This window comes from Ixodes scapularis, unplaced genomic scaffold (assembly GCF_016920785.2).
Source record: "Ixodes scapularis isolate PalLabHiFi unplaced genomic scaffold, ASM1692078v2 ptg000890l_1___fragment_4___debris__unscaffolded, whole genome shotgun sequence".
Lineage (NCBI taxonomy): Eukaryota > Metazoa > Arthropoda > Arachnida > Ixodida > Ixodidae > Ixodes > Ixodes scapularis.
Genome location: NW_024610066.1, coordinates 1 through 124,999, shown reverse-complemented (window position 1 = coordinate 124,999; position 124,999 = coordinate 1). Strand labels below are relative to the sequence as shown.

The window sequence follows — 124,999 nt, the reverse complement described above, 5'->3', positions numbered from 1 at the left end:
TCCAGAAGTTTACAGGGTATGCTAGTTAGGGAAATGGGACGGTAGTTATTGGCGGACGTAGCATCACCGGATTTAAAAATAGGGGTAACTTTTGCATGTTTCCAGTCCTTAGGTAAGTATCCTTGGTCCAGACTTTGTTGAAATAAAAGTTGCAGAAGAATACTCGAGACCGGCAGCGCGAGTTTGAGCAGTTTAGACGTAATTCCGTCACTACCCGGGCTAGTTTAATTAGAAAGGTTGAGGACAAGCTGCCTTATCCCATCAGAATCAACAAAGATGCGATCAAGGAAAGAATTATTATAAATGCTATCACAGGCAGGTAAAGGAAATGACTCATCAGTGAAAACCTCTCCAAAGAATTGATTAAAAGTAATCGCACTTTCTAAATCGGACAACGTATCCCCATGGATGTCAGAAAGACCGCTCGGGGCATTTTGACTTTTCGGAGGGCTAATGATTTTCCAAAATTTTTTAGGATTTGAACTTAGTAGTTGTTTAAGAGTGCCACCAAAGCAGGGCCGTAACCAGGGGGGGGGGGGGGTTAGGGGGTTCTGACCCCCCCCCCCCCCCCCCCCGAAATTTTTTTCTGGGTACGGCCCTGGTCGGTGCACTTGCAGCCAGCCGATTTTAATCTCCACCTCTGCGCACGCGCAGTGGCACCGGTCGGCTACCGGGTACCAAACCGGGACCGGTTCTTTGGTTTGCTGTAACTCTCCATTATATGCCACCGATGCACAGGATTCATAGGCGAAAATAAGACAAAATGGCCGCCGTTGTCCCCGAAACCCCCCCCCCCCCCCCCCCCCCGAACTTTTTTTCTGGGTACGGCCCTGCACCAAAGAATCGTTGTTTGGCATCTTCAATTGCCTGCTTACAGAGTTTAGAATGGTTTAAATATTTGTCCCAAGAGGTCGTACTATTATGCTTCTTTGCACTTAAAAAAAGTCGTTTTTTGGTGTTAAGGAGGCCTTTTAGATACCTCGAGAACCATGGCTGTTGTGTATTGGATGGTATTTTGATTTTAGGCACAAATAGATGCATAAGTTCTAAAAGCCTGTCCTTGATTAGAGTCCAGTTATCTTCAACTGATCTGAGACTAAAAGAACCCTGAAATTCGATAAGGAATGACTCGAGTGCCGAAGTAATCTCCGGTAGGTTTGTCCTAGCATAATCAAAGGTGACTTTATGTTCGCAACACTTTTTGTGAACAGCAATGTTAGCGTCGATCACCACCATTCGGTGATCACTGATAGCGTCAATAGCATTTACAGATAGAATTAACTCCGGAATAGACGTAAAGAATAAATCAAGAATCGCATTGTTTCGCGTAGGCACCAACACAGCCTGGTCAAGAGAACAAGATTTACAAATATCAATGAAGTCCCTACACTGCGAAGAACTTCTGCAACTACTCTCAGGCATAGGGCTTCACCCTATGCCTACCGAAGACAACATGGATTTAATAAAGTCATTGGGTTTTAGAGACAGCGAAGGGAGAGTGGATTTCAAGACTGTAGAGATTACGAAGCAAAGATTAAGTGAATGGTGGCAGAAAGCGAGGAAAAACTAGGTATTTTCTTCTTAACTGATGGCAAGGGGATTTTATAGCCCCACTTTCTTTGCAGTGCGGGGTGAATATAGATTTCACATTTAAATATTCTAAGCTTAAATGGTAAAACAAAATGGCTAGGTGGCATAAGCTACCGCCCGATCCAAAGGGCTCAGCCGCATTCATCCATCCATCCATCCAAACATGAGTTGGTGTATAGAAACGGATGTCCGGTGTACGTTCTACGGACGTCCGCTTCAGGCACAGGATATTCGCGCCTTCCACGGACGTCCGACGGATATCCCTGGTTTGTTGGGAGTAAATTGAAGTAGACGTTTGGCAAACAAAATAGGTGCAGGGCTCAACCTGACCAAATTTCAACTGTGGTTCATTGGTAGTAGACAGGATTATTGAAAGTGAGCTCAAAGATACAATCGTGGGTTGAGGGGACGTTTGCATAACGCAGGCACAATACACGGCATGTCGGGAACTAAGAAAAGTGCCCCGGTCTTCCTTCTATATCGCTCGATAATGCTTAGAGTATTGTACATTCGAGGGAAGTCGGACAATTGAAAACGCAAACAACGCATTCGGTCACGGCGTGATAGCAGCCATTTTTGACTGCTGGTTTACCGCTCTAAGTTCACTCAAGCTCGTTGCGCGGAAGAAGTGTTACGGCCATAGAATTATTATAATGTACGCTAGAGGTTCCGTGCGGATCTAATTCAAGCCCCGACCAGGGCGCCCCTAGCGGCAAACGGGTCCGTTGAATCGGGCATCTTCTGCAGTCGCTGCGTTGGTTGTGCGTTGTAGTGGGTTAGCGCTGTAATTTCTGAGATGGCTATTCCGCACCAAGAAAGCCGCAACAATTGCTGCGTGGTCGGCAAGATCGCGCACGGCACGAAATACTACATCGTCCCTTCGAAGCCGTACGAGGCGGAGTACTGCGCGACCTGGGTACGACTTCTTTTCCGCGTAGTCGTCGCCATCTTGCGTGTTGCAGCGACAGCCGCGCCGTCTGGCGTACGGTTGTGCGCCCATTTTGGTATGCGGAGAGCAGCGTTGTTCCTAGCTCCCGCGTTGTCCCCGTTGACCCCGTGCATCTTATCTTCATTGTTTTCCCTTTAGTGAGCTCTTAATTTGTTTGTTATTGGAAGTGTGAATTATTCTTGTGTTCTGGCGTGTTTATTCGCCTTCATGGCGCCCGTTGTTGCGCCAACAGCGCCGAGAGGTTCGTCGCCAGCGTCGCCGGTAATCGAAATCGGAGGCATGTTCACTTTTCCTGAGGACGTTTACCAGTGTTTACTCTTCACGTGTTGTTGTCTGTGAAGAATGACAGCCTTCTGAGAATGACTAACGGAGGATTTCTATGCGCGAGCGAGGGCGACCCTGGGCATAGAAGTATCTTCGTTTAATCGTAGAAATACTCACAATGGGAGTTGGCGACGCGGGCCGAACGGTTTATTGTTATGGTGCACCGTCGAGGTACGATCGCTAGTTACCGTGACATCTCTACTTTGTATGACGCTCAGAGGCGTCGGAACTATTCAGGAGATGGGGGTGAAAGGGGGGGGGGGGGGGGGGGCGACGACGATTTTGCGCCCCCTTTTCGTATTGTTTCCATTAACGTATTTTACGGGCGTCGCTACCGAGCAACACACAGAATTATAGTGCACATCCTCGTAGGAATTAACGGAATGAAAAGCAAAACTTGAGTAGCCAATAACAATCATTACACCCAGGGTCTTACATTTGCACCACAAGCTGCAAAATTCGTTCTACATTTGACTTGTAGAGGCCTATTACTGCACTTGTAGATGTCAATTTCTATTCTGCCTATTTGCTTTTTTTATGTGCTGATATTGCATCGCTTCCCCGCTGATATCAGCAGGGAAGCGATGCAAAGTGTATACGTTAGAGCCGCATTCGCTTTGCGACTTCGTGTTTTCGGTGCACAATTTGTCGCGCGCTATCTTCCGTTTTCGGAACTTGCTGCTGCAGCCAACGACTGCGCAGTGGCAGCCCGATGACCAAATATGCGCGGACATGATACATCGTCCGTATTAACCCACCTTATTACAACTCACTTCGCTGTCAAGGGCTTCAAAACCCATTTAACGCGTACCACTTCAGCATCTTGTCAGCCGGCTAGGCCTGCTCCCGCATACCGGAAGTGTTAGAACCGGAAGAACTATTCCCGCTGTGCGCCGAGTCGCCGAGTCGAGTCTACGCACGTTACGCGCTGGGTCGAGGTTAGACGGAAAAGGTGTATGGGTTAGTGGTGTTTCTCACCTTCCAGTTCGCGCTTTGTTTAAGCTGCTGACGAATAATACAATTTACTTTTTTTTTCTCTTCTAGCGACGATGGAACAGCATCGACACCGACGGCAAACTCTAAAGTATGCAGCAAATACTTCACCGGAATCGAGAAGTGGAATGCGGTCGCCCTCCTAAGCCTACCGGTGGATGTTTCCATCAGCCTACAGGAAGATAGTAAAGAGAATCGCGGAACGCGCGAAAAAAAATCGCCCAGTTGTTGTCGAGCTGATTCAGAAATAAACGTACATAATTACCGCAGTCCACTCAACGCCAACAAAATTTTTTTGCGGGCGCGCTTAATTTTGTTTGCAGAGTACGGTGCTCCGAGACATCCACTTGTCCGTCGAAACGGACCTCCTTCACGTCGCACACGGGGCCAGATTCATGAAACAGTTTTCTCTTCGTCATATTGGCACCACGGAATAAGCTTTCTGGATTCGTAACCGCCTTAAACTCCGTCGTAATCACCCCGGGAACACTGTCCGCTGTGCTGCTAATCGCCACTGCTTCCCCCCGATGATTCTGCACCGGCTACCGAAGAAGCTTTCCGGATTCTTAGTCGCCCACTGTCCTCTGTGCTGTTCGTTGCTATTACTTCGCGATGATTCTGAGCGGGCGGCACCGGCTTCCGAAGGAACTTTCCGAACTCGTAACTGCCTTAAATTCCGTCGTAATCACGACGGGGACACTGTCCGCCGTGCTGTTCGTCGCCATTGCTGCCCGATGCTCCTGCGGCGGCTACCGCCAGGTCGCGGCGAACAATAGGCGACCGCCGCGACACGGCCGGCTTGCTCGCTTACGCGCGTGAAATTTGTCTCTTCGCCGGAAAATAACATAAATAACTTTTTATTATTTCAGTTGTACCGGATAGTATGTACATTTATTGATATTGTAAAAGTGTGATTGCTTTAATTACAGCATTTTTCTTTACCACTGAACGATGTTAAGCTTCGCAATATTTCAGGCCCAAACCTATGTTCCATGGCAGGTATGTAAAAACGAGCGACGATTGTAAGCAAACTAACGATCGAAAAGAATGTGGAGTGTGTTCAAGGTTCGCTAGCATTGCGGTGGCGCTTATATATTGCTAATATATATTGCTAATAATTAAGGACAAAAAGGCAGCCAAGAAATTTTGGAAACATCTGAACTCCATGAGTAATAAGACAAGTTTAGAACAGAGGTTTATAGTTACAGCTCAAGGTACTCGACTGGAAGGGGATAAGGCAATGCAGCATATAGGGACAATGATGGCGGAAAAATTTAAAGACCGAAGGAATGAGGCACATGCTTTATCGCAGGAGAACAGACCGGTAAGTGCTATGGATTCGTTCGGACAAAGAGAATGGGAAAGGGCAGAGAAAAGAGTTCCTAGTAGCACCTCGACAGGCCCTGACGGTATTCCCATTATGTTAATCAAGAACTTGGGCCCAAAATCTAAGCAAGCATTAAGAGAGGCAGTGAATAAAATGGTAACGGATGGGAAAGCCCCGATGAATGGAGACTAAGCAGGATGAGCATGATATATAAACGAAAGGGGGACAAAGCGGACATAAACAACTATCGTCCTATAACGGTGACGTCAGTGATTTACAGGGTGGTGATGCAGATTATAAAGGATAGACTGCAGGCATGGGTGGAGAGCGAGGGGGTGCTGGGGGAGCTGCAGAATGGGTTCCGGAAGCAAAGGAGGTTAGAGGACAATCTGTTCTCTTTAACGCAGTGTATCGAAATAGCAGAAAAGGAACAAAGGCCCCTATGGTTAGCGTTTCTGGATATCAAAGGAGCCTACGACAGTGTAATCCAAGAGAATTTGTGGGGCATACTGGGTACATTAGGGGTAGAAGCTGGAGTAACTAATCTTTTAAAAGATATATATAATAGCAACAAGGTGCTTATAAAATGGGAAACAAATGTATCGGAGCCTATAGAGATAGAGCGGGGGCTTAGGCAAGGCTGCCCTTTGTCGCCTTTGTTGTTCATGTTATACTTACAGGGATTGGAGAACAAACTAGAGCGGAGCGGGTTTGGCTTCAACCTTTCTTTCATCAAGCAAGGTGAATGGATTAAACAACCACTACCGGGGCTGATGTATGCAGATGATATAGTGCTAATGGCCGACAACAAAGAAGATTTGCAGAAATTAATGGATATCTGTGGTACAGAGGGAGATAAACTAGGTCTTAAATTTAGTCAAGAAAAATCGGCAGCGATGATTTTTAATGATAAAGATGGTGGCGAGCATAGGATACAAGAGGTCATGTTGGAGGTAGTGGATAAGTACAGGTATCTTGGGGTATGGATAAATAATGGTGTTGAGTATCTAACGGAGCATGAAAAACATGTAGCGATGAAAGGTAGCAGGAATGCAGCCGTCATGAAACATAGGGCTCTGTGGAATTACAGTAGGTATGAAGTGGTGGGGATTTGGAAAGGGGTCATGGTTCCCGGCCTGACCTTCGGCAATGCGGTCCTGTGCATGAGACCAGATATTCAAGCAAAGTTAGAAATTAAACAGCGGGGCGTAGGTAGGCTTGCTTTGGGAGCTCATGGAAATACGCCGAATCAGGGGGTACAAGGCGACATGGGATGGACGTCATTCGAGGGCAGGGAAGCTAGCAGCAAGATAGAATTTGAGGAGCGTTTGAGGGAAATGGAGGAAGAGCAGTGGGCTAGGAAAGTTTTCAGTTATTTGTACATGAGGAATGTAGATACCAAATGGAGAAAGCGAACTAGAAAATTATCAAGCAAATATTTGGGCGGCAGTGGGGGCGCCAACCAGGAATTACGGGTTAAGAAAAGGATAAAAGAAACAGAGAAGGGTCTGTGGGAAACGGGTATGCAGACAAAACCAGCACTGGAGACGTACAGAATGTTCAAACAGGAAATTTGCAAAGAAAATATCTACGATAATTCTAGGGGAAGCTCTTTGTTGTTTGAGGCCAGGACAGGAGTACTGCGGACTAAGACGTACCGGGTTAAGTACCAGGAGATGGACACTTTATGTAGTGTGTGTGTGGAGCAGGAGGAAACGGCTGAACACTTAATACTTTTCTGTAAAGGGCTTCACCCAACAGTTAACAGTGACCGGGCGGATTTAATCAAAGCATTGGGTTTTAAAGACAGTGAAGGAAAAATAGACTTTACACGGGTAGAAATAACCAAGCGGAGGTTATCAGACTGGTGGCTAAAATCGAGGCAGGGGTGAGATTTAATCTTGGAATTCAAAACATATAATTAGATTTATAATGTTGGCTAGGTGGCGCAAGCCACCGCCCGATTCACAGGGTTTAGCCAGTCACTCTATGAAAATGACTCCGTCGTGCATCTTTGCGACGGTTAAAAAGCATTCGAATGTAAGAAATAAAGTACGTGGACTACGAAAGGTGTGCCTTTTTATTCTTGCCTATGTCGGGCAGTTTTTATCGGGCACCTGTTCTCCGACTTCTCCCTATTTGCAAAGATTTGGAGCGTACGGTTGATGATTTGAACCCAGAACATGCATCTTTGCACATATTCATGAGCAGAGAGAATAAAGCAGTACTTATTTATTGCAAATCGAACTATATTACGTGGCTTTCAATCTATTTTGATCGCCTGCATGCACAAGGAGTTATTTGTCCAGTGTTAATGCGTAGTTCTTGCCGTCTCTCTTGGTTTTCCACTGGTCCTTTGTTGGTTTGACACGTATATCCCCCATGGTGGAAAGCGCCGATGCCGTGTTCGCGCTAACAGTGTCCGACAGTGCACAAAAATACATGTACGAAGCGGTTTTAGCACCGTTTTTCATGCCACGAATTTCAAATAAAAACGCCGTAACTGACCCATTTTTTCGTCTGCGTGACCGAGAAATGTTTCATTAGGGAGTTTTAGCAGGTCGTTTCCACACGAACGGTTCGCCCTCGAACGCATCCGCGACGCCACTGCGCATGCGCGCGCGAGTCGTTCGGGGAGTCGGGAGGCTCTTCTCGTTCGTTTCTCCCATTCCGGCCGCTGGAGTCGTCACCGCAACGCAGCCAGCACCGTTCACGACTCGGGTAAAAAAAAGATGGCGATTGGTTCGGTGACCGCCTTCGCCGACCCAGCCGAGCGTTAGGCTTAGGACAGCGGGAGGCAATTTGTCGTCCTGCTAGTCTGCTTCATCTGAGAGGTTGAACCAAATCATTTCGAGGACTGCTCACAATGGTAAGCGATCGTGAATGCTGTAAACGGCGCATGCTAGTAAATTTTTGCGATCTGCGGGCAGACTAGCTGCCGTGGCGACCGCGAGCAGACGAAATAATTTGGTTCGACGGCACACTATGTGAACGATCGTTCAAGTTCAAGATGACGGAGACACACCACATACCTTTACGGTCGTTCAGACACTTTTTACTCTATCTAGCATCGCAGTTCTTGAAATTCCGACCGGCAAATGTTACGCCGGCCGTCTTGTTTACATCAGTCGTACGCCGGAAACACGAGCCGCCACGAATTTACACGTTGCAGAATGTTTCACATGTTTGCTAGAAGATGGCGCCACCGTTAAGCATGATCATCATCATCGTTTACACGGTCGAGCCACTTTCACGATTCGCTAAAGTATGTTGAATTTGACGTACGGTTTCACGGAACGGACCAGCTGTACCGTTCGTGATTTCGGAACCGTGTGCTTGAAAAACGACTCGCTAAAACTCCCTAATGTGTCAGTACGTACGAAATATTCGTGATATTTGCTCTTATAATCGAGCGCAGCGAGAAAATGCACTCGCTTTTTTCCATAGAAATGCATTACCGGAAATCAATTTCCGACTGGTTGCTGTCTGCTTCAATTTGCAGCAGCACACTAGCGCCACTTGAACGGATCGGTGGCCGAGTGGTCTAGCGCACACCAGCTCGGAGCACGTGGAGCGAAAGCTCGCGCTGCAGAACCCAGGGATCCTGGGTTCGAGCCCCACCCCTGCCCGTTTCGATCTGGATGAGCATCGTACCGGCGTGCGGTCGTGTATCACTACTGCGTGATGCACGTTAAAGACCCCAGGCTAGCGGCTCTACCGCACTGGCTAAATTTCTCATCTACAGCTGGGAGACTCGTCGCCCCTGTGAGGCAGACCAAGTTCTAGGCTGTATAAACACACACACAACCCAATTTTTTTTTCTAGCGTACATTATAATAACTCTATGGGCGCTAGTGTCTATGCGACTTCCGTGACGCAAATTGAAGCAGACAGCAACCAGTCTACTTTTGCGGTGCTCCTGTGCATTCCTATGGGAAAACGCGCGTGCATTTTGTCTCTTCGCCGGAAAATAACACGGAGCACTTTGGTTATTTGAGTCGTACCGAATAGTATGTACCTCGATTAACATTGTAAAAGTGTAATTGCTTTCGTTAGCGCATTTTTATTCATCAGTGAACAATGTTTCACTTCGCTACATTTCAGTCCCAAGGGTGTGTTCCGCAGCAGGTGTGTAAAAACAAGCGACGATTTCAAGCAAAATTACAAACGAAAGAAATATAGAGTGTGTTCAAGGCTCGCCAGCATTCCGGTGACGCTTATATATTGATAATATGCCAGTCCTGTCACTACATGAAAATGACCCCTTGATGCATGAGCGGATAAAAACTTTAAAAACGTCGAGAGAATAAAGTACATGGGCTATGAAACATGTCTCTTTCTATTGTTTTGTCTGCCGGGCAGCTTTTTTCGGGCACTTGTTCTCAAAGATTTCGAGCGTGCCGCGTGCGGGTCATATATTGAACGTAGAACAAACATCTACGCTCAGAGCAGAAAGAATAAAGCAGTGCGTACTACTTATTTAAAGGGCAACTCCGCTCAATTCCGAAAAATTTAGGCTTCCATGTGATTCACATTCACAAAGCACTACTAAACAACTCTACGTCTTCGGATTCGCGAAATGTGGAATATTATTTGTGTAATCCTAATTTAAACATCACCAGATACCGAAACCGAAACTTCGGTTGCGTCAGGCAACATCGGTCTCGGGTCGTCAGAGGCATGGCCACGCCCCGTCAAACCACGTGGTCTTGTGACGTTCGGGAGGGAGCGAGAAACAGGACACGCGACGCGGGCAGGATTTTTTTTTTTTTTTTTTTTTTTGACGCGGGCAGGTCGCTTTGCATGGCGTGGACGGTGATGGCCCGGGGGAGAGCGGAAGGGGAGAAGACGAAAGTGGAGAAGGGGAGCGGAGAAACAGACCGATAAGCGCGCAGGGCAGAGCAAACTAGCGCATCCGTGTTACGGTGATCACGTGAACGTCCGGTCAGCCAACACCGGGAAGAGAAACTCATGACGTCATCGTTCAATTTCGTTCTGAGAAGTAAAAACAAGCAAAACGCGAGAATGACGTAGTCACGCCTCTGACGTAGTGGTTCAACGTTGGCCGCTCCAACTCCGTGGCATTGACTGCGCTGATGATTGCGCCTCGCGCCACACGCTAGAGTTGGCAGATTTCGGCGACTTGGCTCGCTTGAAGGTTTGCTGGCCAGTTTATTAGGTATATCAACGGAATTAGATCGTAATATTTTACATGGGGCCTTCCTATATGATACTGAAGAGGGCTACATAGTTTTCTAAATATCAAAAATGAAGCGGAGTTGCCCTTTAAAGTCGAATATATTGCGTGGCCTTCAATTTATTTTGATTTTACATGCACGGGTAGTTACTGATCCAGTGTTACTGCGTAGTTCTTGTCGTCTTTCTTAATTTCCAGATGTTCTTCGTTCGTTTTGCACGTATAGACCTTTGTCCGGAAGTGCTCTTTTTAGCCTCGACCGCAAGGAGCAAAAGCGAACAATAATCTCGAACCCAGACGCTCACGGGGAGGGGGGGGGGGCTGCGTCGGCCTGCACCGCCGCTTCCCGTTGAAGGCTTCTTCGCTGGTGTGCCGACTGCCGTTTCGCCGGCATCGGTCCTGTTTACCGCGGTATGTGAGTATAGTGCCCGTAATGTGAGAGCCGTGTGTCCATACGCCACTTTTCCGTTGTTGGTTTTCATCTAGCCGAGCCAGAAAACATCTCGCGACGAGTTGACCGCGCCGCGAGTGACGAAGAAGAAGCAAACATGGCGACGGTTTGTGCGATTGCTTTGGTGGCTCCGGTGTTGAGTGTCTTCAACGTCCTCGTGAGAAGGTTCCCCTGCCCTTCGAAGTTATTGCAAGCACCACGGAAGATGTGGAATCATCGTCTCAACTACAAATAAGCAGGCTTTCACGAGCAACAACGGTGCCGAGCGGGCACTCGGCACATTTGTGTCAGGCTCACGCAGCCAGCGGCACAGTTGTGTTGGTTGTGTCGTCAGATGTTCAACAACGCCGAGGTATTTTCATTTATCATTTGAAATGGCTTCAAGAGTGGGAAATTAATCTATTTCGCGGATTGTTAACGCCGAGGCGAGTGCCCTCCGTTGCAGTGCCGTCGTCGCGCAAAGTGCAGAGAAAACCGGGTGGCGATGGCGGCGGTGCTCTTTGATCTTGCGCCGTCGGGTTCATGAAGTCCGGAGTAAACGTACGTACGTGCGTCTGCTGGATCGGTTTTTTGGACTTCCTCAAAACTGTTTCCCACGCGCATTTTCCTTGTGAAGCTTAGTAGCTCATTACACCTCGTCGTCGACTGCGCTCATTTGACTACGACGGACGAGCCTGCGTGATGTGAATTTCACTGCCTAAGATCCTTGGTGTGCTGTAACGAGGGCTAATAAAATATCACCGCGAACTTCTGAACAAACGAGTCGAAGTTTCGTCTGCTATCATAACTGATCGCCTGTCACAATATTAATCAGTAGCGTTCCTAGACTCCGCCCCCACAGCACCGTGCTTCGTTGCCCGATAGTGTCTCCTGGTACCTCGTAGAATTCCAGCTCCCACTTCAAGTAAGTACCATCCTTTAGAACTGGCAATTAATAGTTTCGAACCCAGACGCTCGCAGTGTGTGTTTGTGTGTGTGTGTGGGGGGGGGGGGGGGGGGGGGGGGGGGGACGGACGGACGCGTAAACGAGGGCGTGGAGCCCTCGTTTACGCCGCTTCGCAGCGGCAGACAAGACGCCACATTACAAAAGAAAGCTAATCCGAGCTGTCTATGTAACTAGACCCATTCGCTAGTCATTCGATGAAACGTCGTCGTCTCGTTTTCATTCGCTAAAACTGCGTTCGATCAAGTGAACGCCTCACACTTATTTCGGCTTGGCAGAGCCGCGCTGCCGCAGAAAGGCAAGCAGATCGCGAAAATCGGTCTCAAACGTGCCACGAATGTAATGTCGTATACAAGAAGCCAACAATCAAGCATTTGAAAGCTACAAGAAAGTGGTAGCGAAATATTTACTACGCAATGAACCCGGACTGAAACGCGGATGTCGAGGGTCAGCAGACACCGAGAACATCTAAGACAAGAAAGGTTTTCCCTTATTTTCCTTGATCGAGATGGGTTCTCGAATGTTCACGACATCTTGCCTGTTGAAGAACGGGCCGCAGAGGCTTCTGGTGAAGACATCTTTCACGATGTGTCGGTGCATTCGGACAGCCTGCCGCATCCAGCTACCCAAAGCAACGCCGCCAACGCAGCCCCCCCCTCCCTGCCTGCCAGTTCTTTCCGCGTGGTGGCGCGAGCGTAGATAAACATGGCTGGACAAAGACGAGGCCTTAGGCAGGGGTGCCCGTTATCGCCTTTGCTGTTTATGTTGTATCTGAGAGGATTGGAGGATAGACTAGAGAAGAGTGGGCTTGGGTTCAACCTTTCTTACAGTAAGCTAGGCCAAAAAATTCAGCAATCCTTACCGGGATTGATGTATGCGGATGATATTGTACTAATGGCTAACAACAGGACAGAGTTGCAGGAATTAATGAGCATCTGTGGTAGGGAAGCAGAGGAATTAGGTTTAGAATTCAGTAGCGAAAAATCGGCAGTCATGATTTTTAACGAGGATGAAGTTGAGAGGCTGAAGATACAGAATATTACAGTTGAGAGAGCTAGTAAATACAAGTATCTAGGAGTATGGATATGTGATGGTGCACAATATCTCAGAGACCATGAAAAGTATATAATAGGTAAGGGCAACAGAAATGCAGCTGTAATGAAAAATAGAGCACTTTGGAATTACAACAGGTATGAGGTGGTGAGAGAGATTTGGAAAGGGGTCATGGTGCCTGGCTTGACTTTTGGAAACGCAGTGCTATGCATGAAATCCGAAGTGCATGCGAAACTAGAAATAAAACAGCGCGGAGTAGGTAGACTGGCTTTGGGGGCGCATTGCAAAACGCCAAACCAGGGAGTACAAGGAGACATGGGATGGGCATCATTTGAGAGCAGGGAAGCGGTGAGCAAGGTAGAATTTGAGGATAGGTTGAGGCTAATGGATGGGGAGCAATGGGCACGAAAGGTTTTCAGCTATTTATACATGAGGAGTGTAGACACAAAGTGGAGACAGCGCACTAGGAAATTAAGAGGAAGGTTTTTGGGCTATAGCGAAGATACGGAAGAGCAAGTCTCAGTTAAGAAGAAAGTTAAGGCCACAGAAAGAGATCGGTGGCTAGAGGGAATGCAGACAAAGACTGCTCTGGAAAGCTATAGATTAAACAAAAGAGTTATTGCCAAAGAAAGCATTTATGACAATTCTAGGGGAAGCTCATTGCTGTTTGAGGCAAGAACGGGTGTTCTGCGAACCAGAACATACAGAGCGAAGTACCAGGAAATTGATACAGTGTGCACTGCTTGTGGAGAGGAGGACGAGACGGCTGAGCACTTGATACTCTACTGTATAGGGCTTCACCCTATGCCTACCGAAGACAACATAGATTTAATAAAGTCATTGGGTTTTAGAGACAGCGAAGGGAGAGTGGATTTCAAGACTGTAGAGATTACCAAGCAAAGATTAAGTGAATGGTGGCAGAAATCGAGAGAAAACTAGGTATTTTCTTAATCACTGATGGAAAGGGGGTTTCATAGCCTCACTTTCTTTGCACTGCGGAGTGAATATAGATTTCACATTTAAATATTCTAAGCTTAAATGGTAAAACAAAATGGCTAGGTGGCGTAAGCTACCGCCCGATCCAAAGGGCTCAGCCGTATTCATCCATCCATCCATCCATGGCGGCGCCCCGGAATTGGCGCGGACCACTGATCTCTATGACAATTGCTGGATCGCGCTTCCCCGCTTGTTCGCTGCAGCGCAAGTGAAGCCATCGGGCTTCACTCGCTTGGGATACGATTTGCCGTTTTTGCTAGCCTTTGCTGCGGTTTTCCAGCGTGCTGACGACACGTTTTCTACTCGTTCGTCGTCATTCGCCGAAGAAGTTTTTTGAAGACTCTGTGTATGTTGAGACTTGCCGTTGTGAACACGTGGAAAATTTTACGAAAGTGCAGTGTCGCAGGAAAAAGGCACAACGCGTCGAAAGGAAGGGCTGGCGGCGTGTTCAAAGATTCCTTGGCACGCCGAAGTGCCGTGTCTCTGTGCCTTCGCACGCTTGGATACCGACCAAGAACCGACGCCGTGTGTATGTGTTCAGCGAGTGCAATGTGCGTGAAGCTGTTCGTGCCTCTGGATCAGCGTCTTTTCCCCTCGCGGTTTAGGAACGAGCTTAATCCAGCGTCCACTAGCGACGGAAGATGGGGAGAAGGTACGTCTTTTTTTCGTCCTTAGACGATTTACACAATACCGTGCACAACAGCTCCTCATCACCGATCAGTGCTGGCTTATTATCAACCTACTTAATTGCATTTGACGTTTGAGCGCGGCTCGCCTAATTGTAATTGGTCAACAGATTGCACACGACCATATCGGCCGCGCTTCAAAGATTTTCATTCTCGCCGTCTTGTACTTTTGCTTTCGAAAACCCCCCTGGCTCCACGTACAACGTTGCCCTATTCGTGCTCCCACGGAATCTATTAGAGTAGATTTGGGACATAGCCATGGTTAATATAGTACATAAGAATACGTACAGATCTCCCCCTTTTATTGATAGCAACTCACCGGAACAGCTGGACGATCCAGAACTCCGTGGCCGATATATATAAATGATCTAAAGGCATCTACGCGCGACACACGTTCAGAACTTTGGCGCGGCGTCAATTCTTGACCGGTATCCAAGCGTGCGAAGGCACAAAGATGCATCACTCGGCGTGCCAAGGAAGCTTTGATCACGCCGCGACACCGGCGACACGTTTTCGACGAGTTGTACCTTTTGATACGGCTTCACGCACATTGCACTCGCTAAACACATTCACACGGCGTCGGTTCTTGGTCGATATCCAAGCGCGCGAAGGCACAGAGACACGGCACTTCGGCGTGCCAAGGATGCTTTGAACACGCCGCCAGCCCTTCCCTTCGACGCGTTGTGCCTTTTTCCTGCGACACTGCACTTTCGTAAAATTTTCCACGTGTTCACAACGGAAAGTCTCAACAATACACAGAGTCTTCAAAAAACTTCTTCGGCGAATGACGACGAACGAGTAGAAAACGTGTCGTCAGCACGCTGGAAAACCGCAGCAAAGGCTAGCAAAAACGGCAAATCGTATCCCAAGCGAGTGACGCCCGGTGGCTTCACTTGCGGGAGCGGCAAGCGCGATCCAGCAATTGTCATTGAGATCAGTGGCGCGGACACTGGTCTATAGACCGTTTTATCGTGGGTAGCGCCATTTTGAGAGCGAGAGAGTAAAGGAGAAAGGGCTACCGGCGCTTTCCCCCTTTCTGATTGTGTAGAAAAAGTGAAAGTCCCGGATGAGAGGCTTGGCCGGTGTTGGGCGTCTGCAGTGCCCCAACTTCGTTCGCGCTTTCTTCTACGTTTCAAACTCCCAAACTTAATTAGAGCCATGGTCTTCGATGGCGACAGTCCCCCGGTCATCGGGACACCATTGCTGGATGGTAAGGTGCACGAATAACGATAGAAAGCGTTGAATACTGTCCGAGGACCTATGTAGCTTGCATGGAATCCGGCAAGGCAAGTACGGCTGGAATGTTTTTAAGCTCCATTGCTTTCCGCATGACTGGAAATGATGAACCAATTATACATTCTTGCTTGCAATGGACCTATTTCAACGTATAGTTGTAATCAACAAGCGATACACGAAACGGGAACCTCAATTAACTTTGTAAACGCCCGGAGCTCCTACATATCGTCTTGCTGTGCTGTTTTTATCTTCGTGTCCCTGTTCTTATATCTCCTTGCGAATGAACGACAAAGACGCTCTAGATGTACTTTTATCGAACCGCAGAAAGCCTCGAAGCAGCTACGAATTATTTTACTATTCGATGCAATATTTTAAGTACACGTCTCCAATTTCTATCGCTGTCACGTTCGCTGCCGCTGCTCCCCCCGTCGCCACACTGGCGGATGCCATGACTTAAACAAAGAAACGTGCACACTGGGCTCGAAAACGCAGATCACAACACGAGACGTTCCTGCAGCGACTATCAAGCGCCTCAAAGCGCCTTTGTCAACGGAAACCCACCAGCGGCACTTCAAGGAGCACTTTTGTCGGCTCTCTGGTATCGCGCAGGAGATCGCGGTTAAAAAAACAAACAAACAAACAATAGAACTACGTTTTCAACAATTTCCAGCCTCACCCGGCGGCGGAAATGAGCCTTTAACTAAGTGTTGTAGATGATAAAATCGAGTCAGTCAGCACTGCAAATTATCACTATTAAGATAAATTCATTTACGAAATTTTACAAGCTGAAAAAGCAGTTATCATGAGAAAACTCGCCCGCACATTGCGAGCGTACCCCATGTTCATCGGCGGTACAACGTTCGGTGCGCGCTCCATTCACGAAATGTTCCGAGCGAAGTCGAGAGGATGGCGTTGAGCAAACGCCTTTTCGGTTTACGGACGCAATCCACTGCCGCCGGAGACAGGGGTCATGTGGAAAGCGATGGAGCTGAAAGACATTGCAGCCGCTCTCGCCTTGCCGGGTTCCTTGCAAGCTACATATGTCCTCGGACAGTATTCTATGCTTTCTGTTTTTATTCCTGCACCCTATGACGCAGCAATGGTGTCCCGATGACCGGGGGACTGTTGCCATCAAAGCCTCTGGCTCTAATTAAGTTTGCGAGTTTAAAACAGGAAAGAAATCGCGAACGAAGTTCGGGCACAGCAGACACACACCCAACACCGGCGAAGCCTCTCATCCGGGACTTTCACTCTTTCTACACAATCAGAAAGGGGGAAAGCGCCGGTAGCCCTTTCCCCTTTTCTCTCTCGCCCTCTTTCAGTAAAACGGTCTATATCCCCCACGCTGAAAAGCGCCGACGTCGTGTTCGTGCTAAAGGCGCATTCACACTGAGCGAAAAACGCGCGTTGCGGTCGACGTCGACGCCGGCGTCGTAAAATACGAAGCAGTCACACAGGGCCACCCGACGGCGGCGTCGTCTCGGGGAATCTCACGTTTGTCGAGAGAGCACGGAATTTTTTTATTCGTCTGCTTCGCACGATTGTTGTTGCCTTGCCTTCGCGATTGCATATGCGGTGGGAGACAACCGTCTTCACTGAATGGACAACGGTGATGATTATATATACGTTTATTGGCGAAAGGCAAGGACTCGAACGGGCAGCTTCAGGTGCTCTTTTGCCGCGTTTTTGTGCAAACAAAGCACGGTGCTATGCCGGCGCGTCCCAGAGCCTTCGCGTCCGTACATTTAACACTGCACGCAGCCTGCGCGAGAGTGTTTTCGATGGAGGACTGTTGTATTCCGTAGTGATGGGTGTACACAAAACTACACAACACATCGGGAGTGATCGCTCTCGCACAGTCGGAGGTCGGAACACACCGCGAACTTCGATGGCAGCTTTCGCGGCAGCCTCGCGCAAACGATAAAGAGTAGCTTCACGGCGTCGTACACGCACATAAAACACTGCTCACAGTCAGATGTTCCAATCGGCTTGCCTCTTTCCACGCTGAAATGCTTCCAGCCACGTTTGGCGAGTGCACGAATCCCCCGAGCTCTGTGTCTTTTCGCCTTCATGGTGAGTCGAAAATTAAAAAAACAGCGAAAACATGTCCTAACCGGAAAAGGGCGTACGTCACGTCCGGACGCTCGCTCATTGGCTCAAGCGCGCGCGTCGAGGGAGAAATTGGGTTCCGAGGCGTCGTCTCCCTGCGTCGTCCTCCTCGGCGCGCGACTTTTTTCAATACAAAAATAAGCAAAAAATTTCCCCCACGACGCGCGTCTTTCCGCTGTGTGAATGCGCCTTAACAGTGTCCGACAGTGCACATAAATACACCTGCGACGCCGTTTTAGCACTGTTTTTAATGCGATGAATTTGAAAGAAAAACACCGTAACTGACCAATTATTTCGTCAGTCTGACTGAGAAATGTTCCAAGCTACCTAGTACGTACGAATTATTTGGGATATTTGCTCTTATGATCGAGCGCAGGGGGAAAACGCACTCACTTTTTTTCCATAGAAGTGCATTACCGGAAGTGAAATTTCGACTGGTTGCTGTCTGCTTCAATTTGCGTCAGCACACTAGCGCCACTTGAACCTCTAGCGTACAGTATAATAACTCTATGATTACGGCTTTTCGCTATTTCCCGGGTACCCTTTTATATGTTTACAGCTCAATGTATCTAACAAAATATCAGAAAGCAAAAATCTTGAAAGAATGCACAATATCACCTTCCATTTCTCAACTTTTTAAAAACGAAACCTCTGGGGCGTCTTTGCGTCCTCATATGTCGAATCCATTGGCCAATCCAGTTAGAATGGCGGCTCCCACGTTTGTCTGCTCGTGATCTATTATTTCTGCCTAATTTAATAGTTTTAGCTGGGCAACGCAGTGCGCTTGATTGATTTTTCAGTATTCGCTGTTCCTTTAGGTAAGTTACAATTCGTAACTTTGGCAATATTCAAAATTCGAACAGTTTAATGTGCGTGACCTCAAGCTTGTTGAGTAACGTGCAAGTTTCATCCGGTGGTCTACCATCTGACGGAAACGAAAATTCATCTCCATTTGATTTTTCCGTTTTGTAGGTCAATCATGCGTAAACCCGCACTACGCCGAAGCGTCTGGGGACCGATCGTCATTGCCGCTGCGATCGCAGAAACGGCAGCCTTCGGCGTGAGCTACTTCTACTACCGACGGCTGAACCACTCGCAAGGTGCAACAAACTGGCCAGTTCTTTCTTTCTTTCTTTTTTTTTTTTTTGGGGGGGGGGGGGGGGGGGGGGGGGCGGGGGGCAGTTTTGTTTGTAATGAAACTTTGATTGGGTTTAGTTGGTTCATATTATTTTTTAGAGTGGCGCACCGAGTGCCTGAAGGGAGTTGTCTTGGCGTCGGCGTGCATCCCTTTCGAGAAAAATGTGACATACAGCTGTGATAATACCGCACGCAATGCGTGGAGCGGCGTTTCAGCTCATATTGGCTGCAATAGCACAGCCTCCGGTTTTTTTTTTTTTTTTTTTTACAATATGAGTAAAGCTATAGACCTTTTCTGTGTACTCTCGTCCCCAGCCATCTAACAGGCATATCCGGTATGGGCGACGAAAAAATACTAAAACGTTTCAACATGCAAATGGTAAAAAAATAAAGGGGAGGCAAGACGAGAAAGCGTGACGGTTACGCTTATATACTAATGCCTTCTATTGGCGTGGCAAAGGCAAAGCAATGTTTTCGCCCATACTGGAAGTGACGTCAATTCAAGATGGCGGCGCACTTGCAGAAAAGGTCTATACGCACTCCGGAGTGCACTTCGGACGGAATGTCTATACATGGCTTGCATTGACGTCACATCAGCCGCCATTGCTCCGTACCGTTCTCCTGTGCCCGTAAATTTTGCAGCCTACATTTGATACCATTGAATTTGTTTTTCTGGTCAAGGCTTGCCAAGAAGTGCAGATTCGATGGTGCCAAATGTATGCCGCAGAAGGCTCCGTACAGGAACCTGGTACGGAGCGATGGCAGCTGACACGGTGCCGTATGACGTCACGTGCAAGGCATGTATACGCACTCCGTGGAGAGCTCATGCCGCGTAGGCCACCCTTTTCGATCGGCGCGGGTATCACTGGGGAGCTCGTTAACAGAGCCCCCCGCCTGCGTCCATGCCGCTTCGCGGCGACCGTATGCGGCTGCTAATTACAAAACTTAACCAGTACACGCCGCTTCGCGGCGTCCACCCAAGCTCCGCCGGCCCCGATCGCACCTCCGGAAAGGGAGTCCCATACCATTTAGTTCTGCGAAATTTCGTCGACAACATCCGGGTTTTTTTAGTGTTCATGCAAAAAAGAAATGTGAATATCAAACACCTCGACAAAACAAAATGTTCGAGAAAAAAAGAAAAAAAAAGTAGGCTCACCGGAGATCGAACCTGCGTCCACTTGCGTATAAAGCGGACACCTTAACCGCTACGCTATGCCATCGCTCAGGAAACTCGTTGTGACCATTTGTTTTATATGAGTTTAGCGGAGTGCGTATAGCCATTCCGTCTGAAGGGCGCTTCGAAGTGCGTATAGCTTTACTCTTACAATATTACGCGAACGCTAGCCGGCCGGTAGATTAGCGCTTTATCGCGGCGTGACGGAGCAGGTCAGCGACATGACGACGTCGAACACCGGTATCCACCATGGTGGTGGTTGACTCGACGGCCCTTCGCAGCGAGAGCAATGGTAAACTGCGCCGCGCTTGGCTATAGCAATTACTATGTATCCCAACGATTGTTTCGACGCATGCCCCGCGAGACAGGGTAGCCGTCAAGTTAGAGAAAGTACAAGCGGCAGGAAAGGGATGCGGCCGCGGATCACCGAGTTTGCGGGACGCATTTCATAACGGCGAGCGACGGCCCTTTTCTACCGTTGTTTACGTTCAAGCACATCTTTGCACCGGCTGTTGCCCGTTCGTGGTGTAGATGGCCTTCGCCTTTCGTTACGTATCGCCGTTGTCACGCTTCGAGCGCACCTTCGGGGCTCCTGGCTGAGTATGGGCGATTGTCGCAAAGCGAGCCCGGCCCAACGGCGATCGGTCGGCGGCGGCCCCCCGTGTGCAAACTCGCCGAGACGCCGCCACCGGGGCATCGGTTTGTGCCGTCCGCGAGACCTTAACCTTTACAAAGAGCAAAAGTATGCAGGCGAGCCGGTTAGGAAACGTCCTATAATAAACTCTCCGTTATTTGATTTGTCCCTGTCTCAGGGTCTAGATTGTGATCATAACCTTGCGAATTGTTTACCAGTATTTCCCAATATCATAACAATTTTTCTACAAGGGACTCCTAGAACTGCCCATATTTTTAAAGCTCGCAATACAGATTTTTGTTTTGTGACACGACAGTTTTTTTTTTTAAACTTCGTCGGCGGCATATGGATACTTTCTGCTCGTAGCGCGATCGCACCAACGCCGACAATTTTTGCACGTACTGGCTAAATGTCATCATTGTAAGCTCCGCACGTTTGTTCCAAGTTCACATGTAACACAACTAGGTACCTTTGTTGAAATTATGGTGCATGTCAGTGCATGTCCAGGCAGTTAGCGGCATCCTACGCTTTAGTAAGCGCATCCGCGCGTTGTGAACTCAACTGCCAGCATGGTGCGGGGCCCCGTTCTTCCCTATCGTGACGTCACTTGCGAATCATCTGTAGTAAGTTACAGGTAAAGAGGGTAGCGGCAAATGCCCCTCAAAGTGATTCATATATCCCTCCGCCGCATCCGTTCCCGTGATGTCGCGGCCAATGCGGGAGGGGTGTCTTGCCTTCCTGTAAATATTTGCCTTATTTTTCGACTTTGACTTAGCGTTGTGGAAGCCACGAGAGGGAGATTAGAGTTTTCTCCCTCTAATGGAGACAAATACGACTTTCGGGGATTAGGTTCCACCTCCGAAGGATACAAAGGCTGCTCTCAGGGGCTCGGTTCTCTCTCCGATGAATAGAAAGGTCGCTTTTTAAAATGTGGGGGTCAGAGACAAGTTGGCATCACTCTGTAGCCAATATCTATCCATTGAAGCGGAACAATGCGCGTTTCCAGTGAACTATTCTTTCGACTGCGGAGAGATTTGAAACGGGTGCATCACGCTTGTGGGAGGAGCTTCTTCTACCTTCTTTACTTGTAACCAACTATAGCCTCGCTGACTTGGCTGTTTCACGCCGCGATAGGGCGCTGATCTACCGGCCGATTGGCGTTCGTGCGAGAGTTAAAAAATCTGAAGGCTGTACATACCTGAAATAGAGCACGCGAATGTCGTTTTGGAAGAAGTTTCATGTCGATTTATTTGTGAGCTCAACTCAGGTGGAGAAGTATAAAAAAGATGTTTGCACACTGGTTTGCAAGCTCACTCCCTGGCGGCTTGCTGAACACAAAAACTCTAAAGATGCCAATGTAGAGGCTGGCGACCAGCTGGATAATAGCGATAAGCAATACTTGTAATGAGTTGTTGAAAGTCATTTTTGTGCACAAGAGGCCGGTTGCATGACCAATGCTCTGTGGGTGGCAATAAGAGTCGATTGGGAGACCTCCTGCGTAACCTGAGCCGGTGGCTTGCCTCTGCGAGTCTCTGCCACAATGCTGGAAGCAAGTCATTGCAGTGAATGTTAATTTTACTGGTCATTAGGCAGTTCAGTTGCAAAGGTGACCTTGTGGGTGCATATGCTGTTTCTTATGTGATTAAACTCGTCACAATCTAACCCTCTGTTCGATCATTTACTATGATGCGATGTGTACCACGGATAATATTCTCTTATAGAAGGAGCCTTCGCCGCCGACCCTTCTTCAGATTTGCTAACTCTAACGCATTTGAAAAGTGCCAGAAACAAAAAGCAAATTAAAAAAAAAAATGAGCAGGCGTCGTGCCATTGGGGTGCTCAGCAGTGCATATCCTGTGGTTTGGAAACTTTTGTCCCCGACTGTACATCATATCACATCCTAGAAGTGCGACAATGATTCCCATTCGAATGATGCTATGCCCCTGAAAGATTGTTTTGAATGATTTCATGGCCTGTAAAGCTAACCACACCTTTGTCACACTTTCAGAGTACAGATACTGGATGTACCAGAATTTCAAGCCTGGATTGGAATGTGAGTTGAATTGCATTTGTGGCAGTGGCCACAACTACTTGTTCACTAACAGCTTTTCTTTTGTGCTAAGGTTGGCATGCCAGGAAAAGCTTCTTCCAATTTGGTTCCTAAACCTAAATTGTGCATGTTGCAGATTCAAAATAGTACTGACACAACTATAAGAAGCTTAAAGCAATCGACTGACGGGCTAAACTTTGAATAGCTTTAATGAGTGGCAGAAATGCTACAATGTAATTTGAAGATAGTTAACATAATTCTCCCCATCACCATGGACTGAAGCAGCTGTTGCATGCCACCCAAGACAATCAGCTAGTTGTTTCCAGTTCTAGTTAATTCTGCATGCCTTACCACATACCATCCTTCCTTGGTAGAACGACTACTTGGGATTCAAGCTTCAAACCATTTCAAGAACCCAGCTATTTTGATTTCAGTGCACAAGTTCCAAAAAGGTTACAAAGATTAACCCCCTGGAAATAAAAGGGCGGTGTAACTATTTTTAGAATTTGGCCAATTAACTCTGGGAATTAATCTGTGTCACCTTAAAAATAAAGAAATGAAAACAACTTTTTTTTTGTGTACGCTAGCAATTATTAAAAAACAAAACAAAAAACAAAGGTCGAAGTGCTTCTTAATGTTTACGCTGCCTTTCGAGTGACAGCATGGTGGCCACTCCCAGCCCTCGGCCACTCCCTCTGCGATGGTTGACTTCTCAGGGGTTACCATCGCTGAAGGTCGTGGTGAGCGATTAAGACGAAAGACGGTTCGCCACGGGGCTGATGGCGAGTGTAGCAGCAGAGGGGAAGAGGTTTTGTTGACTTCCACGTGTACTCCAGTCACGTGACATTGTATTTCTCGTAACTGCCACACGTGGCTGCAAATGGGCAAATAATTAATTTTTTAATTTTTTTCAGGGGGGGCGGGGGAATGTGGCACTTCTTTTCTCACTCGGGCCATTATAAACAATATAAAAGAAAATACAAACTTAAAGATATTTAAACATTAAAGGGGCACTTCAGCGAAATTCGAAATATACCCGTCGTGTTCAAAGATAGGGTCCTAGACGGGCGTTAGCGACATCTACGAGATGCTCTTTGCTAATCGTTTAATTGGTTTTAAAATTCCTTTTTGTGACTTTTTTAACAAGATATTGGTGTGTTCGATGAGATACTGCCCCCTTGAACACATGGACCAAAAAATAAGCGCCAAAATTTCCTTGTGGTAGCCCTTTAAAATAGTTGCACTGCCCCCTTCGTGTGTGAAATGAATTCGCAGATTTGTATCAGTTTGTGTGCTATTTCGTAAATGATTACATGAGAAAGCCTCTAGAGAAATTTCAAATCCATGTGACATTACATTTTATTCCATCTGGGTAGGTCCCAGCAGCACGGGGCTAGCGGCAAGTGATTGTTTTGCAAATGCATACATATTGTTTTATTTTATGTGCATACCTATCATTTTGCAGAACTGTATCGGTCTATATGCTTCCTCACAAAATGATCACTCGAGAAAGCCTCTTGAACAGGCCCCTTATCCACGCGATATTAAATTTTCCGACACCTGAATTGGTCTCAATGATACGGGTGTAGAAGCAAATCATTGTTTTGCACGTGCATGCATATTGTTTCAGTGTACTACAAGACTGGAGAGATACTGGGGGACAGCAAGGTCCGTACCTACGACTACAGTACCTGGGGAGTGAACGAGTAGTACCTGCCAGAGAACAGGGGCCTCAATCGGCTGTACAGAAACAACTGGGCATTTCCTGACGGGGAGTTCACGAAGGCTGACGTGATCTAGGAAACGTGGAGCATGCAGCTCTCATGTCGGGCACTGTGAATGTCATACCCGGACCCCCATGTGTGCTTGTAAAGTAGTATTAGCACAAATGTGACATTGGTGCTTTTTTGCAGAGTTTGTCTACCTGTGTATAAAACACTGGTCTAAATAAAGAGTGAGAAAAATAACTTTTTGAACTTCTCTGTTATGTGGAGCATGCCCACGTTTTGCTTTTTTGGGGGGCATATCCCATGGGGTAAAAAAAAATGCCCTTCCCAAAGTGTGCGAGCAAAAGCTTGTGGTACAGAACCCAAAGGTCTTGGCGTCGATCCCTGCCCCTACCCGTTTTGATCTGGATGAACATTGTACCGCCATGCATTTAAGCAATCACCGAAGTGTTATAATTAGTAATGATAATCTATTTCGTATTTCATATTTTGAAACGAGAGACAAGAACAAAAAGCAGTGACGAATGCACGACCCCAGGTTAGCGGTGTTGGTACCTCACTAGCTTAATGCCTTTACTACACTGAACCAATGTTGCCATATGCCAAATGTTTTGTCAGATTGACCCCTTGCTGTTAAGTCACTCAGCATCTCTTCCTTCCCTTTTCATTGAATAAACCCCCTTCCTTCTGTAACTTCTTTTAACCTCCTGAAATGAAGTGACCGCAGTCAGATTGAATGCATCCGAGGCGAAATCATTCTTTTTTGGTCGGGGAGCAATGAGCAGCTTATTCCCAGGGCTCGACCCATTTTGTACACAGCAGCAGATGAAAGGGGGGGCAGGGAAGACGACTGCAACCCCTCGGCCCATAAGGCTGGCATTTTTTATGGAAAAAAGAAAAGGTTATACAAATGCTTCATTCCTGCTGAAATGGTGATAAATTTTCTCGACGTTAAACCTGTGCCATGCTACATCTCTTTGAGATACACCCCCCCCTTCAAAAAAGAATGAACAACCCGACCCATAAATCTGCCCGTTCAAACATGAGTGGAATGAATGTGCTCGATTATACAGCGGAATTTCGTTAATTGGAACTCGAGGGGGATCCAAACTTTGCTCGAATAATGCAAAGTTCGAATTACCGGGAGTTTCCTTCCTAGAAACACATGGGACGGGTCCGGCATGTTAGTTTGAATTACCGAGATTCCACTGTATTTGGGGGGGTACTTGTGTTTTCCTTGCAGATTCTTTCATTTTTGGAGCTGTTGGTAAAATTGTGCGGTCTGTATACTTGGACAGCGGGAAGTGGGCCCCAAGTGCGTCTGGTGCTTCAGCTGCAAACGAGAAATTTAGCCAGTGCAGCACCACTGCTAGCCACGGGCCTTTAACGTGTGTCGCGCAGTAAACTCACAGACTATTTTCTGTGGCTATGCAGCCAAAACTACCGGTGCACGTGCACCTTGAGCGTCTGTCAAAGCTGTGCACGTGCAGTCTTCACTTCCGAAATGCCACAGCAAGTTGTCTGCACGACCACACGCCTGAACGCTGTTCATCTAGAGAGGAACAGGCAAGGGGGGGGGGGGGGGGGGGGGGAATTGAACCTAGGAACCCTGGGTTCTGCAGTGTGACACTGTCAGTGCGAACGTGGCATTGCCAATTTGTCCCATTTGACTTTGAAACGGTTTTGATGGGCAGCAAACATTGCCCTTTAGAAACGGTTTTGATGGGCAGCAAACATTGCCCTTTAGGTCAGTGCCCCAAATGAAGGGTGATCGGTTATTTAGTGCACACCAGCTAGTAGCACACGAAGGCTCTCGCTACAAAACCCAGGGATTCGGGGATCAATCCCCACCCATACCCGTTTCGATCTTGATGAGCATCGTACCGGCCTGCGGTAGTGTCACTACTGCGTGGTGCATGTTAAAGACCCCAGGCTACCAAACGTACTGCACTGGCTAAATTTCTCATCTAAATTTCGGAGACAAGCCGCTCGTCGAGGCAGACCAAGTTCTAGACTGTATAAACATACACATCCCAATTTTTTTTCTGCCCCAAATAAATATTTTTTGACACATATCGTAGTTTTATGGCAGCTTTCAATTCGAAGTGAAGAGCAGAGAAAACTGACAATTGTTTGTTCAAGCTGAGTATGTACTGTCTGTGTAAAGTACCGAACAATATGGAAGACCCATTTGACGAGGCAATTTCAGGCGGCTGCGCCAGATTCACGTCAATTGGAATGAGGAAATATATGAACCTTTGCTCTATTGTCCTAAAAATGAAGTGCCTCGAGCCAAAGAATGCTTACAGCCACCACATAGACTGCTTAGGTGAACGAGGCGTTCATACTGTGAAGTTTTTCTTTTTCAACCCAGCTCCGCAAGTCTGCAATATCATCCTGGTCCACAAAATAAAAGAGGCCTTAGGTTGCAACTCACTTTATTTTATGCACATTTCAAATGATGTAGCTGCAGCTACAGAAAAGAAGTTATACTCTCGCACATGCACACACACACTTGCACAGAGGTCGTTCACACTACAGTATAGGGAGTGCAAAAAGGAAAGCACCGCTCAGTTATATCCAAACATTAGATGCATCTTTGAGTCAAGTGCAAAAAGGAAAGCACCGCTCAGTTATATCCAAACATTAGATGCATCTTTGAGTCAAGTGCAAAAAGGAAAGCACCGCTCAGTTATATCCAAACATTAGATGCATCTTTGAGTCAAGTGCAAAAAGGAAAGCACCACTCAGTTATATCCAAACATTAGATGCATCTTTGAGTCAGGCTTGCGTCTTGCCTGAATCCTCGGCCTTAGAAGTTCCAACTTTTGCTTTTCAAGGACTCTGGGGCTTCTCAGAACTGGCGGCAATTCTGAAAGAGGCACACTCGTTTTCTGCCAATTAAAAAATATTTATGTCCTGGAAGCAAGAAGTGAACAGCATTTTTTGTTCACATGCACAATAAAGGGAGAGCGAAAATTACGGAAGAAACGCAGCTACACTTGGTAGCAACTTTCTGTGGCATTTCAGGACAATGTGCAGATGCACAGCTTTGGTCAGTCGGCACTCAAGGGTCACAAGCACAGAGGTGTGCATAGTTTGGACTTAAATGGCACAGAAAGTTGCCCTCTTGATGGGCCCTGACTGGGGCTCCTGCGACCAGCCGCATGTCTCGAATATAAAAAAAAAAAAAAAAAAAAATTAAAAAAAAAAACTTATCTGTTGTAGATTCTCTTTCTACAGGTCCGTTTATTCATTTACCGCAAAGGAACAAAGTAAATTGTACCTTAAATGTAAATAAAGACAAAGTCGACAAAACTTCAGCAGAAGCTCCTCCCACCTTAGCAGAGCGAACGCTGAAGAGGAGGTCACCTCTTCTCCAGTGTTTGCTTTGCCAAACTGACACCAAATATAGGCACAGCCATGCAGAAAGTTGACAGCTCCAATGTGAATGTGACATCTACCGGTTTCAAGGGCTCCATCACAACACTGGAAAGTCGCAGGATTTGAACCACCATTTTGAACGAGACGTACATGGACGAGGCTTTGGACAGACCTAGAGCGGCTGGTCGACCACACAGCTCAGAAAATGAGCAGCAAACTAGGGCAAGGCGTCGTTAGGCTGGTGAAGTCAAATCTTTGGACGACTGTAGCTGTCGAAACACCAACGTGCAGATTGGCACCAAATAAGAAATTGACATGCACGCGTGGGAAATACCAAGGGTAAACTAGATGCACTAAGGTAGCTATGTTTCAGAGCAACGCCATAATGGGCAGTAGCTTACACCACCTAGCCTAGAAAATCAAAACTATGATTCCTTCTTCTCTCCCTCCTAAGCCAATTTACTTTTCCTCTGCATTTTCGAATGGCAACTATAGTCAATTGTTCCCGCACTGCACTGGGTCAGGAAATGGCATTGTCCGCAGAGTAATCGGGGAAGAGAGCGTCAATACTCTAGCCATAGCTTAGTGCTTTAGGGTACATTTAATAGGCTCGCTCGATTTACCTGCACTTCCTGCACTGGTGCAGGAAGTGCAGGTAAATCAAACGAGTCTATTGTATGCAAGTCTTGTTCACTGTGAGCTAAGCTTGTAAATTTGTTACTTGGGTGCTTGGATCATCACTGGCGCAGTAAGAGATGGCCGACCTGGTTGCTGCACAAAACTGAAGTAATCGACATGTTTTAGCACATACAAATCGCGCACCTGTGCGGATCCAGTGACATCACGAGGCATTAAAGAGCAAAGAATTTGGTAGACTAGGCGTTTGGAAGTTGGTAGTGACATTTTGACAATGGTGCTGAAAGTGAACATATTCCAACCTAAACAATGTAATTGTACAAACATGAAACTTAAATTTTAACAATGTTGCTTTGGCATGTTTGATTTCCACACAAAAATTCACATTTCTCAGGAAAAAGAGGCGTCTACTTTGCCTGCCCTTTAGAAGACATTTGAGGTGGTTACACAAAATTCCCTGTACAAAGGAAAAAAAGTAAAAAGCAGTAAACTGAAAACATGCTGATCATAGACACAATGAATCAAAGCCGAAGGTATAAATAAGTAAATTTTGAATCTCTTGACACGCAATTGAACCTCTTCTGCAATAAGCTTCAATCAAAATGCGGACACTTCAGCCAGGACTCGAAACGAGACTAAAACTAATACTACAAGAACACCTTTGATGGGTTGCACTTTATCCACTAAAAATGAGCGAGATCGAGTGTTCTGCCTACCTCTAGTAAATTAGATGCTGCATTAACTTTGTAAAATGGTTCGCGTAACAACAAAAAAATCCAGTACTCCTCAATGAGCGCACCCGACGAGCTCATTCACTGCACCATTTGCGAGTCTCCTCCTGTTCAGCCGTCTCACAATGTGCTTCTAAGGAGCAGGTTATCTGCTCAATCTGGGATTAAAGTCTGTGCTCCAAAATGACCAGTGGCAGTTGTCATCAATCTGAGCACACGCAGCTCTATGTGGCCAAGCACCGAGAACCCCAAAATGGTGAACAAGAGGCACGAGCCAATGCCCACAATTTATTGCACAGTGAAAACCACGAGATGTGCGAGGGTACTCGCTCGATTAAAAAGTGTTCGAGGCAAAGTGACGACCCCAATGTTAAATGAATACAGCCAGGAGAGAGCAACTTTTCAAAAGAGCCGGCAAGTCGCCCTTTGACGAAAGGGTGTCAACGCAAAAAAGAAAAGGTGCACGAGTAGGAACTTAAAAATGGGCAGACGCACATAGAGAAACGAAACGCGTGTTCTGGTCTGGGACGGTTGACATCTTGAGCCGAGAAACTAGTCACGTGTAGTTGGAGAACTTTCTAGATGCACATACCGTGGCAAATCGCTCGGTTCACGAGATGTCGACTCTGGCATACACACACGCACGCACAAAAAGATCCGATTTGGATTTGCTGCTGCATGACTATGATTCCGATCCGACCGGCCAACTTTCAAAATCCACTATTTACAGGGAGACTATGTGTAGACAGAAGGTGGCACGCGGCTAACAATGGACTTGTACTAAAGGACTCGAAGGAAACGTCTGCGGCCAATTGCCCTCTCGCGTTTAGGAGCAAAGGCACCTGTTATGCTCCCTTCACCCCTAAAAACTGAGCGCGACAGAAGCTCCACGCTCGTTGCCTCAATTGGCTGTCTGCCTTTTGCCGTCCGGCCCCTCTTTGCGCGTGGGTACGGGCAGATGCGCGATCACGTGGCAAACGACCGACGGCAGACGACTGGTCCAACGGGCACGTGGCTTCCTCCGCTCAGATGGCTTAGCGGTGTACGGAGCACAGAAACAAACCACTGTTGCCGCACTTTCTCATCTCTTGCACAGCAAGCACACAACCGTGAACAGCACGCTTATGCTGGAGTTAAGCCAAAGTCGGTGCCGCAAACCACCCAAGGTGAAATGGACTTGTTCGGCCTACCGTCTGTTGCACGTTAAGAAGAGCCCGGAAAGCCCCTCCCACAAAGCTTTCTAGTTGCCACGACTGGTAGTTTACTTCTCTCCAGCGTTTCCCGCTGGAGAGAAGAAAAAAAAAAAACTGAAGCGTTAAAAAGTTATGTACAATAAAATATAATTGACTACAAGTAATTCCTTACTTGTAACTCGTTACGTACAGGTCTGTTCAGAGGTCCATGTGATTTTGCGTCTAAATAATAAAAGGAGCCGAAAAAAAAAAGACAGCGTTGTATTTTTAATGGGAAGCGTTTCACAACCGATTGAGAGCCCTTTAGTACAGCCCCACAGGGGGCGCCTGTGAAAGCAGGTGGTTGGTGAGTGGCGTCACCACGGACCCCGAGCCATGTGGGTTCGCCCGCCCACGTCTGGCTGTGCGTGGCTTTCCCGTGTCTGAGGAAAAGGGTATCCTGGTGGTTGAGCCGAGCACGGGGTAGGTTTGGACCCTTCGGGGCCCCCGGGCGAGGCAATACACCGCTTCGACCCCCGCTTCTCATAGACGGGAGTCCTAGTAAGGCCCGGCCATGATGATTCAGTCTTGTCGCCATATCTTCTACTATTCCCTCTTATCTTTCTCTTTTCTCTACTTTTCTTTCATTCATATTCACCATCTTTGGCGGCAAGGGCTAACGTTGGGTGACGATAGACCCCTTGTCTGGACCCACACTAGGTTATAGTGTCTTGGCAGCACTGATAGCGTAATGTCGTCAACAAAACCTTTTATCGCTATGGCGCATTACCTATCCCCATGTTGGGCTCCGTGGTGGGTGGTGCGCTACAGATGCCGAACGCCTTCCCATTTCTTATGGCTTCCAAACTGAGCAAAAAACCTGATTGGGCCTTAAAAGGGTCCGGACTGAAGTACACGTTATAGAAGCATTTGCACCTGTGGAGAAGTTTCCTACATTTCTCGTCATGCACTCTGAAACGGAAAAACATTTATTCAAGCTATCCCCTTTCCTGGTTTCTAAGATTCTTGAATTTGTAATCAAGAATTTTAAAGCAAAAAAAAAAGACATCTGGAGGTCTCGTTGAAGTTGTAACCTCTCAGCAAAGCTCAGACCCGTTGGCACTCAACTTGGTTTCTGACTTCAGGGTTACTGTATCACCCCACCGCACTTTGAACACCATTGAAGGCGTAATATCAGAAGATGACCTTCTAGAATCCCCCGAAGATGAAATTGTCGATGGCCTTCGTGACCAAAGAGTCATTGCTGCAAAACGAATTTGTTTTCGCCGGGACGGTCAAGAGATGAAGACCAAGCATGTCATTCTGACTTTTGAGCTGAGGGCGCTTCCGGAATCAGTCAAAGTAGGGTATCTGAATTGTAGAGTACGGCCGTATGTGCCAAACCCTGAACGTTGCTTTCATTTGGCCATAGCGCCCAGAGCTGCCGTGGAAAGACAACGTGTGCCAAGTATGGCAAAAATGATCACCCTGTAGAGAATTGCTCAAATCCACCTTGCTGCATCAACTGCAATGAACCTCACCCTGCTTATTCCCGATCTTGCAAACAATGGAAAGAAGATAAAGAAATTATAACACTCAAAGTGAAAGAGAACATTTCGTTCCCCGAAACCAGGAAGCGATTCTCCTTCCTGCAAAAGGGGCCTTATTCTTTGGTTGCACGTGCAGGGGGTGTGCCATAAAAGTCTTCGGTAGGAATCCAGGTTTGTCCTAATGACCTGGTAATTCCACCACCTCCCCCTGCCTCACAAGGATTCGATCCAAGACTCCGTTTTTCGTTGGAACAAAAGAAACCACAGGGGCCTCCGATGGTGCAGAGGCAAGGGATGCCTCTGTGCTAACTGAGGGTAGACAAGAGAAGAGGCAACACCAGCCTCAGGGAGAAGGCACTGGTGCCTCCTCCATTCCTAAGGACGGGTCATTGAACGATGTCCCTGTCTTGGTTACTCGGACCCCTCCCAGGAAGGTGTGTTTCGTTTTAAGGCTTTAGGAAAGGCCTCGACATCTAAGGAGGTGCCCGTACCAGCTGCTCCCTCAGCCGTTCAGCCTAACGATGAGCGGATGGAACTTGGTGAACCTCCTCTCCCCCGTTCGGTCCCATCTGATGACGCCAGGCTTAAAAAGTCATCCCAGAAAAAGCGCAATCCGCGAGTAACCCCACCCAACTACAGCCGGGTTAGCATGGGCTTGCGACTGCGGCGAGCCAGAACATGCTCATGCGAAATGCCTTTATAGAGCGCAGCTCTTAGGCGCCCGTTTCCGTTTTGAGCGGCGTCGGCGTAACCGCGCGGTACATTATGGGTAAATTTTCCCGAAGGAACCCGAGGTCCTCCCGGAGGACCTCGGGTTCCTTCGGGAGGACCTCGGGTTCCTTCGGGAGGACCCCGGGAGAACCTCGGGTTCCTTCGGGAGAAGCTCGGGTTCCTTCAAGAGGACCTCGGGTTCCTTCGGGAGGACCTCGGGTTCCTTCGGGAGGACCTCGGGGAGGGGGAGGTCACGTGACCCCCCCCTCTCCGAGGTCACGTGACCCCCCCCCCCCCCCCCCTCAGTACCCTTTCCTACTCCTCCTCAAGAGCTGCGCTCTAATTCGGCGTTACAGGGAGTTGTAAACGGCTTTCACTTTTTGCTTGTATGCTTGCCTGGTGTTTCTTTTAAAGTTCCTCTTATCCACGAATATCTTGATAATTTGTCGGCACTAGTCGCAAGCAGTCCCGAGAGGTTGCAACACAGCCGGTGATGCTCCAACGTAAATGTTTTTTATTTGAAGATTTATATAGATATTTCAATAAAAAGGCAAAAAAAAAATCTCTAATATAGAGTTTTTTTCATGTCTCTTTGTCTCTTCAGCAAAAGCGATCTGTAACAGTGCCATAGATGTGCACATATTTTGGGAAGTTGAATGTTGAACGAGCCATCGCGCAGCTGATGCAGCTTCTGGAGCTGTATAATCACAATCACTGACACCACAGTTTTTTTTTTTTGCATTCCTAAGTGGGGTACACGTATGGTTGACAAATAAGATAGAAAACTTACTATGAAACGAATAAAATAAAATTGGGGTGGCTTACCTAAAACGTGTGGCAGTGACATTTTTCATTCCAACGATTTGTATTGGGTTTTTAAAGCAAAGTATCTCATTTCTGCCCTTAATCTTTATGTCACAAATAAAAAGTGAAAGCCGTTTACAACTCCTTGTGACGCCGAATTAGAGCGCAGCTCTTGAGGAGGAGGATGGAAGGGTACTCAGGGGAGGGTATACCCCCTCCCTCCTCCTCACCTCCTTATCTTCCTCCTCCCCTCGTTCTTGAATGTCCTCCAGGGGGGGGGGGGTGATTACGTGACCTCGGGGGGAGGGGTCACGTGGCCTCGCGGGGGGGGGGGGGGGGGAGGGGGTTCGCGCGGTGCATTAAGGAACATTTCCCATAATGCACCGCGCGCTTACGCTGACGGCGACGCCGCTCAAGACGGAAACGGGCGCCTAAAGGTCTGTTCACACATACAGCGGAGCGCTAAGTTAGCACTACGTGAGCGCTCCAAGGAGCGCTTATGTGGCGCTTCCTAGCGCGTGACTTCGTTCTAAAAGCGAGTTTTAGTAGACCGTGTTTCCCGCTCCGCTAAGCCCCTCCGCTACCCGGAACTCTACAGCCAAGGCTATTGGCGCGCAGGCGCAGTGGCGGTATATAACGCAGCGACGCCACCTGTCTTCAAACAACACAGCGCCGCTTCGCACGGGAGACAAGAGATGGCGCAAGCGGTCGCGACGCCAACTGCCGCCAACGAACGAGCAGACGACGCCGAGAGCCGGCGTATTTAGCAGACGTTCCTTGTTGTTACCGCGCCTGTTTTTGTTTCTGCGACTGTCGCCGCCCGCGGAACGCGCTCCGCTTTTGAGTCGAAAAGATTGTCTGCTAAAGACGCTGGCTCTCGGCGCCGTATGCTCGTTCGTTGGCGGCGTTCGTTGCGCCATCTCTTGTGTCCCGTGCGGAACAGCGCCGTGTTGTTTGAAGACCGGTGACGTCGCTGCATTTCCATAGGAGCTAAGCCTTTTTCTTTCTTTACTTTTTCCTCAGGTAAGTTCGCTCTTTGCAAATTTTACAAAAAAAAAATGCACCATCTGTGGGCAACGCTGCACAAAGTCGTAGCGCGATAGGTTAAAAAACCGAATTTTCCGGTCGATTTAAAGAACCTGGCGTCTCCTTGTTTCACCTTGTAGTATCTAGGAGTATGGATATGTGACGGTGCAGAATATCTCAGTGAGCATGAAAAGCATATAATAGGTAAGGGCAACAGGAATGCAGCTGTAATGAAAAATAGAGCACTTTGGAATTACAACAGGTATGAGGTGGTGAGAGAGATTTGGAAAGGTGGTCATGGTCCCTGGCTTGACTTTTTGAACCGCAGTACTATGCATGAAATCCGAAGTGCATGCAAGACTAGAAATAAAACAGCGCGGAGTAGGTAGGCTGGCTTTGGGGGCACATTGCAAAACGCCAAACCAGGGAGTACAAGGAGACATGGGATGGGCGTCTTTTGAGAGCAGGGAAGCGGTGAGCAAGAAAGAATTTGAGGATCGGTTGAGGCGAATGAATGGGGACCAATGGGCACGAAAGGTTTTCAGCTATTTATACATGAGGAGCACAGACACAAAGTGGAGACAGCGCACTAGAAAATGAAGAGGAAAATTTTTTAGGCTATAGTGGAGATACGGAAGTTAGAAAGAGATTGGTGGCTAGACGGAATGCAGACAAAGACGGCTCTGGAAAGCTATAGATTAAACAAAACAGTTATTGCCAAAGAAAGCATTTATGACAATTCTAGGGGAAGCTCATTGTTGTCTGAGGCGAGGACGGGTGTTCTGCGAACCAGAACATGCAGAGCGAGGTACCAGGAAATGGATACAGTGTGTATTGCTTGTGGAAAGGAGGACGAGACGGCTGAGCACTTGATAATCTACTGTAATATATTTTTTTTTTTCATTTATTGTTCCCTCAAAGCGCCTGGAGGCATTACATGAGGGGGGGAGAGACAAAAGAAAAAGTTCGCTGCAAAAACGAGAAAACACTAACATTGAAAGCAGCACGCGACAGATCGCGCACACATACACAGCGTACTATATACACAACAGCTACACACCAGAGAGCGTATAAAATTAAACTGACTTAAATAATTCTTCACATACACTCCTAAACTGTGCACAGTCTGAGATATCAACCACACTTTCAGGGAGGTCATTCCATTCATGAATAGCCAAGATCAAGGGCGACTCTGAAAAATGCTTAGTGCGACATAAGGGTAGCCTAATTTTATGACGGTGATCATGCCGAGGAAAAATCCTATGGGGCGGAAGTAAAAGTTGACTTTTAAGGTCAGCGTTGTAATAATACACGCGATGAAGAAAAGCCAGTCGTGATACTTTCCATCTATTACATAAAGGAACAAGGTCAGCTCTTGTTTTTAGTGCTGCCACACTCGACGTAAAGGAATAATCTCTAAGAATAAAACGTAAGGCTCTGTTCTGAACAGACTCTATTTTTCTAATTAAATAATCTTGCCATGGGCTCCAAATAATGCTAGCATATTCTAGTTTTGAAAGAATAAAAGATTTGTAAGCTAACAATCGAACGTCACTTGGTGCTAAAAACAAGTTCCTCCTGAGATACCCTAGAGATCGATTCGCTTTGCTCACAATATGATCAATATGCATTTTCCCGTCGAGATTATCCGTTAGAAATACTCCCAGGTATTTGTAATGAGTTACATTTTCAAAAATTGCACCATTAACTTTATTATCAAAGGCAGACTTAGACTTAATTGTAGCAAAAGTAAGAAGCTTGGTCTTTGTAATATTGATATCCATTTGCCATTTAACGCACCATAACCATAGCGAATCAAGGTCACGCTGGAGGGCGAAGCTATCTTCGTTCGAGATAATGCGCCTGTATATTACGCAGTCGTCAGCGTATAGCCGAATTTTTGAACGAATTAAGTTAGGTAGATCATTAATGTAAATTAAAAAGAGAAGAGGGCCGAGGACGGAGCCTTGCGGGACACCGGATTTTACTGAGATACTTCGAGATGAGTCGTTATGAATCGAGACTGATTGAGTTCTTTCAGAAAGGAATTCTTTGATCCAGTCTACAAGAGACTGATGCATATTAAGTGACTTAAGTTTACTTATCAAACGCTGGTGCGGGACCCGATCCAACGCTTTCGAAAAATCGATAAAGATAGCGTCAGTTTGCGTTTGTGAATGAATGTTGTCATGGATATCAGTGATAAATTCAAATAACTGAGTTTCACACGACTTCTCTTTACGGAAGCCGTGTTGGTTAGGGAGAGAGAGAGAGAGAAAACGTTTATTGAAACAACAGGAACGGGGTAGGGGAGAAAAGAGTTAGGAGCTGTGGGCGGCCATCCTATTCCGGTAGGCCGCGTGCCGCGGCTGCCATCCTCGCCCGAGAGATCAGGGCCTCCTGGTCTTCGAGCTGGCAGCTCTGCAACACGCACTCCCACTGCTCAAGGGTAGGGGATCTGGGTGGTGGAGGGTTGGTGGGGCACGTCCAGACGAGATGAGCCGTGGTGCTGGGCTCATCGCATGGGGGGCAGTTCAGTGGGTAGTTAGCAGGAGAGATGTGGTGGAGATGGAGGTGATTGTAATACGTGTTGGTTTGAAGTCGGCGCCAGATGCGGGCGTCAGCGGTAGAAAGGGAAGGGTGGGGAGGGGGATAGGTGCGTCGGGTTGCTCTGTAGTGGTAGAGGATGTCAGCGTATGTTTGGGAGAGGGGCGTAAGGGAGTTGGCAATGCTGGCTGCGTTGTTGGCCTCTTCTGGGAATGCCCGGTGAAGGAGAGCTCGGGCGGTGGCGTGTGCCACCTCGTTCCCAGGGAGGGCAGTGAGGCTGGGTGTCCACACTATGCGGGCATGAGGGAGGGTGGGGCATTGAGTAAGGATGGCCAGGGTAAGAGCCGAGACTCGTCCGAGTGCAAAGCGACGGCAGGCAGCTTGTGAGTCAGACATTATTGTTATGCTGGGACTCGTGGCTTGGGTCATTGCGAGGGCAATGGCTGCTTCTTCGGCCGTGGTAGTAGACGCTGTGCAGACGGTTGCTGAGGTGAGGAAGGCATTGTCGATGCGGGCAACAGTAGCGACGTGAGCTGGTCGTTGAGGATAGGGAGAGGCGTCTGTATAGAGGGTGGTCGGGTCGCTGCCGTATTTTCTGATGAGGAGGCGAGTGCGATGCTGACGACGGCCGGCGTTGTATGTAGGGTGCATATGACGCGGAATGGGAAGGACATGGATGTTGCGTCGCATTGACGGACGTATGCGTTGTGGCGAGTCCGGAGTTTGTACCACCTTTCGGCCTAGCGTTTTGAGCAAATGACGACCGGCGGGTGTGAGTTGTAGGCGCTGCAGTTGGTTTTGGAGATGGGCTTCAATAATCTCCGAGAGGGTGTTGTGTAGACCCAGTTTCAATAAGCGGTCGGTAGAAGTGAAGGTAGGCAGGCCGAGGGCTGTCTTATAAGATTTGCGGATTAGGACATCAATCTTGGCATGTTCTTGTGGTTTTAAAGTAAGACAGGGTGCCCCGTAGGTGATGCGGCTGATCAGCATTGCTTGAAGGATGCGGCAGTTATCTGTTTCCTTGAGTCCGTGTCGGCGAGAGCATATTCGTTGAATTAGGTGTGTAAGTTGGGAGACTGTCTGTATAAGTTTGGGGAGATACGCGGCCCCGGAGCCGTCGTGGTGGTAGTGAACTCCTAGGATGCGGAGGGTCTTGACGGTGGGGATGGCTTGCCCGTTGAGAGAAAGGGAAGGGTCCGGGGTAGGGTTTGGTGGGCGGCCCCGGGTTCGTGCTCGGAGGACGAGTAAGGCGGATTTTGATGGGGCGCAGCAGAGACCACAGGTTTGGAGATATTGGAGCGTAGTGTCGATTGCCTGTTGAAGACTGTCTTGCTGTTGTCCGGGAGAGCCTGTGTTGGACCATATGGTGAGGTCGTCTGCGTATAAGGCGTGCTACACGTGGGGAATTTGTTCAAGCAAAGTCGGGAGTCCCATGAGCGCTATATTGAAAAGTAGTGGTGAGACTACTGAGCCTTGGGGAGTACCCTTTGCCGGTGTGTGAAAGGTCTCTGTCTGGTAAGGGCCAATGTGGAGAGTGGCAGTTCGTTCTGTCAAAAAGGCTCTCACGTAGTTATATGTGGCAGACCCGCAGCCCGTGGTTTGAAGCTGGCCGAGAATGGCTGTGTGAGTGACCTTATCGAACGCGCCTTGTATATCGAGAGCAAGGACGGAACTGGGATGTACTTTGCTGAGGCAGTCGAGAATCCGTTCTTTGAGTTGGAGGTGGACGTCTTGCGCTGATAGGTGAGTGCGGAACCCGAGCATGGTGTGAGGTAACTGATTGGTGTCTTCTAGGAAGTCCGTTAGACGGCGAGTCACCAGATGTTCAAAAAGTTTGCCCACACAGGATGTGAGGGAGATCGGTCGTAAGTTGTCAAGAGTGATAGGTTTGTGAGGCTTGGGAAGTAGAGTGATATCTGCGTGGCGCCATTGAGGCGGTATAGTGCCGTTAGTCCAGTGGTGGTTGTAACAGGCAAGTAGGGATTCTAAGTGGTCGTCGTTAAGGTTACGAAGTAGCTTGTATGTTATTAAATCGTGTCCCGGTGCTGTTGTGCGGGTTAGCCGGGTGAGTGCTTGCGTGAGCTCGTCCTTAGTAAAAGGGCCATTAAGTTGAGGATTGGGCGTACCGGTGTAGTCCGGGTGCGAGGTAGTTGTCAGAGATGATGCATGTCCGAATAACTTGTGGCGGATCTGAGAGAGGAGTTGATCAGGCGGTTGAGAGTGGTTGTGCATTAGTCGGGCTATGCTTTGCGAAATTGCAGGTTTGGTAGGGGTATTTCCCAGGAGGTGACGTAGGATGTGCCAGGCTTTCTTGGTTGTAAGAGTGCCATTCATTTGGTCACAGAAGCCGCGCCAGTTTTGGGCTTGCAGTTGTTTGGCGTATTTAAGAGCCTCTTCAGTAATCTGGGCAATGCGACGCTTAAGCTTGCGATTGTGTTTATTTCGGCGCCATCGGTTTAGTAGGCTACGCCGTGCCGTCCAGAGATGGTCGAGATGGTTGTCTACTGCCGGTAGTTCCTGCGTGAGCGTGATTGTCTTGGTGTGAGAGTTTTGTAGACCAATGAGTTGTTGCGTCCATTGTTCCAGGTTATCGGTCAGAAGTATGCTTGGAAGTGGAGCTTCGCGGAAGGCTTGCCAGTCAGTGAGCTGCGCCGTGCCCGTCTTGCGACGGATACTCATGAGTGGGACAGTGAGAGCAATGATGTAGTGGTCACTGCCTAAAGTATCTGGCCGCAGATCCCATACAAGGTCGGTGGCGTTGCGACTGGATGTCAAATCCGGTATGGTGTCTCGGGTCACGGTAGTGCCCAGACGTGTTGGCAGAGTCAAATCGTTCTGCAGGGTGAAGTGGTGGTGCTGTGTTGCTTGTAGCAGAGCCGTGCCTTTTTTGGAGGCGTGGGGATAACCCCATGTAACGTGAGGTGCATTAAAATCGCCCAAGAGTAAGCATGGGTTGTTGCGAGTGTGCCGCACCGCCGCGCTGAGGAGGGCTTCGATTGCGGATAGGGGTTGTGTGGGCGGGCTGTAGACGTTCAGGATGTAGAGGCTTGGTGCTTGGGGCTTATGGGGAAGGATTTCGACGAGGACGTGGTCGATGGGTGATGTAATCGGAATTACCTGGGCTGTCAGTGATCGGGCGATGACGATTGCCGTGCGCTGGTGAGGGGGATTGGTGTAAGTATCATAACCACGAAGGCTGGGGCATGGAGTGTCAGTCTCTTGCAATGCAATGACATCCGGCGGGTTTTGGGAAACGTATAGTTCGAGGGCTGCTTTTTTGCTTTTAAATGATCGGCAGTTCCATTGGTAGATGGTGAGGGGCACTTGCGTGGTGGGTCTATTGGCCATCCGGTTTAGACTTCTTGGCTTGAGGGGGGTGATCCGAGAGAAGGGCGCGTTCAAGCAAGGAAATGCGTTCTGAGAGCAGTTCGAAGATGCTTTTGGTGGAGTCGGTTATCATTTTGCTTAGGTATTCTGAAGACTGCTGTACCTGTTGCTGAACTTGTGGGATGCTGCGGGCCGTAAATTGTGCGTCTATGATTTCCTCTACGTCGGCTCGTGTGATTAGAGGGGTAACCACGGGTACGTGCGGGGGTGGTTGGAACTGGGGGGCTCGCTCTGCTTCAAGGGCTTGTACCCGGCGTAGGAGGTCGGCATTTTGTTGTTGTAGGTTTTTGAGCAGGCCGAGGAGTGCCGTGGGAATGGTGGCGGGGAGTGGCGCGAGTTGGGATAGCGGGGGATAGTTTTGTGCGTCGCGTTGGGGAGGGAGTTGAGCAGTGGGAGCGCGAGAGGCAGCAGCACACCAGCTTACCTTGTCGGCGGCTTGCGTGAACGTCTTGCTGGTCGGCGAGTTGGGGAAGAAGCGGCGTGGACAGTCTTTACCCGCCGTGGTATGGGGTAGGGAGCACAATCGGCATTGAGGAATACACACATGGTCTGCTGACGGAGTCGGCTGTCCGCAGTGGAGGCATTTTGGGCTGTCAGGGTTAGGGCACACGTCCATGCGGTGCCCCAATTCACCACAGACGTGGCACACTTGCACGGAGCGGCGAAAAGGTCGGCAGCGCAGAAGCATACTGCCCCCCTTCACGTAGAATGGCACCCGAGTCCCTTGGAAGGTGAGAAGCGCGGAGCGGGTGTTGCCCATGATGCGCGCGTGGAGGAGGGTGGGGTAGTTGCCTTGGAGGTAGGCGCCTAGGTTGTCCTTGTTTATCGAAGAGTCAAGGCCATGGATGACCCCGCGACAGGTTCCCGGTGGCGGCTTCATATACGTAGAAAACTCGTAGGTCGAAGTTGAAATTTGCAGTTGCTGTATCTCGCTCAGCCTTACGGCCAGCTCGGGATCTGCGGTGCTTGCGACGAGTACATTGGGAGTAGGTTTTACCAAAAGAGTGACGGCTCGATAGAAAGTCGGAAGCGGCAGCTCTCATTTGGTTGACAGAGCTTCAGTCAGTGCAGCAGTGGTCAGGGTAGCAACGTTGAGGCCGGCGCGTGGGCGGAAGATGACCGTATAGTTGGTAGGCGGTAGGCGTGGCGGAGGCTCCCGGGGCGAGGGCTTGGGAGCCGGCGCTTGGTGTACCTGGGGTTGGCCGGCGGCTTGGCTTGTCGTCGTGGCGGTAGCAGTGATCTTCTTAGCGCGTTTCTTTAGAACAGTAATCCATGGGTTGTCTGGCGTGACGGTTCGCCCGCTGTCAGGGTCAGTATCCATGTCGGTGCTCGGCGACACGTGTGGAGGGGGCGCGTCGTTCATCTCGGGCTCGAGGTGCCGGCGCTGGTTCGAAACGATGTGGCTAGGCCTACAATGTAGGCCTAGCGGAGTCGGCGAGGCCGCAAATCTCGGGTCGTGATAATTGGGCAGCAGGGGTCCAGTGCGGCTTACCCAGGTGTCGAGTGGTTCCTTTCGTCGTTATACAGACGCTGGTGACAGTGCTTAGACCGTATACCGTTGTCAACCCTACCGAAAAATCCGGTATAACTTTTCCCTATCCGGATTATGGAACCGGAAATTTGTTTCTGGAAACCCAAAATCCAGATTGTAGACAAAGGAATAATTTCTGAAAACCTAAACTCCAGATAGAATCCGGATAGAGTCCAGATAGCTTTCCGGTTCCATAATCCGGATAGCGAAAAGTTATACCGGATTTTTAGGTAGGGAATGCACGGTTTGGCAGAACAAATCGGGAGCCGAAGCGAGGCGCGGGCGACTGCGTCAGCCCCCTGGTGGCGGACCTGTTGGTTAGGAAAACAGAAATTAATTTCTGTAAGGTAATTCACAATATGGCTGTAGATCACATGTTCCAGAAGTTTACAGGGTATGCTAGTTAGGGAAATGGGACGGTAGTTATTGGCGGACGTAGCATCACCGGATTTAAAAATAGGGGTAACTTTTGCATGTTTCCAGTCCTTAGGTAAGTATCCTTGGTCCAGACTTTGTTGAAATAAAAGTTGCAGAAGAATACTCGAGACCGGCAGCGCGAGTTTGAGCAGTTTAGACGTAATTCCGTCACTACCCGGGCTAGTTTAATTAGAAAGGTTGAGGATAAGCTGCCTTATCCCATCAGAATCAACAAAGATGCGATCAAGGAAAGAATTATTATAAATACTATCACAGGCAGGTAAAGGAAATGACTCATCAGTGAAAACCCCTCCAAAGAATTGATTAAAAGTAATCGCACTTTCTAAATCGGACAACGTATCCCCATGGATGTCAGAAAGACCGCTCGGGGCATTTTGACTTTTCGGAGGGCTAATGATTTTCCAAAATTTTTTAGGATTTGAACTTAGTAGTTGTTTAAGAGTGCCACCAAAGCAGGGCCGTAACCAGGAGGGGGGGGGGGGGGGGGGGGGTTAGGGGGTTCTGACCCCCCCCCCCCCCCCCGAAATTTTTTTCTGGGTACGGCCATGGTCGGTGCGCTTAAAGCCAGCCGATTTTAATCTCCACCTCTGCGCACGCGCAGTGGCACCGGTCGGCTACCGGGTACCAAACCGGGACCGGTTCTCCGGTTTGCTGTAACTCTCCATTATATGCCACCGATGCACATGATTCATAGGCGAAAATAAGACAAAATGGCCGCCGTTGTCCCCGAAACCCCCCCCCCCCCCCCCCCCCCCCCCCGAACTTTTTTTCTGGGTACGGCCCTGCACCAAAGAATCGTTGTTTGGCATCTTCAATTGCCTGCTTACAGAGTTTAGAATGGTTTAAATATTTGTCCCAAGAGGTCGTACTATTATGCTTCTTTGCACTTAAAAAAGTAGTTTTTTGGTGTTAAGGAGGCCTTTTAGATACCTCGAGAACCATGGCTTTTGTGTATTGGATGGTATTTTGATTTTAGGCACAAATAGATGCATAAGTTCTAAAAGCCTGTCCTTGATTAGAGTCCAGTTATCTTCAACTGATCTGAGACTAAAAGAACCCTGAAATTCGATAAGGAATGACTCGAGTGCCGAAGTAATCTCCGGTAGGTTTGTCCTAGCATAATCAAAGATGACTTTATGTTCGCAACACTTTTTGTGAACAGCAATGTTAGCGTCGATCACCACCATTCGGTGATCACTGATAGCGTCAATAGCATTTACAGATAGAATTAACTCCGGAATAGTCGCAAAGAATAAATCAAGAATCGCATTGTTTCGCGTAGGCACCAACACAGCCTGGTCAAGAGAACAAGATTTACAAATATCAATGAAGTCCCTACACTGCGAAGAACTTCTGCAACTACTCTCAGGCATAGGGCTTCACCCTATGCCTACCGAAGACAACATGGATTTAATAAAGTCATTGGGTTTTAGAGACAGCGAAGGGAGAGTGGATTTCAAGACTGTAGAGATTACGAAGCAAAGATTAAGTGAATGGTGGCAGAAAGCGAGGAAAAACTAGGTATTTTCTTCTTAACTGATGGCAAGGGGATTTTATAGCCCCACTTTCTTTGCACTGCGGAGTGAATATAGATTTCACATTTAAATATTCTAAGCTTAAATGGTAAAACAAAATGGCTAGGTGGCGTAAGCTACCGCCCGATCCAAAGGGCTCAGCCGCATTCATCCATCCATCCATCCAAACATGAGTTGGTGTATAGAAACGGATGTCCGGTGTACGTTCTACGGACGTCCGCTTCAGGCACAGGATATTCGCGCCTTCCACGGACATCCGACGGATATCCCTGGTTTGTTGGGAGTAAATTGAAGTAGACGTTTGGCAAACAAAATAGGTGCAGGGCTCAACCTGACCAAATTTCAACTGTGGTTCATTGGTAGTAGACAGGATTATTGAAAGTGAGCTCAAAGATACAATCGTGGGTTGAGGGGACGTTTGCATAACGCAGGCACAATACACGGCATGTCGGGAACTAAGAAAAGTGCCCCGGTCTTCCTTCTATATCGCTCGATAATGCTTAGAGTATTGTACATTCGAGGGAAGTCGGACAATTGAAAACGCAAACAACGCATTCGGTCACGGCGTGATAGCAGCCATTTTTGACTGCTGGTTTACCGCTCTAAGTTCACTCAAGCTCGTTGCGCGGAAGAAGTGTTACGGCCATAGAATTATTATAATGTACGCTAGAGGTTCAACTGGCGCTAGCATAGAGTTATTATAATGTACGCTAGAGGTTCAACTGGCGCTGGTGTCTATGCGACTTCCGGGAGGCAAATTGAAGCAGACCGCAACCAGTCTACTTTTGCGGTGCTCCTGTGCATTCATATAGACCTTTTCCATAGGGGCGCCGCCATCTTGAATTGTCGTCACTTCCAGTATGGGCGACGACAAAATAGTAAAACGTTTCAACCTGTAACCAGTAAAAAAATAGAGGGGAGCCAAAACGAGAATATGTGACGGTTAGGCTTATATCCCAGATGTCTTCTATTGGTGTGGCGACGGCAAAACAATGTTTTCGCCCATACTGGAAGTGACGACAATTCAAGATGGCGGCGCCCTTGTGGAAAAGGTCTATATGGGGAGGAGGACAGACCGTGACGCCCCAAGCGGTTAACCTAACAACTACACGGATGGGGACAACAAATACAATGACGCAGCGTTCGGCCGACATAACCGAACGCGGCGTCAGCGTTCGGCTGGAGTTCGTGTTCTCCAGCGAAGGGGAGGAGGGGCCCTTTTGTTTCCACTACGACCTGCATGAACAATGCAGCAGGTACGATCCCAGCTCAGCACAAAAGCCGTAGTGGGTCAAGCTCGCATTCTCTGAGGATAGATCCGGCACTTAACGTCGCTTTGTCGATTGTTAGTATTTTTTACATTAAACTGCGCCCCGCGCTCTATTGTAGAAGATGACATGGCCATGCCCATAAAGCCTTTTGGCATGTGCACAGGCCTTGTGTTGAGTAAACACCAAGCGTGGGGAAAACAAACGGGTCAGAGCGCCCCCTATAGTTCGATCTCCTCCCGACCAGGGCGCCCCTAGCGGCAAACGGGTCCGTTGGATCGGGCATCTTCTGCAGTCGCTGCGTTGGTTGTGCGTTGTAGTGGGTTAGCGCTGTAATTTCTGAGATGGCTATTCCGCACCAAGAAAGCCGCAACAATTGCTGCGTGGTCGGCAAGATCGCGCACGGCACGAAGTACTACATCGTCCCTTCGAAGCCGTACGAGGCGGAGTACTGCGCGACCTGGGTACGACTTGTGCGTCCATATAGGTTAGTGGTGTTTCTTACCTTCCAGTTCGCGCTTTGTTTAAGCTGCTGACGAATAATACAATTTACTTTTTTTTTCTCTTCTAGCGACGATGGAACAGCATCGACACCGACGGCAAACTCTAAAGTATGCAGCAAATACTTCACCGGAATCGAGAAGCGGAATGCGGTCGCCCTCCTAAGCCTACCGTTGGATGTTTCCATCAGCCTACAGGAAGATAGTAAAGAGAATCGCGGAACGCGCGAAAAAAATTCGCCCAGTTGTTGTCGAGCTGATTCAGAAATAAACGTACATAATTACCGCAGTCCACTCAACGCCAACAAAATTTTTTTGCGGGCGCGCTTAATTTTGTTTGCAGAGTACGGTGCTCCGAGACATCCACTTGTCCGTCGAAACGGACCTCCTTCACGTCGCACACGCGGCCAGATTCATGAAACAGTTTTCTCTTCGTCATATTGGCACCACGGAATAAGCTTTCTGGATTCGTAACCGCCTTAAACTCCGTCGTAATCACCCCGGGAACACTGCCCAGACAACACCAAACGTCCCTCGGACGTCCTAAAAACGTGCGAACGTCCCACGTCCCATTGCTGACGTCCTGCGGACGTCCCACGGATGTCCGGGGCGGCATAATCCGGAACACGTCCCAGCGCGACTGTAATCAGGACACGCTTTTTTTTTTTTTTTTTTTTTTTGACGATTACAGCAGCGGCTTTACGCACTGTCACCGCACAAGATCGTGGCTCGTATTGCAATCGTCGCTTTTGGTTCAGCCGTTAGAAAAATCAGTTTCAAGTTATTTTGGGTTTTGATCATCCGCGCTTGCCGTACAGTCGGCGTACGCGCCCCTACAAATTGCACCGCCCTTTCTCCGCAATAAATGTGCCGGCGTGCAACCACGGCGAACGGAGGGAGCCAAAAACAGAAAAAGCGACCTATCGTATTTCTTGAGTCTTGTCGCCAACAGAATCACTCGCGTTGCTTCGCAGACACACCAAGAGCAAGAGCGATAGTAAAAAGCCTAAAGGCAGCTCTTTTAAATTCTCAGGCACACAAGAACAAAAATTATGTTAAAAAATGAACCGCTTTAAATACATTCGAAAGCGGAACTATGGCGAAACCGAAACGGTCCTAAAACTCGGTTAGTTTCTATTTTTAATTTCACAATCATTTTTATACCATATATTTATATATTTTTACAAATTATTTTTTTAATAAAACATAGATAATTACATTAGTGAAATTAAGTAATTCAGGCAGAGCTTTCAATCGCCACCGCTGTGCAATCATCATCATCATTAATAGCGTGCGCGCGGGAAAGCTGCAGCCCTGGCAGCCCTAGTAGAACGCCGTCTCTCGGCGACTAGTGGCGAACGCCCGGAGGTTCCAACTGCGGTCAGAAATGCATGGAGAACGTGAGAAAATCGTTGTTTCTTCAGTTTTGTGGGGATGTGCGGAATGGAAATCATTTTTGACATAATAATTAAACATTTTAGAATAATATGCGATAAGTTTTGTGCCATACAAGGACGTAACTTTTTTTAAAAAATTGCCTGAGCGGCATCATGCAGCAGACGACACGGCGACGTCACACCATTCACGTGACCCGCTCCGGCCAACCCGAAAAGCTCATCTCCGCTGCGAGCAAAAATCGTCTGCTTCAAACGCCATTGCCTTGGAAATTGCCTTCTCAAAATTTTCACACGCATCCGATATTATTAAAACTTTGGTAAAGTGTTTAGCGCTTTACTAACTTCACGACAGGCTAGTTTTGAAAAATGTGAACTCGCCGTTACTTTTTTAATCAGCCGTGTTATGTCGATCTCCATGTATTCTCCCATAGGGCGGGCCGCCTCCTGGAACCCTGAGTACCACGTGACTCGCGCCGAGCCGCTCTGTCGGCCATGTTGTCGGCAAAACACGGGGTTCAAAGGATTGCGCTACTCTGCTCCGTAGGAGCTATATAGTGCTCTAGGCAGCCCTACAGCCGACTACAGCCCGGAGTCCGGAGTGCTGCCGTGCTGCCGTGCTACCGTGCTACTGTGCTACTGCGCTAACCTGACAACTCACTAGCCACCATGGCTGGAGGAAGTAAGTATGATTTAACGTTTTGTTTGAAGCGGCAGTCGGGATTTTTACCAAACCGGTCCCCTGATCCGCCACAGCGGTATTGAGGCTCGCGCTCCCCCTTTGAAGCAGCGCGCGGCCAGAGGGCTACCGCGCTCGCAATAGCCAACAGTAACGCTTTGCTAATACTCCGTATTATGTGACATGACTTTAGGCCGAGTAATGAAAGTGTTACAACATTTCCATCGTTCGCAGAGCTTGGCTGTTGCAAGACAAGGCGAACCACTCGAAGATCGTAAATATGGACAATATGGCTGCTCTACCCAGAACAACAGCTTATCGGCGCGTTCGTCGTGCGGCGGAAAGCGATCTCAAACTTATACTGTCAGTTAGTAGAGAAAATGCAATGTGCTCAGCTGAAGCTTTGGATGAGGCTTCTGTAGAAAGGCCCGCTGGGTCGCCGGAACTAGTTGCAGGAGCGCCGCAAAAACACGCGGGATCGCCGGAACTAATTGCAGAACCATCACGTCTCTCGTATCAGCAAGATGTCCCGACAACGTGCTGTTTTTCTGAGACTGTGCCTGATACTCCGGAACCGGTCTTCGGTGCAAGCGCCATTCACTCGAGACGAGGCGTCCCTGTAGATTCGGAAGGCTTGCCTTACAGTCGTGAACACCATTTAGAAAGAGACAATCGAAGGAATGTCGAGTTGGATGAATTGTCTGAATCAGAGGAATCCGACGTTTCACGTTTCAAGGAAAAGCTGCGGCGGTGGAGCGTAGAGGGGGCTGTTCCTCATGATACCGTTACAAAGCTCCTGAAGATACTGCACTCGCATTCTTGTTTCTCAGACCTCCCAACATGTGCCAGGGCACTTTTGTCTACACCAAGAGTCACTGATAATGTGAGGCCCATGGATTCCGGCCATTACTGCCATTTAGGCTTGAGTGAGGGGCTCAGGGCAGCGCTGCAACCTGTGCGCAATATACCAGATCCAATAATCCTTCATGTGAATGTAGATGGACTACCATTGACGAAAAGCACGCGGGATCAGTTCTGGCCCATTCTCTGCCAAGCTGCTAACTGTGCAGGCAGTGACCCATTTCCAGTTGGTGTCTATCATGGCCAGTGTAAGGCTCTTCAGTCAAATGTCTTCCTTAGTCCGTTTGTGTCTGACCTGAAAGGTGTTCTCTCTGAAGGTGTTGCTATTGGCAACAGGGTCTTCCGAGTGCAAGTTGGAGCAATAATCTGCGACGCGCCTGCCAAGTCATACATTCTTGGCACCAAAGGGCACAGCGGCTACTTCAGTTGCTCAAAGTGCACGACTGAAGGAGAATATGTGCGGGGACGAATGTGCTTCCCTGATCTTGATGCTCCATTACAAACAAATGCTAGCTTTAGGCGTGCAGAGCAAGAGGACCACCACATCATGGAAACTATCTTAAAAGAACTTCCCATAGATATTGTTGACCAGGTGCCACTTGACTATATGCACCTCATCTGTCTGGGTGTTGTGCGCAAGCTTGTACTCCTTTGGCTGAAAGGTGATAAAACCTACCGCATTGGAAGTGCATCAAGAGATTCTGTGTCGGGAGCTAACATTGAAATGAGGCACTATGTGCCATCAGACATGTCTCGGAAGCCACGCAGCTTGTCCGACATTGATAGGTGGAAAGCGTCAGAATTTCGCTTGCTTGTTCTTTACACGGGGCCAGCGGTGCTGAGGTCAAGGATCCCCAAGCCTCTGATGGACAACTTCATGACACTTCACTGTGCAGTCACCATACTTTGCAGCCCATTACTCTGTAGAGAGCACTTAGGGTATGCAGAAAGGCTCTTAAGGCATTTTGTTGAGACCTACATAACGCTATATGGTAGACATGCAGTCTCTCACAATGTTCATGGCTTGATTCATGTGGCAAGCGACGTAAGAGTTCATGGACCTCTTCACAACTATAGTGCTTTCCCATTCGAAAATTACATGCGTAAACTCAAAAGCTATGTACGCAAACCAGAAAGGCCCCTGCAGCAAGTCTACAATCGAATCGTAGAAGAACGATTTTTGGTTGCATCTCCTGCTGTCAACACTGGAGAGTCGGCAGCATCGACTCCACCCGTCTCCTCTGTCTCCCTTGGAGGAGAAAGTTTCAAGCTGACAGCAAGGCATGAAGGTCGACCATTGCCGCTCGGATGCATTGGACCTCAGTACAAGACCGTGACGTTTCCTGCTGGCATCACCATCAAAACAAACAAAAAAGACTGCACTTGCATGTTAAAAGACAAGAGTATCATCAAAGTTGAAAACATTGCACGCACTGCAGTGAACTATCAACCAGTGTTGGTTGGAAGGAGGTACCAGAGTCTAGAAGACCTTTACAGCTATCCCTGCAGTTCATCATTGCTGAACATCTTCCTTGCATCTGAACTGTCTGACATTCACTTCTGGCCACTTTCAGAAATTGCAGTGAAATGTGTGAGACTCCCATTGGCAAACAAATTTGCCGTTATTCCAATGGTGCACCTACAGTGAAATTTTTTTATGGCTGCTTGTTTATTAATAATCTAGTTTATGATATTGTTTGTAGATGAACTGGACAAGCTAGTTCGGTTTTAGTATGCTGCATTAAAGAGGGAAAAATAACTCGGTGGACATGCAAATGCTTGCCTTTCCTGCTTCGCTCAGGTGACAAGTTTGCTATTGTAGCATTTCCTGAAGAAGATCACAGCTTGGCCATTATTCACAAAACATGGCTCGTTGAAAGCACTGAAACGACATTTTGGCCTAAGGAAAAAAATCCTAACAAGCGTCGTCGAATGACAATCGAAGGCGTCAAACCACAAGACAGTTGGATGCAGGTCAAATGCCTGATCAAGGACTGGGCTGGTAAGCGCTTTTTTGCTCTAAATTCTTTCCAGTTCTCAATGCGTAAATTTCTTTCAGACACATATGAGAAGGCGCTGGAGAAACTTCAGGCTCTGGAGTATACGTCAGACTTCACTAGTGAAGAAGAGCTAGGTCGTGGCAAGCGAAAACGCCGTCCGACCTTTCCTTTTGACTATGATGACAGCACCGACACTACAGGTTCCGACGATGAATATGAACCACCAAAACCACCCACGCCACCCCAGCCACGGAAGAAAACAGGTATGGCATCGTGCATTGTTGGCGATGCTCTAGGACGGTTGAAAAAAATAATTCTTTGAAAACATCTAGTGTAACTTCAAACGGCTTACTACCAACTATTCCTCCTTTTCCAGGTGCCAACTTCTCTAAGTCACCTCTGCATCACTCTGGTGTGTATACCTTATGTCTCTTCAGTGCATGTTCAGGTACATGGATTGAGTAAGTGTGACTATTTCCTCTGCAGCCCTGTACGAAACTGTCACGTCCCAAGCCACATCCCAAGCACGTGCCCAGTCTTCACGCATGCAGCCACAGTACATAGGTAACTGCTTGTGCACAAGGTGAGTGTTCTGTAGATAATTTAATTTTGATTCCAGGTCTCGACAATGTCCAGCTTGTACACGCATCCCACACGAACAGGATGATGTCCAGCCCGAGCATCCAGCCTACAGGTAGATCTTGCAGCTAAAGTTATGTTTTATGGATTCGACTCCTTTCTTTCTCACATGTTCTTGAATTTCCTGTTAACATTCAGCATTTTGTAGAGAATCTGTTTTCAATTTCAGGTGATGACTTGGGTCCACCAGTGCACACACCATATGCGAACATTTTGCCCCATTCAAGTATCCAGCCCACAGGTAGATCTTACAGCGGAAGTTGCATTTGATGGATTTGACACATTTTTTTCTCGCATGTTCTCGGATTTTCTTTAACATTCGGCATTTTGTAAAAAAACTCTTTTTGGTTTCAGGTGTCCACAGCGTCCCCCCAGTGCACACTCTATACAGGAGCAGGACACCTCACTCAAGCATCCGGCCTGCAGGTATATCTTGCAGCTTAAGTGGCATTCGATAGATTTGACTCATTTCTTTCTCACCTTTTTTAAATATTTTTATAGCATTCAGCATTTTGTGCAAAATTGCTTGTCAATTTCAGGTACCAATGATGTCCCTCTAGCGGCGGCAACACTGTGGCAGCAACACCCTGGTGAGTTTTATTTTGTGAATGCTAAAGTTTTCATATCCTTCGAAATAACATCAAAGCTGAGAACTGTTATGTACTGACTGACAGACTGGCGCTTATCAGCTCGTGGCCACTCGAGGAGCGTGGGCACTGAGCGCTCGAGGCTCGGGGTGCACGGGCTGACGAACGCCGGGCTCCGAATTGATTAAACCGATTTGACCAGTGGTCTCCTGTGAACCGACTCGATGTAACAAGAACAGCATTTTATAAAATTTCAGATGCACCTGTAACCCCTATGAACATGTCTCACCCTGGCACTGGACGGGTAAACACAGATGCACAGGTGCCTGGTATGTAATATCTATTTAGATCTTCAATCCGAAACAAATTTTGCGATAGTGGTTTCTGGGCTTCTACTTCTTATGCTACGTGCATGACAAAGACGATTCGGAAAAGGTATTGTGTCTAGAAACGTTTTTTTCTAATGAGTGTGAGTTGTCGTGAGGGGCATGGCTTTCCTAAAACATACAATATATGTCAGGAGCAGTATTTATCTTAGTGTTTTTATTTAAAGAGGCACTAAGGTGGTTTCCGAATAAGATTGTTCTTGATGTTATTTTATAGGTGCCAGTTAATAAATATATCCAGTGCCAAATTACGAAACTGCCTATGTATCTCGAGGCAACAGAAATACATGCATACTATACACACTAGAGCAATGAAAACACTTGAATGTGTGGAGATTTTGACTGTTTGTACTGTTATAGTTTGTTTTGAAAAGAAGTCCGATCCACACGTTCAGAAATCACGCCACTCGTTGGCTGCACGAAAAGCCATCGCTAGCAATTGGCTGACAAGCGCCCCTTGTTGGCTGCCTCTCAATAATATTCATCTCAGAGAAGGGGGCGTGTAACAATCTTTAATCGTGTTTTTAGTAGGAAAATGGGCCACGCCTGATTGTGTAATTTCGGGTTTTCAGAACGCTTGGAGCACTTAGATTGAGTTATTGTCACTAAAGAACTCTCAGAAACTGCTTTCATACTCCTTTAACTTTGCTATATCACGGAGAGTTACTATTTCATGTTATGTCAACAGTTCTGCAATGAGGATGCTACTGTGGCTGCAAGATGGAGCTCTGTTCTGTCCATTTCAGTGTTTATGGAAAGGATCCTGTTGGCACTGAATTCCATCAAGGTGACACAGCAGACCCACTCCGAGTACTTTAGCTTGCTGCTCAGAAACACCAAAGATGCCCCACTTGATCCAGAGGGCCTGCCGGACTTGCCTTTTTCTACAGTACAGGACTTCGTGCACTTTGACAAAGAGCTGGAGGTCGACAAGAGAGCAAGACTTCGTATGGTAAATGATGGTTATTCTAAACTAAGCTCTGTATTTTGCATCTATGCATGATTGAACTTTTTTTTTTCTTATGAGCAACTGTATTTTTGGAACTCCACCTTGTAAATATTCAGGTGATAAAGGTTTCCTTACCAGGTGCCAGAGTTCAGTTACAAGCATAGCTTATAATAGAACCTCATTAGATGCATGAACACAATTTCGTGTTAGTAATCACATTTCATGACTGAATTCCTGAACAGGTACTTCAGTGTTGTCAATAAAATCTTATTTTTTAAGTTTAGATATACCTAACTTTAATTTGCATCATGTGTATATGTCGGTCACTCTTACAGTACCGAGAAGGCGAGTCAAAATTGGGCGGAAATGATCTCATAGTGCCCATACTTCTAAGCATGTGGTTTTGTTTCTAAGATTTATGTGCATCCGTAGGGAAGATGTTCCTGCTATGCCATCAAAATCGATATCTCAACATAGCTATTAGAACTACGGCACATTTTGAAAATTTTTCAGTGTTTTAACAATGTGAATGCTTTATGTGCCAGTGGTGATAAAACGCTTGAGAACCACTATGCTTATGAAACCACACTAAGATTGTGATATGCTTAAAATTCTAAATGAGTTAGTAGTTTAATGTTAGCCCATATTTCTGATCTGATTGCTGTTTTGATTCTTTTTTACCAGAGACAACACATGTTAGTTCAAGGAGGTGATACACCTAAAGAACGGACCACCCGAATTTTGAGAAGTATACTATCTTCAAGTGTCGCAGCCGAGTACAGCTGGTGTGGCGCCAAGGGAAAACACAAGTTTTCTGATCTCAACATCTGCAAGCTCCTGTGCAGTAAGTTAGATATCTGAACCTGCACAAGTGCAATTCTTAGTATGTACTGAAGTCTAATATAAAAGAATAGTGCAAAACCTTTTTGGAAAATTTGGTATATAACTTGATATAAGAGTGTAACAAATGAAATAATTAGAGCATATTTTCCAGTGTGTAAGTCACTTTTTTTTCCCAGTGTTACATTGATGTTCTTATACAGCAGAGCAGTTTATAACAGGCACCTGCACTTGTCCCGCCACCAACCACCGAAGAAAAAAAGACATGTTCTTATTTCTTTAAAATGGTACACAGTAACGGTCCTAGATCCATGAGACGTAGCCTTCAGGTACCGTGGATCGGCTTTTCCACATAATGCCCGGGAATGTGATGGCTACCTGTAGAAGGGTTTTGTATCATTTCATAGATGCACGTTTCACTGACAACTTTTTATTGACACACATTTCATTGGCACTGCTTACACAAAGCACATGCCGCTGCATCATCTAGCTGTTCTGGCTACTTTGAGCACCAGTTTTTATTTAGAAGTAGTGCTTGCAACTAGTTTCTGTTCATGAGAGTAGTACCAGTTACTAGCATCTTGAGCTAGTCACTTACTATTTCGCTAGGTGGATTGCATTGGACTTTTGGCTTTATTTTGCTGATTCCGGCAAGCTAGGCTTTCTAACAGACCGCGTTGCGCACTGTCATCCCTTGCTTCACTCCGCTTGGGAGTTTAACATCCCCTCCGGCTCCCGCCTTTGGTAAGCCTGTTTGGAATCGCCAAAGGCTTAGCCGGCTAGGATAGTAATGGGGATGGCGGAAACAGAATGTCGGCAAAGAGGCTCCGCTTTATTACATGCCAACAACATCCAGGCCACCAAAGAAGTACATGCAAGGCTATGTCGCGAAGAAGAGGCTGTCGAAGGATCTGTCAATGAAATAGCATTCAATGAACTGATTGCTACTGCTGTAGAGTGACGCAGGCACATCAAAACAAATTTGCTTCAAGGGTTGTGTTTCTCATTTGGTTTGTTTGCAAGAATAATGAAATTGGTTCCTGCTTATGCATACTTTGCCTGAAGTTGTTGATATGGCAGTTAGCTTGACTGCATAATGCAGCTCACATTTTTTCTGCCAGTCTAAAATATCTTGCTGAACTTGACAACAACTTTTTTATATGCAGGCACCCTCACCTACCGTCAAAACTTGGAAGAAGCCAAGGCAACTAAGAAGGACATAGAAAAAGCAGGCATGTCGTGGCTCCGTCATGCTGCTGAGCGGGCAGCGGCAGAAAAAAAGTCCATGGGAAGGAAGGACGGCACACCATTTACACTAGACTAAGAAATCACTTCAACAGGGCAGCCCTTTGAAAGGAACTATGCAAGTCTGTTTCTTAACGTTTTGCACTACAATTTGCAACGGCGGTGCCCGCAGGGAGTGTGGTAATGTATCTGGAGAGTTACATTTTCAAAGAAACAACTTAATTGAGTAAAAGTTTAAAAGTCTGAATGCTTTTCTCTACATATGGTGTTTGCTTGCTTATGGCACACATCTGATTGTTGCAACAGCTGATAAACTGCAGCAGCAGTTCACAAATAAAATACTCGCATAGCATTTTTGGTTTGGAAAAGACCGTCTGCTTTGACCGAGGGGGCCGTATGTCGGCTGTTTCACCAGTCAGACTTGTGACGTTAGGCGAATGCTGCAGATAAGAAGACATTCCTATTTTTTACTTTCTTCTCAGGTAAAGCCATTCATTGAAATTTGGATGGAAAATTTCACCACCTACGGATACCAGTGTCGTAAATTGTAGCACAGTACATTAAGACAACAATTTATACAGTTCCTTTGAAGTGCCCTGTATGTAAGATGTGCACCAATATTTTTTTGGCAATTCACTATCGATTCAATATTCTAACAGCCATTCTGGCATTTCAGTTTTGTGATACTTTATACAAGATGTATTTGTCACACTTGTTTACACTACTCTTTTCTATGCAGTTCATGCATTTTTTCCTGTATTAAGCAAGTTCAGAGTCACTGATGTCACTTGCTTTTAGTATAAATTTAGCTATTCAGTGCTCGGCTGCTATTGTAGACTTTGTGCATTATTTAATGTAGATGTCTGGTCTTGCTGACCTTGGTCACATGGCAATATTTTTTCTAGATTTTGCCAAAGTAATTCTTTTGCACGACTTGCATACAATCATTATACACTGTTGGCCCCTAAGCTGAAAGGGGGTTAGTCATTTTTACTGGCATTACTGTCCTGCAACTTGCATTTTTAGTACTTGGCATGTACTGCTTCTATGCCTTGCCATAACTGTATTTCAGTTTTAGATAATGTGTTATTTTTTTTATAATTAACAACTCTAGTGCAATACTGTGATAACATATTCTATGTTTCTGCACTTCAAAGGAAATGTTTGAGTGATATGCAGAAGTAAGCATTCTAGTGAAATACTGTGATAATATGAGGGGGCATCAAAACGTTTCTGAACTGGCATCCCTGAACAAAAACAAAACAAGTACAGCAGTGTGACACTTCCTGACAAGCTTGCAGTCTGTGCCGAAATTTACTGTGCAGGGCGAGAGTGATCTCTAGCTGTGCTTGTTTGTTCAGAAGGGATTTTACAACTTTCTCACCGTGAAACACAAATGAAAAACTCAAACCACGTCCATACATCATTTTCTGTGAAAATTGAGAAGAACACATTAGAAACTCCGTCAGCAAGCATTCGGTGACTGATCTAGGTTACACAAATCTGTGAGTGGCATGGACATTTTAAGTGAGGCTGAGAATGGCTTGAAAACAATGAATCAAGAGGATGCCCTCCAACAAACCTAACATTTAAAAATGCAGAAAAAATCCTCGTTAATTCAGTAACACTTTCTGAGAACGATTTCGGACATTGCTGAACAACTCGACATTATTTATGGTTCAGCAATATCCGAAATGCGCTTCCGACGGTCTTCGTGAAATAACATAGATTTTTTTTCGGCATTCTGAAATGTTATGTTTCTCGGAGGGCATTCTCTTCATCGTCTCCAAGGAATTCTTGGCCTTGCCTAAAATGTCCATGCCACTCACTTATACATGTTTTTACTAAATCATGGTCACCAAATGCTTGGTGAGGAGTGTGTGGTATTTTGACATGTTCTTCCCAATTCTCACAGGAAATTTGATGTAAACGTGCTGTTTGAGCTTTTTATTTGCCTTATGCGGTCAGAAAGTTGTGAAATACCTTTTAAACAAACAAGCATAGCTCGGAATTTATTTTGTCACCACACAGTGACTGGCAAGCCTGCTAGGAAGGGTCAGGTGTGTCGCACTGTGGTGCTGCATTTTCTTTTTGTTCAGTGGTGGCTGTCCAGATACTTATTGATGCCACCTCATATGTTATTTCTCTGTCTTTGCTTTTTACATTGAAATAATAAAGCTTTATTTGTTTCGAGACTTGTGTGGTCTTATCCCACTGTAGTGTAAATTAGTACACCAGTATGAAAATATACAATGTCCTATATATGTCCTAATAAAGTCCAGGAAACATCCTTTCCTGGACATCCTGAGGACGTCCTTTGGTGTTTCACTTTGGATGTCTTCTGGACATTATTCGGACATCCGCAGGACGTCCCTAATGTCCCAGTCGGGACATCCTTTGGATGTCCAGCGGATGTCTGTGTGTTGTCTGGGTGTCTGCTGTGCTGCTAATCGCCACTGCTTCCCCCCGATGATTCTGCACCGGCTACCGAAGAAGCTTTCCGGATTCTTAGTCGCCCACTGTCCTCTGTGCTGTTCGTTGCTATTACTTCGCGATGATTCTGAGCCGGCGGCACCGGCTTCCGAAGGAACTTTCCGAACTCGTAACTGCCTTAAATTCCGTCGTAATCACGACGGGGACACTGTCCGCCGTGCTGTTCGTCGCCATTGCTGCCCGATGCTCCTGCGGCGGCTACCGCCAGGTCGCGGCGAACAATAGGCGACCGCCGCGACACGGCCGGCTTGCTCGCTTACGCGCGTGAAATTTGTCTCCGCCGGAAAATAACATAAATAACTTTTTATTATTTCGGTTGTACCGGATAGTATGTACATTTATTGATATTGTAAAAGTGTGATTGCTTTAATTACAGCATTTTTCTTTACCACTGAACGATGTTAAGCTTCGCAATATTTCAGGCCCAAACCTATGTTCCATGGCAGGTATGTAAAAACGAGCGACGATTGTAAGCAAACTAACGATCGAAAAGAATGTGGAGTGTGTTCAAGGTTCGCTAGCATTGCGGTGGCGCTTATATATTGCTAATATGCCCGTCCTGTCACTCTATGAAAATGACTCCGTCGTGCATCTTTGCGACGGTTAAAAAGCATTCGAATGTAAGAAATAAAGTACGTGGACTACGAAAGGTGTGCCTTTTTATTCTTTCCTATGTCGGGCAGTTTTTATCGGGCACCTGTTCTCCGACTTCTCCCTATTTGCAAAGATTTGGAGCGTACGGTTGATGATTTGAACCCAGAACATGCATCTTTGCACATATTCATGAGCAGAGAGAATAAAGCAGTACTTATTTATTGCAAATCGGACTATATTACGTGGCTTTCAATCTATTTTGATCGCCTGCATGCACAAGGAGTTACTTGTCCAGTGTTAATGCGTAGTTCTTGCCGTCTCTCTTGGTTTTCCACGGGTCCTTTGTTGGTTTGACACGTATATCCCCCATGGTGGAAAGCGCCGATGCCGTGTTCGCGCTAACAGTGTCCGACAGTGCACAAAAATACATGTACGAAGCGGTTTTAGCACCGTTTTTCATGCCACGAATTTCAAATAAAAACGCCGTAACTGACCCATTTTTTCGTCTGCGTGACCGAGAAATGTTTCAATGTGTCAGTACGTACGAAATATTCGTGATATTTGCTCTTATAATCGAGCGCAGCGAGAAAATGCACTCGCTTTTTTCCATAGAAATGCATTACCGGAAATCAATTTCCGACTGGTTGCTGTCTGCTTCAATTGGCTGCAGCACACTAGCGCCACTTGAACCTCTAGCGTACATTATAATAACTCTATGGGCGCTAGTGTCTATGCGACTTCCGTGACGCAAATTGAAGCAGACAGCAACCAGTCTACTTTTGCGGTGCTCCTGTGCATTCCGATGGGAAAACGCGCGTGCATTTTGTCTCTTCGCCGGAAAATAACACGGAACACTTTGGTTATTTGGGTCGTACCGAATAGTATGTACCTCGATTAACATTGTAAAAGTTCGTTAGCGCATTTTTATTCATCAGTGAACAATGTTTCACTTCGCTACATTTCAGTCCCAAGGGTGTGTTCCGCAGCAGGTGTGTAAAAACAAGCGGCGATTTCAAGCAAAATTACAATCGAAAGGAATATAGAGTGTGTTCAAGGCTCGCCAGCATTCCGGTGACGCTTATATATTGATAATATGCCAGTCCTGTCACTACATGAAAATGACCCCTTGATGCATGAGCGGATAAAAACTTTATAAACGTCGAGAGAATAAAGTACATGGGCTATGAAACATGTCTCTTTCTATTGTTTTGTCTGCCGGGCAGCTTTTTTCGGGCACTTGTTCTCAAAGATTTCGAGCGTGCCGCGTGCGGGTCATATATTGAACGTAGAACAAACATCTACGCTCAGAGCAGAAAGAATAAAGCAGTGCGTACTACTTATTTAAAGGGCAACTCCGCTCAATTCCGAAAAAATTAGGCTTCCATGTGATTCACATTCACAAAGCACTACTAAACAACTCTGCGTCTTTGGATTCGCGAAATGTGGAATATTATTTGTGTAATCCTAATTTAAACATCAGCAGATACCGAAACCGAAACTTCGGTTGCGTCAGGCAACATCGGTCTCGGGTCGTCAGAGTCATGGCCATGTCACGTCGAACCACGTGGTCTTGTGACGTTCGGGAGGGAGCGAGAAACAGGACACGCGAAGCGGGCAGGATTCTTTTTTTTTTTTTTGACGCGGGCAGGTCGCTTTGCATGGCGTGGACGGTGATGGCCCGGGGGAGAGGGGAAGGGGAGAAGACGAAAGTGGAGAAGGGGAGCGGAGAAACAGACCGATAAGCGCGCAGGGCAGAGCAAACTAGCGCATCCGTGTTACGGTGATCACGTGAACGTCCGGTCAGCCAACACCGGGAAGAGAAACTCATGACGTCATCGTTCAATTTCGTTCTGAGAAGTAAAAACAAGCAAAACGCGAGAATGACGTAGTCACGCCTCTGACGTAGTGGTTCAACGTTGGCCGCTCCAACTCCGTGGCATTGACTGCGCTGATGATTGCGCCTCGCGCCACACGCTAGAGTTGGCAGATTTCGGCGACTTGGCTCGCTTGAAGGTTTGCTGGCCAGTTTATTAGGTATATCAACGGAATTAGATCGTAATATTTTACATGGGGTCTTCCTATATGATACTGAAGAGGGCTACATAGTTTTCTAAATATCAAAAATGAAGCGGAGTTGCCCTTTAAAGTCGAATATATTGCGTGGCCTTCAATTTATTTTGATTTTACATGCACGGGTAGTTACTGATCCAGTGTTACTGCGTAGTTCTTGTCGTCTTTCTTAATTTCCAGATGTTCTTCGTTCGTTTGGCACGCTCAAGCCCACGCTGAAAAGCGGCGACGTCGTGTTCGTGCTAACAGTGTCCGACAGTGCACATAAATACACGTGCGACGCCGTTTTAGCACTGTTTTTAATGCGATGAATTTGAAAAAAAAAACCACCGTAACTGACCAATTATTTCGTCAGTCTGACTGAGAAATGTTCCAAGCTACCTAGTACGTACGAATTATTTGGGATATTTGCTCTTATGATCGAGCGCAGGGAGAAAACGCACTCACTTTTTTTTCCATAGAAATGCATTACCGCAAGTGAAATTTCGACTGGTTGCTGTCTGCTTCAATTTGCGTCAGCACACTAGCGCCACTTGAACCTCTAGCGTACAGTATAATAACTCTATGATTACGGCTTTTGGCTATTTCCCGGGTACCCTTTTATATGTTTACAGCTCAGTGTATCTAACAAAATATCAGAAAGCAAAAATCTTGAAAGAATGCACAATATCACCTTCCATTTCTCAACTTTTTAAAAACGAAACCTCTGGGGCGTCTTTGCGTCCTCATATGTCGAATCCAGTGGCCAATCCAGTTAGAATGGCGGCTCCCACGTTTGTCCGCTCGTGATCTATTATTTCTGCCTAATTTAATAGTTTTAGCTGGGCAACGCAGTGCACTTGATTGATTTTTCAGTATTCGCTGTTCCTTTAGGTAAGTTACAATTCGGAACTTTGGCAATATTCAAAATTCGAACAGTTTAATGTGCGTGACCTCAAGCTTGTTGAGTAACGTGCAAGTTTCATCCGGTGGTCTACCATCTGACGGAAACGAAAATTCATCTCCATTTGATTTTTCCGTTTTGTAGGTCAATCATGCGTAAACCCGCACTACGCCGAAGCGTCTGGGGACCGATCGTCATTGCCGCTGCGATCGCAGAAACGGCAGCCTTCGGCGTGAGCTACTTCTACTACCGACGGCTGAACCACTCGCAAGGTGCAACAAACTGGCCAGTTCTTTCTTTCTTTCTTTTTTTTTTTTTTTTTTTTTTGGGGGGGGGGGGGGCAGTTTTGTTTGTAATGAAACTTTGATTGGGTTTAGTTGGTTCATATTATTTTTTAGAGTGGCGCACCGAGTGCCTGAAGGGAGTTGTCTTGGCGTCGGCGTGCATCCCTTTCGAGAAAAATGTGACATACAGCTGTGATAATACCGCACGCAATGCGTGGAGCGGTGTTTCAGCTCATATTGGCTGCAATAGCACAGCCTCCGGGTTTTTTTTTTTTTTTTTTTTTTTTTTTTTTTTTTACAATATGAGTAAAGCTATACGCACTCCGGAGTGCACTTCGGACGGAATGTCTATACATGGCTTGCATTGACGTCACATCAGCCGCCATTGCTCCGTACCGTTCTCCTGTGCCCGTAAATTTTGCAGCCTACATTTGATACCATTGAATTTGTTTTTCTGGTCAAGGCTTGCCGAGAAGTGCAGATTCGATGGTGCCAAATGTATGCCGCAGAAGGCTCCGTACAGGAACCTGGTACGGAGCGATGGCAGCTGACACGGTGCCATATGACGTCACGTGCAAGGCATGTATACGCACTCCGTGGAGAGCTCATGCCGCGTAGGCCACCCTTTTCGATCGGCGCGGGTATCACTGGGAAGCTCGTTAACAGAGCCCCCCGCCTGCGTTCACGCCGCTTCGCGGCGACCGTATGCGGCTGCTAATTACAAAACTTAACCAGTACACGCCGCTTCGCGGCGTCCACCCAAGCTCCGCCGGCCCCGATCGCACCTCCGGAAAGGGAGTCCCATACCATTTAGTTCTGCGAAATTTCGTCGACAACATCCGGGTTTTTTTAGTGTTCATGCAAAAAAGAAATGTGAATATCAAACACCTCGACAAAACAAAATGTTCGAGAAAAAAAGAAAAAAAAAGTAGGCTCACCGGAGATCGAACCTGCGTCCACTTGCGTATAAAGCGGACACCTTAACCGCTACGCTATGCCATCGCTCAGGAAACTCGTTGTGACCATTTGTTTTATATGAGTTTAGCGGAGTGCGTATAGCCATTCCGTCTGAAGGGCACTCCGAAGTGCGTATAGCTTTACTCTTACAATATTACGCGAACGCTAGCCGGCCGGTAGATTAGCGCTTTATCGCAGCGTGACGGAGCAGGTCAGCGACATGACGACGTCGAACACCGGTATCCACCATGGTGGTGGTTGACTCGACGGCCCTTCGCAGCGGGAGCAATGGTAAACTGCGCCGCGCTCGGCTGTAGCAATTACTATGTATCCCGACCATCGTTTCGACGGCATGCCCCGCGAGACAGGGTAGCCGTCAAGTTAGAGAAAGTACAAGCGGCAGGAAAGGGATGCGGCCGCGGATTACCGAGTTTGCGGGACGCATTTCATAACGGCGAGCGACGGCCCTTTTCTACCGTTGTTTACATTCATGCACACCTTTGCACCGGCTGTTGCCCGTTCGTGGTGTAGACGGCCTTCGCCTTTCGTTACGTAACGCCGTTTCCACGCTTCGAGCGCACCTTCGGGGCTCCCGGTTGAGTATGGGCGATTGTCGCAAAGCGAGCCTGGCCCGACGGCGATCGGTCGGCGGCGGCCCCCGTGTGCAAACTCGCCGAGACGCCGCCACCGGGGCATCGGTTTGTGCCGTCCGCGAGACAGTAACCTTTACAAAGAGCGAAAGTATGCAGGCGAGCCAGTTAGGAAACTTCATATAATAAACCCTCCGTTATTTGATTTGTCCTTGTCTCAGGGTCCAGATTGTGATCATAACCTTGCGAATTGTTTACCAGTATTTCCCAAGATCATAACAATTTTTCTACAAGCGACTCCTAGAGCTGCCCATATTTTTGAAGCACGCAATTCAGATTTTCTTTTCTGTGACACGACAGTTTTTTTTTTTTTTAACTTCGTCGGCGGCATATGGAAACTTTCTGCTCGTAGTGCGATCGCACCTACGCCGACAAATTTTGCACGTACTGGCTAAACGTCGTCATCGTAAGCTCCGCACGTTTGTTCCAAGTTTACATGTAACACAACTAGGTACCTTTGTTGAAATTATGGTGCATGTCAGTGCATGTCCGGGCAGTTAGCGGCATCCTACGCCTTAGTAAGCGCATCTGCGCGTTGTGAAGTCAACCACCAGCATGGTGCGGGGCCCCGTTCTTCCCTATCGTGACGTCACTTGCGAGTCATGTGTAGTAAGTTACAGGTCAAGAGGGTAACGGCAAATGCCCCTCAAAGTGATTCATATATCCCTCCGCCACTTCCGCATCCGTTCCCGTGATGTCGCGGCCAATGCGGGAGGGGTGTCTTGCCTTCCTGTAAATATTTGCCTTATCTTTCGACTTTGACTTAGCGTTGTGGAAGCCACGAGAGGGAGATTAGAGTTTTCTCCCTTCAATGGAAACAAATACGACTTTCGGGGGTTAGGTTCCACCTCCGAAGGATACAAAGGCTGCTCTCAGGGGCTCGGTTCTCTCTCCGATGAATAGAAAGGTCGCTTTTTAAAAAGTGGGGGTCAGAGACAAGTTGGCATCACTCTGTAGCCAATATCTATCCATTGAAGCGGAACAATGCGCGTTTTCAGTGAACTATTCTTTCGACTGCGGAGAGATTTGAAACGGGTGCATCACGCTTGTGGGAGAAGCTTCTCCTACCTTCTTTACTTGTAACCGACTATAGCCTCGCTGACTTGGCTGTTTCACGCCGCGATAGGGCGCTGATCTACCGGCCGATTGGCGTTCGTGCGAGTGTTAAAAAATCTGAAGGCTGTGCATACCTGAAATAGAGCACGCGAATGTCGTTTTGCAAGAAGTTTCATGTCGATTTATTTGTGAGCTCAACTCAGGTGGAGAAGTATTAAAAAGATGTTTGCACACTGGTTTGCAAGCTCACTCCCTGGCGGCTTGCTGAACACAAAAACTCTGAAGATGCCAATGTAGAGGCTGGCGACCAGCTGGATAATAGCGATAAGCAATACTTGTAATGAGTTGTTGAAAGCCATTTTTGTGCACAAGAGGCCGGTTGCACGACCAATGCTCTGTGGGTGGCAATAAGAGTCGAGTGGGAGACCTCCTGCGTAACCTGAGCCGGTGGCTTGCCTCTGCAAGTCTCTGCCACAATGCTGGAAGCAAGTCATTGCAGTGAATGTTAATTTTACTGGTCATTAGGCAGTTCAGTTGCAAAGGTGACCTTGTGGGTGCATATGCTGTTTCTTATGTGATTAAACTCATCACAATCTAACTCTCTGTTCGATCATTTACTATGATGCGATGCGTACCACGGATAATATTCTCTTGTAGAAGGAGCCTCCGCCGCCGAACCTTCCTCAGATTTGCTAACTCTAACGCATTTGAAAAGTGCCAGAAACGAAAAGCAAATTAAAAAAAAAAAAATGAGCAGGCGCCGTGCCATCGGAGTGCTCAGCAGTGCATATCCTGTGGTTTGGAAACTTTTGTCCCCAACTGTACACTATATCACATCCTAGAAGTGCGACAATGATTCCCATTCGAATGATGCTATACCCCTGAAAGATTGTTTTGTATGATTTCATGGCCTGTAAAGCTAACCACACCTTTGTCACACTTTCAGAGTACAGATACTGGATGTACCAGAATTTCAAGCCTGGATTGGAATGTGAGTTGAATTGCATTTGTGGCAGTGGCCACAACTACTTGTTCACTAACAGCTTTTCTTTTGTGCTGAGGTTGGCATGCCAGGAAAAGCTTCTTCCAATTTGGTTCCTAAACCTAAATTGTGCATGTTGGAGATTCAAAATAGTGCTGACACAACTATAAGAAACTTAAAGCAATCGACTGACGGGCTAAACTTTGGTTAGCTTTAATGAGTGGCAGAAATGCTACAATGTAATTTGAAGATAGTTAACATAATTCTCCCCATCACCAGTTGTTTCCAGTTCTAGTTAATTCTGCATGCCTTACCACATACCATCCTTCCTTGGTAGAACAACTACTTGGGATTCAAGCTTCAAACCATTTCAAGAACCCAGCTGTTTTGATTTCAGCGCACAAGTTATGTGTCACCTTAAAAATAAAGAAATGAAAACAATTTTTTTTTGTGTACGCTAGCAATTATTTAAAAAATAAAACAAATCAAAGGTCGAAGTGCTTCTTAATGTTTACGCTGCCTTTCGAGTGACAGCATGGCGGCCCACGTGGTTTTCCGCTGAGCCCTCGGCCACTCCCTCTGCGATGGTCGACTTTTCAGGGGTTACCATCGCTGAAGGTCGTGGTGAGCGATTGAGACGAAAGACGGTTCGCCACGGGGCTGATGGCGAGTGTAGCAGCAGAGGGGAAGAGGTTTTGTTGACTTCCACGTGTACTCCAGTCACGTGACATTGTATTTCTCGTAACTGCCACACGTGGCTGCAAATGGGCAAATAATTAATTTTTTAATTTTTTTCAGGGGGGGCGGGGGAATGTGGCACTTCTTTTCTCACTCGGGCCATTATAAACAATATAAAAAAATACAAACTTAAAAATATTTAAACATTAAAGGGGCACTTCAGCGAAATTCGAAATATACCCGTCATGTTCAAAGATAGGGTCCTAGACAGGCGTTAGCGACATCTACGAGATGCTCTTTGCTAATCGTTTAATTGGTTTGAAAATTCCTTTTTGTGACTTTTTTAACAAGATATTGGTGTGTTCGATGTGATACTGCCCCCTTGAACACATGGACCAAAAAATAAGCGCCAAAATTTCATTGTGGTAGCCCTTTAAAATATTTGCACTGGCCCCTTCGTGTGTGAAATGAATTCGCAGATTTGTATCGGTTGGTGTGCTATTTCGTAAAATGATTACATGAGAAAGCCTCTAAAGAGGTTTCAAATCCATGTGACATTACATTTTATTCCATCTGGGTAGTTCCCAGCAGCACGGGGCTAGCGGCAAGTGATTGTTTTGCAAATGTATACATATTGTTTTATTTTATGTGCATACCTATCATTTTGCAGAACTGTATCGGTCTATATGCTTCCTCACAAAATGATCACTCGAGAAAGCCTCTTAAACAGGCCCCTTATCCACGCGATATTAAATTTTCCGACACCTGAATTGGTCTCAATGATACGGGTGTAGAAGCAAATCATTGTTTTGCACGTGCATGCATATTGTTTCAGTGTACTACAAGACTGGAGAGATACTGGGGGACAGCAAGGTCCGTACCTACGACTACAGTACCTGGGGAGTGAACGAGTAGTACCTGCCAGAGAACAGGGGCCTCAATCGGCTGTACAGAAACAACTGGGCATTTCCTGACGGGGAGTTCACGAAGGCTGACGTGATCTAGGAAACGTGGAGCATGCAGCTCTCATGTCGGGCACTGTGAATGTCATACCCGGACCCCCATGTGTGCTTGTAAAGTAGTATTAGCACAAATGTGACATTGGTGCTTTTTTGCAGAGTTTGTCTACCTGTGTATAAAACACTGGTCTAAATAAAGAGTGAGAAAAATAACTTTTTGAACTCCTCTGTTATGTGGAGCATGGCCATGTTTTGCTTTTTTGGGGGGCATATCCCATGGGGTAAAAAAAAATGCCCTTCCCAAAGTGTGCGAGCAAAAGCTTGTGGTACAGAACCCAAAGGTCTTGGCGTCGATCCCTGCCCCTACCCGTTTTGATCTGGATGAACATTGTACCGCCATGCATTTAAGCAATCACCGAAGTGTTATAATTAGTAATGATAATCTATTTCGTATTTCATATTTTGAAACGAGAGACAAGAACAAAAAGCAGTGACGAATGCACGACCCCCGGTTAGCGGTGTTGGTACCTCACTAGCTTAATGCCTTTACTACACTGAACCAATGTTGCCATATGCCAAATGTTTTGTCAGATTGACCCCTTGCTGTTAAGTCACTCAACATCTCTTCCTTCCCTTTTCATTGAATAAACCCCCTTCCTTCTGTAACTTCTTTTAACCTCCTGAAATGAAGTGACCGCAGTCAGATTGAATGCATCCGAGGCGAAATCATTCTTTTTTGGTCGGGGAGCAATGAGCAGCTTATTCCCAGGGCTCGACCCATTTTGTACACAGCAGCAGATGAAAGGGGGGGCAGGGAAGACGACTGCAACCCCTCGGCCCATAAGGGTGGCATTTTTTATGGAAAAAAGAAAAGGTTATACAAATGCTTGATTCCTGCTGAAATGGTGACCAATTTTCTCGACGTTAAACCTGTGCCATGCTACATCTCTTTGAGATACACCCCCCCCCCCCCCCCCCCCCCCCCTTCAAAAAAGAATGAACAACCCGACCCATAAATCTGCCCGTTCAAACACGAGTGGAATGAATGTGCTCGATTATACAGCGGAATTTCGTTAATTGGAACTCGAGGGGGATCCAAACTTTGCTCGAATAATGCGAAGTTCGAATTACCGGGAGTTTCCTTCCTAGAAACACATGGGACGGGTCCTGCATGTTAGTTTGAATTACCGAGATTCCACTGTATTTGGGGTACTTGTGTTTTCCTTGCAGATTCTTTCATTTTTGGAGCTGTTGGTAAAATTGTGCGGTCTGTATACTTGGACAGCGGGAAGTGGGCCCCAAGTGCGTCTGGTGCTTCAGCTGCAAACGAGAAATCTAGCCAGTGCAGCACCACTGCTAGCCACGGGCCTTTAACGTGCGTCACGCAGTAAACTCGCAGACTATTTTCTGTGGCTATGCAGCCAAAACTACGGGTGCACGTGCACCTTGAGCGTCTGTCAAAGCTGTGCACGTGCAGTCTTCACTTCCGAAATGCCACAGCAAGTTGTCTGCCTGAACGCTGTTCATCTAGAGAGGAACAGGCAAGGGGGGGGGGGGGGGGGGGGGGGGGAATTGAACCCAGGAACCCTGGGTTCTGCAGTGTGACACTGTCAGTGCGAACGTGGCATTGCCAATTTGTCCCATTTGACTTTGAAACGGTTTTGATGGGCAGCAAACATTGCCCTTTAGGTCAGTGCCCCAAATGAAGGGTGATCGGTTATTTAGTGCACACCAGCTAATAGCACACGAAGGCTCTCGCTACAAAACCCAGGGATTCGGGGATCAATCCCCACCCATACCCGTTTCGATCTTGATGAGCATCGTACCGGCCTGCGGTAGTGTCACTACTGCGTGGTGCATGTTAAAGACCCCAGGCTACCAAACGTACTGCACTGGCTAAATTTCTCATCTAAATTTCGGAGACAAGCCGCTCGTCGAGGCAGACCAAGTTCTAGACTGTATAAACATACACACCCCAATTTTTTTTCTGCCCCAAATAAATATTTTTTGACACATATCGTAGTTTTATGGCAGCTTTCAATTCGAAGTGAAGAGCAGAGAAAACTGACAATTGTTTGTTCAAGCTGAGTATGTACTGTCTGTGTAAAGTACCGAACAATATGGAAGACCCATTTGACGAGGCAATTTCAGGCGGCTGCGCCAGATTCACGTCAATTGGAATGAGGAAATATATGAACCTTTGCTCTATTGTCCTAAAAATGAAGTGCCTCGAGCCAAAGAATGCTTACAGCCACCACATAGACTGCTTAGGTGAACGAGGCGTTCATACTGTGAAGTTTTTCTTTTTCAACCCAGCTCCGCAAGTCTGCAATATCATCCTGGTCCACAAAATAAAAGAGGCCTTAGGTTGCAACTCACTTTATTTTATGCACATTTCAAATGATGTAGCTGCAGCTACAGAAAAGAAGTTATACTCTCGCACATGCACACACACACTTGCACAGAGGTCGTTCACACTACAGTATAGGGAGTGCAAAAAGGAAAGCCCCGCTCAGTTATATCCAAACATTAGATGCATCTTTGAGTCAAGTGCAAAAAGGAAAGCACCGCTCAGTTATATCCAAACATTAGATGCATCTTTGAGTCAGGCTTGCGTCTTGCCCGAATCCTCGGCCTTAGAAGTTCCAACTTTTGCTTTTCAAGGACTCTGGGGCTTCTCAGAACTGGCGGCAATTCTGAAAGAGGCACACTCGTTTTCTGCCAATTAAAAAATATTTATGTCCTGGAAGCAAGAAGTGAACAGTATTTTTTGTTCACATGCACAATAAAGGGAGAGCGAAAATTACGGAAGAAACGCAGCTACACTTGGTAGCAACTTTCTGTGGCATTTCAGGACAATGTGCAGATGCACAGCTTTGGTCAGTCGGCACTCAAGGGTCACAAGCACAGAGGTGTGCATAGTTTGGACTTAAATGGCACAGAAAGTTGCCTTCTTGATGGGCCCTGACTGGGGCTCCTGCGACCAGCCGCATGTCTCTTGAATATAAAAAAAAACTTATCTGTTGTAGGTTCTCTTTCTACAGGTCCATTTATTCATTTACCGCAAAGGAACAAAGTAAATTGTACCTTAAATGTAAATAAAGACAAAGTCGACAAAACTTCAGCAGAAGCTCCTCCCACCTTAGCAGAGCGAACGCTGAAGAGGAGGTCACCTCTTCTCCAGTGTTTGCTTTGCCAAACTGACACCAAATATAGGCACAGCCATGCAGAAAGTTGACAGCTCCAATGTGAATGTGACATCTACCGGTTTCAAGGGCTCCATCACAACACTGGAAAGTCGCAGGATTTGAACTACCATTTTGAACGAGACGTACATGGACGAGGCTTTGGACAGACCTAGAGCGGCTGGTCGACCACACAGCTCAGAAAATGAGCAGCAAACTAGGGCAAGGCGTCGTTAGGCTGGTGAAGTTAAATCTTTGGACGACTGTAGCTGTCGAAACACCAACGTGCAGATTGGCACCAAATAAGAAATTGACATGCACGCGTGGGAAATACCAAGGGTAAACTAGATGCACTAAGGTAGCTATGTTTCAGAGCAACGCCATAATGGGCAGTAGCTTACGCCACCTAGCCTAGAAAATCAAAACTATGATTCCTCCTTCTCTCCCTCCTAAGCCAATTTACTTTTCCTCTGCATTTTCGAATGGCAACTATAGTCAATTGTTCCCGCACTGCACTGGGTCAGGAAATGGCATTGTCCGCAGAGTAATCGGGGAAGAGAGCGTCAATACTCTAGCCATAGCTTAGTGCTTTAGGGTACATTTAATAGGCTCGCTCGATTTACCTGCACTTCCTGCACTGGTGCAGGAAGTGCAGGTAAATCAAACGAGTCTATTGTATGCAAGTCTTGTTCACTGTGAGCTAAGCTTGTAAATTTGTTACTTGGGTGCTTGTATCATCACTAGCGCAGTAAGAGATGGCCGACCTGGTTGCTGCACAAAACTGAAGTAATCAACATGTTTTAGCACATACAAATCGCGCACCTGTGCGGATCCAGTGACATCACGAGGCATTAAAGAGCAAAGAATTTGGTAGACTAGGCGTTTGGAAGTTGGTAGTGACATTTTGACAATGGAGCTGAAAGTGAACATATTCCAACCTAAACAATGTAATTGTACAAACATGAAACTTAAATTTTAACAATGTTGCTTTGGCATGTTTGATTTCCACACAAAAATTCACATTTCTCAGGAAAAAGAGGCGTCTACTTTGCCTGCCCTTTAGAAGACATTTGAGGTGGTTACACAAAATTCCCTGTACAAAGGAAAAAAAGTAAAAAGCAGTAAACTGAAAACATGCTGATCATAGACACAATGAATCAAAGCCGAAGGTATAAATAAGTAAATTTTGAATCTCTTGACACGCAATTGAACCTCTTCTGCAATAAGCTTCAATCAAAATGCGGACACTTCAGCCAGGACTCGAAACGAGACTAAAACTAATACTACAAGAACACCTTTGATGGGTTGCACTTTATCCACTAAAAATGAGCGAGATCGAGTGTTCTGCCTACCTTTAGTAAATTAGATGCTGCATTAACTTTGTAAAATGGTTCGCGTAACAACAAAAAAAATCCAGTACTCCTCAATGAGCGCACCCGACGAGCTCATTCACTGCACCATTTGCGAGTCTCCTCCTGTTCAGCCGTCTCACAATGTGCTTCTAAGGAGCAGGTTATCTGCTCAATCTGGGATTAAAGTCTGTGCTCCAAAATGACCAGTGGCAGTTGTCATCAATCTGAGCACACGCAGCTCTATGTGGCCAAGCACCGAGAACCCCAAAATGGTGAACAAGAGGCACGAGCCAATGCCCACAATTTATTGCACAGTGAAAACCACGAGATGTGCGAGGGTACTCGCTCGATTAAAAAGTGTTCGAGGCAAAGTGACGACCCCAATGTTAAATGAATACAGCCAGGAGAGAGCAACTTTTCAAAAGAGCCGGCAAGTCGCCCTTTGACGAAAGGGTGTCAACGCAAAAAAGAAAAGGTGCACGAGTAGGAACTTAAAAATGGGCAGACGCACATAGAGAAACGAAACGCGTGTTCTGGTCTGGGACGGTTGACATCTTGAGCCGAGAAACTAGTCACGTGTAGTTGGAGAACTTTCTAGATGCACATACCGTGGCAAATCGCTCGGTTCACGAGATGTCGACTCTGGCATACACACACACACGCACAAAAAGATCCGATTTGGATTTGCTGCTGCATGACTATGATTCCGATCCGACCGGCCAACTTTCAAAATCCACTATTTACAGGGAGACTATGTGTAGACAGAAGGTGGCACGCGGCTAACAATGGACTTGTACTAAAGGACTCGAAGGAAACGTCTGCGGCCAATTGCCCTCTCGCGTTTAGGAGCAAAGGCACCTGTTATGCTCCCTTCACCCCTAAAAACTGAGCGCGACAGAAGCTCCACGCTCGTTGCCTCAATTGGCTGTCTGCCTTTTGCCGTCCGGCCCCTCTTTGCGCGTGGGTACGGGCAGATGCGCGATCACGTGGCGAACAACCAACGGCAGACGACTGGTCCAACGGGCATGTGGCTTCCTCCGCTCAGACGGCTTAGCGGTGTACGGAGCACAGAAACAAACCACTGTTGCCGCACTTTCTCATCTCTTGCACAGCAAGCACACAACCGTGAACAGCACGCTTATGCTGGAGTTAAGCCAAAGTCGGTGCCGCAAACCACCCAAGGTGAAATGGACTTGTTCGGCCTACCGTCTGTTGCACGTTAAGAAGAGCCCGGAAAGCCCCTCCCACAAAGCTTTCTAGTTGCCACGACTGGTAGTTAACTTCTCTCCAGCGTTTCCCGCCTTTCTCAACCCGCAACAGACCGTAGGTGGCCCGCAGCTTAACACAGCACGACGACGTGCCAAACTCGAGATCGCACAGAGGCCCCCCAAATCGAAACTTTCCCCGACACAAACAAATACTCCTCGATCTCAAACCGTCTCTAGCTGCTCCGTACCCTTCAAACTTCCGAACGCTCCCCCACCATCCAGCCAGTCAGGGGGGGGGGGGCACAATTCATTTGCACGTTTATACTGCGACGACGGTTGCACTCGCGCAAGAGTCAAGACGGGCGTGGGAGCGAAGTCTTTTTTTAAACTCGGGAAGCGCATCCTGCGGATCACTTGGTGAGGTTGGTTTGCTGGAAGAAGGCGGCCATCTGCGAGCTGTAGCCCAGGCCCACCCCGCGGTGGGTGTGGGTGGACAGGCGTGCCGCCTCGTACTGCTGGTCCAGGTCGTGGAAGAGCTTCTCCTGCTTGCTCAGCAGCGGGTCCGAGCTGGGGTCTGCATCTGGGGGGGGCTCGCTGCGGATGCCCATCAGCTTGCGGAACTTGGCCGTCACCTTGCCCCCTTCGTCCTGGGCGAAGGTCATCTTCTCCCACACCTTGGCGCACGAGGACGCCGGCTTCTCCTGCGGAGACGATGCACGAAGGCCGACCATGCTCATGTTAGATTTCTTTTAATATGAAGTGTGTGCTGCAGAACCTCAGAAGTATGTCTTTCAGCAAACTCAAAGAAAAATGGGCAATTCGCAAAAACCACACCATACGACAACGCTCCGGGCATATGACTTTGGTCACAGCAAGAGCAAGACCAATTTGTCTCTTGAGAAGCCAGTTAAAGGGGTAGTGCAACAATTTTTAAAATTGAAAAAAGTGGCAGTTTGTATTATTTTATATTGTTTAAAAGCATTCCACCGCCGACAAACATGAAACAATAGCGATATCAAGAACACCTCAGCTTGCTATGAGTTCAGCCGGATGTACCTGTAGCATAGCGCTATTCTGTGCGCTTATTTAACATACTCTTTTTTAAATTTTCTTTAATACGCAGACAAGAATTATGTTTGATAGCGATTCACAAATTAACCCGAATGTATGGCGGTGAAATGCACAAGAAGCGCCCGACTACCGGGCAGGGCTGCCAACATGTAAAGTCAAAATTTCCCTAGCAAATGCCTCAAATTACCCTACTTCCGCCAAAATTTCCCTCGCTTGCCCAAATAACTAAATAATACTAAATATTCGTTGTTGTTTTTTTGTTTGCATTACTTTTATTTTTGCGATGATAGATGCATTATGCAGACTTTATGTCTCGCGTATGTTTCGCAAAAATGAGTTCATTGGGCCAACACCGTGGCCAAAGCAAGTCTGGGGAAGTGTTACCCGGAGGTTCAAACTGACGAAGGAGACCCTATCTTCACCTTAGATGTTATGCACGCCATCTCAGCTTTGTACTGCTTAATAAGTTCAATAGCGCTTACAAAAAGCGTAACACAAGGCACAGTTCTCGAACTCGAACACAGGGAACATGACACATACTAACTACTATTTCGTGCACGGCACTTCATGAAATATTATTAGTCATGGTAGGTCTGTATCTCCACACATCGCAGTATTTCTTCTTGCACTCAGGCTTTTTTTTTTCCGAGAAGCCATGCCGGTGCTCTCAGAAGTTTGCACTTAGCTGATCCCTTCCTCCATAGCTTTCACAGAGGCGATGAAAATAAGTGAAAATTGATTCTGCCAAAAAAAATTGTTAGAGTGCTCCCAGATGGTCCCACAACAAACTGCCAAACGCTGGAGAGAATAGCCTAAATGTAGCCAAAGCCGCTAAGATTCAATGTTATCTCTAAATAAAATCATATTTGACCTATGAAATTCCAGATATATACAAAGTTCCCTCAAACTAGCAAGATTTTCCTCGTTACCACATAGACCTGAATATTATCTTTATCTGGGGAACTTCCCTCGAGTTGGCAGCCCTCCTACTGGGGCTGGCGGCACTTCTTGCAAGAGCCACTCCGCATTCCGCTAGAACAGCCGACGGCTCACTCCCCGCGGCTTCCTTTAGCACAATTCACGGTCGTACGGCATTGTCAAGATCATGCTGGAGTGCTAACTATGTTTTCTGGTATTGACATGCGCGATCCAGGTAGTTTAGTAGGTTTTCGGTGCTCGTTTATGACCATTCTTCACCCAGAAGCAACCAACAACTGCGCTGTTGGACGCATGTTCAACCCGTCGGAGCGGGTGATGCTCCAATGGAGTCTGCAATGGCGTGGGATCTTAAACTGTGACGGCGAACGAAGAGGCTTCCACAGGCCAAAGTCTGGATAGGTGGGGATGCCTTCCAGAATTGGAGGTTAGGCTTGCAACGTACGCCCCAAAAGTGCACAATCGGTACCGTCCCGTGCCGCGCAACGCGATCACCCAGCAAGCGAGGAAGATGCAGTTGATGCTGTAATTTGCGAAATGCCAGGTTTCATTGGACGACGCCGACGATGTGCCTCGAGAACGTGGCAGTGATGACGACGGTACTGACATCACCAGTACGAATGAGTCGTAGTCTAGTTGCGACGGAGTGAGAACGACAGGGAGTAGCTTCAATTGTCCCGCCTCCAGCGCTTCCTAGTTTCGGTAACGCCTGGGCATCTCATGCACCTAGCACGTGCATGTGCAGCCAATTGCGTTGGCCAATTGCACCTAAGCTTTAGCGTCAAGTCCAACCAGCAGCCAAGAATGCCAAAGCTCCCAACTCTACCAAAATTGGATCCCTGGAGTGCAAATGGATCAAGGAAAAGGAGATGCGCGCAATGACCAAGTCCGCAGGGACATCTCTTTTAGGACCAGTGACCACGAAAGCAACGAATGGAAACTAGTGACGCAAAACTATCGATAAGGTCACAAAACTATGAATAGTCGACTATAGAGAGTTTTTCGATAGTCAACTATTTGATAGCATTATCGATAGTTTTTCGATAGTGAGATTTCTTGCGACTATCGATAGCTTTGCATTACTAGAGTGGACACAGTTGCTGCACCGCCGCTCGCCTCCCTTAGGCCTCATTCACACAGCCGCTTTTTCGCCCCGCCCGGCGAAAACGCCGGCCGTCCTTTTCGCCAGGGGAGAAGGTGTTGGGACCGGTTTCTGTCCGAAATCAGGCCGAACGAGGATGTTCAACGTCCCCAGCACCGGCAGGAGACCGGGAACGCCGGCGCCCCGCCCCATCGAGGGACGGCCAATCACAAAATCGGAAACTTTTGCTGAATCTGGCGGATTCTCAAAAGTTGGGAAACCATAAGCACGGCCGCGGCAGGGGAAATTGACCGTACTGTGCCCTAACCGTCCTAACGAGCCAACGAAGTCAACAAAGCTCGTTTCGGGAAGGAGGGAGGCCAGCGAGACAACGGGCGCATTGTGTGATGTTTACGGCTTTTGAACAACGGGCATACAGAGATTTGGATTTACCGCTGAGCTGCTGCTCGAAATGGTGAGACCACATCGGTTTATTTGCGATAGACGTAAATGCGATTTTAGGGAAGAACAGCCGAAAAAAGAAAATGCGGTCGTCGATCATCGGGGACGAAATGCGGCGCAAGGAGTGATTGATGTGAAACGTGCTCGCGATGGGTCTTGTCGCTTTTGTTTCGAAACGTGGAGACAAATAAAATCAATGTTTTGAAACATGCAAGATCGTTATCCGCGACCCAAACGCAAGCTCCAAGGAACAAAACAGTTGCGGCTGCGCCCATCGACGCCGATAGTCCGCTACATTTGGTGGTCGACGCCGCCACAAAGCAGCCACAAATACGGGATTAAAAGATTGGTAGTAGAGATCGAGTGAAGTGTAAAATTGCGCACGAAATAATAGGTTATACCTGCTATACTGTTTCACAGAATACAAACGTTCGACGCGAAAATTGACAGGTGCAGAAAGATTTCTAAGCTAGGTGGCTTAGAAGGGGGCGCAGCCGCCAGCATCCATCAATTGCTATAGCCACCGCCGGGAGCTCCGTCGCCGCTGGTTCGAACACTCCTCCGTTCCTGCACCGTCCCGGCGAAAGCGCCCACGGCGCTTTCGCCGGGACGGGGCGAAACGCCGGCTGTGTGAATGAGGCCTTACTTCTCTCTTCGCCCAAACTCCCGTCTTCGTCATCATTGAAAGCTGAACTAAAGTTGGGATGATAAGTACTTGGGCTAGTTGGTGTCCCATTCGAAAAAATAAAGCGAGAAAAAGAAGAGGGAGTGATGCAAACTACTAGTGTCGCAAAACTATTCATAGTAAGCCGTCGACAGTACTATTGGATAGGTTTACGATAGTCGACTATCGATAATATGATAGTCAACTATCGATAGTCAGATTTTTGGCGACTATCGATACTATCGATAGTTTTGCACCACTAATGGAAGCCTGTACAATACAACGTTTCACTCAGTGTCACTCGCACAATTCTCATAGACCACAGTACAATCTTTTTAATAAATTCTCGGTTTATACCGTATTTACTCGCATAATGAACACGCTTTTTTCCCCTGAAAAATTAACACATATTTGCGGGGTGCGTTCACTATGCGGGATGAAATTTTTGCATTCTCTGGCAGAGAGATGCCTCACCTCCGGGCTGCTACTGTTGGCGTCCCCTTCAGCAGACTTCTTCCAGAGCAGCCGGCGCTTCTGCATCTGCTCGGCGTACTTGAGGGGGTTCACGGCCGAGGGGTTGTAGTAGCTGGGCAGGGCGCTGCCGCTGCTCGCCTGGGTCAGGGCCAGCTGCAGCCCCGCGGGGCCGGGGGCACCCAGGGCCTCCACGGGCATCAGCCCCGACCGGACCGCCGCTGCACGCGCTGCCGCCAGGGCAGGCGACACGCCGGGCGGCATGGTGGTGGTCGCCAGGGCGGCGGAGGCGGTGGACGTCGGCGCCGCCGTGGTGGGCATCGCGGTCACCAAGAACTGCTGCGGGTTGGTGGCGGTGGAGGCCGGAATCGCTGCGGGACGAGGGCGTAAATGAGGCTATGGCTAGTGATCGCTACACACAAAAAAAGAAAATAGTTCCCGATTTTGTTTTGTGCTTTACCTTTCTTTATTGGTTATATAATATTATTGCCTTTCCATACAGTGCCTTTTATGGTTTTATTCCTCTTTTCACCACCTGGTTCCCCCCCCTTTTTTTTTTTATTCCTTTTCAGTTGAGAGTCTGTGCGTGTGTTGACGTCACGTGACCCGACGTCATATTTTAGCAACCACCCATTGACGCTGACACAGTAATGTCACGCGTCACCATGACTTTGTGCTAAGAGTCACTCACATAAGCTGGCATGGCCTGTCGCATGTAAGGTGCTCACATGACCCACAGCACACAAACCACGTGACCGTGGCACCTACAGTGGCACCCCTTTAAATTTCGCAAGATGTTAGCCTTCTAAAGTTGGCATAAGATGGCACACTACAGCTACACGAATCACTTCTTCGCATTTACTAAAACATTTTCTGGATTAAAATGGGGCGGAAAATCGGCTCACAGATGCTATCGTGGTTGGCTGAAAGTTTGCTGCCAAATGATAGTATATTCACTGGGGCCGCTGTTACTGCATGTGCTGCCACACTGCGCGTGCGAACGGTGAGCTACCACGACGTTTGCTTTACGCCATGAAAGCTTTCGGCAGACGATGGGCCACTTTTTCACATCCTCATGCTAACATCATCGCCATAATACGACCGACAAATGCAAACTTTCATCAATTAATAAAATAAGATATCCTTATTTACCTGGCAGCTGATCTGAGCAGCACTTAGCAATCCAGCTACACAAAATAAATACTCTCAGCATTTGCACCGACGCGCCAACCTACCTACACAAAAATAAATATTCCCGGTATTTACATTTCAAACAAACCAGGAAAGTGACCTCACTGAGGGCGAGAGACGAATTCGAGCCTCCGAGAACCTGCAACGTGCGGCAGACAGCTTGCCCCAACTCGGAACAGCAAAAGCGAGAATTCCAGAAGAGACTCACCCTCCGGCAACACCGTGCCGGTCTCCCGAATGCCCACTCCCGGAGCACGCAGGGCCGGCTTGGCTCCCGCCGGCCGCTCCTGGGGCGCCTTTGGGCTTTGGCTGCGGCTACGGCTCGAGCTCCGGCTGTGGCTCCTCCTCCTCCTGCGGCGGCCGCCATCGTCCAGGTCTCGGCTCCCGTGTCTGTGGCGACGGTGGCGGTGGCGGCTCCCGCCGGCTCGCTCCCGGCTCCTCGACCGGCTGTGGCGGGCCCTCCTCCCGTGGCGGTGGTGCCGGCGGTGGCGAGGGGGGCAGTCCTCCTCCTCCTCCGAGTAACGGTGGTGGGACCGGGAGCGCGAGCGCGACCGGTAGCCCCGCGGTCTCTCCGCATCCTGGGAAAGAGAGGCGTCTAATATGGGGGTAAAGGCAGGCGTGTGTCACTAGGGGCTCCCCGGTCAATGCAGTACGGCATTGTTCCAAGAAAAAAAAAGAAGAGAAAACGGGTTCTACGCCACTCCGGTTCGAAAACTGTCGAAAGAACGCGTCTCCACGTCCCCCGGCGGGAGGACGGACCTCTTTGGTGCACAAGCGTTCGGAAAGCCGGCTCTAACCCTTCGGTCTGGGGTCTACGCTCTCTGCGCCTCGTCGATTCTGGCTCAGGCACGAGCCGTTCTTTCTTTTGCAGTTTCCAACAGATCGAGAACGCCAGGGAGTTCTTCCGGTTGTCCCGCCCCTAGCGCGAGCTTCCAACCTTCGATAGCGCTTGGGAGTCGCACAAGCTTTGATGGAGCAAGCACGTGCTGGAGGTCCGGTATTCGGAAGAGATGCCCCGCCATTCTCGTCTTGTCGGAGACCGTCGAGCGCTATGCGTTGCGTAAGCAGTCGTGATCGCATGCACTTTCCCCGGTGCTCCGTGACACTTCTGAAATACTCTAAAGAAAGGACGTAGGAGTATATAAGGGAGGCTGAATCGGGACAAGTCCCGATTCAGCCTCCCTTATTTTTGAGGTTACGCGGAGCAGCGACGGAAGGTGGATTGAAGCGAGCAATCTGCTGTGCCCGTTTCATCGAAATGTTCATTCTTTCCCACACTCTCTTTGAAACCTGCCGTAGTTTGTCGTCTACCTCAATTACCCCTTTTGTGACGTCGTAAGGTCTCAAAGAATTCTATTCCCCGAGCTGCCCGGGATATGCAAGAACTTGCCATATTGTCACCTGCTCTGCCGGCAAATCCCGAACTTCCTACTTGGATGTGCACCAAACGTGTCACAAACAAATTAACGGGGTATGCGGACGGCCAAGGAAGGGAGACGCGCTTTGTGAAAAGCTGCATATTGTGTTTTTTTTTACTGTTTTGAAAAGCCCACAAACCAGTAAGAGTACTGAGGTATAATGGAATAACACTCATGTTGCGAGGCAAGCATCGGACTGGGTTGTGAGGCAAAGAGCCGGTTAGTTTTCGCGTGGAGACTGCATCGGGACATTTCGTTTAAAACTCTAGATGAGAAAAAAAAAAAAAGAAAAGAAAAATGTAATAGCCCGGTGAGGCCAGGCACTACCAGAGAGACCGGGAGACATGACAAAGGCCATCTAATGGGTTTGTTTCAATACCTACGAGGCATTGACTGCCCTCACAATTACAGTCAGAGCAAGAAAAGGAGTACTGAAGTGCCCTGACCTGTTACAAAGTTACTAAGCTGATCTTTCAGTTACTAGACATAATAAGCTAAAGTAGACATGGCACTACAGGAAGCAGGCATCATCGAAAAACATTTGGGAATAGGGTAAAAGCGGCGTTGCCGAGACATTCACGAAAAACAAAAAAAGGAGACAATGAGAGGAGGTGATACATTGCATTTACCGTGAGCAGCGCTACGTACCTTAGCCCCTCTATGATGCAGGTCATCCGCCTGTGGTCGACAGTATGACGGTGCCAATCTCAAGTTGTTTCTTGGGTAGCAATGGTCATACAAGACGAGTTAATACCGAGAGAACTCCCAAGAATGCATAACTATTCTTTTTTTTTTCTCAAACTGTTACAAGAAACAGTCATAGGCTGCACGATTACACAACACCTAATACAGAACACTCAAGTGCACTGACGAGACTTACATCCCTCAACCAAGATACATATCAGCATTGAGGTGCTTTGCCCTTACGATGTCATGGTACTGATAGCGAATACGATAAGGAATTCTTGACTGAGGAAGACAATCTAAACAACATGGGAAATACACTGGAAGCAGACTGCAACCACAAAGAGCTTAGCAAGCGCCCCGTCCTAGTAGCTAGCCCCAGCACACGGTAGGATGTTTTACTGCGTCCTTTTTGGCATTCCAACGACACTACCCGAAATTCTGCCACAGCCTCCGCACACTCTTCGTGTCGTCATCGAGTATTGTTATTGGGACGCAAAAACTACCTACTGTCGGGGAGGAGACCCAACCGCTGCGACCCGAGTGGCTAATATTAAAACTAATCCCACGAGGACAAGAACAACAATGACGCGGTGCTCGGCCGACGTAGCCGAACACTCCGTCAGCGTTCGACTGGGGCTCGAATTCTCCCCTTGCCCGAGAAGGAGCTCTTTTGTAGCTACTCCGGCCTACGTGAACAATGCAGCATGCATGTGTTCGGCACCTGCTCAGCACAAAGGATAAAGGGGATCAAGCCCCCATTCTTGGACGTCTCCTTCAAACAAAGATCCGGCTTCCGAAGTCCCGCCAACATCACTCTGTTTATGGCCGACTCACACGACAAACCACACCGCTACTTTCGTCTCTAGGAACTGACCGTGTACATAACCGTCACGTCATTGATTCCTGCGATCCACGCCTCATCAGCAGACATGCGCCTCTTCACTTGCGGACTTTAGGCGGACGATTGACTTGAAAAGCGTTTAGTCTGGTGACAGTACAAAGGTTTCTTTGTTGTCTCGTCTGGATAATTAAAACAAAGACGACACATCATTGTGTTTTGTGCATTCGCTGGTTCATTTTGTCCCGCAATTCTTGGTTCGACGCATGAAAGAAGCCACAGAATCTTTGCACAGCTGACGCGACACAGGTTCCTGTACTCCTCCGGGTCCACGTCAAGAAGCTTCTGTCAAAATTCGTCTAGCATGCGGCAATCTCTTTTGCACGTCCAATCAGCCTTTCACCCAGCAAGACTTTTCTTGTGGCTGTAGCGTACTGAAGTGTTGTGGGCGAGCGCAAAACGCGTGAAGGTATCTCTAGACGCTCCTCCGCGAGCCCAGGACCTCTTCACCTCTATGCCAAAGCCTTTTCAGCAAGACCATGTCTGTGTCAGTCATGCCTTGGGTTAGTAAAGCTTGTGGCACCTTGTGCTGAACCTATTACAGTGTTCTGTTTCACTTTGTCCGTAACAGCGGTGCACAATTCTCTATCGCAGTTGTGAAATTCGGTTTCCCTCTTAGACAACGATGCCACAGTGCGACATTGGAGTTTCGAGGCATTTTGGGACCGCAAACAGGTTCGAGCCATCCTTAATGTCGTCTGCTTGTCATCTCCTCCTTCGTCTGGATGCGCCTAGGTGACGGACCAACCGTAGAAGCGCCGCCACGTGACCAATCCGTCTGCGGATCAGTTTGTCATGTGAATCGGCCATTACTGCGGGCACTTTCTACGTCACACTCTACCCCGCACTCCATCCAGGGAGACAACGCAAAGAACCAAGTCTACAGGCCTCATGTCGGGTAAACACCGATCTCCAAGGAAAACAGGCTAGACGGACCATCCCCTATATATATAGTCAGACTTCCTCGCCAACGGTCTATTGCAGGTTTAGAACAGCAGGACAAGCCTATTCTATGCTGCCCTCTGATCACCACGATTGGAGGTTTTCTCCTCTCCAGCCAACAGCCCCTAGACAACTAGGCAGGAGGGCTGAATTTTCAACATACCCTAAAGATGCAAATGCAGGGCCAGGATTGGACACATCATAGGCGTTCGGCTAAGACTCGTGTCCTTCCTGATTGTCCAATCCGTGTCCTCCATTCACCTCTTTAGTCAAGGCTGGTTCATACTTGCGCGTCGACTATGTTGCGCTGCGCTGCGTTGCGTCGTGCAGCACAGCACCTTCCCATTGGTTCGTCATAACTGTTGCCATAGCAACAGCTCGATGCAAGCAGTCTTAACGAGGCCGAAGTGGTTGTAGTCGCACTCAAATGCAAGTGAGTGAACGAGCCTTTATATTGGAGGTGTTGCTCCAGTGGGATGAGCCTGTCCTGCTGTTCTACACCTGCGACAGACTAACACTCCGTTCAGCCTTTCGCAAGCAGACGGAATCCCACCTGCTGATGTCACAACGGGCTCGAGGTCAATCAAAACTGGGGAACACATAGAAGCGTCTGATCGGAAAACAAATCTAGGCCGTGACAAGCGTGCACAGGTTACCGCAGAGTCAATTTTCTTTCTTTGCCAATACCCAATCGATCAATCGAAAACAGATATAGCATAATCGCTTAAGAATCTTTTTTTAAGAGTGGCACGCACTGTCAACGATTACGGCCTTACATTTATGCGCAAGTATTAGAGCAAAGGAACATGCAGGCTGCTAAAACTACAGATTTGTCTTTTTTTAGCGTCTGCTGCGGACTGGATGGCAATCAACATAATAATAACAACAAATCGAGAACACGATTAAGAAATAAAATTGGGTTATGTTGCAGTGAAAAGGCCTACCATCCTTGAACCAGACCCGGACGATTTCTCAGTCTTGCCCGGGGAGTTTTTGGTCATTTCTGAAAAAAAAAAAAAGAAGAAAAAGTGACTATGAACTTTTAGGAAACGATGTTTTAGACAATGCACTAAAAAAAAAAAAGAGAGAGAGACATTGACCGATCATATATTCCGCTCCAAACGAATTAGGCTTAAGAGTGGCAGAGGCATATTCTGCCGCTACTACGTGAAGGAGGATTATCATGAGTACGCTGAAGTAGAAAAACGATCTTATGCACATTGCAGTCCGTCTTAATTGGCATTGACACGAAACTTGCCTCTTTAAATACAGTTTGCGTCGGCTCCCGAAGCAAATTATCGCTACTGGCAGCAAGCAGCACGAACAGCCATAAGCCAAACAACGAAAGTGGATAGGTGAATACCATGGTGAATACCAACGACCAACGTTGGTGAATGCACATGGCTGCTTACTGAAAATTGGACAATGACTGCCGTCATCTGTTGCCAGTAATTGTAAACTTTGAATGACATTGAGCAAAGTGACGTCAAACAAAAATTAAGTAATGTTGTTACTTCATAAAATAACTGTTTTAAAATATTCGCATTATTTTGTTGTACAAAATTATACATATTTTTTTTCTTACAAATCAGGCATATATTTTGATTTAATTTTAACTCTGCCCAAACTAAACGAATTAAAACACTTTTAAAAATACCACTACTTCAGAATATTGTCCAATTTGTTTTTATTCTCGTCATTTTATTAAGAAGCGCCTGCGTCAACTGCGCCTGCGCCTGTAACGGCAGTGACGGCAGCGCAAGATTCAAAATGGATGTTCACAAAAGATGCCATCGAGCTTTGGACAAGCGCTGGCGCACAATCGAGAAACTGCGTGAGCTAAATAACCTCCAACAAGCGGTGGTAAGATGGTTTGCTCGTTTTTAGAGTCCCTATTTTCTGCTTCACGTTTTATGTTTCGGTTTCGCGGCCACGGTAGCGTTCCGGGCGCGCACTCAAGGGCCTGCTTTGATATCTCTGCGTGAGATATGCCAGGAACACAGGCAGTAGCAGTGGCGTAGCCAGGAATTTTTTCGGGGGAAGATGGCTGGGATGTCTATGACTTGGGGTACGGAGAGGGAGAAGGGAAGGAGGGGGGCGGGGAGCTAAAGCTTCATTAGCCTCCTGGCCACTGGGCGGTAGCTCTATGCTAGAGCCTTTTAAAGCTTCGGGCACACTGCCCATACATCAGACAAGAGACAGTATGCAAACACTATCCGGGGTATGCTTTTCCTCGTGTGCTTTCAGATTGGTCACGCAAAGACTGTCTCCAGACAGTTTTTTTTTTATTATTATTTTTTGTACAATTGTATATATATTGTAAGAGTGCATGGGTCGGTGTTGTGGGCACACTAATTGCATGGGCCTTCCCTTAACACTAGCACGCCTGTACATTTCTACCTCCCAAGTACAATAGATAATATCAATATCAAAATGTATGAAGCAAACGTGTCCGCAGATGTCGTCGTGTCTGCCGCAAACACCGTGTCTTCTGTAGGACGTACGAGCAGTGGGACTACAGCTCAACACTTCTCTGTCACAGTGCAAGCTCCTGGTAGCGATACCGCTTCTATGCGTAGCGCAAATTTGTCTGCTTTTCGCACAGGGGTTGCGGTGATGTCAGAACGCCAAGCTCCGATGGCTCTGATTGGAAGGGCAGTGGGTAGGCCTTGGGGCGTTCAGCATTGAGGTCTACCCATTGGCCTTCCAACTGGAGCTCGACGTTCTGACTTCGCCGCAAGCCCCGCGCAAGAGGCAGACGAACCAGCACACGCCCGTTGCCTTCTGTCGTGCTTAAACAGTGTGTGCATGTTGAAACTCGCGAGACGCCCAAGTGCTATCGAAGGTGGGAGGCCAGCACTGGAGGCGGGACATCTGGAAGACCTCTGTGCCATTCTCATCCTTCCAGTAACTATATATAGGGCTGCGCGAAAACCCTCGATTCCCATTTTCCTTTGTCGGCTTCAGAGAACGAGTTCCCATACTTGCTTGCAAGCTTCCAACCCCTAAATCCGGGGGCCTCCTTTTTTGTAGAACAGGTACTGAAAACATGCTTTGCAGCTAAACAGAAAGGTCAGTCTGAAAATTAGGTCAGCCAGCTGCGCAGGGCCCGTGGGAAGGCCGAATGAACATTAATTGCGCCTGCAAACCGGGTGTAATCGGTGTGATCCATATGTCACACCCTCAAACTTTGTAGCAGTGACCAGAGTGAGGATCCCGAATTAACCCTCGGTGCAATGCTGGTCACCTTTGTGTTTATGTAAGCAAATGTACTGGCCTTGTAGATATAATCTCACGAAATCATATTCGCAACTCCAGCAACCTATAGGGGGCGCCACCTCGGAACAAACATGGCGGCTGGGAACAGGTCGCGTTGTGTCGGTTGGGCTGGCTGAACGGGAGGTGCATCGAATTTAGCAGATTTTCTTGGCTTCATGCCCTATTCCTAGATGTTTGAACTGCGACGGCTAAGTGTGCCCTGTACACCTGAACTGCAGGTTATAATTTTATTTTCCCTGTGCTGTGTATTCTTTTCATACCAAACTTTTGTTTCAGAGATTTAGGTCGAAACGGAAACTATGGGCTCTGGAGTGGCGGTATTTACATCTAATCAGTTTTGAACGGATAACGACGGCGGCGATGGCTACTGAATTGTGCCAACGAGCATAATTTTCGGCTAGCTCGCTTGCCTCGACTATGCAATTTATCTGTCCGCGAAATCAAACAAAAATCTTCAAGCGTCAGCTCGGACAAAAACACAGGCTGTACAAAAATTACGAAAATTAAGCAAGATTCCTTGAGCCAAGGAGCATGTTTACAAGCTAGAGCCCTATTAAGCGGATAATAATTATATTTCAATACAGGTTTTAGTCTACATCACGGACTCATTCTGACGAATAATCTGGTTATGTATGATCCTACGTATTTTGTCCCACTAAAGCGATATTAGCATATTTTTTTATTGAAATTTGAACTTAGTTGCCTAGCTATTAGGTGTACTGCAGAATAAAATGGATTTTACCAAAAGTGAGACAGTACTTCAACTCAACCAAATGATTCTAGCCGGCAACACGAAGATGAATGTGGACAAACTGAAGAGACAATCTTCATCGGAGATTCACGCAGACCCCACCTGGCATCGAACTTGACTTTGAACCCTGAACGGGGACATTGAGTAAATTGCGGACAAATAACATTTTATGGTCAGACAACCTAAAAAAATGTAGGTCATATTGCCGCTGGTTGCAATGGGGGCATCGTATAAATTTTAGAGGTGCAAGAAATTGTAATGTTGTGACAGATTTCTGACTTCGATAGATGCGTCCACCACCTTTTCAAAGCAGACACTTGCCCCCATTAATCGTATGCAGTGGTCAGGTTTTCCAAAGACAGGTAATCGCAAAATCGTCTCAACTTCTTCAGTGCGCTCGACGGACTTTTTCGGCGAGGAGCAGCCAAGAGGAATAGCCAACGCACTGACCGGTGTGGGTGACGGCTCCATTTGCTGGCTAAGCAATCAGAACCAAACTCTGGAAAGCAGCTATTGAACCTTTGCTTTCACTTGATTGCAACACTTGTATCCCCTCCAGCAAAACACGGACTCATTCACCCCCAGTCTGCTGTTCTGCATCACTATGAACAAATCACTTATCAGCTGGCAAGTAGTCGTCACTTTAAATGTGATTCGAGACAGAAAAGCACTCAAACCCTCTCTTCGTGATTCCACCCTATCCAAGAAATCGAAAGCATGCAACCATGCGTTGTGGAGTAAGCGGGCTTTGAAATACGTAATGGAGGAAACCAATCTACTGAGGCTTCACCTCACTAATGGACAGTCCGGCACAACTGAGGAATATTCAGGCTTTTGTCAATTTACATTGTTCCCCACCGCGCCAACAACATGTGTCCGCGAAAGCCGCCAGAGATGTGGAGCGGCGCAAAAGCGGCCTTTTCCAGCTGGTTCCCGGTTTTCCCGCTATGTGCCATCTATTTTGCTGCAGTCGCAAATACTTCGCAACCCTGTTCAAGGCCACTGTTTTTTTCCACAAATTCTGGCGTCCGCTTTGATCTGCTGGTGTTCTTGGTTTCGGCATCAGGGCTGCTGGAGCATCGCATTTGTGCGAGAGCACATGCAAATGAACCGTAAGATTGAGGCACATGCTTGTGCCGGCAGCTTTAAACGGATACTACAAGGAAATTTTGGTGCTTATTTCTTGGTTTCTACTTGTTCAAGGGAGCAGTATCACATCGGACACACCAATCTATTGTTGAAAAAGACACAAAAACAGATTTTAAAACGAAGTAAACGATTAGCAAAGGGCACTTGGTGGATGTCGCTAAAGCCTTGTTCGTAATGTCCGTCTAGGAACCTCGACAGATAATGACGATGCCTGTCTCGCCTAGAACTATACAGGGGAAGGAGGAGCTCTTCTTTCACTGGGACATTCTTTTGTGTGTCCCAGACAAGGTTATAGAAGATTAACCGATCATCGAAATTCATACAAAAGCAGCTTCGGGGTTAGTTGCGGTGGCCAAATCACTGACGTGCTTCGGCAGCTTTGGTAGCTGGAACAGCTAAGGCATCCTGTCGATGTCAGCATCACAGCAGTTTTGTTCGTCCCGAGACAATTTCCGTCACGATTGCGCAGGATGTCATGTGCTCTCCGCTGGCTGCTGTCCTAGCACTTGCCAGAGTGGGCCATTTATGGCGAAAAATACAGCCGTCAACGTGCTATTGTTATTTACGGTTGTTGTGGATCACATTCAGCCTATTTCTGAACATGACAGGCATATTTCAAATTTTGTTGGAAGTATCCCTTTGAGTGGTGTGCACTAAGTATGAAATGGGGTCTATGCCATACTCTGTGGTTTGTTTTGGCCACTAGAAACAAAACGAGCAAAGGTCTGTCTTGGAATGTCCAGATTTTAGAACAAGGCACTCTAACAGCTGCCTACATCTGGCCTCTTTCTCGTGTAGAACCTGCCTTGACATGCAAATGACAAGTGATCTTTAATGCAGAAGGGTTTGGATTTGGGCTAGTTGGTTGAACATGTTTAGGGGTTAAAAGCGCTAAAAACGACGGACGAGTAGGAGAGACACACACCACAGAAGCGCTCTGTGGTGTGTGTCTTTCCTACTCGTCCGTCGTTTTTAGCGCTTTTAACCCCTAAACATGATCTTTAATGATTGGCAGACTTTTTTCCATGTGACTGCCCGTTTGAAGGCTGCATACAAAACCTTGAGGTTCTTCCAATGGAATGTGACGCTTATCTCTGTAACTTAAATATGTACTAAAATACAAATAGGTCTAGGAGAAAAAGAAAGGACAAAAAAATGCCGAGAAGTGTCCAGCAAAAATTAGAAAGTAAACCAGTAGAGTATTTGATCAAACAGAGAATATGTGATGTCATTGTCTAAATATTCTTGCACCTTTGCTGGCAGCTAAAGCAGGTGCTCAAGCTTTCAGGATGCATACTTCGTGGCAACCATGGGGGCCTATATAGTGCACGGAACACATGCGAAAATAATTCAAGCAGTCCACCAATTGACAATATTCACTTGCAGTATTTTGAGGAACAAGCAAAACCCCTCTTGCAAGAAACCTTCAGTTATCTGCATGTCGGAGCTCTAGGTGAGTTGTTCTAACTGCAGTGATGCGATTCCTGCACCATTTGTGCCAAACTGTGCCAAAGTGCTTACCCTGTTACATCCTGCTACATTTGACCAAAATGTGAGGAATTTGCGCAAACATTCTGCCAAAAACTTAATTTCAATTGAATGATACTGAAAGCGTAATAGCTCGGGCCTCGCTGCTTGGCCGGACCCTTACCATATGCTTATGCAAGTTTTCATAGCTTTTGATTATCGTCTCAAATAACGTACAATTCGATCACAGTTCGTAAGAAAGACTGACAGTACTCGCACGTTTCACCATAATTCTCATGTTTGTCGTCTGTTCTAGTCTTGTTGAGTGCGCTTTTCACAGCGCACTGGTGTATTGGAGAGAAGCGACAACCGCGGAGCAGGCATCGCGATTTTGAGTGCCTTGCTTCGCTGCAGCATACCTCCGTGCTAAGGGGAAAGCATGCCTCCAGAACGAGACGCGAAACAATTCCTGAATACAACTTCGGCTCGTATATATGATAGACTGCTATATCCTTGCAGTACCTTCTTCCAGTTCGAAATTTAACGAGGATACTTCGGTATTGCAAGAACATTGATAAGCACTCTTTTGTATGTTTTATTATTTATGCTAACTCATTCGTTTAACTATCACTTTTCTATAGATGTAAGTACATTAGAACTAAATTGGCAGGGGCAATGGATGACACCCTGTTTTTCCTTATCTAAGCCTCTAGTCAATGCATAACCATGAGTCAAGCACCTCTGGCGTGTGCATTATTTTTTGCAAGTTCTGTGGGCTTCTCAACTGCTTTATTGCATCAATGTTTGTAATTTGTTATTTGAGTAAAGTATTATTATTACTAATATTGTTATCTTGATAATGATGATGCTGGGAATGGGAGGGCTCCTCAGCTATCAATTAACAGAGATGAGCATCCCTCAATATCAGAAGGTTTGAGAACCTTTGCCTCAAGGAGACAGATGATTTCATGACATTCTGTTGATTTATACAAAATTTCCAATATTTCAAAATCTGGTTGCCATTTAATTAATATTATAACAAGTCTCTCCTCATTCTCGGCCAGAGACAGGTCTTTCTGATATATCCCTTTAGCACAGCGAGAAAATTGTACTTTTGCAGCTCTTTCAGTGGTGTGATTAGGGTGTGCCGGGATCCTAAAATATCACTGTTTTTTTGTTTGGTTTTGTTTTCCAGAGGCACCTCAGAAAGGTTCGAGTGACCTGAATGTGAAGTTGCTGGAGTTGAAGCGTGACATCATTGCATTGGCTCAGCCCCAGCCTGATGATAGAACAGGGATCGATCTCAGTTCGAGGCTTTCACAGTAAGGAACAGCATTCGCCATTACTTCACCAGTCCATTCTATCCTGGAGACAGAAATGGGATTGAAATTAGAGATATGACTGTCGATACGTTGTCCGCCGTTCATACATGCCAACATGTGTCCCCGCTTTGGAGGTGAAATTTGGTAGTGCAGTACGACTGCAACGGCCAAAGCAATCTCTACTAACGAACCGTATACTGCATGGCCATGCCCTAACAGGGGTAGCCCTGTGAAGTCGCCAGAAATGTGGCAGTCTCGATATGAGGCGTGGTTTCAGCAACACTCTGAAGCCATTCAAGCTATGTTTTCATGTACAAAGATCTGAAATTCGAGGAAAGTTGAAAACTTTAGTGGGGCTTAAACGGGCACTAAAGTGTGTTTTGAGATCCTTGTTTTATAGTCATAACTCCATCTACGAGCCCTAAGTATCCTAATAAACCCGAAAGTACATTACATGCATGGCCAGTTTGCATATTTAAAAAGTTATCAAAGGTCCTGACACTTACTGGTGGCGCAGAATGACAGATGGCACCACCGAACTTTGCTGAATGTGGTCGAACGACGTATGGCGCTTGTCAGCCACTCGCAAGTGATGGGTTCCCGCGTGGACGAGCGGCCGACTTCGGAAAGTGATATGTAATTAGAATTAGTCCCTCCGTGCTGATCCTCTGGCTTTGGTTTTACTTTGTTTGTTTTCCGCTGCAATAAGTGTGGCTCCAGAACGAAAGACGTTTCGGGTTGTGTCTTGACGACATCACCCGAAACAACAGTCTAATACTCTGAGCAAAAATATTAACTATTTCCTGGGATGCCTGTGGCTCGTCCCTCCCATTCTGGCACTCAAAGCCCACCTGTCAAAAGTTCCTCAGAGATCCGGGCGAAATTTCGACAACCAAGAACCTGCCGCCCTTATGCACAACTGTCCCCAGCGTTCGGGACATTCGCCCTTTGCACCCTCTCTCAACCATCCTCTGTAAAATGCCATAAGAAATGGAGTTTAGCCGAACGGCTGCAGAAGTTATATTCCCGTAAGAATTATAGATGGCAAAAATGTAATATTAATTCATGCTAATTAGAACCTCAGGAACTTACACTTTTCATTCCTTCTCCCAACGTATTCTTTTTGTGTTGGGTTCTATGGGCGACCTTTGGAATGTCTCGAATTTCTACGCATCCTTACAAACAAATGTAATAGCGATGAGGGTTGCAGTATAATATCGGACTCGTAGCGTGCATTTTGTACTAAAATGTAAAGGGGTTGTGCAATGGCGTTGGGTTGAATCATTTCTCACTGTACACAAGCAATGACTCTAGCATACTCGCACGCAATACCACTTACCAGAAATTTTTGTTTGTCGTGATGTAATTTCGAGGATAGAAGTGGACTTTTTCCTTCAGTTTCTCATTCATGATACTTGATAACATAGTAAAGGGGATTGCACGGTTATTCTAGTCGCAGGGATTTCCCCGTGAGGATGATATTCAGATGCGGCTCACATGTTCGGCATGAGCACTGCGTGAACCCTCGGCTTGAGCCTGTGACAGTTGACTCCTCGACGACGTTTGAGCAGTAGCTCGTGTCACATATTGCTGCGGTGATGGGAACATGTGAACCTTCACAACGTCTGGAGCTTCGCAGGAGCCTTGCACTTTGCCAACCCCCAGCACGTGGCTGTGATGAACATCGGCGGCATATAATCGGCACCAGGTCGTGTGGTTTCTTGTTATGCCTGCGAGTAGAGATGGAACGCTGTTCGTTTTTCTCAAATGTTTTCCTGCGACTGCCATTGTGCGGAAAAAAAAGACTAATGCGCGTTTCGTAAGGTGTCCACATGGAGGATTAATTATATGCGGAATTTAGTGAAAGCAAAACAACTGTTCTATTTCCCTTTTTGGGTTTGCATAAATACTTATTATTCCTCAGGAAAAAGACGGAATGTCCCGCAATGTTGCCCGCGTGACAGTACTAGTGAAAGGTTGATGATTGGTTGGGGTACCGGTGGCTTGACTCTAATGTCTCTTCTTTTCTGCCTTTGCAGGCAGCTCGAAAACATTTTCAAGCGGGGCAAAGCCATATTGACTGGAAGCGTAACGGCTCCCATAAACATATTTTCGGTGGACCGGAACTTGGCCGAAAGAGTGGTACGTCTGTTGGCTGTGGGGACGTTTTCTTGTCGGTCATTCCTGTCGTGCTCCTAAAATGCAGGATGTGGCATTGATTATCTGCTCAGTATAAAGTGCAAGGTACTTGAATAGTGTGTGCAGCTTTCAGTCTCTTGTAGGTTCCTTGGCTATCGTAAATTCTATGAAGAAACAATAGCAGTGCGGGCAAGCGTGTGAGAGTTTACCATGGAGTCAATTGACCCGTGTTTGTTATAGAAGGAACTCTGGAAGATGAAAAAAGTATGATGGATGTAAAATATTTGGGGCACGCAATGTCTCAAATGCATCTTCCGCATTTATAGATTGTGTGGCTTATATATCCTCCTTCTTATAGTTGCAAGCAGACATTTCTTCATACTCTCATACAAACCTACTTGCGCAGTTGGCCGGCAACAACCACTGACAAATTCAACTGAACAGACTTTGAAACACTTTCTATAGGAGTGCTTTAATTGTTCGCCCTGCATATTTATAAGAAACCTTCACCTGATTCACAGTTTAAGATATATATGGGTGAGGACACGCAGTATGGCAAACGCTGCGACGCGATCGACCAGATAAAGTCCTCTTGGTGCGCTCCCAAGTAGCCTTAGAGAAACTATGCAGGCTCTGCTTGCAAAGTCATACTATAGGGTTCCTTTTTCTTGCGCCACCAACTTCGTATTGGCGGAGAAGCGGTCACGTGCACCGAACTGGATCCGACCTTCACGAGGAAAAAGGACCTTGTAGGCACCGAGTTTCGGACAGAGCATGTTTCTTGCTTTGCATTTGCGAAAAACACATCATACACTAAAATTTAACAAACTTGAAGGTTCCTTGACCATTGAACATTATGTGTACCCACTGGGTACAGTATAATTGCATTGTTTTATAACGCGAGTGATGTTTTAAAACATGTTTCCAAAGTCTGGGAAGCAGACGACACGGAGAACGATCGCGTTGCTCGCGTCTGCGTCGCTCACGAAGTGACACGCAATGGGCACATTTGGGCACTTTGGACCAGTCAACGACGCATAGCTACGGCTTTCAAATGGACAATGTTTTCATGGGCTACTATGTTCTACCAATGGCAAATAGAAAATAGGAGACAAATGACGAGACAGTGGTGCACATGGAGTGAGTCATTGCACTTTATCTTCTCTGTTCTGCATGCCGCAGCAGCTGCCTCACAGCCCCGTCACCCGCCCCTCCAGATCTCCTAAAGCAGGAGAGGTCGCTTCCCGCAGTGCGGCCTTCGATCTAACAAGGCCGCCCCGCGAGCACCATTGCGATACTGTGCTCCGCAAGCGGAGCATATGCAGTTACTCTAAGTAGCCTCAGCTGACAGTGCCTCCGCCGTCCGGAGGGCGCAAGTAAAAAAAAAAGAAGAAACAAACTAAATTTTTAAGAAGTGTCCTTTCCGGGCGTGCATTCTTATTCTTTTCTACTCGGAGCATCTGCTCTGACCTTGATGGACACTGGCATGAACACTGCGCTTGAGATCTCTCTGCTTCGACGCATTCATAAAATAGTTATTACCACCGTTGCACAAAACTAGGGTCAGTGACAAAGCAGTGTCCAAGTAACACCCATAGCGCAAATGCCAAGCTCTACATGATGTGCCGCACCTGAAAAACAACCTTAAAAATGAGCATGTTTCCCATAGAGAAGCATGAGAAATTGGGTTCGTGACCGGCTGCCATTAGCCGCATATCAAGGAGCCATCTGGTGCCATTGCCTGCAACCAAGGCAAGGACAGGACTTTATCTGGCTGCCGCGACATGCGGAGTGTCCACACCTATATATATCTTACACCGTGACCTGAGTTAATTGTGCATCGAATTTCGTCAAAAACAAAACAAACTAGTATAGACCACTTACAACGTAACCGCGTATAGTGCAGGACCGGGTATAATGCGGCATTTTTCAACCACCGGTTCGCCTTTCATACAACTTCATGTAATTTCATACCGCTTAAAATGCAGGCGCGCGAAGGGAAATACTGGTTATAGTGTGGTTTCTGGATTAGCCCACCGACCCCGCCGACCGGCCGGTGCAGCGAGCATGCTTCCGATAACTACGCAGCAAGTTACAACGCAGCGAGGTAGCGAGGTGCGACCGACACACACACGCGCGTGCTCAACTCCGAAAGCCCCATCGAGCTACCCCCAAGCCTTTCACCCTTTCGATTTCACCCCCTCGCTCGAGCGACGCAACACCAACCTCCTTCCTACACCGCGCGCGCGCGCAAAATGAAGGCTGGATAGTTTCTAGTTTCGCTTCTTGCAGTTTGCTAACTTGCTCCACGTCGTCTGTTTGGACCGCGTGTGGATCGCGTCAAGCATATCGTGCGCAAATCGACCGTCCATCCCGATCTCTCCGTCTACCAAGCCCAAGATGGCCGAGAAACGACAAGCCCCGTCTGTCGAAACTAAACAGAGCATCAACAAAGATGTCGAAAGTGGCATGAAAAAAAGCTTCCGTCGTGGCCAAGTACAGCGTCGCTGACATGACGGTTTTTACTGTCTGGAAGAACCGGGAGCAGGTACGGAAGCACCTACAGCAAGATTCTGCGTTGCTCTCAGGAAAGAGGATTCGTACGTCAAAGTATGAGGACATCGATGAAGCCTTGTTTAGGTGGTTTCGCAAAGTGCGAGCCAAGAATGTCCCAATAAGTGGCTCAATGCTACAAGCGAAAGCTAAGTCCTTCGGACATTTGTTCGAACACGAAGGCTTCAACCCCCTCAACGGATGGATCCAGCAGTTTAAAGATCGCCATGGGATTAGTTGCAAAGTTATCTCGGGCGAAAGTGGAGAAGTCGACGACGCCAGCATCCAGGTGTGGTTTCACATTCATCTCGAGACGATGCTTTCTGCGTATGCGGACAAAGACATCCATAATGCCGATGAAGCTGGTCTGTGCTACAACATGCTTTCCGATTGCACTCTCGCGATGAGAGGTGAATCCTGTTCCGGCCGCAGAGTCTCAAAGGAACTTGTCACGGTTTTGTTTTGTGCAAACATGGACGGCTCCGACAAGCGGCGCTTGTTTATCATCGGGAAATACAAACGACCCCGTTGCTTCAAGAAGCGAGAATGCCTGCCTGTGGTGTTCACAGCAAATGGAAAGGCCTGAATGACCCAAGAGTTCTTTGCTAGTTGGCTGCAAAGTTTCGATTAGGCCATGGTCGCAGAAAAGCGGCTCGTCATTCTTATTCAGGACAACTGCAGCGCTCACAATGTGCAGTCACAATTAAGCGCGGTCAGTTTGAAGTTCCCGCCGGCAAACACCGCTGCTAAAAGCCAGCCTCTCGATCGGGGCGTCATCGCTACAGTCAAGGCGCTCTACAAGAAGTGCATGTGCGAAAGAGTTGTCTTAAGTTGCAACGAGAAGAACCCCTCAAGGTGAACTTGAGGGGCGCCATCGACATGATCACCGCGTCGTGGTGGCAAAGTAAAGGCTACTTGCCACCACAGCAAGTAGCCTTTACTAGCACTCACTCGAAGCAAGTGCAGATTTTCGCGACTCCCGTGACATACGTTATATGCTGTCTACACTTAGTACCAGGATGGAAACAATGGTCCACGCACAATGAATCGCCCCACTATATCTTCTCTGTTCCCCCCTATCTCAAGTACAAGAATCAGAATGTCCAGTTCAAGGTTGCAATATCCCCCCCTCCCACTCGACACGCCCACCAAGGGCCGTTTTGCACACTTGCTTTGAGCATGCTCTTTGCTTTGTTTTCTAAACGCTTACGACGCGAGAAAACACCGCATCAGAGCCGTCTGTAGGTTGCCTTGTAACTGCATAGAATTATCGACCAAAGCTTTTGCAGTACTTGTGAGGTCAAACCTATGCAATATCTATGAGAAATGGTCGCTTATAACATTGTCAGAATTATTTCGAGCCTGCAGTAAATGAATGATGCTTAAAAAATTATAAAAATATATGCGCAGGTGGAAAGGGTTCCGGAACCACCCAACAGATGATGCCATGTAAGCTGTTAAAAGCAAATGCATCACACTCAAGCAGACTAAAGTGCGTATGTGCGAACCAGCCTTAACGATGCTCATACCAAAACGACCATTGTAAAAACCACGGTGCAGAGGGACGACGAGGAGGGGAAGTAGGGACTGGAAAGTAGGGATGGGGAATCGCTGAACAGTTGTGAGAAGGAACATCTGGAAATTTGGCCTATACTTTGAGACCTCTGCAATTTCATTGTTGAATTGAGAATAAGTTTTATTTTCTTCCATTTTTTATATTACTTTCTGTTTTCTTGTTTTGTGATCTCATCTGAGGAAAAATTTGCAGAATTGTTCGGGCGGTTCTAACTCCTTGAACCAATTGTCTTACAATGACGCAGTAATGAATGGTACAGTGAAGATCGCATATAACGTATGTCGCGAAAATCCACACTATAAGCGGTACCGCGCTATAACCAAAACATCAATTTTTCAGGCCAAAATACATGCCATGAGACAATTACCTTTGTAAAAGAATTTATTTTATGTTAGATGAAAAATAAAGCTTAGTTTGACGAAAGACTTTATTTCACCAGACTAGTACACTTCTCTCTCAAGTGTGTCACACATTTTGAAAGAAATGAGCGACTTTTGCCTGGCGCAGCCTTTTAACGACGTTGCGGGTTGCGGACGGACGTTGCGAGCATTCAGGATTGCTAACCCTAATCACTTTTCTCCAGCGATGAAAACGCGTGAAAATTCGCATCTTTTATACGATACGCGCCAGTAATACCTTCAACTTGAGCACAGGCATGAAATGCTCCAAATAAGAAATCCGGGCGATGTTCGAAAACCTAAATGCTTAGAAAGCACCACTGTAGTCGAAGTAAACAAACACGACGACACGAGCATTTCTGCCGCCTTGAGAGTGCCGCCGCGACATCGCCGCACGTATTGTGCTTGCGGCTAGCGCCGTTATCTAGTGTCACACAGGGAAGCGTGCTCGCTGCGCCGGTCGGTCGGCGTGGTCGGCGGGCTGTTACAGAAACCGCACTATAACCGGTATTTCCCTTCAGGCGCCTGCATTTTAAGCGGTATGTAATTACATGGAGTTCTATGGGAGGCGAACCGGTGGTTTAAAAAAGCCGCGTTATACCTGGTCCTGCACTATAAGCGGTTACGTTGTAAGTGGTCTATACTGTATTGAGGTCGTACGGCTCGAATAAATGCCATGCTCTCTTAGGGCTGTTTTTTGAGAACATTTTTGTACCACAGTTGTACAGACAATAAATGTTATTTGATATGTAAGAGCAGTTGTAGTAGAACTTGCACAGGTGTTTATGCAGCTTGACACCAATCTGCACAGAGATATCGTACAATAAAGAGTTTTAGTAGACCGTGTTCCCCTCTCCGCTAAGCCCCTCCGCTACCCGGAACTCTACAGCCAAGGCCATCGGCACACAGGCGCAGTGGCGGTTTCTTCATTGTGGAGGGCTTAGCAGGGGGGAAACACTGCCTACTAAAACTCCCTAATATCTTACCAGTGTTCTCTTGGGGAAATGTGACTTTTAACGTTAGATCCTAATTAGCTTACCACACGGCAAGGATCATGCAAGAGCGCTCAGAACGTACTGCTTGTCCAAACCCAAGCGCCTGGGAGTGAGATTTAAGGACGTGCGTTTTTGTACTTTGGCTAAATATAACCCTGTACAATACTTTCGCACCACGTTAATACTGCAAGGCAGGAAATGTGTGCAAGTCGGTTGTAACATTCTTGGCTCGGTTTCTGCACAACTCTTGTTCTTCTGCCTTCTCGCAGCGTTGTGGCATTTAAAAAGTGTGATTCTTTCTTCTTTCAGGAGGAAGATGCTAGAATTGACAGGGCACTGTTGGAAATCCAGCTTGCAGCTGCAAAACTTCAAGCCCATGCGGATCGACTTCAAATTTGAGAACATTGCGAGCTTGGTTTTCTCTTTGAAAATTATTTCTCATTAAATGAGCTTTTTGAGGGATAGGATTGCATCATGTAAATAAAGGGGTGGGAATTTTCCTAGCTGTGCTACAGCACTGCACAGGCCTACTTTTTGAGGCCCGGCCCAGGCCCGCTGACTCTTAGCACAGCCTCTTACATACTGATGAAACCTGGCAGATCGCCAGGAGAAGCAGGCGCCGAAATGGAAAAGGTGGAGCTACAGACAATGGATGAGAAAAGAGCCACGTGACTGGCGCCCTGCTGCGGCGAGATGCTGAAACACACTTCTTCTGAGCGAACAAGTGTGTTTCGGGTCCTCACTGCTGCAAAAGCTGCGCACTGACGTCCAGGTTCCCTGAGAAATGGCTCTTAGATGCTCTGTGCTACTAGATCTTTGTGCTCCAAATCTGTGACTGGTCACTCTGTGTCTCCGTCGTCAAACTGCCAGGCTTTGTGAGTTTAGATGAGGCTATGCTCTTGGTCACTCCTGACTGTGACCCGGCTCGATGAGATGCCTACCTGATCAGGCTCGGCCCGGGCCCGGCCAAGTAAGTGGCCAATGCGTGCCCCATCTCTTAAATTCAAAGCTGCCCTGGGAAGTTGTTGCATTTGATTCATTCACTAATTTGCACGAAAGACGCTTTCATATCGCAGGCACATGGTGACCTTTTGAAATTTTATACAAATATAAAATACATAGCTTATCTTTGGTGGCCAGAATGCCTTTTTTTTTTCTTCAAGAGTTTGAAAAGGAAAGGGAAAAACAATCGTAATGTCCGCCGTGATTGGATTGCCCTTGTTTTCTTGCCTGCTGGCGGCTGTCCCACTATGCTGGTGGAATCCCCAGGATTCTCTGCAACTCCTTGTGGGCTCTCCTAGTCCAAGACGGCTTTTTCTTTATTTCTAAGATTTCTTGTAGTAGCGTCGTAGCAAGTTCGCACTTCAGATTTTTTCGTTTCTTTGAAACGAAAAAATCTGAAGTGCGAAAAAAAGCTGTGAAAGATCAGTGCATTTGCATTTATCTCTCAACGTTTTAGAAAGTGTGCTACACCATTCTCCGAGCACGACCTGGGCTTTTGGGCTGGCCCGGCATTGTGCAGGGCTCTGAGCTGTGCACACCCATTTGGCACTTTCAAAAGTCCCACGAGTTGGCAGAAGGGCCATGAGGCATGCACTTTGGACATTTTCTCCTGTCAATGATTCTATGGATTCATACAAAGCTTGAGCTTGTCGAAATCATAAAAAGTATTTGCAACTACAATTACTTTATAAATTTCAGTCAAAAGTAATTAATTACAATTACTAACATGGAAAAGAAATTAATATGTGGTAGTAGAATTACTCTACTTGAATACTTACCGAAGTAGTGCCATTTCATGGATTCTTCTTGAATAACATTATTTCTAATTGCCCTTTGTTTCTTGTAGAATAAAAGGCACCTTGACTGCAGTACAAATTATGAACTGATGTCTTTGAATTATTGTTTTACAGCGAGAGTGTGCATGCATCCGGAAAGGTTGCAATGGCTGTGACCTTTGTCCCGGAGCTTTTGCTTTAGTCGTGCAGAAGTGCACGCACCAATCTGCACATGCAGATAAGGGGCACGATTGCAAAGAGTTCGACGGACTTTCAGATACATGGATTCGACGATTATCTACCTTATGGTGAAGAGAAGCGAGCAATAAGATAAAGCTTGAAGAGTGCAACTCAAGCAAATGGATGAGCTGGGGGCGATGTACAAGAAGCATTTGTTCAACAGCTGTTTGTAGATACAGAAAAAAAAAAAAATGAACTTGTGTTTTGAGTGGTGGTCAAAAAAAAATATTTTTTCTTATCGTTTGTTTTGTGACTTCATAAGGAAAGCTGAGTAGTCTGGTGGTGAGGCCCCAGAAATGAGCCAATTTTTGTAAATCACCAGTTCGTGATGTTCTGGCATGAAACTTAATGAGCACATGGTCAACCAAGCGCGGGCACTGCCTAGGCAAAGGAAAAAAAGTCTCTAAATGTGGCTTATCATTTTTGTCCTCAAATTCGTTCTCTCTGTCTCCTTCCCAATGTCCGCATGGTTTCATCCTGGGAATCTTTGAATCCCGTTTTCGGTCAGGTGGCACCAGTAATTTCAAAAATAGTGGAATTGAAATTAAAATCACTGGCTAAGTAACACAGAACGTTTGACTCATTAACTTAAGTTGTAATTGCAGAACTTCGTAAACGGATACCACGGCAGAAAATAGGGGCCAACTTTTTATAGATGTTAATTGCTGTATTTCCCCAATCTTGCGATGATGGCAATGAGTAAACTGTGTTCGACAAGACATCTGGCCTCTTATACCAAATATGCATTCAAACAACTGAATTCACAACCGCTGATGTTCTCAAGTGTAAAGCATCCTCAGGGACTGCTGAATTTTAATCTGACAAGCTCTTTTCTTTTTTTGCTTTTGTAGAAGTTTTTTTTTTTTATTTTTTTAGGAGCGAAGCTTCTTAGGGTCTAGCCTTGTCGGTCCGGCCAGAGCGGGCCGGCAGCCGTGCTCACATCGATCTTGCTGGTGCTCGTGCTCGTAAGCTCACAAACGAAAAAAAAAAAAAAAAAAAAAAAGTTTACGCAGTCGACAGGATTCGAACCTGTGCGGGGAGACCCCAATGGATTTCTAGTCCATCGCCTTAACCACTCGGCCACGACTGCGGAACGAGTACGAAGCTCTGAGATGTGGTAGTAACTCAAGAGCTGGGGATATGGAACATTGCATGTGGCCACCCCTGTGGCAACATGCAACTACAGTATTCTAGTACACTGTAATGCAACATCGGCTCAACGTTTACAGACGAGAGGGCGCTGCGGTCAAATGTTTCATTTCACACATTCTCTTTCTGACATGGATGAAAACGAACGAAAGGCTCGGCATGCTGCGGCGCAGCGTCTACGCAGACAAGCACTAGCAGAGCTTCGCCCCAATCAACATTATTCACCACGTAAAATGCGGTCAATTTTTTTTTTTTTTTTTAATTTTGTTGAAAATGAAAAGGGAAGACAAAAATAAGGCTATGAACCCATACGCTATTTTTGCTCGCGGTTTTTGTTTTCCTCAGCGTCTTGAGCGGACCAGCGAAATCTCCGGCTGGAATCGAGCGATCAGCGTTAATCAGGAGCTCCGATAGGGGGAGCCACAATATCAGAAAGCTTCATAGGACCTCTAGCACCTCTAGCCACAGCCTCTTGCACCTCTTGCAGAGCCGCCTCTAGCAGAGCCGTCCCGTATCTCTACGGGCTTCCGGCGACGGCGGCGGATAGCTGGGATAGCGGCGGCGCGCGCGTCGGCGCAAAGAAAGAAAACCAACGAACAAAAGAAAACGCAAAAAGGAAGCACTTGCCGGCGTCTCCCTCCCATTCACACGCCTCGCTCAGTTGAGTTCCTTCGTTCTTCCTCGCACCACCGCCACTCCAAACCACCACCATGGCCTCTGGTCTTCTCGGCAAGTGGAAGCTCACCGAAAGCGAGAACTTCGACGATTTCCTCAAGGAACTCGGTGAGTGCGCTATCCGCATTAGCGTCGGGGCTAAGTTTCCACGAGCACGCGGGTTTCTTCTAACTTATCTTTCATTTTCTTACTTTCTTTACACTTGATTCTCGAGGCGGGCGGCACCGGCGGCGTGTTCACTGCTCAGCTCACGTGCTTCTTTACTTTTTTTTTTTTTTTTTTTTTTTTTTTTTTTTTTTTTTTTTTTATGTTTCGGGCGGCTTGGAGCAAATTGGGGACAACCCAGAACAGGGCACGCGTTTAAAAGGACAGTTAGCGTGTTCGCTACTAATAGTTTCTGCTCCGGATCTCAGAATAGCCGGCATCCCTCGCTCGTTTTCTTGCTCGAGCATTCTTCGAGAACGCGTTCCAGTGGGCGCGACACCGGCTGAGGTTCCCGACGAAGGCACGACTTGGCCGAAACTGCACACTGCTACCTCCAGGTCTCGTCTCGATGCCGGCTTCTTCGGCAAACGCAAGGGATCGATAAATGCGAGCCGCAGCGGCGATGACTGCGTGCCGATATGAGTCGGAGCAACCCGCCCAGCCGGCGCATTCAAAAACGTGGACCGCAAAAGCGCCAGCAATGCGGTGTCCTGCGGTCGACCGCTAGCCTCGCATCTTACGCAAACCGCGAGAACGGGTTGAGAGAAACCAAGCGTGAAAGTGGAGACCGTTGCATGCCTTCCGTATTGTGCGTTTAATGGCGGAAATGTTGCGTGGAATCGCTTTCGCCGGCGTTCGGGCGAGAGGAGGGAATTTGGTACACGGCCATGCTCGTGTACGCCCTTGGGCTCTGGCGTGTTGCGTCATATTACGCGCGGACCCTTCCGCCCTTCCCTTCAATTGCGTTTTCCATTGACGATGGTTTGCTCACCACATCATTGCGTGTTCGAAACGTACACGCAACCGGCGAAAGTGCCGTGGAGTGTGTCGAGGCAGGCCCCAGACTGGCGAGACGCGTCTCTGGCGTTGGAGCCCTGCAGCTTGAAATTAAAACGTAACAACGCAAGTTTCAGATGACCGTACAGTACGATAGCGGCTTAACTCGCTCTGATTGCCACAATTACTTCTTTTTATGCTATTTTGTGTTCGGTGCGACCCGGACAGCGTATGGCATTGGTTTTGTTCTCCGCCTTTGTATTTTGCAGCTGTTACAAGCGCCGTATCTTTTTTCTATTCTTTTGGAAGTTGAGTTTGACGTTTTGACGTAGAGGCTGGTTTCTTGTTCGTTAAAGAGTGAAAATGATTTATTAGCACAAAACAGGGCACACGGCACCTGCCAAGCAAAGCAGATGGGTAAAGGAAAAAAAAAAAAGAAAAAAAATGCGCTAGACATGTTGGAAGCGCACATTTCTGTGAATCGAGCATGCTTCGAACATACTACTTGAAGCTCGCCTGCAAATAATTCGGTCATCATGCGTGTAGCGAAACCGTGTCTTTTGTAAGATATATGAAACAACTTGGCGACCCAACGTGCTCTAAAGCAGCGAGCGCCAGGATCGGGGGCGCCTGTCGTCCTTCCCACGAGTCACGATTCGTCGTTGCGAACACCTGTGACCTGTCTCGCGTACGCCGAGGCTCGGTCATAAATCCCTCAGCGACTCCGCCCACCGGACCCACTTGCTTCTGCCGCCGTTGTCTCTTCCAAACACGCGCGTTCGCCGCGCTGCTGATCGCCACGTTGCTGATCACGTTGATGATTGCTTCCTTTTTCGAGCACAGATTACGCTGCTCAGCCAAAACATGACCAGCCTTACATTTTGAGAGTGAACATGGAACATACCTCGGACAGTGTCTGCTGGCCGTCTTTCGTGCGATGTATTAACCGTATTAACAGTGTGACCGCGGCTTTTCATTCGGTTCTGATGAACGCTGGACGGATGGATGGGTAACGGCTGTTCCCTTTGTAGCGGGCGGTAGCTTGCACCACCTAGACTAAAAAATGATAACTAAAACCTGGTTTCCCCAATGCGTTTCTTTACGTATCACCGGGTCATGAAGATGATCGCCAGGCAGACCTTTAGGGGATCAGGCAAAGAAAAACTAAAAACATCTCCTCCCCCCTCCTCCCCTCGTCCAGGGAGTCGTCAATTTTCCTCTGGTCGAACCTTGTCGGCGTCACTAAAGACCCGACCCCTGGGGGGACAGGGTTTGAGACTTTGGGCCGGAGCCACGCGGGAGGGAGTCCCAATTTTCCTCTGTCCCGCAGCTGTGCTAGTTAGTTGTACTTAGTTCAATTTTCCCTACATAATTTCCACCTGCACCCCAATCTCCGCTTCGTTGCCTCTACTCTTTTATTATCCTCCCTTTCATCTCCTCCAGCGAAACCGAGGGCCACCGGTACGTCTGTCGCCCCTTCGGAGAGGGCAGGACTAAGCCACTTACATTTTAAAAATCAGATGCTCAATTGTTGCTAACCATTGAAAACGAGCGTGTTGGTTAACAGGTGCGAAAACTTAAAAGTATAAAACAGCGAGGACGAGGACGGGAACAGGACTTCTTTCGTTTAGCAACAACATGGAATGGCACAACGACAAAGCCGCCCCCTCCAACGACAACGTTGAAACCTTCGAGGGCGGTTTTATCGTTGTGCTATTCCGTGTTGTTGCTAAATGAAAAGTCCTGTTCCCGTCTTCGTCCTCGCTGTTTTATACTTTCAAGTTTTCGTATCAATTGTTTCCGTCTCCTCCTTACATATTGCGCACATTGTATCTGTGTCTTCAAATTTGGACCTATACATGATTTTTGTTATTTAGACTCCCGTCCTCGCCTCGAACAGCAGAACGCTCCCTCTCGAATTATCGTATAAACCTTCCTGTTATTTCCTTTTGTAACCCTATTATAAATCGTTACAGCTGATTTCCCCTGCATTTTCGCCTCTGACATCTATCTCTCTGCATCCTTAACTGCATTTTCCACTGAACGCGTTTGCTCCACCCCATTGCCCGTCTGCAGAAATTTCATTTTAAACTTTCGGGTCCGTTTCGTCCATCTGGTGTTTAGACTCCTCATATACAGGTATTTATAGATTTTATGTGGCCACACCACTTGTCTTCCATGTTAGTCATTAGTCAAAATTTATTGTACTCACTGCCTCTCTGCTCTCGAACGATTACCAGCCCATATCGCACTGCACTCCCTCGTTTGGAGTGTTCCCATGCGCCCTTAGGGCTATCCTGCCAACGCTCCTTTCTCCTATCTCCAATTTCGCCTGAACTTCAGAACTCGTGCGCAAGACTACATTACTAAAGGTCAATCCTGGTGCCATTACTCGTTTCCGTTCTCCCCGCACCACATCGTATCTATTAAAGTTCCGTAACGCCCTGTGCTTTATAATAACCGAATTCCTTTTATTCTTACTAATTGCATGTCTGTCATGTTCATCGAGGTATTTCTTTCCTTCATTGCTCCGCGCACCCAGATATTTCTACTTGTCTACCATATATCTATGTTCTGCATCTGTACAAGATCTCCCTTGGTGTCGTTAAAGAACATACTTCCAGATTTTGTTCCGTTGAATTTCAACCCGAGAGCGTCCCCTTCCCTAGAGGCAACTTGTGCTGACAACGGCAGTGTAGATCAATACACACTGTCTGGAAAAGATTTTTTTTTTTTTTTAATGTCCTGTTAGAAAATGGACCCCGTTCTTAGTAGCAGACGCCCCTCGTCTTCTAGCATTCGTAAATATGTCTACTCGTATATTGACTAGCTTCTCGCGTGTGTGCGTGTGCATTCGCGCATTTGTTTAGCACAAGAAATGACGCGTTTTCGAACCTGATAACAACGTGCTTAACTCGTGGTCGCGGATGAGTCTTGTTTTTGTCTTGCCAGATTTGGTTTTGGCCGGGCCGTGCGATAGGCTGAAAGAGCGGCACTCTTGTCGAGATAAACGCGTGGCATGCCGCCGCCCCCTTCCCCCGAGAGGGCGGTGTCGGGTGGCTGGTTGGGTGCTCGAGTAGCTCGAGCAACGAGGATAGAAGGGTAGGAGAGGGCATGACGTCGGTCACGTAGCCTCCACAAGCCATGCTCACTTGACGCCTCGCCTCTTTCCTCATTTTCCTCCTTACTCTCCTCACTTACCATGCCAACGTGACCACATCACGTGACCGTAGCTAGCCTTCGTCTTGCTATGGGGTACTAGCTAGAATACACCAGTCTAGCCTTCGATCCGATAAAATCTACCGGACGGAGCGCGCTCAAGCCTGCAAGATGTCCTTCCACAATCAACCATCCATCTCACACGTGACATGTCAGGCGCACCAATCGCCGGAGAGATCTGTGATCACGCTGGGCACAAAATCGTTTAAACTTTTTATGACTAGGCTTCACCAATATTGCAACGTGCCCCCTCCTAGTACTTATAACCTCCTTGAGCTCGAGCACTCCTGTTTTGCTTGTGTAGTCGTGCCTGTCGTTTCGGCCGGAAATGGCCGGAACGTGAGATCCTACTGTCCACCGGCGGGTCAGATTTGGAGCCTGTGTGGCGTAGCTGGAATAAACGTAGAAAGGTGCTAAATACAGACTCGTGATCGCGAGCGGTGAAGTCACTCCCGTCAACAGCCCAGTTAAACGCAACTTTTTACCCCCCCCCCCCCTCCCCCCCCCCCCCCCCCCCCCCCAAACTCCTCCTCCAGACCTCTAACAGGCTAGGCTCTAACGAGCGCCGTCTGGGGGGGTGGTCGCGGACTACGAAAGAGGGGCAGTCTACCGCGCCTCCGCCCGTCAGAAGTAATTAACACCGTGCCTTTTTATCGGTCCTCATTCCTTTTTATGCCCCGCACTACTGACGATAAAAACAAAAAAAAAAAAAAAAAAATATTGTCAAGAGGCCAAATATTCGCAAAGATGGGTGCTGCCAATGTTGGCCATGTCGGGCGGCGCCCTCCGATAAGGGCGACATCGAGGAGCTAGCCGAGAGGGGAGGCTGTACCAGTGTGCAGAAGTTTACTGGGAAATGATAAAGCTCGGAGGGAAGTTGAGAATTTCGAGACTTGAATCGTACGGATGAACCATGAGAGGGCTGGATGGGACGAGCATCGAACATGGTCACGAGCCCTTGCGCGATTGTGATAAAAAAAAGTTGAATGCATTGTCACTGCAGCAGGGCCTCTAATAGACTTGCACGCCTAGCAGTTAGAAAATGCATTTTGATTTGGTATTAAGATAACGCCACGTCTAAAGAGGGTTCCTTGTGTGTTTCGTATCGAACCTCCGGCTCAGTGTTCCCTGTGCATCTTAGAAACGTCATGCTCCTCGCGGCCCGTCCTTCCATTACCGCCGCTACATCGATGTAACTGCACTGCACGTTTGACTGGAGAGAGTTCTTATGCGGCAGGTGCGGAGCAGTGTACGTGGGCTGTCGTATCAATGGCCTGTGCAGCTTGCGTAGATGGGAAAAACAAACAAAAAAACACTAGGCGCACGTTCATAAACTTTTCCGCTTCAGTTGTGCCTCGACCGCGGAGTTCCCTCGTGGTATTTGTGTACGCTGCGAGGTGTTGGGGGAAATCCCTAATCTTCAGTTAAGTCCGGCCCGACTTTCTCTCCATTTCTCTTTGTATGCGCTTCGGCCGGCGGTGGTTGCTGCACGAAACCTGACACTGCGATCTTGGAGGGCGGCTGATTTTCTGTCCCTTGAGATAACTTTTGTTCGTTCTCCTTTCAACAAAGTCTTTCTTGGCGGAGGTGGCCTACATTTGTTGGCGGTTCGGTGATCTTTGTTTCGCCCAGTAGCTGCCACCAACACTAATGTCTGCGAGCAAGCTGTTTGTTCGGACTACCTACTAAAGAAATTTGCTTCATCTGTATAAATGCTCTCGCATCTAAGCTCCATATTTCTTGATAATATAAACTTAGGAGCCTGTTGGTTATTGGACAAAGACGGCAGAAAGAATAACAGACTAAGAACAAGGGAAGAAGTGTCCATCGTCCCTGTGTTTTAAGTGTTATTCTTTCTGTCGTCTTTGTTCACATTTCTTGGGTTGACGTTTTTTGGAAAGGCACCCTGACTCGGCTTTCTTGGTGAACACACCGTGTTCGAGGCGCCATGCAATTAAACTGGGGTGGAATTGTATTCACTGTTTGTCGTGTAGTAAACACAAGCACGCTGGCTCGTACAGAGCCAAAAGCTTCGCTTCTAAATAAACAAAATGCATATATAACTGAAAAAATAAAACATAGAGGACTAAGCACAGACGAGTACATTCTTTAAAAAAGAATGTACTGGTCTGTGTTTCGTCCTGTTTTTATTCTTTATCTAGTATACTTGACAACCACGCTCGTTAAAGACGTGCTTTTGATACCAAACTGGGGCAGAAAGTAGTCCAGTTCTCACGGTTTCTCTTGCCGTCTCCTCCACGCAGGTGTGGGCCTGACGTGGCGCAAGCTGGCCCAGACGTCGAAGCCCTCAGTGGAGCTCAAGTGCGACGGTGACAAGTGGTCCATCAAGACTTCGACGCTGCTCAAGACATCAGACGTCTCCTTCACCTTGGGCCAGGAGTTCGAGGAGGGCAGGATCGACGGTGTCAAGGTCAAGGTGCGTGGAGCGTTTCATTCGCGATCTTTCAAAATCTGGATTAGCCCCCAGTGTTCGTCACAAAGGGGATGAGGAGTGCGCCCTTGTCTCGACTTGGTGTTCAGAGGTAGCAACTGCTTGGCCATTTTATCATTCGCTTTCTGATATTTATAAACGAAAAGCGTGTTGTTGCGGGATTGAAGGAATAAAAATGCAGGTCGAAGACGACACAACCACATCCTCCCCATGAAAGAGGTAGTGTGTAGTCTTCGTCCTGCATGTTTAGTATTTCCTCAAGCTTTTCGTTTACCGGAGAGAATAAAGGCCCGTTCACACTCTTGCGACCGAGTGCGACCGAGTACGACTGAGAGAGACGAGTTCTCTTAAGGCCCGTTCACACTCTTGCAACCGAGTGCGACCGAGAGAGACCAAACCGGTTTTTAAGCCTCTTGCGATCTCTTAGGACCAGCTCCGCTCAGTGCATCCGGTCCCAAGAAGTCTTTCTCGGTCGTACTCGGTTGCAAGAGTGTGAACGCGCCTTTAAACTTGTTAAATGTTTTTAAAATGAGGGAACAAACGGGCATTGTGGCGCCATCTATGCGGTGACCCTGGAACTGCATTTCACAAGAGCGAAGGTTTTGGGGGATTTCCGAGGTCAAATGTGCGTAATACCCATAGAAAGGCTCGTTTATAACATTGACAAAAGTTTTTCGAGCCAAGAAAGAAAGGATAATGCGCGAGAAATAAAAAAAATATGCCGGACCGCCGAGTTTACATTGCTTCTCAATAGATGGCACCAGTGTGTTTTCTGGTTTAAGAAGTTGTAAGGAACCTAGGTTTAAGAGGTCGCAAGAGTGTGAACGGGCCTTGAAGCATTGGGTGCTTTGATTCTCATCCTCGCCATGAACTTTGTGGGCGTTCGTAAGCCAATTACTGCAGTCTTTGAGCGGGCGCTAATCGCTTGTGTTCAGGGCCTTCGACCCTGTGGGCTTCGCACGGTAACTAAATGTGGCGGAGATTATCAAGATACTCTATGGAATAAAGCGTCGCTTGACCACCTGCCCTCTCTGTCGCGGGAGTTTTCCCGCTCGGACTGAGGAAGTGACTCGTGCTCAGCCGACTGGACACAATCGCTTTTCACCTCGCCCGTTAGCGCGCGATGCGCAGCTTTTCCTTAATTTGGCCTTTATGCTGTCGGGCGCATTAAAAGCCACGTGTGTGGCGGACCGCTCTTCGGATCTATTGGGACAGCGATAGTCGGGCGAGTTGCCAGAAAAAAAACCGCTACTATAAACAAAATCTGTAAAAAAAAAAAAAAAAGAAGCTTTGGTTGTGAAAGGAATCTTTTGCTGCATGTCGAAATGTTTTACTTGGTATTTTGGTAGTAAACGCTTAAAACTCCGTTTAAGGTAGGCTTGAGTCAACTTTCCGAGGGAGGGCCTGGACCTGGTGATGTAGGGATGGGCGCGTCCTGGTCCGGATGGTGACGACCGATGACGGTGCTCGCCCGATGACGGGCCCCGGAAAGTTGATAATAAAAAAAAAAAAAAACTAAAAGTTGTTCGATCCCGCTGAACACATTGTGACGTTGGCTGGCTTTACGGTGGCCAGTGTGGCCACGTTTATTATGAAACAAAACAACTCAACAGCGAGTAAAAAATCCCAAAATTAAACCGCGTACTTTTGTTCCCAGTCTCCCAAAATCGAATCGAAGCCGATCCTCTAGAATCCCCTCGGGAATCCTTTTGTAGCCTCGTAGGGGCCTCCTTTCCCCTCAGGGTGCAACCAATCCCTTCAAATTTCATCACTCCCACGTGGTACACTGTTCTCCAATGGTCGGCGAGCTGTCAGCCTGGCACTTCCAACCGCCAAATCCAAATTCTTTCTAGAATCAACCCCTGCATTTTACACAAACGGGCTGGCGCCAACAGCTAAATTATTACATCGGGTAAAAAAGCGATAATTTGATAGTAAGCGGCAAAACCCTCTATATACGGGCACATTCGGCTAAAAGCTACACGCTTCTCCAGGCGGGGGCTCTCCCGGTCCGAGCGGACTCCCGAAACCCGAGACGCTTCTAAACGACTGCGGGGGGAACCGCTCCCGCACTGCGGCCGCTCTGGCCCCGCCGACACAAACATAGAAAGCTAAAAAAAAAAACAAAAAAACAATGCCGACGAAACTCTGGAAGGATAAACTTTCCTAACAAAAATCACCTTAACTAATAAGCAGGATTTCTACAAACTTAACAGCTTGTTTCCGGGAAGCTGTTCCTTTTGCCTTTGTCCTCTCCACACATTTCGTGCATTTGCGACTGGGTGTCCTTGTTAGTAAAAAAAAAAAGGAAGTTCCACTTGTAAAGAAGTTCCTCTTGTACAGGGCTCAGTAAAGCATTAGGTGCTTTACTGGGCCATCGACGTGGACAAATTGTAACGGTAACAAGGAATTTTTATTGCTTCAAAAAGTAATCAGATTACTCTTGTGATTACTGCCTAATAAAAGTAATCAACTCATTAGAAAATCACTCCAAAAAGTAATCGATTACGAGTAATTTGAATACTTGTAATGCGTACGGTACAAGTCTGCTGTTATCTGGGTGATCGGCGTTGAACAGTAATCTGACTCTTGTGTCGTCTTGTTTTGTTCATCGTGAAGTCTCATCACGACTGTCGTACCGCGGTAGTGTCATCGCCCAAAATTGCGAATTCTTTCGAGCTACGTCCGCTGTTCAAAGACCGACTGACTTGTGCGTTTGTCGACAGTTGTGTCCTCCCTAGCTCGCTTGAACAAGCGGGAGGTGACAGCTAGATTATTGATGAGGGTGGCCGACGGTTTTCGCGCGCGCCTCTCGGCCAGCTCTGCGAAGAGTCGGATCACATAGCGAATGCCGCGTTCAGACGAACGCGGTACGGGAAAAGGAAAGGTTTTGTCAATCCGTCCAATGGTATTTTTTTCTTCCTCCCAATCTTATCTGCGAAGAGCCAGAAGAACGGTGCAACGAGGAAGAGAGTTTAGGCGGACGCTCCTTTGCGGTGGAGAGGGGCATTAATTGGCATCGCCCTCGTGCCACGTCATCCGTCTGCTGTATGTCTGATGAGTTCGGCCTTCGGGGCGCCGGAAACGATCGTCGGGGCTGATGACGCCGGCATCCCATCGCCGTCCCGCTGCGCTAAAAATAGGCGCGCTTTTGACGATTTAGCCACGATTGGGTTGCACGAGTCTGTGCGACCGGGGCTCTGTCGGTGGATGCCGGTTGCGACGTCGGGTTCTCGTGTTCCCTGGGAGCAGCTTGCGTTCGGTGGCTCGGCGCTCGGTTGTAATCACCGGGAGGGATTATCTGTCTGATATGGGAGCCTCGTTCGGGCAGCGTGGACTCTATATCTAATCCGCTAAGTAAATGAGTTCGTTTCGTGAAAATAATGCATGCAAGAAGAAAGAACTGCGCTAAAAGCTGCCTATCAATACGAGTTTGGTAAACGGATGCTCTTATCCCTAAATCGTTTTCGCGCGAAGCACTACATTGTTACAGAGGGAATTGTGTTTTCGGTTTTGCTGCACTTGGACAAATAAAGCGAGGTTTATCGCATAGGGTCATAGGCCATATGCCGTGCAAAGTAGTTATTGCAATATATTTGTTGGATTAAAAAGAAACAATGCTTTTTTGCTTTGGCGGCGTGTGCGTTTTTGACACCATACAACCGATTTTAAAAGCGTACACAAGAATTCGCCACATAGAAAGCCGAAATCTGTAGCGCTCCGCCAGAAGTAGAGCGTTTTACTACGGTTTTTGAGATCGCCAGAAGCTGCCCTAAGTGGGGTATGAATGGGGGGGGGGGGGGGGGGGGGAGAGGGGAGAGGGGAGGGGAGGGGAGATTGGGGGGGGGGGGGGGCTGCCTGCCGGAATCGGTTCAAGTGTGCCTTTGAATGGGAGGCCCGATAAACCCTAGGGCGAGATATCTGCCCAGAAAGTGTAAGCGAGACACGCAGAGGGGACGTGCAACGGCTCTTTCTGAAGAATTCCGTCATTGAAGACACCTCTCGAAGCAGAGCCTCTCTTCCTGGCCCGGAGGACAATTGACATCCTATCTCTGGCGATCTTTGAGCCGTCACGCGTCTGTCTGCGATTGTGTGTGGGGAGTGCTAACCGCAGGGGGAACCGATCTCCAGGATGTCTATCGGCGAAAGGGAGGCTCTGTTCGCTGCAGCGGTCTGTGTGGCGGTGCACGCAGTCGCGCTGCCGATAGCCCCTATCGGAGTGTCGCTGATGGGAGCATTTTGTTGGCGGTTTCCAAAAATAGGGGCCTTTCAGAAAGCTTAGTCAGTGCTTTGTCAACCTCAAAGGGCAACTGACAACATATTTCTCTGTGCTCATTCTTTTTTTTTTTTTTTTTAATATTTTTGTTTGTTGAAGTATTCAGAAATCATGGTTTCACAAATGTAACCTCAGAAAAAAAAAAAAAAAATTGTGCTCGAATTGGGGGGGGGGGGGGAACCATTTGCAGAGTATGTTTATTTCTATAACATTATCTTTGTAACGAGTATACCTTAGTTTAGTTTCCTTCCACTCGCAAGTACCGATTTAGCAAATGTGCATGTTCCCACGAAAACGGGACATTAGGCATTATCGGACAAAATAGCTGGACGGCAGAAATGAACCTCTAGAACGGGACGTAGAGTCGGCCTAGATATGGTGTAGTAGTTCTCTGCAGTGGTACACGTGATGTTTGTGGTGCCCTTTTCCATGTTGGCTCTCTCGGTCTCTTTTCATAGTACTAGATGCTTTTAAAAACTTGTGGCTGTAGTATTGGCGTGGAATTTAATTTAACTTCTTATCCCTTCTCCAGTCACTGTGTACCCTCGACGGTGACAAGTTGGTGCAGAAGCAGTTTGGTGACAAGGAAGTCACCATTGTCCGCGAGTTGGACAACGGACAGCTCAAAGTGGTAGGTGTTTCTGCGGGTCCTGCTTCGCTCGGGTTCCAGAATGTGGCATGCGTTGAATGTCTGTTGCCTCGGTTATCATAGCAGGGGTTTCTGGTTACTGCTCAATGTCTCGCATGCAATATCCTTGAAGGGAACCATGTGATGAAGAGCAAATTGTAGAAAGAAAATGATTAGGCCAAAAAGTGAAACAAACATTTGAAAATAGTCTTGGAAATCCACTTTCTGTATTCGTATGCAATGATTGTGAGAGTAATGAGCTGTGATCTCGCTAGCCTTGTGCAGTAATATTGCAGGCACGGAGGTGTATGACATTACCAGAAACTTCCCTAAGTAGGGTTTGAAGGGGGAAGGCTGGGTTTGCTGAGCACTCTGGACAGAACACTTTCAGAAGAGCTGTACCTAGCCCTCACACAGCACTCTAGGGTGCTTTGGAAATGCATTAGATATATATCTGCCTGCCTATGTTTCTGTGTATTTTTTGCTTATTTTTTTTAGTCAAGTTATATGTCAGGTCGACCTCCTCATCTTGGCCTTAACAATTGACAAGTGTATACTGGCACGGGAAGCCCGATCGATAGATTTGACTAAAGTGAGTGACGCACGGTCACACTGTTCCCACAATGTTGAAACTTCTCGAGGGGTTGGTTGAAGTAGGGACCCCAAGTGCTTACAGGGACCGCCCCCACTTCTACAAGCACATGTCGAAAGTGTGGACTCCATGGCAGTCCTCCAGATGATCCTCCGGGAGATACTGCAGTGACTTGTAGTAGCTCTCCAGAAACCATCAAGATAGCAGGCTGCTTCGAGAGATGTCTGCTTTCGGAGATAAGCTTTGTCTGGAATTGACGACTTGATGTCCTTGAGGTTTCGGAGCATTCTGTTTTCCTGGAATCCGGCTTATGGGCACATTCCAGTGTCTCCACCGTCCCTTTTATTTGATCTCTTTGCCCTGATTGCGACAGACTGTTTGTCGAAGAAGACTGGGAGGGTTTTTTAATATGTGGAGTGGGTTCCTGTGTAGTTTTATATCTGGGTACCTTTAGCACCTGCCAGCTTGCTTGTTTGCAGGACTGTAATGATAGCTTAGTGGAGTTATCGTTAGATAGCATTGAAGGGTCTGCTGATCTATCGAAAGACCCCAAGTTCGGGACTGGTGGTAAATTTACAATGGCTACTTACATCTACTCGGCACTCGTTCCTGCGATACCATTGTTCATGGGTCCTTGTTTGTGTGGAATTAACACCTAGCCTTGTTTGCCCAGTCAATCGTTTTGAACAATACTATCACTGGAGTTCCCAGCATTCAATTCTGGGAAAACTTGCGACTTAACTTTTTTGCCGGAAATGTCGCTTGTAGTTTTGCTTTAACATGAGATATAATTTTTTCGTTTGTTTTGGTTTCTAAGCTTTCAGAGGTCTCCAGAAATTGACATTTTCACTCCACTGTTTGATTTCAAGCACGTTGTTGCCAACATAAATTAACATGCCTGATCGAAAAAACACCTTTGGTGCATAGGGTAGCCACTTAAATATTCACTGTTAGAAGGCTCCAGATTTTTTGCAATTTGTACTGATCATTTTCAAGCAAATCTTAATAAAATGGAAGTCCATAACAACTACATTGGAAGCTTTTGAAACTTTGACAGCGGAAGACTGATGTCGGAGTTTTAATTCTGTTTAGGCAATTCTAGGAGACTGGTCACGTATCCAGTTTTTAAATTAAACTAGTTACAAGGACTAAATACAATATCTTCAGTGTGTTTCATAAATTTCGCGTGTGGCAAGCAATCTGTCTTGTTTTAAATCTTCATCTGCACTCTCTGCTGTGCCTTTGCTGCATGTTGTGCACACGAAATTGAACTATGGGTGGTGCCTTTTCCTCTTTGTAGACTTGCAAGTTGAACGACGTCGTGGCTATTCGCAAGTACCAGCGAGATGAATAGGCCCACTTCTAGGGAAGTCTGCAACAAGTCAAGGGAACCCGTCCCTAGGATGCCTTCTGTTCTCAGCGTGGAGGGGTAGGGAGGGGAGGGGGGGCCAAAAGGAGGCTTGGCCACTAAGGCAAACGGCCAGAATGACTCCACTGTCAGTCAGTTCCCATGTTCATTTCTTTGATCTTAAAAAAAAAAAAAAAAACATAAAAAAACATGATCTGCTTTTTTTTTCCCCCAATTTTTGTTTATTTTGTATGTGGGACTTTGACATCTGTGTAGCCCCATCCGTGGCTCGTACCTCGTCTTCCCTGCATGTGACCTACAGTTATTCTTCCATTATCTGCGGATAACAAGTTTGAAATGTTTGTTTCTATAGGAGGTATCATTGGTGAAAAGTTTTATCCTTCTGATCCAATAAAGTTTATCTTTTGATACTGCCACTGTCTGCCTTTATTTCCCTTGGGTATTGATGCAGTTGGTGTGTCAGTGTGAACTTCTGTTAACTGTGGTTTCTAAGCGATTCACATGTTGCGTTCACTGATTGAAGGGACAGAAGTGGTCTAGTGGGATACCCGAGTTGCCCGAGCAAGAGCTTTAATTAAAACTGCTGCGAAATGGAAGTTTTTGTGCCTCTGCTCAGACTAAATTTGAACGTGTCTTTCATATTGCGGTCATCTAGCATAGCGAGCAGATTTATCGGCTGGGAGGGTCGTCTTTGAGTAGCTGGGTACATGGTGAGAGTATCCTTGGGGTGTTGTAGGCCTGAAAGGACACAGGCTTACGTTGGTACACACGATTGCCCTCCCGTGTAGAATCCCTGCCACATTAGCCGCACGTACTTATGGTCCCGTTTCCTGCATACCTGAAGCCACCTACAATGATCATTTTTTTAAAGCATGAAATGCCATTGAACGTAGTTTGTCCGTTCATCTGGTCATTTTCCGCTAAATTTAACGGGAAAAGTGGCGTCACGTGATCCACACCTTGGGAAAATTGACTTCGCGACTTATGCTCAAATTCATTTACCCGCTAAATATCGGGGGAATAACGTGGCCCAGAAACCAATCCAGTTCCCCCCTACATTTAGCTGGAGAAATGACATCATGTGACATATACAACCATTCAGTTTCTCCGCTAAATTTAGCTGGAAAATTGTCACGTGACGCCGATCCCTATCTGCCCTTCATCTGTTATAACCTGAAGGTGAAAGTCGCTACTAGTTTTTATTCCCCCAACATTACAGGCTACATTTTCTAGCCAAAAACCTAGTGAAGGTCCCAGAGTTCCACTCTACGCAGCCGTCCTCAACTTCCAGTTTCCTTACTTCTGCCAAGTGTTGACTATCCGCTTCAGGCAGTTTATTTTTATTTATGTAATTTTTCGAAATACTGAAGGCCTTCCTCGGGCCCCGGCAGGTTACGAGCATAGCTGATGTATGAAACATAACTGATGCACGGAACGTCGCTAGGTTTACTAAATGTACTGACAAAATGTCATCTAGGAAGTCTTAAACGTATACAAAAATGTTTAAACAGCAGCAGATGTGTTCCTTTTTTCTCTTTCTTCCTTTGGAAGAAATTAACATTCCTCCTGTACGAAAAACTCTTTGTAACAGTTCTAAAAGGAGACTGAAGAAGATTAAATTACATGGAGGAGCAATTCGTGGCCTCAAATCCAACTGGAAAGATAAAGCGCTACAGTTGCTAGAAGCTCGATCTCGGAAAAGCGTTGCGGTGGTGCTGCTGTCGGCACGCGAATCTGCGTTCTGCAGGGTGTCGCAAAAGAAAATTTACAGGGTCTTTTTACCACAAAAATAAACTAGGCATCGCCGAACGCTCATTCTCCGCTCGAAGGTAGCTCTAGAGGTCACGACCAGATGCCTAAGTTTCAGACCGATCCGATAACTTAATCAAAAGTTATAAGTGATTTTCTGAAAATTTCAATGGGAAAATGGAGCCCATTTTTGCCCGTTTTCGGTTTCTGGCATGTCATAGAGCCCCATGTATTTGAAAACTCCACCGGCCGCCATTTTCCCATTGAAATTTTCAGAAAATCACGCATAACTTATGAACAAGGTATCGGATCGGGCTGAAACTTTGGCACCTGGTTGTGACCTCTAGCGCTACCTTTGGGCGGAGAATGAGCGTTCGGCGATGCCCAGTTTATTTTTGCGATAAAAAAAATATTTTTTTTTTTTTTTGTGACACCTTGTAGTACACCATATCTGCGCGTCCGCAGTGCCCAGACTTGGTGGCGGGGGACTAGCGTATTGTATGGTGGGCAGTTTGTTTCACTGAACATCGGTTAATACTGTAAACAGAACCGCGCTAAGGTAACATGGTACGGTACTAGTCACTGTCCGAGGGCCTATTTATTTAGGTAGTTTAGAATAATTCTTCCTAATTTTTTAATGATTCACAATTTATTAGTGGAAATAAGCCTACTAGAAGCTTGCTGAGCGTCATCGAAAACGTGAGTATCGGTGCTTTGCTTTCTCCCAGAAATGCATCCAACTATTAGACGCGTTCGCTCGGTTTTTTCGGATTTGATCAGCATTTTCACACCGCCAGCCTGAGGCCCTGAGGAGACAGCCCCACTCAATTGGTCGAATTCCCATACGCCCAGACAACCAGGGAGCGTGCCTCTACTTTCGAGAGAATGGCACAATAAGACACCTTCATGTACACCCCAACCTACAGGTCTCTATCGAATAGGTATCGGGCCACCAGGGCCTGGGAGGTAATCAAAGAGCGCACCCGCTCTTTGATCTCCTTCCACACTTTTCATGGCGATCCAAAGTCCCACACCCTTGACCAGAGCCTTAAAATCCAAACACACCGGAAAAAAAGGTTTTCTTTTTTTCGCAAGGAACGTACAGTTACACCACTATAATTCGGAGAACGCATAACCACTTTACACTGTCGCTCACTCTGATTCAGCCTAGCCGACACCACCCTCATCAGGCGGCCGATAAACACAAACCCTAATGACACCATATTACACCCACTTACTCCAAGGATCTCCGGGCCGGCCAGTATGCGCACACTGTACCGGCTACCCCTCCAACCAGTGACGTCACAAGGGGCGGGGGGGCGGACCGCTCAGGGGGTGTCGCGGAGAAAAAATTAAAGTTTTCTCTCTCTCTCTCTCTCTCTCTGAGGCCTTTTAGAACATGTGGTAACTTTGGTGAACTACCACGCGCTCAAGTGTCTCTAAAATTTCCCTAATTTAGTGGTCGGCTAGTTTCTAACTGGGATCACACTATTTGTTGTGATAAAAAATAATTATGCAGAACTAATTCAAACTTTAACTGTCCTAAACGCTATGTGCGTTGCTGCAATGGGTGCCTCGGAAAAAGCCGACATGTCACCAATCGTTTTAATGTGCGATGCATAGTTTTTGCGGGAAAGCAGCTTTGGGGGGGCCGGGCAAGACGCCCTACCAAGCGCGAGGAAGACCAAACCAACGAAATTAGAACGGCGCGAAACATAGAAGACCCGGGCCGCTGATGCGGAGAAAGTGGGTTGAAAGGGCTTCTGAAATATGCGCCTTCTGAAAGCGGGCCAAGTAGAGCGAAGTTTGTATTGAAAGACATGCAACACGAGGCTTTTGAGATTGGATGATTTCGAGCACGCCTCGCATATTTCTGAGAATTTGAAAAATCCACCCTTGATATTTCGAGTATGATAAGCTTCATTGAAATTTTCTGGCAATATGGCAGAAGTGCTTAAAGGCATCCTCTACATATCGGGAGATACGTGATTCTCTGAGGAACGTTGCGGTGTTTAGTTCACGAAAAATAGACGTACACCACGAAGATCGGCGCAGTCTGCAGAAAGTTGGGCTTGCTGAAAACTTAAAAACCGACGGATTTTCATACGTTGTATTACCGAGCAAAGTCGGGTAGCTTGGCTGCAAGTCAGACTAGACGAGACGAGGCACTCCTAGAATACAACTTAGTTTCGAGTACGGCGAGAAGAATAAGTTGTCCTACCCCTATGAAACTTCTACGTTTTAGAACATTTAATTCTCGATGGTAACAACAAAAAACGACCTTTTATGGCGATTTTGGTTTTCGGAATATTTTATCAAGAAAGACTCACAGCTGATTAGAATTCAATGTATCAATGTAGGCGACACATTTTTGAAAACCGGAGACGACGGACGAAAAAGGGGTACAACACACAAAACGTCTCAATTGAGACGTTTTGTGTGTTGGTCCCCTTTTTCGTAACATCTGTGTAACATCAACCAGCTCGCCTGCCTACTTTTATCTTCAATGTAGGCGAGTTGCTTCGGTCTCTAAAAAGTGTAAACGGCGCGCAAAGTACAAGGTCTGAAAATAAGGAACTGAAAAGGACATCAGAACGAACACAACGAACATAAGCGCTGTACTAATTAGCTCCTTAAATCTCTTATTCATTTATTGTGCGCTGTTTACATTTTTTGGTGTCTGATTGGGGAGTTTTGTGTATCGTAACCGGTTCTATGCTTTGGAAGCAGCTACAACCGGGTACCTTATTTATGGACATTATTTGAGTCTGGAACACTTCCAGATTATTTTTGTTTTCTCTGAAATAAACATCACAAGTGGTGGAAGTGCTGCGCACGACACGTGTTCGCATCGACGTGTTATGTAAAATTCCGTTTGGGGACATAAGGAGACAAGTAATATGCATTTTCTTCTCAAAATAGTGGCCCCGTAGGATTTTTATCGCCCAAAACTTTCGGGGGGTTCTGCACACGCCAATTTTGTCAGAGGAAGGAGTCCACTTCCTCGCCGGGCCTGGACCTGGTGGTGTGAGGGTGGGCGCGTCCTGGTCCGGATGGTGACGACCGATGACAGCCCCCCGGGAAGTTGATAATAAAAATAATACTAAACTAAAAGTTGTTCGATCCCGCTGAACACATTGCGACGTTGGTTGACTTTACAGTGACCCGTGTGGCCACGTTTATTATGAAACAAAACAACTCAACAGCGAGTTAAAATCCCAAAATTAAATCTCCCAAAATCGAATCGAAGCCAATCCCCAGAATCCCCTCGGGGATCCTTTTGTAGCCTCGTAGGGGCCTCTATTCCCCTCAGGGTTTGGAGGCCTCAGGGTTTGGAGGCCCCTCAAATTTCACCACTCCCACGTGGTACACTGTTCTCCAATGGTCGGCGAGCTGTCAGTCTGGCACTCCAACCGCCAAATCCCAATTCTTTCTAGAGTCAACCCTTGCATTTTACGCAGAGGGGCTGGCGCCAACAGCTAAATTATTACATCGGGTAAAAAGCGACAATTTGATACTAAGCGGCAAAACCCTCTATATACGGGCACATTCGGCTAAAAGCTACACGCTTCTCCAGGCGGGGGCTCTCCCGGTCCGAGCGGACTCCCGAAACCCGAGACGCGACCGCGGGGGGAACCGCTCCCGCACTGCGGCCGCTCTGGCCCCGCCGACACAAACACAGAAAACAAAAAAAAAACAAAAAAAAACAAACATTGCCGACGTTATTCTGGGAAAATAAACTTTCCTAACAAAAATCACCTTAATAAGCAGGATTTCTACAAACTTAAAGGGCCCATGAAACGATTTTTGGGTTGGGATAAATCATTTTAGATTGGGATTTTACTAATAGCACATTGTTCAGTGGACCAAAAGAAAAAAGGTAGAGAGTCAAAAGCCTGACTTTCAGTGCGAAAATTTGAAAACAGAGCGGACTATTTCGTACCTCCTCCCCTTCGCGACCTCTCTGCCTTTTCACTGTGATACATCCGCGGTCCCAAAAGCGCATCATCGGGTCCAAACTGACGTCACACGCAACCGGACCTCACTTATTCCCTTCACCCCTCAGCTGACATTGTGGTGGAAGCTACGCGCTTGCCGGACCAATCAGCCGCCTCCCTTTCATCACCTGACTTCATTCTCTGCAGCCACATTTGCCACGCTCACGTGGCAAGTGTGGCTGGCCCAACGATTACGTAGCTTCAACAGCACTGTCAGCTTCGGAATGAACGGGGTGGGGAAAGCAACTTTTGTCTGAATTTTGAGCGACGGGCTAATCTTCTAGGGGGAGAATGGATGTGTCCGGATTACACAAAGGACAGTGCGAGAAAGAGGGGTCTCCCCTTTTTCGTCTTGTTTAACTCTTTTGGTGGAATGCGCGATTTATGAGTTGAGGAGGAAAGCTAAACAGGAAAAAGTTAGAAAAGCGTTTCATGACCCCTTTAACAGAAGGTGGTAGGGAATCGGTGTCGGATTTAGAGCTCCAATGTCATCGCTTATTTTCTCTCGCTATTTCTTTCGTTCCTTCTAAGGAAGCTCAGAAAGGTCTTCTGTCGCACACAGACTATGCACCCTTCTGAATTTTACACGTAGTGCTGCTGCTCGTACGTGGCCGACAAATGGCGCCAGCTATTGACAAAGTGCTGCCATCTTCTGGAGACATACAGAAGCAGTAGTCGGACTAGAAGCTCAAAATTGGGTTTCTTGTATGTGTAGACAGCTTTGAAGTTAGTGCGTCTCAACAAGTGACTTGTCTCTTAGCTGCAGACGAGAATTTTAGCCAGTGAAGTGCAACCGCTAATCTGGAATCTTTAACATGCACCAGGCAGTGATAACAACACGAACGCGTGCCGGTACGAAGCTCATTTAGATCGAACGAACAGGGAGTCGGGAATCGAACCTAGGCGGTTCTGCAGCGCAAGCTTTCGCCTCACGCTCCGAGCTGAGACCGTCCCAAGAATGAACAAAGTACAACAAATCGAAATTACAGCTGCTATCCACTAGAGTGGCTAGGATAAAAACGCGTCACGCTTTGCTCCGCCATGAGCGATCATTTATTTCGCAATTCACGATCTGACCCGTCTTGCCTCTGATAAAATAAAAAAAAAAAAAAAACATGCCGAAATTCGGATTGTGACTGAGATCAGACCTCAGCATCGCAATGAACATCTGACAAAACTTCATTGTAGCTAAGCGTAACTTCCACACATCTTGAACAGTTCTTTCACTCTTACTCCAAGAGTGGAATGTACCTCGGGGAGCAAGATCCCGTTTTTTTAAGAAAAACACAAGCCATGTAAAAAATAAAAACAATTGGCAGTGATTTTTACATTTAAAGTTCCAACATGCATGAAATTCATTATGGGGAATTTGTGTCACGTGACGTTTATATTCCAGCTAAATTTAGCGGGGAAAGTGAAGGATTGTATATGGCACGGGACGTCAGGTCACGTGGCGTCAATCAACCGCTAAATTTAGCGGGGAAACTGATTTGACGTTTTGGCCACAAGACGTGAATTTTTTCACTAAATTTGGCTGGGAAATTGAGTTTACGTATAGGTAGGGTTCCGTGTTTTCGCATAAATCTGAAAAACTCTTAAAAACACACGTCGGTAAAATTTGCGCGAATTTGAATTTATTCGATAAAGTCCAAATACAAATGCCAAAAAAAAAAAAAAAAATCCCCGGTCAGTGCGCATGGTCATTAGTCCGGAGGAAATGCCATCGCAGTTTTCTTTCGAATCTCAGACCATTTTCAAAAGAGGTCTTACCGCTTTTCTCGTCAAGGCTCATTTAGAACAACAGGCCATGGTACTTTCGGGTCATGCCAAAGGGCACTGTTCCGGTTTCGAGTTTAGGCCATGCTATTTATGCTGATTAGAGGAAGGAGGGCGCGTTTTGTTTTTGTAACATTGAAATGTATGAACCATAGAGATATCATACAAGGCGAAAGAAGGGTTGGGCAGTTGAAGCATTTATATATTGCGCCCTTCATCACTTCACCCTGCGCAGCAGCGGTTCCGGTTGGTGGGCAGGATGAAATGAACACGAGCTTCCCAGCGAATACTTTTGGGAGTTCATAGATTTTGAGGTATCGACACACATCGAAGCAACATTCGTTTGCTACTTGCGACACGGAATCTTACCTAAAGGTCACGTGCCGTCAATTTCCCCAAGGTGTATATGTCACGTGACGGCAATTTCTCCGCTAAATTTAGCGGAAGATCGGAAGGACAAAATTTTGAGATTGGGGGTAGCGTTAAAAAGAATTCCATGCTTTAAAAACAAAGTCCATAAGTCATCGCCATATTTCGCATAGCATACATATCAGTAGAGTAGATTGGTGGGCTAGTTGGTTTTGGAACTTGGAATACATACTGTGGTGTCTGATTCTCGTCTTTGTGTCCTAGTGTTTTGAGCGCCAAAATGTATTCCAAGCATACATATCCACGGGATAACTATTTCTACCACTGATACCCATAAAGCAACAACTAGACAAACACACGTGAAACAATGAGCGATTTAGGTGTGCATCAGTGGAATGACAATGTACCCCGTAAATACTAAATACCCCTGTTTTACAAAAAGAGACGTGTTCGCTTGTTTCGGGGACAAGAAACAGTCGTTCGGTGATTACTGGGTGATTCCACGTCAGTTCATGCAATGATGGTCCCGGTCATAATTTAGATATTTTTGCTAAAATATATATGAAAGCCAGTTCTTGGGAGGAACATTCAGCTATAAATGAACGCGGTAACAATTGTTTTTGCTGAGATATAAAATAGAGAACTCGAGGCGTGGAAATTGAGATTTCACAATGCTACTTTACACAGTCGCCATTTCCTCATCGAAGCTTTTACGTCACCATAACTTTTTTCAATACGTTTTACAACCCATACACAAAAAATTAAAAATATCAATGAAATATTTCTATGCAAACAAAAAATTCAAATATGGCATAAAAACGCGTTTTAGAGACATATTCACAGTGTTTTTCTTTTGCAAATAAACCATCTTCTATAATACTTCACAAAACATATCAAAATGCGCGTCTCTAAATAATATTTACAAATATATAAAAATAAGATGCCCATCCTTGATTGTCTTTTTGATATTAACGCGGAAATGCGGCTGATTTCTCAAAATGTGGCAAGATTGAGCGTCAATATTAAAAACAAAAAAAAAAAAAACTCCCTCTTTTATTTATTTTTTTAACTTTCTTGCCACTTTGCAGTGACTTGAACTAACTTTTGATGGCAAGAGATTGAGTAACATATGACCTCCGAACGGGAAAAGCTACGACAAACCTTCACTCGGAGCGAGCCGGCGTCTTCGTCATAGCGGCTTTGCCGCACAGCACCAAACATTTTGAGCATTAGTTATGGTATGTATTTTATATTATTAAAATACTTTCTTTCATAAGAGGTGAGTATTAGTGACGCGAAAAGGGACTTTGACCTTAAATACTATTAATTAGCTTTCGAATCACAAAAACAAAACGACCCACTCTGCAAATCCGCTAACACTTCCGCGACTGGCCATGTAAATATCCGGCCTCCCGGCATATGATGACTTCCACAGATGAGATACCTGGATTCCTCTGACAGGTTTTACAGTGGTCCACTCTGCGGGCTTTAGTTTTCCCATGTCGTCTTTCCCCGTAAGAAAACAATACGAGGAAAGACGACATGGTCGAGCTTATTTTAATCTGAAATTA

At 47.0% G+C, this 124,999-nt stretch overlaps 7 protein-coding genes and 1 non-coding gene across 11 annotated transcripts; 6 read left to right on the top strand and 2 right to left on the bottom strand.

Moving 5' to 3' along the window:
• Window positions 1-18,546: 18,546 nt before the first annotated feature.
• On the top strand, window positions 18,547-24,825 carry LOC121834271. The gene is made up of 4 exons (XM_042288026.1): window positions 18,547-18,672; window positions 18,827-18,954; window positions 22,808-22,852; window positions 24,480-24,825. The coding sequence occupies exons 2-4, from the start codon at window positions 18,834-18,836 to the stop codon at window positions 24,557-24,559; spliced, it is 246 nt and encodes an 81-aa protein (XP_042143960.1). The 5' UTR covers window positions 18,547-18,672; window positions 18,827-18,833; the 3' UTR covers window positions 24,560-24,825.
• A 22,936-nt stretch (window positions 24,826-47,761) lies between these two features.
• LOC121834269 lies at window positions 47,762-51,842 on the top strand. Of its 3 annotated transcripts, XM_042288024.1 has the most exons (9): window positions 47,764-47,872; window positions 48,104-48,143; window positions 50,532-50,732; window positions 50,790-50,993; window positions 51,107-51,142; window positions 51,217-51,294; window positions 51,350-51,424; window positions 51,539-51,610; window positions 51,724-51,842. In XM_042288024.1, the coding sequence occupies exons 3-9, from the start codon at window positions 50,663-50,665 to the stop codon at window positions 51,825-51,827; spliced, it is 639 nt and encodes a 212-aa protein (XP_042143958.1). In that variant the 5' UTR covers window positions 47,764-47,872; window positions 48,104-48,143; window positions 50,532-50,662; the 3' UTR covers window positions 51,828-51,842. The 3 variants fall into 3 exon arrangements, with proteins under 3 accessions (XP_042143957.1, XP_042143958.1, XP_042143956.1); XM_042288023.1 differs by lacking the exon at window positions 48,104-48,143 and having other exon boundaries at window positions 47,762-47,872; XM_042288022.1 differs by lacking the exon at window positions 47,764-47,872 and having other exon boundaries at window positions 47,892-48,143.
• A 77-nt stretch (window positions 51,843-51,919) lies between these two features.
• Window positions 51,920-57,571, top strand: LOC121834270. Its single transcript, XM_042288025.1, has 5 exons — window positions 51,920-51,959; window positions 52,214-52,285; window positions 53,089-53,294; window positions 53,976-54,135; window positions 55,298-57,571. Exons 2-5 carry the CDS (start codon window positions 52,231-52,233, stop codon window positions 55,453-55,455), a joined length of 579 nt encoding a protein of 192 aa, XP_042143959.1. The 5' UTR covers window positions 51,920-51,959; window positions 52,214-52,230; the 3' UTR covers window positions 55,456-57,571.
• Window positions 57,572-61,267: 3,696 nt separating this feature from the next.
• LOC121834268 lies at window positions 61,268-67,204 on the top strand. 2 transcript variants are annotated; one of them, XM_042288020.1, is made up of 4 exons: window positions 61,268-61,405; window positions 61,552-61,688; window positions 65,310-65,354; window positions 66,859-67,204. In XM_042288020.1, the coding sequence occupies exons 2-4, from the start codon at window positions 61,568-61,570 to the stop codon at window positions 66,936-66,938; spliced, it is 246 nt and encodes an 81-aa protein (XP_042143954.1). In that variant the 5' UTR covers window positions 61,268-61,405; window positions 61,552-61,567; the 3' UTR covers window positions 66,939-67,204. The 2 variants fall into 2 exon arrangements, with proteins under 2 accessions (XP_042143954.1, XP_042143955.1); XM_042288021.1 differs by having other exon boundaries at window positions 61,274-61,406; window positions 61,561-61,688.
• Window positions 67,205-69,992: 2,788 nt separating this feature from the next.
• Window positions 69,993-83,670, bottom strand: LOC121832964 (arginine/serine-rich coiled-coil protein 2-like). Its single transcript, XM_042288027.1, has 5 exons — window positions 83,649-83,670; window positions 83,493-83,551; window positions 78,812-79,181; window positions 77,416-77,783; window positions 69,993-73,428 (listed from the first exon to the last, which is right to left on the bottom strand). The coding sequence occupies exons 1-5, from the start codon at window positions 83,653-83,655 to the stop codon at window positions 73,138-73,140; spliced, it is 1,095 nt and encodes a 364-aa protein (XP_042143961.1). The 5' UTR covers window positions 83,656-83,670; the 3' UTR covers window positions 69,993-73,137.
• A 627-nt stretch (window positions 83,671-84,297) lies between these two features.
• Window positions 84,298-98,639, top strand: LOC121834272. The gene is made up of 5 exons (XM_042288028.1): window positions 84,298-84,411; window positions 89,114-89,180; window positions 90,390-90,516; window positions 92,556-92,658; window positions 98,487-98,639. Exons 1-5 carry the CDS (start codon window positions 84,319-84,321, stop codon window positions 98,574-98,576), a joined length of 480 nt encoding a protein of 159 aa, XP_042143962.1. The 5' UTR covers window positions 84,298-84,318; the 3' UTR covers window positions 98,577-98,639.
• Window positions 98,640-101,203: 2,564 nt separating this feature from the next.
• On the bottom strand, window positions 101,204-101,285 carry Trnas-aga. Its single transcript has one exon. It is a non-coding gene; the product is annotated as a tRNA-Ser (tRNA).
• A 645-nt stretch (window positions 101,286-101,930) lies between these two features.
• On the top strand, window positions 101,931-115,952 carry LOC121834273 (sodium/calcium exchanger regulatory protein 1-like). Its single transcript, XM_042288029.1, has 4 exons — window positions 101,931-102,127; window positions 108,484-108,656; window positions 113,480-113,578; window positions 115,468-115,952. The coding sequence occupies exons 1-4, from the start codon at window positions 102,055-102,057 to the stop codon at window positions 115,519-115,521; spliced, it is 399 nt and encodes a 132-aa protein (XP_042143963.1). The 5' UTR covers window positions 101,931-102,054; the 3' UTR covers window positions 115,522-115,952.
• Window positions 115,953-124,999: the final 9,047 nt, after the last annotated feature.

Excerpts from the sequence above, each read along its gene's own strand:
- LOC121834269 (XM_042288022.1), top strand. The coding sequence starts at position 48,053 with ATGACTTTAGGCCGAGTAATGAAAGTGTTACAACATTTCCATCGTTCG. Across the intron at positions 48,144-50,531 it reads AGGCGAACCACTCGAAGATC|GTGACAAGTTTGCTATTGTA; the intron begins GTAAATATGGAC and ends TGCTTCGCTCAG. Across the intron at positions 50,994-51,106 it reads CCAGCCACGGAAGAAAACAG|GTGCCAACTTCTCTAAGTCA; the intron begins GTATGGCATCGT and ends CTCCTTTTCCAG.
- LOC121834270 (XM_042288025.1), top strand. The coding sequence starts at position 52,231 with ATGAACATGTCTCACCCTGGCACTGGACGGGTAAACACAGATGCACAG. Across the intron at positions 52,286-53,088 it reads CACAGATGCACAGGTGCCTG|TGTTTATGGAAAGGATCCTG; the intron begins GTATGTAATATC and ends TGTCCATTTCAG. Across the intron at positions 53,295-53,975 it reads AGAGAGCAAGACTTCGTATG|AGACAACACATGTTAGTTCA; the intron begins GTAAATGATGGT and ends CTTTTTTACCAG.
- LOC121834268 (XM_042288020.1), top strand. The coding sequence starts at position 61,568 with ATGCGTAAACCCGCACTACGCCGAAGCGTCTGGGGACCGATCGTCATT. Across the intron at positions 61,689-65,309 it reads ACGGCTGAACCACTCGCAAG|AGTACAGATACTGGATGTAC; the intron begins GTGCAACAAACT and ends TCACACTTTCAG. Across the intron at positions 65,355-66,858 it reads TTTCAAGCCTGGATTGGAAT|TGTACTACAAGACTGGAGAG; the intron begins GTGAGTTGAATT and ends ATATTGTTTCAG.
- LOC121834273 (XM_042288029.1), top strand. The coding sequence starts at position 102,055 with ATGGCCTCTGGTCTTCTCGGCAAGTGGAAGCTCACCGAAAGCGAGAAC. Across the intron at positions 102,128-108,483 it reads CGATTTCCTCAAGGAACTCG|GTGTGGGCCTGACGTGGCGC; the intron begins GTGAGTGCGCTA and ends TCCTCCACGCAG. Across the intron at positions 108,657-113,479 it reads TCGACGGTGTCAAGGTCAAG|TCACTGTGTACCCTCGACGG; the intron begins GTGCGTGGAGCG and ends TCCCTTCTCCAG.
- LOC121832964 (XM_042288027.1), bottom strand. Across the intron at positions 79,182-83,492 it reads CCGGGTCTGGTTCAAGGATG|GATGCGGAGAGACCGCGGGG; the intron begins GTAGGCCTTTTC and ends TCTCTTTCCCAG. Across the intron at positions 73,429-77,415 it reads CCAACAGTAGCAGCCCGGAG|GAGAAGCCGGCGTCCTCGTG; the intron begins GTGAGGCATCTC and ends TCGTCTCCGCAG.
- LOC121834271 (XM_042288026.1), top strand. The coding sequence starts at position 18,834 with ATGCGTAAACCCGCACTACGCCGAAGCGTCTGGGGACCGATCGTCATT. Across the intron at positions 18,955-22,807 it reads ACGGCTGAACCACTCGCAAG|AGTACAGATACTGGATGTAC; the intron begins GTGCAACAAACT and ends TCACACTTTCAG. Across the intron at positions 22,853-24,479 it reads TTTCAAGCCTGGATTGGAAT|TGTACTACAAGACTGGAGAG; the intron begins GTGAGTTGAATT and ends ATATTGTTTCAG.
- LOC121834272 (XM_042288028.1), top strand. The coding sequence starts at position 84,319 with ATGGATGTTCACAAAAGATGCCATCGAGCTTTGGACAAGCGCTGGCGC. Across the intron at positions 84,412-89,113 it reads ATAACCTCCAACAAGCGGTG|TATTTTGAGGAACAAGCAAA; the intron begins GTAAGATGGTTT and ends ATTCACTTGCAG. Across the intron at positions 92,659-98,486 it reads GGAACTTGGCCGAAAGAGTG|GAGGAAGATGCTAGAATTGA; the intron begins GTACGTCTGTTG and ends TTCTTCTTTCAG.